This window comes from Rhinopithecus roxellana, chromosome 5, assembly GCF_007565055.1.
Source record: "Rhinopithecus roxellana isolate Shanxi Qingling chromosome 5, ASM756505v1, whole genome shotgun sequence".
NCBI lineage: Eukaryota > Metazoa > Chordata > Mammalia > Primates > Cercopithecidae > Rhinopithecus > Rhinopithecus roxellana.
The window spans coordinates 134,115,328-134,259,506 of record NC_044553.1 but is presented as its reverse complement, the minus strand read 5'-3'; the positions used below and the strand labels follow the sequence as shown (position 1 = coordinate 134,259,506).

Here is a 144,179-nt window from a genome sequence, read left to right as displayed (position 1 = left end):
TTGGCCCTGGAGGTCAGAGAGGCAGGCCAGAGAAGAGATCTGAGGTGAGGTGCAGTGGGACCTGGAGGAGGTCTTTGATGGGCAGTTCCTCCTCCCCCATCCTGGGGGGCCATACCCTGAGAAGGGCATTCTGACCTGGGGGTGACCAGGCTCTTTCCTCTGCAACTCTTGCCACTCTGTTGGGATTTCTGCAGCCCTGAATGTCCTCTACAAGCTTGGCCTTGATCTTTCCCTTACCCTAACTCTGGTTCTGATTTGTAGGGTCTTCTAGAGTGGAGACTAAATCTTATAGTACTTCTAGGTCTCTTTGGGGCCTTTTACAGTGCCGGGCATGCTGAAATCAGCTGCCCAACCCCTATGGAGCAACAGGGAGGATTCTCTTGGGCTGGTCAAGTCAGGGGAGAGGGTGGTTGCTGTGATTGTATTTTGGGAAGGGAGGGGGGGACAATTGATGAAAACTCTAACATTTCTGGGGCTTGAAAACATGACAAAATGTCTTCTGAGTGATTTTTCAGTTGGAAACATCTTCCTCCCCAGTTGACAATTACCAGGATGCCAGGGAATGAGGCATATGTCAGGCCATTCCCAGGCTGGAAGCTTAAGCTACTGTTCATTCATGCAACAAATTTGTATCTAGCACCTACCGTATGCACTTCCAGGGACAGGGAGATAGAGTGAACAGAACAGACAAAGATGCCTGTTCTTATGAGGATTATATTCTACTGGAGGAGTCAACTAATAAATAAAAAGGAAAATAATCAGTAACAATAGGTGTTATACAAAAGTTTTTAATAGAATGAGGTGACAGTGAGGTCAGGGAATCTGAAGGAAAAAAAGTGGGCCTTAGGAAAGTCAAGAGAATAACATTCCAGATAAAGGAATGGGCTAGTGCAAAGGCCCTGGGGTGGGAAGATGCTTGGCATGTTGGAGAAACAGATGTCAAGCAACAATGTCTTGTATTTCTTGATTGCTTATGATGTGCCAGGCAATGTCCTAAGCCCTTGCCATCTCATTTAATCTTCCTAACAACCCTACAGAGTAGGGGCTTTATCATCACCATTTCATAGATGGCAAGAATGAGACAGAGAAAGGTTGTCTGAAGTCACACAACTGATAAATGGCAGAGCTGAGATTCAGAGGCTATGCTCTTGACCACCATGTAGGGCAGCCCAAGGTGAGAGCAGCCCTGCAGAAATAGATTTGGGATTCTTCAGTACAGATGGTATTGGAAGTGCCAGGACTGGACCAGGAGAGGTTCAGGTTGATGTACAGAGAGAGGAGGGAGAAGAGAGAGCTGCAGTCTGAACCCTGGGCACCCCAGCATTCAGACATGGAGCAGAGCCTGCAAAGGAGCAGCCAAGGAGAGGGAGGGAAACCACAGCGGGGGTTGTCATGGAAACCAAGGTGAAGGCCATTTCGGGAAGAAGGGGAGGTCAGTGGTCACCTGTGTCAAATGCTACAGAGAATTAGCTGGGTGTGGCGACATGTGCCTATGGTCACAGCTATCTGGGAGGCTGAGGAGGGAAGATCACTTGGGCCCAGGAGTTCAAGGCTGCAGTGAGCCAAGATTGCACCCCTGCACTGCAGCCTGCATGACAGAACGAGACCCTGTCTCAGACAACAACAGCAACAAATGCTGCAGAGAGGCAAGATAAGGTGGAAACAGAGAAGCGACCATTGGACTTGGCATCAAGGGGATCACTAGTGACCTAGAGGAGAGCAGCTTCAATGGAATGGTGGGGTCAGAAACGCCACTGGAATGGGCTGACAGAAGAATGTGAGAAAAGCACGTGGAGACAGCAATTGCAGCTGGCTCTGAGGTGGAGTGAAAGGAACACTACTGGACCAGGAGTCCAGAGACTCCCCATGCACTAGCTCTGCGGTCTGAGTCTCAGCTTCCTCATCTGTACAATGGGGCTGATGGTCACACCTACTTCACAGGACTACAAGGAGGAAACAAGTCAAAGAGGAAAATGTTTTGATAACCACAAATCTCTGCAAAGACACAAGATATTTTAGGGCTCTCGAATGACTTCCTTTACATAGGAGTCACGATTCGCTCCCCTCCCTCTTCTCTGCTTTAACCATCTGTCTCTCCAATCTGAAATCTGTTCCATCTGATCCCTAGCTGACCAGAGCTTTCCCTCTCCCTCTGTCCTGCCGCAGCCTCCTCCTCCCAACCCTGGCTTGGCTCTGGGGGGCTCAGTGGAATATGCAAATGTCTCCCCAACCAGCTGGTGTCTGCCTCCCAGAAACACATGTTCCTAAGCCTCTCTGACTCACCAGGGAGGGGGGACCAGAGCCTCTGCCCATGCCACAGCCCAGAGAGGACATATTACCGAGCAAGGAACAACACAGCAAGCAGATGGGGAAGGACTGCTAGGCGCCAGGGAGGAGGGCAGGAGAGGAGCAGGTGAGCGGGTGTGGGGCAGGGGGGATGTGCATGAGGGTCTGGAGCGTCAGGCAGTGCCTGCACGCTACAGGGCACACTGTCCACCAGGATGCGTTCATCTCTATCGGTCCATCTTTGGGGCTTCTTGGTACAATTTTGAGACCCTTGCCTCCAAAATCTATTAGATTTACAAAATTAGCCTTGCCTACATCAAAAATATTTCTATTATAAAATACTTAAGACCTATAAAAAGGTTTCTAGAATAATATGAAGGACTCACACATTCACCCTCCAGAATACATTCTTTCCCCAAATTCAGGTGAAGGACATTGTGTGTCCCTCTCCAGGTCAGTCCCCTTGCCTCCACCTGGGGAAAGCACTACCCCGAATTCACAAATTCAGTGTTCATCATCCCTATATAGTTCTTTTTTTAATTTTTTTATTTTTTATTTATTTATTTATTTATTTATTTATTTATTTATTTGAGACATAGTCTCGCTCTTTCACCCAGGCTGGAGTGCAGTGACGTGATCTCAGCTTGCTGCAATCTCCGCCTTCTGGGTTCAAGTGATTCTCCTGCCTCAGCCTTCTGAATAGCTGGGATTACACGTGCCCGCTATCACAGCTGGCTAATTTTTTAATTTTAGTAGAGATGGGGTTTCACCATGTTGACCAGGTTGGTCTCGAACTCCTAACCTCAAGTGATCTGCTGGCCTTAGCCTCTCAAAGTGCTGGGATTACAGGTGTGAGCCACCAGTGCCTGGCCCATTCCTGTATATTTCTTTAGACTTTTACCATATAGGAATGTATCCTAAACAACACATGGAATTGTCTGGCTTGTTTCGTGGTTTATCTTCTTTTGCAACTTGCTTTCTTAGCTCCCTGTTGTATTTACAGGATTCAAGTGCGTTGACAGTTCACTCATTTTCACTGCCATCTTGCTCTTACTTTTCATAGCACCTCTTTCCCCAGACAGAGAGCACTTAGCCTGTGGCCTTGACCTTTTAATCCCCTTGACCCTCAGCCCAGACACAGATTCCAGGGGAAATTTGGAACAAAATCTCAGGTTAAGACTCAGCCTTATAAAATTTTTTTTTGGCCGCTGATGGTCCCATGAAGGCCCTTGGGCCCTTGGGATCTCTGTGCAGGGAGGTCCAGTAGAAACCTCTGCTTCTACTCAGTAGGCCTGAAATAATAAGCTGGCTAGAATAGGACTTTTAATAATAGTCATCATCCTCACCATCGTCATCATGATCGTCGTCACTCATAGAGCACATGCTGTGCGCCAGGTGCCTCTCCAAGCACTTTACGTGCATTGACCCATTTCATGCTCACACAATCCCATGGGGTAGAGGCTATTATTTTAGTCATTTTCCAAGTGAGAAAACTGAGGCACAGAATGTTGAAGTGACTCACCCAAGTCAGCAGTTACCCAGAGCCAGGACTTGAACCTGCTTTCACCAAAACAGTGTGACCCCAGGGCACACCCCCAAGTTTCACCACGTCCTGCTCCAATCACCCAGGTAGTGGTCACCTCTGGACCCTGGTATGGGTGCCTCCTGCAGGCTGTGGGCTTCCAAGCCTGAGGACATGGGTGGCTTGGTGCCACAGGAGCCCCATAAGAGCCTCAGAAACAGACAACAACAGAGCAAAGATGTAGAGGTACAAAGTCTTTCATCCCAGCCCCAGGGTAGGCTGCTGTGAGCTCGGCTTCCAGAGAGCAGTGCAGGACAGGGAGGAGGCTGGGGGGGGGGATGGGGATCTGAGGGTAACCCAGGAATGGAGCTGTTTAGATGCAATGGGTCTAATTGCTTTTTGGGGGAAATAGATGGATAGAATGGGAGGGAATTGAAATTTTCAGACTGGATGGTGCCTGAAATCTCTTCCATCTCTCAAGTTATGTGACCCTAAAGCAGAGGTTGGTAAATGCTTTCTATGAAAGCCCAGAAAAGGCATTATTTAGGTATTGAGGATTCTGCAGTCTCTGTCATGACTGCTCAGCTCTGCCGTTGTGGCACGAAAGCCCGTGGACCAAAGGTAAACCAATGGGTGAGGCTGTGTGCCAATAAAGCTCTACTATGAAATGTGAATGTCATGTAATTTCACTTGTCATGAAATATTATTTTTTTATTTTTTTCCCCAGTCATTGAAAAATGTGAGCCTTTGTCAGCTCACAGGCCACATGAAGATGGGCAGTGGGCCAGATTTGGCCCATGGGCTGTAGTTTGCCAGCCCCTGTTCTAGAAGGAAAGGCTTGGATGGAGAGTCTAGAAGCCCTGGGTTACAGCTCTGCCATTTTTAAGCTGTGCTTTTAACCTCTCTAAACCCCATTTTCTCTCTGTACAGTGGAGATACCACCATTTACTTCCCCTTCCTCCCACACTAGCATGGAGGAACTAAAATGAAAAGATTTGAGAGCATATCCATCAGCTCTTGGCAGCAGAGGCAGTTCTCCTGAATGTTAGCAGCTCGTGATTTCCCTGCCCACTGCCCGCCCCCGTACCCATCCCCCGTCACCCACAAAGCCCTTGCAAACTGAAAAGTCCAGGACTCTGTTTATCCCCTTTCCATCCTTTGCTGCTGTGCTTCTCCTCTGTCCCCAGCCCGGGGGTACCTCTGCTCCCCAGAGTCTGCTCCTCTGATGGTCTAAGCCATCCACCTACAAGAGCCCAGGAGCAGCGTTCTCCACCAGCCACCTGGAACCTTGTGACCATAGGCCTTGCCCTGAAAGGGGTGTGTGCCCTGTGCCAAGGCCTTAGGTAGGGAGGAAGTCACACCGTGCACACCAGACATCCAGACTTTGAAAAGCTCTTCATTCATGCCCCCTTTCTATAGTTCTTTGTTCAGCAATATTCCTGACTAGATGGTTCCCAGATTCCAGGTCCCTGGTTGCCAGGATTCTGGCTTCTGCAAGGATTGAGAGCCCCCTTGTGTCACCAAGGCAGGACACTTTTTCTCATCAATGGTGAAAGGGGAAGAGGCTTAAGAATGGAAGGAAGAGATGGAAGTTGGGCATCACAGGGCTGTGAGCACCCCATGACCAGGGCCTGGTGGTGGGCAGCCCTGGGCCTTGGAGAAAGAGCCACGGGTAAAGACCAGCATGCGAGTTCCCTTCCCCGGGTCATTCAGGCTCTGGCCCCACCAGGAGGGGAAGCAGCTAGAGTCCCTCTCTTTGGTGCATTTCAAGCACACATTATGTATGTCCATACAAGAGAGGGAAGGGCTTGCAGGGCAAGAGGCATCCCAGGCCAGTGTCTCCCTGCCTCTCATTCTCTGTACTAGTTTGCTAGGGCTGCCCTAACAAAGCACCACAGATGGGTCCCTTAACAACAGATACGTATTTTCTCACAGCTCTGAAGGCTAGAGGGTCCAAGATCAAGGTGTTGACAGGGCTGGTTTTTCCTGAGACCTCTCTTGGCTTGCAGACAGCCGCCTTCTCACCGTGTCCTCACACGGTCTTTCCTCTGTGTACACGCGGCCCTCGTGTCTCTTTGGGTATGTGAATTTCCTCTTCTTATAAGGACATCAGTCAGATTGGATGAGGGCCCATCTCCATGACCTCATTTTAACTTAATTACTTCTTTAAAGGGCCTGTCTCCAAATATAGTCACATTCTGGGGTACTGGGGGTTAGAGCATCAACAATGTGAATTACGGGGGAGGGGGCGCAATTCAGTCTGTAACACCATCTCTCCACCTCCAAGACAGCCCCCCACCCTGTGATGATGTGTCGGGGGAGCCCTTGAGATCTCAGTTCCGTGGGGTCTTGCAGACAGAAAGGGGCAGCATCCTAAGGGAAGGGGGGGAATGTTTTCGGTGGTTGAGAGAGTGCGGCTCTAGGTGCGCTTAGTGCAGGGGGTCGGCGGGAGAGTGGGGGTGTGTCTGTGTAAAAGTGGCACACTCCTTAAGGACCCAAGCATGACTATCAGTGATTCTGGGGAATAGTAGGCTGCAGGGCTCCCATGGAGCGCCTATGAAAGCACACACGCCCACAGCCTGGAAGCTGCAGCTACACCCTGCGGAGCAGCCCCCCTCCACCCTAGCTCTGGGGCCGGCATTACTGAGTAGTGGCAGTGCTCCAAGCTCTTGATCCAGAGAGTCTCTCTGTAGCATGTCTGAAATCACGGCATCCATCTCCTGGGCTCCTGTCCGCCTCACGCCACAGTCACCCTCAGCTCCCAGTGGGGTATGTGCATGGAGACAAGTAGCAGGTGTGCAGAGTACAGGGGGTGAGGGCACCCAACACGAAGGTTTCTCACATCACCTTCATCTCAGCTAGCAACTTGGCCCACCCCAGCCCACAACCCCTCTCCTGCCCGTGCCACGTGGAGATAACTTTCTCCAACTTGTGTGCGTCCTCCCTCTACCCGCCCCTGCCCGCCCCTCACATGTTCCTTCTTCCCTCCTCAGCAGACCCAGGGAGGGTGCGGGCAGGCTGGGAGCTGGCTCACATGCCACCTCTCCCTTTGTGCTTACCTCCTGGTATGATTACTAAACGCAAATTACAAAAGACGTGACCCAACCGATCTTTATTTCTTCTTTCAACAAGTGTTGCCTGCGGGGCCCTGATTCCAAATTCCGTTTCAATTATCCTGGCCATTTTAGACACAAAGCGCCTGGTGTTTGTAGTTACCAGCGAGAAAGAAGGTAGAGAGAGGAAGTCCAGCAGCCCCAGCTCAGGCTGTTTTCCTCTCCAGTCTGAACTTTTATTGGCAGCGATTAAAGACACCCAAAGCAAAAGATGAGAAGCTTGAACATGCCCATTACCATGTTACCAGATGCCCGTGGGGACCAGGTTACAGACTCGCAAGCCCTGGGCTCTCCATCCCACAAAACACAAATCCCCAGGACTCCCCTAGTGCCAGAATGAGACAAGCCCCCTGCCCTGCTCCTTCTCCAAGTTGGGGCACCCTGGCTGTTCCCAGAGAGGCAAAAAAAGCAAGAGCATGGATTTCCTCACTTCTGATCAGTTGTTCTGGGGAGAAGGAGCCGCAAGTGTCTTCCCCTTGTCCACGGGCTGTGGGGACAAAGGCAGGAGGAGCTTCATGAAGTAGAGAAGGAAATCAACACCATGCCCATCTGGAGCATGGAGCTGACATCTTGCTTCCCATTGTGCCCAGCCTGGTGCCAGCCACACAGGGTATGGGATGCAAAGCCCAAATTTGAGAGTCCGGGAGGTCCGCCGTAGACTCAGCCTGCCACTTAGTAGTCAGGTGACCTTGGCAAGTTATGTGACCTTGTTAAGCCTTCCTCAGGGTTGTCATCTGTGAAACAGGAGTAGTCACAGTGCCTACACCTCACAGGCTGCTGTAGGATTACATCACATGTGCTGCGGAGCCTCAGCACAGTGCCTGGCACATGGTGGTGTGCAGGAAATGTTAGCTGCTGGAGTTATGGCCCGATCAATGAAGATGGCCCACCTGCTCCAGCCAAAGCCACAGGTGCCCCTCGCCTCCCACCCAGCCCCCTCACTCCCTCCTGGATACCAGGACCTTGGGAGAGGCCTTGGGGGCTGGCCAAATGCTAGGTCTAAGGCCCACTGCTGGCCCCCTCACCCCCATGGAGGGGCTGCTGAGCACAGCCCCTGGCCACGCCAGGCCAACGGGAGGGGCAATTTACAGCCGCGCTTAGCAAGGGCCGGGCGAGCCATTTGTCACGCCGAGCTCGGGCACCTTGTTCTACCTGTGTTGAGTGTGTTTTATTGGTGTTGAGCAGAGTGAGGCCGGAGCGGAGTCGGGGATAGGAAACCCACTCAAGTGAAAAATGAGGAAAGCCAAATGGGATAGAGAAGAGTAAAAGGGGGAGAGACAGCAGGGAAGGAGGTGAAGAGGGCGGATTGTAAAACACAAGACAAATGTGTGCAGCAGCCCTGGGGTTACCGGAGAGAGGGGCTGACAGCTGCTGCACCTCCCGGGCTTTGTTGCTGCACCCTGCTGAGGGCTCCTGGAGGCAGTGTGTGGCTGCCATGGCAGGTAGGTAGGAAAGCATCCAGGAAGCCATGGCGCTGTGGGCCCCAGGCTGGGGTAGCCCCCGTTCCTCCAGGCAGTGGGGTCAAAAGAAAAAGCATTTTAAAAGAAAAGCAAAGCCATGACTGGGCCTTCTGCTCACCTCATCTTGCCCCCTTTATCTTTCTCTCCCCGGCTTACTCCGGAACAAGGAGACCATAGCGGATCTGCTGAGGATTTCACACACTTCCCTTATCGTCCCTCAGCACAGAAGTTTCAGGTCTAAACTCAGAAGACGAGACTGTAGTGAGGCAGATATAGAGATCTCCCTATTAGAAACAAGAAAAGAAAGAGAGAAAGGGGAGAAGCCAAGGAAGAGAGAGAGGGAGAGAGAAAGGGGAGGAGAGAGGCAGATAGAGAGATAGACACTCGGCTTTGTGCTGGGAACAAGCCACTAAAGGTGCATTTTTAATTAAATTTATACAAAATGTGTCAGTTTTATCTCTAGGTTTCAAACCTGACTCTTTTCTATCAAAGAGAGGTATTGATCTCCATTGCCCCGGAGCTACCTGACTGAATTAAACAGAATAAATAGGAGGAGGAAGCCTAAAAGGGCTCAGAAACAACTGCAGAGAGGCAAAATCTAATGGCTGTGCAGTCATTTGCTGCAATTAAAAAACAAAACCATTTAGATGGCCTGTTAACACCTTGGAGTCAGAAAACTCTCGCTTCAAAAAAAAAAAAAAAAAAAGAGGCTCCAAACAGCTCCCAGGCAAAACATTTTAATTGCTATAAATCCTTCCATCTTTGGCTGGCACTTGGGTTTCTCCACATTTTCCTGCAGCACCCAGGTGCACAGGCACACAGCTCCCATCCCATGGCGCCCCCATCTGGGTCAGCCTGGAGCTCTCTGGTCCTTTGTACTGACCTCCGGGCCCAGACAGCGTTTCCCAGCTCCAGATACATGCTTGGGCTTAATGCGTTGGCTTTCTCACTCACTAGGCAAGTTACTGTGCTTCTCTCTGCCTCAGTTTCCTCATCTGCACAAGGGAGAAAATAATACACACTTCACAGGGCTTTTGCAAGGATGAAGTGCTCTATTAAAGGGCTTTGTGCAGTGTCTGGAACAGAGTAAATGCGCAGTAAATGGCAGTTTAAAGAAATAAACTTGCATTCACAGAGTCTGATTCTGTTCTCCCGAAGGTGGTTGACTTTGTGTGAGTGATGACCATGGTACCCGTCCCTGGATCGTGCCAGCAGCTCCTCTGAGGATTTTACCCAGTATGTTTTCCTATTTGCAGCACTTCCACTATAAGACTCTGAGTGATGACTCTTGAGCCCCATGACTTTCCGTTTTGTCTCTTATGACATCAGAAATGGACATGCCAATCACACAAGAGGCGGCAGAGTGAAACCGGGCAGTGTCTCACGCCTGTAATCTCAGCACTTTGGGAGGCCAAGGTGGGCGGATCACAAGGTCAGAAGTTCAAGATCAGCTTGGTCAACATGGTGAAACCCCATCTCTACTAAAAATACAAAAAATTAGCCAGGCGTGGTGGTGCACATCTGTAATCCCAGCTACTCAAGAGGCTGAGGCAGGAAAATCGCTTGAACCTGGGAGGCAGAGGTTGCAGTGAGCTGAGATCACACCATTGTACTGCAGCCTGGGTGACAGAGGCAAGATTTTGTCTCAAAAAAAAAAAAAAAAAAAGAGAGAGAGAGAGAGATGGCAGAGTGATGGACAGGCTGCCAAGGTGGTGGTCTGTTCTGTGGCTCTCTTGCTGTTGCCTGAATCTCAGCCAGGACAGGACAGCCTGTACTTAGAAGGGCCCTGTGCTTGGTTTCATGCTCTGTTGCCTATGACTTCAAATTCTTAATCACTTTTGAACAAGGGGCCCTGCATTTTCATTTTTCACTGGGTCGGGCAGATTATGTAGCTTGTGCCAGCCTCAGTGTATCCCTGCATCACGCCCTTGGATTCCCTTGGTACTTATCTCTGTCAAGCACCACTATATTTCCAGCTGCTTGAAACCATGGAGGCATCTTTACTTTCTCTCTTTCACTGCCTCTAGCATCACTAAGACCAGGTTGTCTCTCAAAACCATATGTTGAATCCCTCCCTTCCCTTTCTAGTCCTGAGCAGCCCTGGCTCAGTCCCTGAAGACTGCAATCAGCTTCCTCTGCTGAGGTGTCTTCTTTAATCCAATCAGAACAAGACCCCCTTTGGCCTGGCCAGTGTCCGTCACTAGGCCAAGGTCGGCCCACGAACGCAGAGACAATGTGGTCCTTGCACCAACAGTGGCAGCACCAGCTGGGTGTTTATTAGGAATGTAGATTCATGGCCGCTCCCCAGATGAACCTGCTGAATTAGAAGCACTGAGGGTGAGGCCCAGTCATCTGGGCTTTAGTAGGCCCTCCTGGTGATTCTAGAACTTACTGAGATTTGAGAAGCATTGCTTTTCAATGGGTACTGGTTATCAGCCACCCCTGGCTCCCCAGGCCTCTGGACCCAATGTGGCTGCTCCGGGGACTCCTGCCCACTCCCTCGTGCCCCTCCTGCGGGGTGGCCATCACTCCTCTGCCTATCAGGAGAGCTGATCAGTCCCATCTCCACATGGGCCGTAGTGGACTTACCAGCACTGCTTAATTAAATGGGGAAAAGATCAGGTCAGTGCCAGATAAGCAGGCAGGATTAAAACAGACAAAAAGAATGGACAAGGAGGAGCTGTCAGCACCCTGGCCTGTCTGCAGTGATTATTAATCATGATAAACAGGAGAATGGGAATAATAAAGGAATAATGAGTTGGTTCTGAAAGTGACAGGAGATGAAATCTGATAAAGAGCTGAGCCCTGGGTGCCTGCTGCCCTGGGGCACAGCGGGGAACCGTGTGGGAGAGGCTCTGGCCAGCAGAGGAAAGGGTCCTCTTCTTTCAGAGAGGCCGAAGTCCCAGGAGGCCTATGTGACCAGGGCCTCAATGAACCTACATTCACTCTCTCTTCTCCAGAAGACCAGGGGCCTCTCGGTCCCAACAGGTGCATGAAAGTCACCTGTGGGCCTGTGTTCAAAATGCAGATTCCCAGGCCCCACCCCAGAGATTCTGATTCCCTAGGTCTAGGGTGGAAGACAGGCATCTGCATTTTGTAAGCTCCCTCTAGGCGATCTGGTGCAGGTGGTCTGTAAACTGCTTTGAGAACCACTGATCTTATTCCAGGAAGGGTATTCCACCTGCAGCACAGGCGTATTTCATGTCCAGATCATTCAGAAAGTACATGTGGCAGCAGCTGCCAAAGGACAGGTGGGGAGGGGTGAACATGTGCCTCCTACGTGAGCTCTACAAAGGAGGGCAAAAGTGCCATCTGCATACAGGGAGGAGGCGTGCACCAGAATTGGCCTCGCTTGTGAAGCCCTGGTCACCTGGCATTGGCGCTGACAGACATTACCATTACCATCTCCTTTGACCAGTGGTCACAAACTCAAAATGTAGACAGAAACCATGGGAAGAAGACAGGCAGGGAATGGGGTAGCTGGAGAGACAGCCTAAGCCCTGTCCCAGGGTCTCCAGTCAGTGCCATGAGGGAAAGTAGGTTTGGCATTGCCAGATCTTTCTTTTCTTTTCTTTTTTTTTTTTTTTTGAGACAGAGTCTCGCTTTGTGTCGCCCGAGCTGGAGTGCAGTGGCCGGATCTCAGCTCACTGCAAGCTCCGCCTCCCGAGTTTACGTCATTCTCCTGCCTCAGCCTCCCGAGTAGCTGGGACTACAGGCGCCCGCCACCTCGCCTGGCTAGTTTTTTGTATTTTTTAGTAGAAACGGGGTTTCACCATGTTAGCCAGGATGGTCTCGATCTCCTGACCTCGTGATCCGCCCATCTCGGCCTTCCAAAGTGCTGGGATTACAGGCTTGAGCGACCGCGCCCGGCCGGCATTGCCAGATCTTTCAAACTAGCAGAGGTCTTCTTGTTTTTACTGTGAGCCAACAGTCCGCAACCTCTCTGCCTTAGACAAAGTTTCTCGAATGGGGCAGGGCTTTGGGAAGGCGCTTATTTAAAATGCAGATTTTTATAAATCTGCATTTAAAAATCTCAGGTTTTTCCTGCCCTCAGACTCTAACCCAGTAGGTCAGGGGGCCCAGGAACCTGTATGTTTAATAAGCCCTGCAGGTGCTTCGGATGCAGGTGGACCAGGGCCAGGTGACTACCTCTGAGAAACCCTTCCTGGCACGTGTTGCCATTCTGCCTTTAGATTCAAGGAAAACCACTTAGTGACCCACTTAAACATGGTCAGAAGGAAAATCTGATGTCCTTGGTGCAAGGTGAGACTCCCTGGGTTCAGTGCTCCCATTATGCCAAGTCAATGGGCAGAGCTTCCAAGGGGCAGAGTCACCTGGTATTGACCATGGACTTGTGTTCCTTACTGAGGGAGACCCCAGAGGAGGGACAGAACTTTGCTGTACCCCAAGTCAGGAAGAGGATCCAGCAGATCACCAACAGAAACACAGAACAGGATGGACACTACTCACTCATCTGGTGCTTCTTGAGGATGGAATAAGAAAGGCCTGGGCGTAAGCCTCAGTTTCTCTTCTCTCTGAAATGGGCATGATTGCAGTACCCACCTCACAACTGAGAAGACTGAGTGGGATAATGTACAGAAAGCATTTTGCATATTGTCTGACAACCGGTAAGAGCTTCAGAAATGTTAGTTATTATCATTATTGGAAGTTAGTAACATGAACGAAGACACGGCTAACAAGGGCACTTCAGGGATTTTACTCTTGGTCTTAACCACGTACAAAGCCCCCTAGGTAAATAATGAGCTTTAATGCATATTGAGAAGTGCTCTGTGGCCAGGCACCGTGTTAGGTGAGAGGAGAGAGGCCCCGACAGAACGAGGAGAGAGGCCCCGACAGAACGAGGAGAGAGGCCCCGACAGAACGAGAAGAGAGGACCTGACAGAACGAGGAGAGAGTCACCAACAGAACGAGGACAGAGGCCCCGACAGGACAAGGAGTCACCAATAGAACGAGGAGAGAGGACCTGACAGAACGAGGACAGATGACCCGACAGAATGAGGAGAGAGGCCCCGACAGAACGAGGACAGAGTCACCGACAGAACAAGGAGAGAGGCCCCGACAGAACGAGGAGAGAGTCACTGACAGAACAAGGAGAGAGGCCCCGACAGAACGAGGAGAGAGGCCCCGACAGAACGAGGAGAGAGGCCCCGACAGAACGAGGAGAGAGTCACCGACAGAACGAGGAGAGAGGCCCCGACAGAACGAGGAGAGAGGCCCCGACAGAACGAGGAGAGAGTCACCGACAGAACGAGGAGAGAGGCCCCGACAGAACGAGGAGAGAGGCCCCGACAGAACGAGGAGAGAGGCCCCGACAGAACGAGGAGAGAGTCACCGACAGAACGAGGAGAGAGGCCCCGACAGAACGAGGAGAGAGGCCCCGACAGAACGAGGAGAGAGGCCCCGACAGAACGAGGAGAGAGTCACCGACAGAACGAGGAGAGAGGCCCCGACAGAACGAGGAGAGAGGCCCCGACAGAACGAGGACAGAGTCACCGACAGAACGAGGAGAGAGTCACCGACAGAACGAGGAGAGAGGCCCCAACAGAACGAGGACAGAGTCACCGACAGAACGAGGAGAGAGTCACCGACAGAACGAGGAGAGAGGCCCCGACAGAACGAGGAGAGAGTCACCGACAGAACGAGGAGAGAGTCACTGACAGAACAAGGAGAGAGGCCCCGACAGAACGAGGAGAGAGGCCCCGACAGAACGAGGAGAGAGTCACTGACAGAACAAGGAGAGAGGCCCCGACAGAACGAGGACAGAGTCACCGACAGAACAAGGAGAGAGTCACCGACAACAAGGAGAGAGGCCCCGACAGAACGAGGAGAGAGGCCCCAACAGAACGAGGACAGAGTCACCGACAGAACGAGGAGAGAGTCACCGACAGAACGAGGAGAGAGGCCCCGACAGAACGAGGAGAGAGTCACCGACAGAACGAGGAGAGAGGCCCCGACAGAACGAGGACAGAGTCACCGACAGAACAAGGAGAGAGTCACCGACAACAAGGAGAGAGGCCCCGACAGAACGAGGAGAGAGTCACTGACAGAACAAGGAGAGAGGCCCCGACAGAACGAGGAGAGAGTCACCGACAGAACAAGGAGAGAGGCCCCGACAGAACGAGGAGAGAGGCCCCGACAGAACGAGGAGAGAGTCACTGACAGAACAAGGAGAGAGGCCCCGACAGAACGAGGAGAGAGGCCCCGACAGAACATGGAGAGAGGCACCAACGGGAAAGTTCTGCAAGGTGTGCTGGCAAGAGGAAAAAGCAAGTTACAGGCCACACGTGCAGAGTAGCCCCAATTACATAAAGAAAGCCAAGCTCTGGGCCTCTATTTGACCACCTATGTGTACATCAGTGCCCTGAATTATCTGAAAGGCACACTCTGCTCACCTCTGGGAAGGGCTGTGGAATGGGTGGGGGCAGAGCAGAGTGAAAAGGGATTTTTAAGACATTTAAATATCTAGCTGTAAATTCAGTGAATATGCATTAGTCATTTAAATAAAGATGATATTTAAAAAATAGGATTGTGTGACCTTTTAAAGAGGTATATTTTTTTTAAAAAATGATCTGGCATCAAAAGTTCTTATATCCTCCAGGTCAAAAATACGATTGCAATGCAAAAGATGGCACATCCTGTTCTCTCAGGGCGATGCACTTTTTAAACAGCCTTGGGTCCTCAAGGTTCCCGGTGTCATCCCTAATCTGGGCTCAACAAACCTGCACTTCCACAAGAATGTCAAAAACAGCTCCCAAATGCCTGTGTTTTACTTCAAATTGGACCATCTGCTCTCTCCAATAGTCAAATCTGCTAGATTTTCCTTTCCAAATGTAATCACGGAAAACAAAACTGAAGATGAAATTGAAAGGCTAGCTCTGACCCTGCACAGCACCCTGGCCTGGGGTCTTGGCTGAGGGGCACTCCTTGAGGGGGCATCGGAGGCTCCTCTGCCTCCTGACCTAGCTCTCATGGGGTTGGGGGATGCTGCAAAATGCCAGAGACGGTGGGGGACAAACAGGAGCTCCCCAACTCACCCACCTGAGATGGCGAGGGCTAAAAATCTTTTTAGTCTGGTTCACTGGGGGTATAAATCACATGCAATAAAAATCATCCTGGCCGGGCGTGGTGGCTCACACCTGTAATCCCAGCACTTTGGGAGGCCGAGGCAGGCAGATCACGAGGTCAGGATATCGAGACTATCCTGGCTAACACTGGTGAAACCCCGTCTCTACTAAAAATAAAAAAAAATAAAAAATTAGCTGGGCGTGGTGGCAGGCGCCTGTGGTCCCAGCTACTCCGGAGGCTAAGGCAGGAGAATGGCGTGAACCTGAGAGGCGGAGCTTGCAGTGAGCCGAGATTGCGCCACCGCACTCCAGCCTGGGTGACAGAGCAAGACTCCGTCTCAAAAAAAAAAAAAAAAAATCCTTTTTTGGCTGTGTGCAAAAAAGTAATCCAGCACTCTGGGAGGCCGAGGTGGGCGGGGCGGATCACTTAATGCCAGGAGTTGAAGACCAGCCTGGCCAACATGGCAAAACCCCATCTCTACTAAAAATACAAAAATTAGCTGGACGTGGTTCACACACAAGTGTCATCCCAGCTACTTGGGAGGCTGAGGCAGGAGGAACTCAGAAGCTGGAGGCTGCAGTGAACCAAGAACCCAGAAGCTGGAGGTTGCAGTGAGCCAAGATCGTGCCATTGCACTTCAGCCTGGGTAACGGAGCAAAACTCTATCTCAACAACAACAACAAAATCATCTTTTTTTAAAGCGTAACGTTTAACGAGTTTTTCAAATACCACAAACGGACATATGACTGCCACCACAATCAAGATATGGAACATTTCCGCCCCCCAGTCCCCACCCCCAGCAACTTTCTCTCCAGTTCCTTTGAAGTCAATCCTTGCCCTGCTGCACTTCCCCAGGTTGGTTAATTTCTGTTCCCTAAAGAGCTAAATATTTTTTTCCCTCTTTGCTTAGTTCTCCTACTAAATGCCTTCTCCCCCATCTACATAGCCTCAATCTCCACCCAGAGAGGCACCTTCCTATTCAACCTGTGTTCTACTGCCTTTGTCCTTAAAACTGCAAGACCAAGTTGGAGGGCCTTGCGCCTTAGGGATGGTGGGGAGCTGTGCTTCCTCTCCTCTCAGAACAAGCCCGCCCCTTCACAAAACCCACAGTAGCCTCTGCTCTGCCATCAGAGCATACCCCACCCCGTTCTGCCATATCAGAGAGGTGGCTTTGCTTCCCGGCACCTGCCCCGGCGAGGTCTGGGGTGCAACTGCTTCTACCTCTCTTCTCCGACATCCAGAGGTGACCCCCAGATCCTGAGAGGCAACAGGTGTCACTCTAGAGGGCAGAAACCTCTTGTCTCCTGGCAGGCCTGGTATGTCACGATATCCCTTGTTCTCTGCCCGTAAAGCCACCAACAGAGGCTATCCGTGCCCTACTTTGGCAAGAAGACACCAAGTTGGCTTCTGCTCCTGCTGAGAGGAGACCAAACTCTTGCTGAGTGCCCCCTGAGGGGCTTCCAGCTCCTCCTTTTTAGGCCTTCTCAGGTGGATTGGATTCCACGTTGGCGCTTACCTGAATGAGAGAGGGATCTGCTACCGGCCCCCCACCAGGGATCCCTGACCTGAATCTCACCCACACACTAGGGTTCATGAGCCATCTGGCTTTGGAGGCGAGCCCGCTCCCTATCCCTGTAACAGGCTGTGTCTTCTCAGCCCTGGCCAGGAGTTGTTGCCCCCTGAGCCTAGCTGCGCCATCAGCAGCTCTCCATTTGGCTCATCTGGGAAGCAGACACCAACGTGGAGTTGGAAGTGCAGGAGATTTACTGAGGGTAATTTCTGGGAAAGATCAAGGGGGAGGGGAAGGAGGAGGAGCACGAAAAGCCTTCTGGTGGTGATGAGGGTCTGAGGCCTGAGAAAGGGGAGAGGGCAGGAAGGAGGACTGGAGGGCAAGTGTCTCAGACAGCAGCACAGCTCGGAGAAAGTTCCGGCCTCCCAGTGGGGAGTGTGGTGCAAAGATTACAGCAGAAAGTCCTGTGCTGGCCAGAAACGGTGAGCCCTTGTACCACCGCCATGTTTAGTCACAGGCTGGGAAGCACACGGTCTCAGCCTGGACATGGAGCAGCCTGTGTAGAGATGCTGCTGGCTGCTGGGTGGCCCCCGAGGCCTTTTTATAATGCCTACACCTGCAGAGGCCAGAGAAGGAAGAAGGCAAACCTCCCATCTTTCCCTGTGACTGCTGAGCATGGGACACTTGGCAAAGGGTCCTGTTTCTGGTCCTGCAAATAGCCTAGGACTCTGCTTCGACTCTTGTTAGATGTGTGCCAGACACAGAGTTAGGCTGATCAGAGGAGGAGAACCCGTGGTAGGGAAACTGGGCCTTCTCCACAGCTTGCATGATGTGAGGTTAGATGGCAGGCAAGGGCCCTGGTTACTGACAAAGGATGCTGGCTTTTGTTAGTAACCACGATCCAGGCTCAGGAACATGACCTTGGTTGGATAAGTGTCACTGGGGGACAGAATCCTCACTGGCAAAATGAGAAAGCTGGGCAGGGGTCTTAAAGTGAATGCCTGCAGTGACCAGGCAGGAATGTGTCTGCGGAAGTGTGTGGGGTTCTCAACTGCTACTCATTAAAGGCTGTTGCTTCTCAGTTCCAGTCCATAGCTGCTGTAAGAACGGCAGCTCCACAGTGACCAGATTCTCCCATTTTCTTGCTCTTTTTTCATTTTTTTCTTTTTCTTTTCTTTTTTTTCTTTTTTCTTTTTTTGAGATGGAGTTTCACTCTGTCGCCTAGGCTGGAGTGCAGTGGCGCAATCTTAGCTCACCTGCAACCTCCATCACCTGGGTTCAAACAATTCTTCTGCCTCAGACTCCCGAGTAGCTGGAACTACAGGCGCATGCCACCATGCCTGGCTAATTTTTTGTGTTTTAGTAGAAATGGGGTTTCACCATGTTAGCCAGGATGGTCTCGATCTCCTGACCTCGTGATCTGCCCACCTCAGCCTCCCAAAGTGCCGGGATTACAGGCATGAGCCACCATGGCTGACTGATCCTCCCATTTTCTAAAAGAAGCTGGAAGCTGCAATTAATTTTCTGGATAGAAATAAGCAGCCGAACTTTGGGAGCAAGCGGTTATTTCCCAAGGGAAGCTGGAAGTCTAAACCTTTCAGTTTTAAATGTTGATAATTAACAAAACAATTAAAAACAGTGCATAAGCCAAACCCAACATATCCTGTGAGTCAACATCAGCCTATGGCCTCTAGTTTGTGACCTTGGGTTAGATGTCCACTTGGGTCCGTCAGGGCCTAATGCCCTGTGGTTTATGGTCAGGCACAAGTGACCACTGCCTGCCCATTCAGTGCGATCAGAACTCATCTTCATTGAGTGCTCACTTTGTGCCAGATGCTTAACGAGCATCAGCTCAGCAAGTATCAGCTCATTTAATCATCACAAGAGTCCTGTGATTCAGGAATGATTTTCAGCGTCACTCCACAGATGAGAAAACTGAGGCTCAAGGAGTTATGAGAACATACCCCAGGTCATACAGCTGCGATGTGGAGGAGCAGAGATGTGAACCTGGCACCATCCCCGTTCTCAGCCACCACGCCTGCCTGCCTTGCTTCCTCTAGGTTGACCATCAACTCACAAGGGACACTTCAGCCCCACGCAGCCCACATACCCTCCAGGGAAATTCTGGGACTGGCACTTAAGAGGAAGTCCCCAAATTCTTGTTCATTCTCCATTCAGGGCTGTGGCTGTCTCGCCCCTCCTGTGCTGTCCCTTGGGAACACATCTCCAGTCTGCTGGCAGGACGTGTGGCTGCTGGTTGGAATCTACCACCGCTAAAGGGCTGGAAGAGATAGCATTCTGCAGGATTCTTTCTGGTCTTCTCCCAGCCCCTCCTCAGCCAGGTGTTTTCTTGCGGGGAGCACGGGAAGGGGATGCTCTCCCTCCTCGCCGAGGCAGCGCTGGTGGCTACAGCTGCAGCAGCTGTTCCTGGGTGGGCTGGCCAGCCAGCGTTCGGTGGGAGCCAAGAGCCCCTGCAGCCCGGGAATTCTGGGCTAATGCTCAGTCCTGGCATGGTCCCCTCTCTCACTGACCCCTCCATTCCAGGTCACCACGACAGATGCTGGAAACATATGCCGTGAATTAATTCACTCCGGCACAGCCACAAAGGAACGGCTTCTTCCTCGTTCTGCTCTCACCACCCTTGCTTTCCGATGTCTGCCTCGCCAAAAGAAAAAAATCAAAGTTTCCCCCTTCCCTTGCTTCTAACACCCTCTCCACTGGGCCTTCTCTTCATTATCTTGAGCCTGCTGCCAAAGGCATTTGGCTCCTAGAGACTCCTCACCCCCACATCCCAAGTAGGATCAAAGGGCCAAGAAGGAGCCCAGATGTCCCCCTTTCCAGCTTTTTGTCTCCGGATAGAGTATGTCCCTGTTCCTGGAACTGATGCGTGCTCATTTCCTTTTCTTAAAGAAAGGTTGTCTCTCTGTCAGGGGCCAGAATCTCCCCACCCTTCTAGTCTTTCCTTATATTTAACTCAAATCACTCCTGCTGCGATGAATTTCCTAGATAGAAACAAGCAGCTGAACTTTGTGAGCACGCAGGTTTGTTATTTCTCATCTTCATTCTTTCCTCTAAGGAGGGGTTGGCAACATTTTTCTGCAAAGCGGCAGATAGCTAATATTTTAGGCTTTGCAGGCCGGATGATCTCTGTCACGACTAAGTTCTGCCCCTTGTAGCATAAAGGCAGCCATAGGCAAGTGAGCTTTTGTAAACAAATGAGCACGTAAACATGCATGGCTGTGTTCCAGTAAAACTTTACAAGAACAAGTGGCCTTTGCTCTAAGCAAATCAGCCCCACCTCTGTTATTTCTTGGTGGGCGAAGTATTCCTCTCTCTCTCCTCCCATCTGTATTTTGCAGATCATATGGGCTCCTTCACTCACACACTATTTCTTTGCTAGCTTGTGAGTTTCTCGAGGTCAGGAGTGTGCTTTATTTGACTTTGAACTCCTGGAATAGGCATGCAGTTGGAGAGAAATGCAGTCAACACCCAGTCTTAGACTGGAAGAGCTTACAGGCTAGTGGGGAATAGAGACAGATGAGGCCTATGTTCTCAAAGCAGAGATAAACTCAACGATAGGAAGAAGGCAGGGAGGGAGGAATCAGGAGAATGTGCCTCCCACAAACTCAACAGCAACCTTTGAAAAAATTAAGGACAGGAAACAAGAAAAAAGTACTTACTTAACCCTGATATCCTAAAGAACTGAGGCCCTGAAAAACAGTTTGGCAGTTTCTTAAAAGTTAAATGTAAACATACCATATGACCCAGCAATTTAATTCCTAGGAATCCACCGAGGCGGAATGAAAACATCTCTGCAGCCGGGCGCCGTGCTCACGCCTGTAATCCCAGCACTTTGTGGGGTCGAGGCAGGCGGATCACTTGAGCTCAGGAGTTCGAGACCAGCCTGGCTAATATGGTGAAATCCTGTCTCTACTAAAAATACAAAAATTAGCTGGGCATGGTGGCACACGCCTGTAATTCCAGCTACTCGGGACTGTCCAGAATCAGCAAACTAGTGGGGCCACAGAGCAGTTGCCCAGGGCTGGGAATGACAGCAGGAATTAACTGTAAATGGACACGAGGGAATTCTGTAGGATGAGGAAAATGTTCTAGAATAGGATTATGGTGATGGCTGCAGAAACCCATACATTTCCTAAAAATCACTAAATTGTACACCTTCAATTGTATACTTTTAATTTTGTGGCACACAAATTTTATCTAAATAAAGCTGTTACAAATAACAAAACAAAACAAAACCTGGTGCCAAGCCATCTTTCCATCCATGGCTGAGAAGTGATTCATGAGGGGAGATGAAGGTGATACCCCCTAGCAAACTGCAGACACTGTTGCCATAAACTGTCACTTTTCCTATGTTAAGTTTTCGATCTTATCCAGTTCTCAAATCCAATGACAGCAGCTGGCTTTTACTGGGCGCCACAATCCCAACAAGACAATACTAATATCATCCCATTTTCCAGATTAGAAAACAGGATCAGAGCAAGCCTGTAATCCCAGCACTTTGGAAGGCCGAGACGGGCGGATCACGAGGTCAGGAGATCGAGACCATCCTGGCGTACACGGTGAAACCTCGTCTCTACTAAAAAAATACAAAAAACTAGCCGGGCATGGTGGCGAGCACCTGTAGTCCCAGTTACTCGGGAGGCTGAGGCAGGAGAATGGCGTAAACCCGGGAGGTGGAGCTTGCAGTGAGCTGAGATCCGGCCACTGCACTCCAGCCTGGGCGACAGAGCGAGACTCCATCTTAAAAAAAAAAAGAAAAGAAAACACAGGATCAGAAAGGGAAAGTAGCTTGCTCCAGGGCCCACAGCTACATGGCAGAGCTGGGACTGGGGCCCCATTCTGCCTGATTCTAGAACCTGTGCTCTTTGCCACTGTTACTTACTCCTATTCCCTCTACCTACCCTTTTCCCCATTGACTCTTTGACCTCAAGGAGAAAAGCATGGTGCTGCTTGGTCAAGCAAGGCAGAGTCTACGCTTCCATATCTCTCTGCAGTAAACAGCACCTTGCATGCAGGTCTCCGGCAGCAATGAGCCCAGAAGCATCCTCACCTACTAAGCAGGAAGACCTTCATTTGTGCAAGTAACACATTTTGATCAAGCAACACTGAACAGGCGGTGGCATCAGTTTCCAATGGGAGCATGTCGTTATAAAAGCCCGTCTGGAGTGTCCTGGGGTTTAGCAAAGATGAGTCACTAGTCAAGGATAGAGATGACCTAAGCTTCAGTTGCTGGCCTGGATGAATTTCTGGCTTGAGCTCTTCACTGGGAGCTGGGTTTCCAGGGAGCACTCTGTGCAGGGGCCTTATAGTGCCTCTCTGATTGTCTGGTGCAGTGGGCACACCCTCCTTCCTGGCAGGGAGCTGGCAGCAGACTCCTAACCTCTGGTCTCTGACAGACAGAGCTCATTACTCTCCTCTCCTGCAATGCAGCATCAATAGTTCCGCCTTTTCCAGGCCAAGGCATGAAGAGGCCATGCAGTAGTTTCAGGAAAGTTTTCCATAGTCTGCCTGTCAAGCCCAAGGAAGCCTGAGAATGCTGTCATCACAGGAGGGAGGGGACCCCAGACACCCAGAGGCCTTTTCTGTGACAAGCCGGGCCTTGGGCAGAGTAAGCCAGAGAATCATCTCTTTCCTTGTTACTCCCACCCCAGGCACCTTGACTTCCAGCCACTCCTCCAACAGGTCAGGCACATGCCTTCCTCCTGGTTTTTGCAAATACTGTTCCTGCTACTGAGAGCGCTGTTCCCTGGGCACCAGTCTCACTCCTTCCTTCACCTTGTCAGGTGTGTGCCCAAATGCTCCCTTCTCAGGGAGGCCTCCCCTGATTGCCCTACTAAAAAATCACAACCCACCTCCCCAGCACTCCCTTCCCTGTGCCGGCTTCATTTTTCTCTATAGTATCTCTTACCACCTGAGACACTATCTATTTTACTTTATTTATCCATCTCCCCTTCCAGAATGCAAGCTCTATAAGGGAAGGGAGTTTTACCTATCTAGTTCTGTATCTGGAGTGCCTAGACCAGAGCTTGGCCTGAAGGAAATGGCAATCAATTATTTCACAAAGTAATGAACTTCCCCATCACAGCCCAGCCTATGAACGGCATCTCTGCAGTGACCATCCAATGCCAAAGACACCAGGGGAGATTTTGTCAGAGACCAGCTGGGCTACCCAAGCCTGCTCAGAGGTGACTTGAGCTAGTCTAGGAGAAACTGGTAAGGAACTGGTTAACAAGCCATGTATGGCAGAGAAATGGCAGCACTTCTTCACTTCATGCTCCCCCATGCCTGCACAAAACCATATTGCTGCTACCTATGGATGCTTGCTGATTCTCATTGCTCTCTTGGGCCACCTTCCTGAAACGCTCTCTGAAGTCAAGTATATGACACCGCTAGATGTAACCTAAGGCAGGTATTTTCCATGTCAGATGAGAACTGGGGGGGTTGTAGATTCTGGAACATCCCATTTCTCTGGCACCCTGAAGACATGATATGCAAATGCTAGGTAAAGGAAAACGCCCAGACAGGACGTGGCCAGGGCACAGGACAAGTGAAAGGAGACTTAGTCACATGTGGCCTGGACCTGATTTGTCTGAGCTCAATTTGCTCAACACAGAGCTGCTCCTACCCAGGTCCCACCGCCCTGGGGCCAGGACTCTTGAGCTCACCCATGCTGCCGGGCTTCACAAGAGGGGACTGACAGAAGCCCAATGCTCTGTGGTCACTCCACAGACAAGAGTGGGGGCTGGGGAGGGGGGTGGCAGTGGACTTCTTTCTCCCGATGAACTTGTAATTCTGTCTGCTATAAACTGGATTACTTTCCCAAGCTGAAGGCAGCAAGGGTAACAGAAACACAGGTGTTAAGGCGCTGTGGCATCAGAACTTGGAATTCCAGCTCTCCCACTCAGCTGGATAATCTTGGGTGATCTCTTAACCTCTCTGAGCCTCAGTTTCCTCATCTGTAAAATGGGATAAACACAGCCTCTGCTTCACTGGGAGGCTGTGAGGATGAAACCTGATCACTCCTATGTGCTGAGCCCAGCACCTGGCATGCAGTGAGAGCTCCATGTTAGATCTCGTTGCTGCTGTTGTTGTAAAATAAAGGGAGAAAGGAAGTCAGCCCCTAGCCACTTGCTCAGGTTGGCTGGAGACCTCCAAGGTTATCAGAGTCCTGAGGCAGTTGGATTTCCAGTAATTAAGGGCGTAGAAATACAGCCTTTCTCCTTTGGGTTTCAGAATGATGTAGACTCAAGCAAAACTAGCCTGGATAGAAACTTTTCAGTGGCCATGGGAATTATTCCAAAGAGGGGCTGCCTGGGCTAAAAGTGTGACTCTGGAAAAGGAGGAAATGGAACCCTAAAGCCACTAAATCCCCGAGTTTATAATTAACAGACAAGCATTCACTCTGCCTGTTCTGGAGCCATGTGGCTCGCCGGGGAAGGGCACCGTAGTCACACAAAAATAACCCCCCAGTGGGTTTTTGATGTGTTGAGCCTCTTTGTTTTTCTGAATTTTAATGAAGAGCTTTCCAGGCAGGATAAGAGATGCACTCAGCGCTCCCTATGGCTGGGGAGTGGGCCTTAGTTAGCTGCTGCCAGCCTAACCCAAAGCGGCATCCAAGAGAAGCGGGCAGTGAAGGGGCTCTGTCCTCAGATAAAGTCTCAGGGAGGAAAAGAGAAAAACAAAAACAAAAGACATCTCTGTTTAGGAGAAGGGTGGGACTCTGCTCCTGATCTCAGCACATCTTGGAACCAGGCGGTTATAATACTCGCAGCAGTGGAGATGGCTGCCACGTATCTGAAACGATAAGGAGAAGGGAGGCCCAGGCTCCGTAAGAGAGGGCTTCCATGGAATTCTCAGGGCTGCTGGTTGGCCCCTTCCCATAAGAATCAGAAATGAGGCTCTGGGAACCTGCAGAAGCTTTTGGAGCTCAAGGCATGGGTTGCAGGAAGAGGGGAGAAAGGAGAATGTTTCACAACAGCCACCAAACCCTGATGCAAGTGAAGAACCGGTCTCCTTATCCGTCCCGCTGCCTCCTCCTGCTGCTGCAGCAGCTGCCTGGAAGCCTATGATGCAGGTGGCAATGCTGCATCACTAAGGTCACAAACAAAGGGCCCAGAGCACCCATGGGAAGGGAGGCCCCGCCCCAGAACCCCAGCGGGCAACTGTTTGCAACCTTCCGAGAAGTGAGCAACTTTCAGCAGAAGTACCCACTCCCTCTCCTGAATCAAACTCTTCCACGTGCTCCGCAACAAGGCCCCGAGTTTCGAGTTCCTATCAGCTGGTTTAAAAGTTCTCCTTCACTTGTGATACATTTTTCCAAGAAGGGACTGGAAAGAAATGGAGGAGATGGCACAGAATAAAGCAATTTATTGCAATTGAATTATCCAATGTGGTTGACTGAATATAAATATTTTTATTACAAAATATTCCAGGTAAAAATTTAGAGCTGCTTGCAAGCTTCTTTAGCTTTCAGCTCACTGCATTTCTTCATGTCTAGAGCATGGGTGACAGGCTCAGGTGTGCCTGGCCTGCCCCGTAGCATCCTCCTTCTCCGTCTGCAGTGGGTCCCACTCAGTGAGGACCTCTGAGGACACCTCAGTGAACAGATGGTCCCAGTCCCAGCCGACGTCATCCTGCCAAGAAGGGTTTCGCTGGGTAAGACAAAGAAAGGCCTTTTCCCTCAACTTTAGCTGACTCCTCCCTCCCATCCAGGCCTCAGGGAGGCACAGGCCAGCCCGGGAGTCGGCTGGTTATGGGAATGCCAGAGCTGAGAGACCGGGGAACTGCTGCTACCACTGTACCTCCCGGACTTCGTGCTCTGGCGCCAGCACTTTGGTGAGGAGTTTCAGGTCGATCTCCCCATCCTGTGAATGCAAACAAAAAAGGTCAGGCTGAGTACCTTGAGGGCTTTCAGTCAATTCTTTCTCACAAATTCAGGATCAGTTTTTGTGTATCAGAACTTCCCAAACTGAGACCTGCAGGAACGCCTTCACAAGAGAGTAAAATCATGAATAAACCACATGCCCACTGAGAAATGAGGGAAGGCTATGCTTCCTACATGCTGGGCATGATTTGGGGCAAAGGACCATACCAGGAGGGCAGAGCGTGACAGCAGCATGTCCACAGGGACAGAGGGAAGTGGGGTGCCATCAGGTGCCAAGTGGGCAGCCAGGTGGGAGCCTGGCACTGAGAAACACTGGAATATGTTGGGTCCAGGGTTGCTGTGAGATGAACGAGGATAAAACCTGCAGCAGAGGTATGGGTACCAGGCAGCCAGCCTCAGGGACTGGTGGAGGTGCTGTACAGCTTGGGAGGAACTGAGAAATCTCTACGGATTGGAGCCCGTTGCTTGGGGCCTGCCTCTCTATGCAGAAGTTGTTCTACTCACCAACGTCTGAATGGCTGAGTACTTCATGAGGTCATTGTCCAGGTCACGGTAGGTCATCACCCGCTTTATCTGGATGCTGAAGGAAAGACAGAGCGAGAGGAGGGAACCCCAGGCAGGACCCATTCCAGGAGTGCTGCTGGGCCACCAGTCCCCAGAGCCTTGTACACAGCTGGGGATGACCAGAATGGGAATAAAATGTCTTAACAAAATGGGAACCCTGGATGGAGTCCAACACCAGAAAGATCCAGATTGACATTGGGGGCATCAAAGGTCCACTGCAGATGATATCTGGAGTGTATTAATTACGTGTTCTTTGCTTCCCCAATCATATCCGATTTAACCTACCTGGGAGGGGCTGCCACCTGCAAAACAAAGTCTTCTTCCTGTACTTCCTCCAGATCCGGAATGATAGGAGTATCTGCAAGGAGAGGCAGAAGCAACACTGTCTGCAGAACTCACAGGGATTGTGCCTGCTTCTCTTACTCATTCCCCTTCAACACACCAGCCATGGGGCTGTGGGCTGGGGCAGGAAGGACACTCAGATACAAACTTGGGGTAGGATCAAAGGTGGTGTTTCAGTGATGTCTGAATCCCAGGCCTCACTCCAGAACCTGCTGAGGTAGAACCTCCTGCGTAAGGCTCAAGCATCCGGATTTTTTTTCCCCAGGCGTTCCTTGGTGATTCTGATGCATGTGACAGGTTAGGAGGCACTGTAGTGGATCTCCAAGGAGAAATGTAAAGAAATAAATGTAACAAAGGGCTTATTAGAGGAGAGGAAAGAAGAGGAACTGACAAGTGAGCCTGGCATGGTCAGGGACAGAGGAACTGAGAATGTGCAGTGTCACAAAGCGGATGTCGCAGTGAGTGCCACTCCTCATGACCCAGATCTCTATGTGCATTAGCCCCGGAGTGCAACCATCAGGGCCCTCAGCCTGCATCTCAAGGGCGTCTTCTACCTAATGACATAGGCTGACTCCCTGGGATCCAGGTCTCCATTCACCAGAGCTAATGTAATCAGTGATGTTGATTCTACGATCATGCTTTTCTTGCTCTCTCAAGATTTTCCATCTCTGAACTCTCCAGACAATGTAAGAGGAGACATGAGGCCATTTCTTTCACTAGTCCAACAAAATCATGCAAATAGAGAAACTGGGAAACCAGTCCATCCCTTAATTGTGGCAACTTGCTTAAGTGACCAAAAATTGTCCATGTTCTCTTAGGTCAACTTAACACCCTAAAGAAACATTTCCTTTTCCAAGTGAGTATCACTGACTGGTTAAGAGATTTTGTTTTAAACAGTCAGGGGTGGGGGAGAAGAGAGAGATGGTGCAAGAAAAAAGGCCTGGTGGGGTGAGACAGTCCTGGAATTCCCAAAGCAACTATAAACACGGAAAGAAGGAAAAATCCCAAAGAGAGACTGGTGAAGACATCTTTCATTTCTGCTTTCATGGATTGAATTCAATCTTAGTTTTACAAGAGGTGCAAAATCGTTTCAAGTGCAGCTGAGAAGACCTTTTTGCCACTTTCAGGCAATTCATGATTTAGACTTTTCGATCACTCTAGTCAAGCAATGCCAGAGGATGGAAATGTCAGTTCCAAGCCTGGTGTCTTTATTATGACTTCCGACTGTGGAGGCACAGATGTTGTACCTGGAAAAAGAGAGCATACAAGGGAGAGACAGAGACAGAGAAAATTCAACAGAAAGAGACAGGCAGAGAAAACAAGGGATAAAAAGAGTGAAAAGGGATAAAAATAAAAAGAAATTGGTGATAGGGAAAATAAAGAAGAGATACATTCACCACCCCCCAAATAATGAACCACATTCAGCAAGTCTTATATCTAGAAAGAAGCTGTTCAGAGCTTAGATTATATCTCTCTATTCTGCTAGAGAATTGGAGATGGAATGCTCTAAGATTCTGTTTCTTATGCTAATAGAAATTTAGCTTTCTTTTTCCCTCCCGTTCTGTGTGATTAATACAGTCCATTGTGCAGGCTGCTGAGAATGCCGTGCCCCAGGCTGGTAAGACTGCACAGGCCCTGTGGAGGGATAGGGAGGAAGCTGGCTGTGCCATGCACCATCGGCAGTGTGACAGTTTTGGAGTGCGCCTGGCTCTCCTCGGGTGCAGAGTCCAGCCTGAGATGAATATTCAGAAGTTGGTAAGAAAATGCCCCGTGCTGAGTTTAGGGCTCAGGACAGGGTCTTCCCAAACTCCTCTTTCCCTCCACAACTTTAGCATTTGGGTCCTGTCAACTCTGCCCAGCGTCTTGGGGCTCTGAGGAATTGCACTTCTGCCCGATGTCCACTCTCACTCCCCACAGGCGTCCCTCTTCGTCCCCAACCCCCTCCTCCAAATGTGCACAAAGTGTGTGGGGCTGGCCCATCTGTGACAGATCAGAGGTCAGCTCAGGCCTTGGCAAAGGGGCCGCTCAGAGCGGCACTGGTGGGGCTGGCCACACAGTGGGATTTCTCTCTAATTGGAAGCCTGGTGCCCAGCAGAACCCGGTGAACCGCCTGAGTGGGACAGAGCCAGCGATGACAGCCAGGCCAAGGCAAGCTGGAACATTCTTGTGCAGTGACAGCTTGAGCCATCGCAGCAGAGGCAGGCCATCCAACTCCGGCCCCCAGCAGAACAGGTGTCTGCAGAGCAGGTTTTGGGCAAACTTCAAAGAACTTCAGAATTTTACAGTTTCTGATTTACAATCACAGGCAAGTGCTCATGAGCGCATAATATGTTCTGGGGAATTTTTTTTCTCTTTACTTCCTTCCCTCCTCCCCGCTCCCTACTCTCACATATACCACGAACGAACACAGAAGAAAAGAAAACAGCCTTAAGAAACCAGCTTCTTCACAACATTACCTCTGAGCAGTGATCTGGCCTGCCTCCAGTAAGAGACAGTGACCACTTGCAAAGGCGGACTGGGGATGCAGCCTGATTCAGGTCGTAAAGTCTGACATGCAAAACGCACGATTTTAACAGAGACAATATGAGGAAGACAGGACTCAGTTCTGGTACTGTTGAAAAGCAACTACCATTTAAAAAAATCCAAAAATTATGTTTACTTTATTTTCCTTTTCTTCAATTTTGCTAATACCGAGAAGAACATGAACAGCTGCAATGAGGTCAGGGGTGTGCTATGTAGAACTCCTGCTCCATGGTTAAGAGGCAGGCTCTGGAGGAAGGAGGGTCAGCTCCAAACCCTGGTTCCACCACCTACTAGTTGTGTGACTTTTTCTCTCTAGCCCTCAATTTCTTCATCAATAAAATGAAGATCAGACTCACGCCCACCCAGTCAGTTGCTGTAAGTATTAAATGCAATGATCTTTATACAATACTAGCACTGTGATCAGTATACAATAGTCAATAACTATTCTTATGGACTTAACCGATATTATAATATTACATATGTAGAGAAACTATATGGCTCCACCTTCATTTTCCCCTGCCAGTGATGGCCATTTTTCAGAAGAGAACACTGAGGCTAAGCAAGATTAAGCAGCTTGCATGGGGTGAAACTATGAGTAATGGACTTCAATATGGCTGTGATGCCTGAGCCCTGCCACGCCCCACACAGGCTTTCTTCTCAAAAGTGAAATGCCTTCAAAGACCCCTCCTCCTATAGTGAAGGGGTGAGACAGCTGCCCATGTTCAAGACAGCTTTCACTTAATGTCCTGTAAACTTAATGTTCTCTCTTCTGGGGTCTTTCTCTTGATTCCAATAACTAGAGATACGCTAAGTCCTCTCCCTTACCATACACCCCGACTCGCTACTTCCCTACAAGGCTAAATGGGGCAGAATTAAAAAAAGGCACCACACCAGAGTCCCAGAGACTCCATCTCCACCAACCCTATCTTATTAAACTAGCCCCAAGGAGGAGGAGGCGGCCAGGCACCTTGACCAGCCCGAGGAGGGGAAGGTGAGGCTAGAGGGCTGTGACACCCCCAGTGCCATGGGAGCCAGTATCCCCAGCTTCCCTGGCAGGCAGTGCCACCCTCACACGGCTGCGCTGCTCCCTGCCCCAGCTCTGACGCTTAAACGCAAGACTCCTTCCTTGCCTTGTGCTCCACTCCCTACCTCGACATTGGCTATCTCACAGCTGTTCAACCTGCTTCTCTGCCCCACGTGGGGCCTGGTCAGCCACGCTGTGAGGAAACTCCATTTGTCTGCTTGTTCATTCATTCACTCATTCAAGGATACTGATGGAACACCCACTATGTGAAAGGTGCCATGCCAGTAACAACAGCAAATAAAAGAGACATGGTCCCTGTCTTCATGGGGCACCAGTCTGGTTGCAGCTAGTAAACACAAAGAAAGGCACTGCTTACAAATTAAAATACAGACAAAGAAGGAAACCAACTGGATTTCATGACAGAAAGCAACAGGGAAACCTAATTATTTTTCTAAAACAAAAGTAACATTATAGGTAGTAATCAATTCAAATGTGATAGAAAGGTTTAAAATGAAAAATGTCCCTTCTGCGAGACCCAGTCATCTCCCTAGAAGTAATCACTGTTAACAATTTTTTCACATTTATTTATTGAAAAGAATTCACGAATAACACAGCACGTATGTCCTTTTACAAATGCTCACAAATGGGATCACACTACACAGACACTGCTCTGCACCTTGCTTGTATTTTTCCTTATCAATAGATAGAAGTCTTTTACTTATTTTAAATGACCTTCTAATATTCTATTGAACGTTGCTCCACAATGCATTTAATCCAGTCCAGAGAGGATTTAATTTGTGGGTATGGGATTAGGGTTAGTAGGGTTAGGGTTGAGGAGTTAAAGAAGCAAGGTATTTCTGCATTGAGGACAGGGCAGCTGAAACTGAAGAAGCAGGATTCGGCTAGGCGGGGAACATGTGCAAAGGTGCTTGGCAGTGAGAAGTAACTGGCAACACTGGAGAAACGGAAGGCGGGACGTTGTGGTTGGGCTACGCCAGACCCCTTCCAAGGCATGATGGAGGAAAACCCAGAGGGACTAAGCAGGATAGAAAATGCATGTTCCTTCCTTAGTGGATCACTTCTGAATCTAACAAGCAGAAATAAGAGCTTCCTACTTTATCCTTCCATAATACTTTATTCGTGGCCACGGGGTAGCTCTCATTACCTTGCAGGAGGTAGAATCCATGAAATTTGCCCCAAGTCTGCCCCCTGGATGATGAACTAGCTGAAAGCAAAGCCACAACCCGGCATCTGTGCATTCCAAGGATTGGAAGAATCAGGAACAACTGAATAGAACTGCATTCAACAGATGCTCCTCAGGTCAGGAACTGACACACACGGAAGAGCCATGTCAACCTTCTCTACTTCTCTACATTGTTCCAATTAGAGTTGCTACTGAGTCCTAAAGCTGCCTGAGTAGGATTCATCTCACAAGAACAAAGAGTAATCCTTGGCTACTTCCTGGATTTGATAACATCATAGCAAAGGCTTTGGCTTCCTTCAGAGCTGCAAGGCTCCCTGGGAAAGGCTTGTGCATATCTAAGAAATAATGGATGCGTGGAGACAAAGTTTCAGAGGAAGAGTCATTCAAACTTGGTCCAATATGGTCCATTTGGCGTCCATCCTGAGGCTGGGTCACACTGCTCTTCACCAATCTCCACATTCTGGAAGCACCCAACAGAGGCTTATGAATGCACAGCAACAGCAGTACAAATCTATTTGAAAAAGAGAGATCGCCAAATGGGAAACCCATTTTGATACTAGAACACTAGTCTGCCGACACCCAACACATCTACCCAATAAATCATTCAGCAGATGATACCACAGAAATAAATGGGTGCTGCCTAAATAAATAGAAACTTATGGAACACCAATAGATCAATTACAACTGATTTCAAAGATGTGAGCTGTTGGATGTGAGGGCAATTGCCATTTGCCCTGAAATACATTCATCATGGACAATATCATCACATGTGCACACTAAAATGCTAATTACCTAGCAGAGTCCCAGAAGGATCCTTTTCAGTTCCCATGGCCTGACAGTCAAAAGCCTACCTGCCTCTTCCAATGAAGCCAGCCCCAAATCTCTGTGATGCGTTTTGTGATAGCATGCACAAGACGTTCAGATCCAGCTGTTGTTTGCCTGTTTGGGTACTGCTAGAACAGAAAGTGACTTCTTAGATTGGACTCAGCTTGCAATGAGTATACCCCAAGCACTACCCAGCTCTTCACCTGGAGTATAAATCTAACTCCAGCAGGAAGGAGAGAACAAAGGAGACACCCCAATCTGGCCCCTGGGTCCCACCCAGGCAGAGATGTTTCAGGCAGGGAGCTTCTTCTCTCAGTAACCCTTTAGGGTCTACTCTTTGCTACTTTTCTTGCTTGGGGATTTCTGAGTAGGATTCCCTGGTTGTGTTCAGAAGGGCTTCTATAGAACTACAGAGTCTCTTCTGTACTCCAGCACTTTCTCACCTTGACATCTGAGCAAACGATACAAATGGTTGGCTCAGCTTTCCAGCTTCCTTAGGGTGCTTAATGATGACACCACCCCGCCCACTTCATTTACTCAATGAGCTTCCAAAGGCAAATGCTCTGTTTGGATACACGCAATTTCTTCCCAAACTTCTTTCCCACTCAGTGCCCTGGCCACTGCAGAGCACTCACAGGCTGTTCAGGGCTCACATCCACCATACCCAGCCAAGTTCAACAACCAATCCACATGAAAGCGATCTGGACATGCTGCTTAAGGACACCCCAATAAGAGCAGTCCAGACAAACCCCTGATTCTATGCCCAAAGTCAACAGACACTCAGAACTCTCAAGTGGAAGAAAACAATGCCCATGTTTTTAGGAGATGACAACTTAAAACCAGAGATCATTATAATTTTTCTCTGCAGCTGCAAAACTTTGTTTTACTGAATGCTGTTACCTTCTGCATCACGTATGGGGAATTTTAAACAGGCAAATGGAAGAAGGTCTGATTGAAGATGAAGTTAAGTGAAAGAAATTGGTCTCATTTAGCACATGACAGGATTCATCTGTGTTCCCAAGTCCACTGAGGTGGCATCATGGGCGTTTCATATTCATGAGCTGCTGCGACACTATGTCCCCTCATTTACAAAGAGCCGTGTTCAGCAAATTCTGTCCCTGTGGACACTCCGTGCATTTCATGGTCTTGTCAGAGAGACATCAAACGCTCCAGTAACCAAATACCAGAAAATGGCTTTAATTAGTGGATCTCAATCGTATAAATAATTTTTTTTCTAAGTGAAAAAATTGAGAATTTTTTAAAAGGGAAAAGAAAAGGGAAAGCAGGAGGCAACAGGCTTCAAACACCCAAAGGAACAAGGGAAAGAGGCAGTCTCAGAGGAGCTCCTGCGCAGTCCCCTGCACTTCTCGAATCAGGGGACAAGGGGCACAAACAGGTCTCAGGTCTCTGGCAGGTCTGCTTTATGAAGACGTGTCCCTTGTGATTTCACCTGATTAGAGCTGGGTCCAGGGCTGTGCTCGTTACTGGCAGGTAGGAGAGAAAGAGCCTGAAAACTGCGACAGTGGCTGCGGAGCCATGCTGCAAAAGCTGTGGAACAGGACTGACCGCACGCAGCATGCGCTGGTCCTGCAGACACAGCGGGGCGTATAGTCAGGAGCCATGCACGAGCAGGTCCCTGAGGAGGCGTGCAATGGGGAGGCAGGGAGAGGAGGCCTTGTTCTGCAGTGCCAGTTTGGGGTGCCCATACGTTGAAATGCCTCCGTGCTCCTCCAAACTGAATCTCTCCTGATACTGCCGGGAAAAAAGGATCACAGACCTTAAGAGGAGGAAGATCAAAATAGATGATTGCTCCTCATAGCCCCTCAAGCCGTGACGGCTCTCTTGGCTGACAATGGGGTGGGGAGGGAGGTTTGGACTGAGTTTGGTTTCTGAGGTCAGCCAGGCCTCAGCACAGTTGGGATCTGGCTGTATCTTCAGCAGAGAAGGGGGTTTGTAAGCATGTCGACTTGGCTGGACCTCATGTTGCCCACAGAGGGATGTTAGCATTTTTCTGAAGGAGCCACGAGTGTCACCTCCCAGACAACAATGTTCCTATCATCCCACCCAGGTCCATTGAAGGTTATACAAGAATCAGTTTTGGCAATGCAAGGTGGCAGCAGCCAGGATTCAGCCTTGCAGGCCTGAGAGTCAGGCAGGGCCCTAAGGGGACTCTCTACAGGGAAGAGCCCAGCAGTCTCAAATGACCCCATTCTGAAGAGGACCCTGGGGCCATCTGCCCGGGTGACCTTTAGGGAGTATTGCCCCGCTGGTTACTGTCAATTGAAGGAAACGAAGAACCGAGTCCTGCAGTAGATCTCTCAGAGCCTCGTGCAGGCCCCAGCTTTCATCTGTGGAGATGTGTTAAGGACAAGGAGGGGTAAAGGACTTTAAACGTGATGAAGAAATAAAGTGGCTAGAAGGAATGGAAGCCGAGGAACTCTCCACTCTCTTCAATAAGGCCCAAGATGAGTGATCTGGTATTAATGTGACAGAGAGTACCTTCTCAGAGCCGCCAGTGGAAGAACATTAGAAACCAGGCATATCTGATTCTATTTCATCCTCTTCATGTTACACTGAGAAAAACAAGACAAACTACACTGCTTTTATTCTAAATCCTTAGGTTTTATATTTTTCCTTATAGATATTTATTAAAAAAATGCTCCTTTGATCGGTGCCACTCGTGACACCCCCACATACAGAACGCTTCTGAGCGGCTCCCTCCGCGCAAGGCCACTGCTGGTGACAGCCAGCTGGTTTTGATCACAGCCACTCGGAATCGAATTTTCATAAGACAGTTGAGGAGTCTTACTGCTGCTCACTCTCTTATCAGATGAGAAACAGAGGGGGAGGGGGAGGATGGGTCCTGAGGGAGCAGCTCAACAATCAAGGGCAGCGGGGCTCTTTCTCTGTCCCTCCGCTGCTGCAATTTTCAAAGGAGTTCGCCTCGGGCACTTTTAAATGATGGTGTCTCAATTCTGTAATCATCTTTCAAGAGCTTTCTCTTAAAGGGTCTTTTAGGTAAACCTAGTCCGTCAACCACACTTGTGGACTCAGGAATCACATTGGTGTCCTCCTGCGTGTGTGTATAGACAAGTACACACACAGAGATATGTGTGCACATGTGCACACACACACTGGACATCTCTGAATGTTCAGAAAACTGACAGAACCTAAAGCACAAAAGGAAGATGCGTCACTTGGCCATGAAGTTTGCCTCTTGCAAGGGTCAGAGGATTCCCTATTACCTCTTCCCCAGATTTCTGCCCTATGTAGGTTTTGCTGCCTCAAGTCCTCCTTTAGAAACTTATCTCATGTGTGATGTGTCAGAAGGAAAAGACTTCTCCAACTGAGGGCCAAGTGACATCCTAAGTCCAACCTCAGATGCACAAACATGCTTGTCCCTTCCCATCTCACCTAGGCAACAGCTAGCTGCCAGTCTTCAAACAGAGAAATGAACCACAGCCTTCTATTCAGGAGAGCACAGACAGTCACCAGTCATCCCAGGCCACAACCTGCTGTGTTCTGGGTTACAAAGACTACTGGGAGCAATTCTACAACTACACCTATCTTTTTCCATTGCAGAGAATATGGTGCCTTTTCTTTATATAGTCCCTGTCACTGGAAACAGACACCCTAGAATACTGAGCCTCTCTTTCTTTCGGGTCAGATAAAAATCAAAGCAGTCTAAGATCTCCCTGGGCAGTGGTCCTCATCAATCTAAGGCCGCTCTCCTGCTTGCATCCTCATTCACCCGCTCCTGTCACAACTGTGTGGAGGTGGAGAAGTGCTCGTGCCTCTTCCTGAAAGCTGAAACGCCACGTACAGTCACCTCTGGGACAATCACACAAAACTAAATGGGATCGGCTTTGTCCTATCCTGATCCTGTCTTCTGTATTAAACGGGGACAGAATCCAAGGAGGTACAGCATACAAATCCTGATCTTGATAATGATTTCGGGGAGATTTAACTCTCTTTTACTTTTGTCAGTGCTCAATGCTGGATGATTTGCTATTAATCACAATCCCCCCTAACAGACTATAGCATGACAGAATGCTGACAGAGCTTTCTCTCTGTGTTCCTGGAGGAAGGTTAATACAACCTGCTTCGTTTAAAACATGCACGCGTGCGTATCACAAGACTTCCGTTTTCATTCTTCGCATTCTACCTCTTCAGATGCATGCAAGCAAGCTGCTCACAGAACAAGGAAAATGGAATCCCAGAGATATTACTACTGTCAACCGTGTTTTGAGTAGGGATGTTTATGATGGTATGTTCGGGAAGTCTTGTGTGACCAAGACATTTCAGGGCACAATTAGGGACTCTGGCCTAGCCCTGCCAATGCCACAGGAGGTCTGATCAAGACTTATGCCCCAGTGGTGCTCTGTGGAATTTCAGTTCTCACCAAACCTCTCAAACTCTCCAATACTCACACTGCAATCTGTACAAGCCCAGTGAAACTCCTTCAGTCCTAAAATAGGTTCTCCCCTCTGAAGGATTTAGCACAGGCACTCTTGAACTCATCATGTAAAAGTAATCTCCATGGATTTGACGGAAAAAAGACAGGAATGGTCAAACCTGAAGATTCTGCTTCATGTCACGAGAGCTTTAAAGACCTGGTCTCTTGTGCTTGTCTCTATCCAGCCCAGGCCCTGCTGTAGACAAGACTTGACAATGATAGGAGCAACAGAACTGAAGACATGGCCAAGAAGTAAAGCTGAGGATCAGGATGGGGGAGCCAATGTGCAACAGGCGGCTAGAAAATGGGTGGAGACAGGCTTCCTGCATAAGTAGGGCTGTGAGCAGGGGGGTTAGGAGACACAAAGACCACGTCCGAGTCCCAGTACCACCACTTCCCAGCTGTGGTATGCTGGAGCAGCTCGCCCCGGCCCCAAAGAGCCACTTGCTAAATTCTTAGGAATTTTGCCTGCAGGTTGTCAAACAGAAACATCATTAAAGATGAAATTATACATTCGTATAACTAAGTAGATTATATTAAAAAGAAAGGTAATAAATATTCGAAACTCACCACTTCTTGAATTTTACTACATGTTCCTATTATCTGTGCTCTTGAGGCTATGTGTGCCTATTGTGTACCTGTACAGAGGAAGTAAAGACCGTGTGATGGTGCTGCTGCCCATCTCTTCCCACCTCTGGAATCAGTGATGTCATGCTGGGAGCTGGAAATCAATCATGGCGGGAGTATTTACACCATAGACTTGGCACACACTACCAATCAGGACCTCTCCCTGCACCTGGAGAGCACATCACTGCTTATTAGCCACGTGACCTCGATGAGTTTTTTAACTTCACAAAGTTTTGGTTTCCTCCTCTGTAAGACGGCGATAACCACTGTGTCTCCTTAGAACTATGAGGATTAACTGAAGTACGGCAGGCAGAGCAGTCGGCATAGTGCCTGGCTCACGGTAAACACAAACAGTAATTACCAATATTATTTCCTCAAAGAATGACTTTTCAAATTTCTTACTCAATATCTTGTAAACAGACCAACATCTAACAAAGTACTGAGACAAAAGAGAGGGCAGCTTAGTCCTTCGACCAGTAAGCACCAATCCACCTCACCCGGTCCCCGTTCCCCGTCCCCCGTTCCCCCTATGGATGTGGAGTTCCTACATGCGCATGTGTTAGGAAAGGTTAGGAAGACCGAGAAAGCCCTTAATGTCTAGTCCTAGTAACTCTGAACTTAGGAAAACAAATTGAGTTTAAGGAGTGTTATTTGATAAAACATCAGAAGTAGTGTGTTAGGTAATTTTTGCATTGCTATAAAAAAATACTTGAAACTGGGTAATTTGTAAAGAAAAGAGGTTTAATTGGCTCATGGTTCTACAGGCTGTGTAGGAAACAGCGGCCTATGCTTCTGGGGAGGCCTCAGGAAGCTTCCAATCATGGCAGAAAGTGAAGGGGGAGCAGACACGTCACATGGAGAAAGCAAGAGCAAGAGGGAGGGGTGGGGAGGCACCATACACTTAAACAACCAGAACTCACTCACTAGCATGAGGACAGTGCCAAGGGGATGGTGCCAAACCATTCATGGGAAAGCCAGCCCCATAATCCAGTCACCTCCCACTAGGCCCCACCTCCAATACTGGGGATTACAATTCAACTTGAGATTTGGGCAGGGACACATATCCAAATGATATCAAGTAGTTACAATCATTTTTTAAAAATTAGGGAGGCCAAGGAACCAGGTTTAGGAACCACCTAGGAAGTCTCATATGCTATATGAAGCCTAAGGAAGCAATGCCAACATAATGAAATGTTCTTACTAAGTGAGAGTGGAGTTGAAGCATCAGGGTTTCCACTGATCAGTTCTTAAGGAGTTCTTTCTACTTTCTCTCTGTGACAAAGCTGTTTAGGCTCAGAGTGACTCTGCTGTTTGAAGAAGAAGGGATGAAGGATATGGTGAAAAAATTAAGCAGAAAATGAGAGAGAGTCCAAAAGAGAGTTAGAAAGCCCAGAGACAGATGAACGGGAAGAGGCAGAGAGAGTGGGACAACAGTCCTCTACAGATAGCATTTTTCTAATTCCATTGACAGTCTAGCATCTCACATCTCTTCCAGCCTTATTGCCTGGCTGTGTTCAGCCACTTTTACCTGTTTTCCCTGTTGACATGGATGGAAAATTGAACAATTACCCTTAAACTCAGCACTTTCAGATCATCCAGATCGCTACACTTGCAGAATTAAGTCTTCAATCACCCCTGGCTAGAAGTGGCTCAACCCAGCTTGTCCTTTAGGAATTAAACACTTTTTGGTTAGCCAGGAGGATTTATTATTCCTAAGGTTTTGAGGTATTCAATTCTGCCAAAACTGGACCTCAGGATGCAAAGGAGCATGGCCCTCTCCAGTGGGGGCGAGGCATGCCCAGGTTCCCGAGAGGGAGCTACAACTCCACTCAGTCTTGGGCTCTGCTAAAGGGCAATGGTTAAACACAAGACTGAGTCCCTTTCTTAGGCTCCTGTTTTCAGAGACTTTCTACTGTTTAAGGACATATTTTGGAGCTCACAAAGTCTTTTGTAACTTGAATTTAGCTCTGAGATTAACTTTTGAAAGTTGAGTCCATATCTAATTGCATATTCAGAGGTTATTCCACCTGAACGTTCTTCATCTTTTTTAAACGATGCTCCTGTCAGTGTGCCTCTTAATGCCCATGTTCAGTCTCACTTTCTGTCCAGAGTTGACTTCCTGAGAACTGGGTTGTAGAGCTGGAAGAGACTACGAAGGCCTGGAAGAGGTTAGAGAGGGGACATCACTTTGCACTTGCTGTCTCCTCCCCTCTCCTCTCTAGGAGTCTCCTCCCTGGCCCCTGACTTCACACCCTCCTTTTCTGACAACTCTACTCTGCCCTCAAGTTGAAGTTTAAAGGTCATTTCTCCAGAGTGGCTTTCCCTCATCCCCCAGTCCAAATCAAGTCTCCACTCCCTTGGTGCTGTCCTTGAGACAGTGAACAAGTTATGGTTGTTTAAAAGTGTGTGGCGCCTCCCCTCCCTCTCTCTCTTGCTCCTGCTTTCGCCACGTGACGTGCCTGCTCCCCCTTTGCCTTCTGCCATGAGTGGAAGCTTCCTGAGGGCTCCCCAGAAGCAGATGGTGCTGTGTTTCCTGTACAGCCTGCAGAACCATGAGCCAGTTGAGCATCTTTTTCTTTATAAATTGCCCAGTCTCAGGTATTTCTCTCATAGCACCCAGTGCACTCATTCTTCAGGGGACTCAGTTACAGTTTGTCCTTTCTTATTTTGCTGTGTGACTATTTGTTTAAGCCCTGTTTTCCTGAATAGATTGTAAACTGGATGAGGGCAAGGACAATGAATGTTCGGATCATCATCGCATCCCCATGCTTAGCCCCATGCATCACAATCACACTCAGAAATATTCAACAAGGGGTTGTAAATGAACGAACAAATAAATGAACTCATGACTTGCCCAAAGTCACTTGTAGAGACTGAGTTCAAGCCTACTCCAGGTCTGATGTTCTTTCTCTAACACCATACAACTTTCCATGACAGAAGAAGTCTAAAGGCCTTAGGGCAAGCTGGTAAACTTGATTCCAAGAGCAAGAATGGATGATTATGCCACTGAAGGATGGTCATCTCAGTAAGACAGAGCAGTTTTGCCATCCTACAATTTGGGGACCGTGAGATCATTTGGGACTCTGGCTGTCCATCATTCTCTAGCTATTTTCCAGAATCATGAATCCCCCCTTCCCTGAAGCATTGTGTCAGCTATAGTTGTGGGTAATTCCACCTAGAATCAGCAAATCAGGTGAGTGGCAATCTTCATAACTTAATCAAAGGCAATCTATGTGGGAAGGACGAGTATCTATAGTTGGGAAAGGACCAGAATCAAGACCTATCTCTGCAGAATCAGCTTCTCTTCTGGGTACTAAGAATTCCTTATTCATTCTCCATGTGGAGTCTCTTATGCCAGACATCTTTCCTTGGAAGGCCTTTTGCATTCTTCTCTAGCTGGTCAACTCTTTCTTTTCTTTTCTTTTTTTTTTTTTTTTTTGAGACGAGTCTCACTCTGTTGCCCAGGCTGGAATGCAGTGGCACAATCTCGGCTCACTGCAAGCTCCACCCCCCGGGTTCACACCATTCCCCTCCCTCAGCCTCTCGAGTAGCTGGGACTACAGGCACCCGCCATGCCAGGCTAATTTTTTTGTATTTTTAGTAGAGATGGGGTTTCACCATGTTAGCCAGGATGGTCTCGATCTCCTGACCTCGTGATCTGCCTGTCTTGGCCTCCTAAAGTGCTGGGATTACAGGCATGAGCCACCGTACTGGCCTAGCTAGTCAACTCTTATCCATCCTTCAGGACCCACCACACACTCTTCCTTTCTCCTGAAGTGCTCTCAGCCCTCAGGGACCAGTTCCTCTTCTGAACTCACGGCCATTAGTAATGTAAACCACAAACACAGGAATGACCATTTGCTGCCTTTCCTATCCACTCACCTGTTGTCTCAGCTATGGAACTTTTCGCAGTGCCTTTTACCTTTTATGCCTTGTCCCCCCAACAAAGTTTTGTGCTCCTTCAGAGCAGTGACCTCACAAGGTCTGGTGAAGGATTTGCAAATCAGCTCCTAAAAGTCTAATCCAACTTGCAGATACATTTTGTTCTGTTTACAAAGTGTTTTTAAAAATTATTTCTGTCATTTTTAAAAACATGAAATCAAAAGCTTTTAAGCTATGCCAGCCATCTCCTCTCTGGGTTCACCACAGGCCCCACCATCCTTTATTTTACACTTTTCTGTTTCACGGGTTTACATTATTTGCCTGGCTTCTAGCGGAGTCTGAGCTGGTAGCCTGGTCATGGTTTGCAAATAGTCCCCAGGTAGTACTTTCTTGTTAAGCAATAGATCCCAAAGCCACCTCTAATGTCACTCACTCTCCATTTCTCATTCCGAAAACACATCTAATCTTCAAAGCTCCTTTTCTCTTCTTTTTTTTTGAGACGGAGTCTCACTCTGTCTCCCAGGCTGGAGTGCAGTGGTGAGTGCAGTAGTGTAACCTCGGCTCACTGCAACCTCCACCTCCCAGGTTCAAGTGATTTTCCTGCCTCAGCCTCCCGAGTAGCTTGGATTACAGGTGTGCACCACCACACAAGACTAATTGTTTTAATTTTTAGTAGAGACAAGATTTCACCATGTTGGCCAGGTTGGTCTCAAACTCCTGACCTTACATGATCCACCCACCTCAGCCTCCCAAAGTGCTGAGATTACAAGCATGAGCCACTGTACCCGGCCTCTCTTCTATTTTTCTCTTCTCTTTTCTAGAAAGGCTAAAGCATGAATGGATGGAGAAAATGCTTGTCTTCTATCCCTAGGCATCAGAGGTCTGGAGGAGAGCATGCATCTTCCCAAGGAAAGAATAAGCAACACATACCATGGATGAAGCAAGGGAGGCTGAATGCTGAGAAATATACATAGAGAGAGACACGTCTCCTGAATGCTGAGAAATATACATAGAGAGAGACACGTCTCCTGAAAGTTGTCTATAAAAGACTGAAAGGAAGAGAAGGAAGGGCATTTCCTTACTGGATCAGAAGCTCCTGAAGGGCAAGGACTGTCTCATTCATCATTAACTCTTGCATCTAGAGCAATACAGGCCACAGGAGGCATTGGATGAAAAGCTGCTGGCTTTCCTCAATAAAATCTAATCTCCAAGGCTGGTGATGAAAGGAGACTGTCTACTGGGAAGGGGCCCTGACCTTGGATCCTCATGTCTATTCTCTAATATTCACGAACCTCATCCTTTGGAATTGGTCACCAATCACGTGTCCCTACAAGTGTAAGAAAGTGATCAGCCCCTTCCTAAGTGACAGCGTTCCTTGCACAGACCACCTCAAAGAGCCTGGATGTGATTTTATTAGGAACCACTAGGTTTCCTTACAGGTGCCCAAAGATCTGCTTAATGTCATTGCTGAATGGACGTCCATGGATGATTCAGGGAAATCATTCTGGAGTTTTCCCACCCACTGGATATTGTAAGTTCAAAGGAGCAGCCTTCACTAGCCAACCAAGTAATTCTCTGAGCAAAGATAATTCTAGAAACTAGTTATATGTAACATACGATTCCTACTGCATAATGGATTCTAAACATTCACATACGGTGAAATGGACTAAGTCGAGTGTGAAGTGTAACATATGAACTGATTTTCCATTAAAGAACTCAAGCATAACTGCATGGAAAACAGATTTATGTTGGAGAAGAGGCATCCCTCCTGGAGGGTAAAAGCAGGAGTGCTCTCTGACAAGAAAGGGTTTCATGCTTCAAACCTCCAGGGCCAAAATAAAGGCCAAATTGCAAATTTCACATATCAAGTTTATGAAGGAGGAAAACACACTAGAGGTATTCTTCAAAATAGGTATCTTTCTTCTTTCCTTCCTTAATGAAATTGTATTAAGCAGCCCATCAATCATTCTAGGTGCTTTATATTACAAATCTGGAAGCTGACATTAAAATACCTACCTGTGGAAGGAGACGCCAGTGTATCTGAGAGTTGTACCATTTGTTAGAGTCTGGAGGTTAAGAACAAGAGCTCTGAGGTCAAGATCCATATTCAAACCCTGGTGCTGCCATTTATTAGTTGTGTGACCTTAGGTAAGGTTTCCTTTCTTTCCCTTAGTCTGCTTTAAAATGGGGTTAATGAGCTGGGCACAGTGGCATATGCCTGTAGTCCAGCACTGTGGGAAACTGAGGTGGGAGGGCTGCTTGAGCCCAGGAGTTTGAGGCCAGCCTGGGCAACATAGATCCCATCTCTTAAAATGTTTTAAAATAAATAACAGATATTTCGGGGGTGGAGCAAGATGGCCGAATAGGAACAGCTTCAGTCTCCAACTCCCAGTGCGAGCAACACAGAACACCGGTGATTTCTGCATTTTCAACTGAGGTACTGGGGTCATCTCACTAGGGAGTGCCGGACAATCGGTGCTGGTCAGCTGCTGCAGCCCGACCAGCGAGAGCTGAAGCAGGGCGAGGCATCGCCTCACCTGGGAAGCACAAGGGGGAAGGGAGTCCCTTTTCCTAGCCAGGGGAACTGAGACACACAACACCCGGAAAATCGGGTGACTTCCACCCCAATACTGCGCTTTGAGCAAACGGGCACACTAGGAGATTGTATCCCACACCTGGCCAGGAGGGTCCCACGGCCACGGAGCCTTCCTCATTGCTAGCACAGCAGTCTGCGATCTAACCGCAAGGCAGCAGCGAGGCTGGGGGAGGGGCGCCCGCCATTGCTGAGGCTTAAGTAGGTAAACAAAGCCTCTGGGAAGCTCGAACTGGGGGGAGCTCACAGCAGCTCAAGGAAACCTGCCTGTCTCTGTAGACTCCACCTCTGGGGACAGGGCACAGCTAAACAACAACAACAAAAAAAGCAGCAGGAACCTTTGCAGATGCAAACGACTCTGTCTGATAGCTTTGAAGAGAGCAGTGGATCTCCCCACACGGAGGTTGAGATCTGAGAAGGGACAGACTGCCTGCTCAAGTGGGTCCCTGACCCCTGAGTAGCCTAACTGGGAGACATCCCCCACTAGGGGCAGTCTGATACCCCACACCTCACAGTGTGGAATACACCCCTGAGAGGAAGCTTCCAAAGTAAGAATCAGACAGGTACACTCGCTGTTCAGCAATATTCTATCTTCTGCAACCTCTGCTGCTGATACCCAGGCAAACAGGGTATGGAGTGGACCTCAAGCAATCTCCAACAGACCTGCAGCTGAGGGTCCTGACTGTTAGAAGGAAAACTATCAAACAGGAAGGACACCTATACCAAAACCCCATCAGTACGTCACCATCATCAAAGACCAGAGGCAGATAAAACCACAAAGATGGGGAAAAAGCAGAGCAGAAAAGCTGGAAATTCAAAAAATAAGAGCGCATCTCCCCCTGCAAAGGAGCGCAGCTCATTGCCAGCAACGGATCGAAGCTGGTCAGAGAATGACTTTGACGAGATGAGAGAAGAAGGCTTCAGTCCATCAAACTTCTCAGAGCTAAAGGAGGAATTACGTACCCAGTGCAAAGAAACTAAAAATCTTGAAAAAAAAGTGGAAGAATTGACAGCTAGAATAATTGATGCAGAGAAGGTCATAAACGAAATGACAGAGATAAAAGCCATGACACGAGATATACGTGACAAATGCACAAGCTTCAGTAACCAACTCGATCAACTGGAAGAAAGAGTATCAGCGATTGAGGATCAAATGAATGAAACGAAGCGAGAAGAGAAACCAAAAGAAAAAAGAAGAAAAAGAAATGAACAAAACCTGCAAGAAGTATGGGATTATGTAAAAAGACCAAATCTACGTCTGACTGGGGTGCCTGAAAGTGAGGGGGAAAATGGAACCAAGTTGGAAAACACTCTTCAGGATATCATACAGGAGAACTTCCCCAACCTAGTAGGGCAGGCCAACATTCAAATTCAGGAAATACAGACAACACCACAAAGATACTCCTCGAGAAGAGCAACTCCAAGACACATAATTGCCAGATTCACCAAAGTTGAAATGAAGGAAAAAATCTTAAGGGCAGCCAGAGAGAAAGGTCGGGTTACCCACAAAGGGAAGCCCATCAGACTAACAGCAGACCTCTCGGCAGAAACTCTACAAGCCAGAAGAGAGTGGGGGCCAATATTCAACGTTCTTAAAGAAAAGAATTTTAAACCCAGAATTTCATATCCAGCCAAACTAAGTTTCATAAGTGAAGGAGAAATAAAATCCTTTACTGATAAGCAAATGCTTAGAGATTTTGTCACCACCAGGCCTGCCTTACAAGAGACCCTGAAGGAAGCCCTAAACATGGAAAGGAACAACCGGTACCAGCCATTGCAAAAACATGCCAAAATGTAAAGACCATCGAGGCTAGGAAGAAACTGCATCAACTAACGAGCAAAATAACCAGTTAATATCATAATGGCAGGATCAAGTTCACACATAACAATATTAACCTTAAATGTAAATGGACTAAATGCTCCAATTAAAAGACACAGACTGGCAAACTGGATAAAGAGTCAAGACCCATCAGTCTGCTGTATTCAGGAGACCCATCTCACATGCAGAGACATACATAGGCTCAAAATAAAGGGAAGGAGGAAGATCTACCAAACAAATGGAGAACAAAAAAAAGCAGAGGTTGCAATCCTAGTCTCTGATAAAATAGACTTTAAACCATCAAAGATCAAAAGAGACAAAGAAGGCCATTACATAATGGTAAAGGGATCAATTCAACAGGAAGAGCTAACTATCCTAAATATATATGCACCCAATACAGGAGCACCCAAATTCATAAAGCAAGTCTTTAGAGACTTACAAAGAGACTTAGACTCCCATACAATAATAATGGGAGACTTCAACACTCCACTGTCAACATTAGACAGATCAACGAGACAGAAAGTTAACAAGGATATCCAGGAATTGAACTCATCTCTGCACCAAGTGGATCTAATAGACATCTATAGAACTCTCCACCCCAAATCAACAGAATATATATTCTTCTCAGCACCACATCGCACTTATTCCAAAATTGACCACATAATTGGAAGTAAAGCACTCCTTAGCAAATGTAAAAGAACAGAAATTATAACAAACTGTCTCTCAGACCACAGTGCAATGAAACTAGAACTCAGGACTAAGAAACTCAATCAAAACCACTCAACTACATGGAAACTGAACAACCTGCTCCTGAATGACTATTGGGTACATAACAAAATGAAGGCAGAAATAAAGATGTTCTTTGAAACCAATGAGAACAAAGATACAACATACCAGAATCTCTGGAACACATTTAAAGCAGTGTGTAGAGGGAAATTTATAGCACTAAATGCCCACAAAAGAAAGCTGGAAAGATCTAAAATGGACATTCTAACATCACAATTAAAAGAACTGGAGAAGCAAGAGCAAACACATTCAAAAGCTAGCAGAAGGCAAGAAATAACTAAGATCAGAGCAGAACTGAAGGAGATAGAGACACAAAAAACCCTCCAAAAAATCAATGAATCCAGGAGTTGGTTTTTTGAAAAAATCAACAAAATTGACAGACCGCTAGCAAGACTAATAAAGAAGAAAAGAGAGAAGAATCAAATAGACGCAATAAAAAATGATAAAGGGGATCTCACCATGGACCCCACAGAAATACAAACTACCATCAGAGAATACTATAAACACCTCTACGCAAATCAACTAGAAAATCTAGAAGAAATGGATAATTTCCTGGACACTTACACTCTTCCAAGACTAAACCAGGAAGAAGTTGAATCCCTGAATAGACCAATAGCAGGCTCTGAAATTGAGGCAATAATTAATAGCCTACCAACCAAAAAAAGTCCAGGACCAGATGGATTCACAGCTGAATTCTAACAGAGGTACAAGGAGGAGCTGGTACCATTCCTTCTGAAACTATTCCAATCAATTGAAAAAGAGGGAATCCTCCTAACTCATTTTATGAGGCCAACATCATCCTGATACCAAAGCCTGGCAGAGACACAACAAAAAAAGAGAATTTTAGACCAATATCCCTGATGAACATCGATGCAAAAATCCTCAATAAAATACTGGCAAAACGGATTCAGCAGCACATCAAAAAGCTTATCCACCATGATCAAGTGGGCTTCATCCCTGGGATGCAAGGCTGTTGTTCAACATTCGCAAATCAATAAACGTAATCCAGCATATAAACAGAACCAAAGACAAGAACCACATGATTATCTCAATAGATGCAGAAAAGGCTTTTGACAAGATTCCACAGCCCTTCATGCTAAAAACGCTCAATAAATTCGGTATTGATGGAACGTACCTCAAAATAATAAGACCTATTTATGACAAACCCACAGCCAATATCATACTGAATGGGCAAAAACTGGAAAAATTCCCTTTGAAAACTGGCACAAGACAGGGATGCCCTCTCTCACCACTCCTATTCAACATAGTGTTGGAAGTTCTGGCTAGGGCAATCAGGCAAGAGAAAGAAATAAAGGGTATTCAGTTAGGAAAAGAAGAAGTCAAATTGTCCCTGTTTGCAGATGACATGATTGTATATTTAGAAAACCCCATTGTCTCAGCCCAAAATCTCCTTAAGCTGACAAGCAACTTCAGCAAAGTCTCAGGACACAAAATTAATGTGCAAAAATCACAAGCATTCTTATACACCAGTAACAGACAGAGAGCCAAATCATGAATGAACTTCCATTCACAATTGCTTCAAAGAGAATAAAATACCTAGGAATCCAACTTACAAGGGATGTAAAGGACCTCTTCAAGGAGAACTACAAACCACTGCTCAGTGAAATAAAAGAAGACACAAACAAATGGAAGAACATACCATGCTCATGGATAGGAAGAATCAATATCGTGAAAATGGCCATACTGCCCAAGGTTATTTATAGATTCAATGCCATCCCCATCAAGCTACCAATGAGTTTCTTCACAGAATTGGAAACAACTGCTTTAAAGTTCATATGGAACCAAAAAAGAGCCCGCATTGCCAAGACAACCCTAAGTCAAAAGAACAAAGCTGGAGGCATCACGCTACCTGACTTCAAACTATACTACAAGGCTACAGTAACCAAAACAGCATGGTACTGGTACCAAAACAGAGATATAGACCAATGGAACAGAACAGAGTCCTCAGAAATAATACCACACATCTACAGCCATCTGATCTTTGACAAACCTGAGAGAAACAAGAAATGGGGAAAGGATTCCCTATTTAATAAATGGTGCTGGGAAAATTGGCTAGCCATAAGTAGAAAGCTGAAACTGGATCCTTTCCTTACTCCTTATACGAAAATTAATTCAAGATGGATTAGAGACTTAAATGTTAGACCTAATACCATAAAAACCCTAGAAGAAAACCTAGGTAGTACCATTCAGGACATAGGCATGGGCAAGGACTTCATGTCTAAAACACCAAAAGCAACGGCAAAAAAAGCCAAAATTGACAAATGGGATCTCATTAAACTAAAGAGCTTCTGCACAGCAAAAGAAACTACCATCAGAGTGAACAGGCAACCTACAGAATGGGAGAAAATTTTTGCAATCTACTCATCTGACAAAGGGCTGATATCCAGAACCTACAAAGAACTCAAACAAATTTACAAGAAAAAAGCAAACAACCCCATCAAAAAATGGGCCAAGGATATGAACAGACATTTCTCAAAAGAAGACATTCATACAGCCAACAGACACATGAAAAAATGCTCATCATCACTCGCCATCAGAGAAATGCAAATCAAAACCACAATGAGATACCATCTTACACCAGTTAGAATGGCAATCATTAAAAAGTCAGGAAACAACAGGTGCTGGAGAGGATGTGGAGAAATAGGAACACTTTTACACTGTTGGTGGGATTGTAAACTAGTTCAACCATTATGGAAAAGAGTATGGCAATTCCTCAAGGATCTAGAACTAGATGTACCATATGACTCAGCCATCCCACTACTGGGTATATACCCAAAGGATTATAAATCATGCTGCTATAAAGACACATGCACACGTATGTTTATTGTGGCACTATTCACAATAGCAAAGAGTTGGAATCAACCCAAATGTCCATCAGTGACAGACTGGATTAAGAAAATGTGGCACATATACACCATGGAATACTATGCAGCCATAAAAAAGGATGAGTTTGCATCCTTTGTAGGGACATGGATGCAGCTGGAAACCATCATTCTTAGCAAACTATCACAAGAACAGAAAACCAAACACCGCATGTTCTCACTCATAGGTGGGAACTGAACAATGAGATCACTTGGACTCGGGAAGGGGAACATCACAAACCGGGGCCTATCATGGGGAGGGGGTAGGGGGGAGGGATTGCATTGGGAGTTATACCTGATATAAATGACGAATTGATGGGTGCTGACGAGTTGATGGGTGCAGCACACCAACATGGCACAAGTATACATATGTAACAAACCTGCACGTTATGCACATGTACCCTAGAACTTAAAGTATAATAATAAAAAAAAAAAATAATAAATAAATAAATAACAAATAAAATGGGGATAGTAAATAATCTAAATGTCTATCAACAACTGAACATACTGTGGTATGTCCATACAATGGAATACTATTCAGCAATGAAAATACATAGGCTAATGATGTATGCAACAGCTTAGATGAATCTCAAAATCATTACACTGAGTGAAAAAAAAAAAGCCAGGTGCAAAAGAGTAAATATTTATGCTTCCATTTATATAAAATTCTAGAAACTGCAAGCTACTCTATAGCATGAACAACACATCAGTAGTTGTCTGAGGCCAAGGGAGAGAGAGGAAGGATGGGCTGGAAGGGGCATGGAGGAACTTCTGGGGAATGGGAATGTTCTGTCTTGTGGCAGGGGTTTCACAGGTATATACATCCGTGAAAACCTAAATGGTACACTTTAACAAAGATATCATTTATTGTATATAAATCAGGCCTTAGTAAAGTTGATTTTTTAAAACTTTCCTACTGATTTGTTTTAAGAAGTAAATGAGAGAAAATGTAGCCGGCATATGGTAAGTGCTTGGTAGTAAATGATGATGACGGTGATGTTGGTGGACACTGGGGCATGACAGCAGAGTGTCCTGGAAGTCAGAGGATATATATATATATATCCTCTGATATATGATAATCTCTAAACTTCATTTTCTTAACACAACAAAGAACAGGTCTGGACAAGATGTCCTAAAGTTCCTTAAAGGTGCAACAACTTGATCCTAAAGTGATGATGCCCCAATGGTGGCCAGTACAACTTTCTAATTCCATGTATTTATAACAGATGTAAACTTTAGTGCTCAGAGGATTCTGCTATAACATTTAGCAGTTACTCCTTGAAATTTAGTACTTCCATGACGAAAAAAGTAGAGAAAGTGGAATTTCAGAAGTCCTTTCAAGGGAGTTGGGAACAGGTTCAAGGTAGGGTGGAGAAAAGCCTGCAGAAGAGTACAAGTCCAGATAATTCTATAGATTATCAATTTGTTTTCTTGTGTTTCCATTTAGAAGTTTCTGCCAAAGAACTCTAAAATCCTTTTTCCTGAGTTTAATGCTTTCTTACTTAAAACACAAGTCTCTTGGTGCTTTGAACAAATACAAAACATGAGCAACTGGGGACTGAAGCTGTCCAAAGAAGACGTCCTGCAGGAAATAATTTGCCCTATACTCACTTCTACACACCTTCAAGACGGGCCAGATCCCCACACTACAAATAACCAGCCTTCATTACCACTCTCCCTCATGCCGGTTCAAACCAAGCCTTCATTACCACTCTCCCTCATGCTGGTTCAAACCAAGCCTTCATTACCACTCTCCCTCATGCCAGTTCAAACCAGAGACTCTAGAATCGTTGCTCTAGCATTACAATTTCCATGCACACTGCTCCTTCACCACCTACCCGCTTTGCTCATGTCTGGCAGACACTCTGCCTCCTTCCGTCCTTGGGTACATCCTCTTGGATGGTCACCTTACTGTCCTATGCAACCAATGGCTGAAGAAGCAGTCTGCAAGGACAGGCAGATCACAAGTGTGGCCAGCAGCCACCAATCTCTGAGCTGACAATTTAGCACTGGCAAAAGACATCTTAGGTACATATCTGGGAAAACAGACTCTGAGAACAGAAATGCAAGATCTCATATTTAATATAGTCATTGAGAATTATTAGTGGGTGGAGAAGTCTAAAAGGAAGTTAGTAGGTAGTGCTAAGGAGGAAGATCTGTCATGAAGAGATACTGGAAAGCAAAGAAAAAGGCTGGAGAATAATGAGAGTATGGTCTTACTAAATCTTAAGAGTGTGGAGTGTTCTGACCTCTAATAACAACTCTTCCACCTTCATCAACCCCCAATCCCTGCTCGGAATGAGATGAGGCAGAAGTACTTTTTCACAGGACTCCTGCCCTCGCTGGTCCTCAGTCCCTACAGAGTTGTCAAATACTCATCTGGGGAGCTTACTTAAATTCATGCAGATTCCCCAGCTCTAGCTTCTGATTAGTGCATGGCCTAGGATTATACATTTTAGCCACCATCCCAGAATATTTCATAGATGTTATTTTTGATCCTTTCCCTAGTCTTGTGATTATCAGACAATTACCTAAGTTTTACAGACTGAATTCTCTTTGTATGCAGTCACATACAAAGGTGTTCCCAAAAAAAGGCTTTAAGACTCCATTTCCAACCATGAGAGAATATGTGGTACTAGACTTGCCCTTTTGCCACAAACAACTCGAAAATTGGAGGAAAATACATGGTACTACTGTTTCCAGACACTGGATAATAAGCAGCCTAAGACTCTGATTCCTGAGAGCAGGAAAACAGATGAAGTAAGCCCTAGGTCACTAGAGGTCATTCCTGGACTTTGGCACAGTGTGGGGGAACCCCACACGTGGCATGAAGTTCTCATGGAGTTGAAAGGAGACTAAAGTTTAGTGGGGCTTAAGTGGCTGGAATTTTAGAAGCAAAGTCTGAAAGACTGGGGAGCTATGGAGAGGAAAAGCTCCAGAAGTCCAGACTGACTGGATACTAAGCTGTGCCTCTGTAGGGTGAAACTCCACAAGCCTGAGCAGACTGGAGCACAACCTCCTTGACTTAGAGGGGGTTATGCATTATGATATTTCAGACGAGATCTGGTGCATTCAGGCTGGTATGGCTGCAGGTTGCATTATGATACTTCAATTACTACTGAAAAGGTTGAGCTGAACAATCTCCAGCACTTATACAGAACTGGAGGAGGCTCAGCTCCACTCATCTAGAGTACAGACATCTTATTGAACAACCAGGCATCAGTGTTTAGGGCTAACTCTAGACCTGCCCTAATGAAGCTTTGAAACAATTTTCAAAATGCTCAAATTGATTTAAGAAAATACATTAACTGCTTACCAAAACAAATATAGATGTTCCACAATTTACAATGGTTTGACTTAACGCATTTTCTTTCTTTTTTATTTTTTTATTTTTTGAGATGGGGTCTCACTCTGTTGCCCAGGCTGGAGTATAACCTCCGCCTCACTGCAACCTCCATCTCCCAGGTTCAAGTGATTTTCCTGCCTCAGCCTCCTGAGTAGCTGGGATTACAGGTGCCCGCCACCACCCCTGGCTAATTTTTTGTATTTTTAGTAGTGATGGGGTTTCACCACGTTGAGCAGGCTGGCCTCGAACTCCTGACCCCAGGTGATCCACCTGCCTCGGCCTCCCAAAGTGCTGGGATTACAGGCATGAGCCACCGCACCTGACTGACTTAACACATTTTCAACTTTATGATGGTGCAAAAGCAACACATGTTCAGTGCAGTCCCTGACTTAAGAGGGGGTTATGGATTATGATATTTTGATTTATGTTACAATATTTTCAACTCACAATGGTTTTATCCAGACTGTAAGTTGAAGAGTGTCTGTATGTCAGTCTTGAAAGGAAGATTGAAACTTAACATAATGATATTCACAATGTCCAGCATCCAATCAAAACCTATGAATCATGTAAAGAAGCAGAAAAATATGACTTGTAACCAGAAGAAAAATCAGTTATAGAAACAGACTCAGAAAAGACAGAAATATGGAATTAGCAGCAAAAGAACATGAAAAGAGCTAGTACAGGCTGAGTATCCCTAATCTGAGAATCTAAAATGCTCTAAAATCCAAAACTTTTTGAGCACTGACATGATGCCCAAAGGAAATGTACACTGGAGCATTTCAGATTTTGGATTTTGGAATTTGGGATGCTCAACTAGATAAGCATAATGCAAATATGCCATAATCTGAAAAAAAATCTGAAATCTGAAACACTTCTGGTCCTAAGCATTTTGGATAAGGGATACTCAGTCTATATAAAGGATGAAAGAAAATGTACACAGAATGAGAAGATTAATGGAAGATACATAAAAGGGGACCAAATGGAGCTTCTAGAACTGAAAACAATATGTGAAATAACAATTCACTAGATGGGCTTAACAGCAGACCAGACATTGTAGAAGACAAGACCAGTTACATAGCAACAGAAACGATCCAAGTTGAAGCACTGAGAAAAAAAGTAGACTGAAAACAAAAAACACCAAGCCTCAGTGACAATTGTGTGGACATGCAAACTTGTAATTAAAAGAAGTGGGAGGGAAGAAAAATGCATTTAAAGAAATATTAGCTAACATTTTCTGAATCTGACGAAAACCATAAATCCACAGACTCAAGAAGTTCAAGTAGGATAAACACAAAGAAAACCACACTAAGGCACATCATGACCAAATTGCTGAAAATAACTGATAATGGAGAAGAAATCTTAAAAGCAGATGGGGGAAAGATATATTACATACAGGGGAACAAAGATAAGAATAACGACTGTCTTCTCATCAGAAACAATGTAGGCCAGGCAAGGTGGCTCACGCCTATTACAGGCGGGTGGATCACTTGAGGTCAGGAGTTTGAGACCAGACTGGCCAACATGGTGAAACTCTGTCTCTACTAAAAACACAAAAATTAGCCGGGTGTGGTGGCATGCAACTGTAGTCCCAGCTACTCAGGAGGCTGAGGCAGGAGAATTACTTAAACACGGGAGGTGGAGGTTACAGTGGGCCAAAATCGTGGCACTGCACTCCAGCCTGGATGATGGAGTGAGATCCTGTCTCAAAAAAAAAAAAAAGAAAGAAAAGAAAACAGAGGGGAGCAGAGGGGAGAGGAGGAAAAGGAAAGAAAAGAAGGAAGGAAGGAAGGGAGGGAGGGAGGAAGGAAAGGAGGGAACAAAGAAAGCCAAAGACAATAAAATAACTATTTAAAAAACTAAAAGAAAAAAATTGTCAGCCTAGAATTCCATGTCTGGTAAAAAGTTGAGGATGACATTTTCAGACAAATAACGCAGACAGAATTTCTTGCCAGATGACCTGTTCTACAAAATAATGATAAAGTTTTTCAGGCTGAAGGAAACTGATACCAGATAGAAACTAGGATCTACACAAACAAACAAGGAGTGTGAAAATTATAAATAAGTGTATCTGAAAAAAAAAAAAGGCTTTGACAATTTGGGGCCGGGTGCTGTGGCTCATGGCTGTAATCCCAGCACTTTGGGAGGCCGAGGTGGGAGGATCACTTGAGGTCAGGTGTTAGAGACCAGCCTGGCCAACATGGTGAAACCCCATCTCTACTAAAAATACAAAAAATTAGCTGGGGGTGGTGGCATGCATCCGCAACCCCAGTTACTCGGGAGGCTGAGGCAGAAGAATCGCTTGAACCTGGGAGGCGGAGGTTGCAGTGAACCGAGATTGTACCACTGCACTCCAGCCTGGCAACAGAGTGAGACTCTGTCTCAAAAAATAATAATAATAATAACAACAATAATAATAATAATTTGGATCCCCTGCATAATCTCCTCCCTAGAAGGCTTCTTTTTAGAGACACACACAAACCTCATCTTTTCTCCTGATATTTGAACACAGGATTCCACTGTGCCACAGCTACTTGCCTTTTTAGTACTTTTCCCCCTGCATTTATATAGCTAGCCATTAACTAACTACTATGCGTCACACACTGGAGATGCAAAGATAAAGAACATGTGTTATCTGCCGTCAAGAAGCTTAGAGGTCTGGTGGGAAAACAATCAAGGCAACAAAGAGTTAAAGCACAATACCTCCTAACTGTACTCAAATCCTGGCTCTACTCACTTAGCAACTCTGTGATCTTGGGCAACTTACTTAACCTCTCCATGCCTTGGTTTCCATAATTGTAAAATGGGGATAATAATAGTACTACGGGGTTGTGGTGAGAGAAAATGCTTTAACATGTGTAAACTAGAAGGACAGTGCTTGGGATACAGTCAACACCTAGTAAGTATTAGCCATGTTATTACAATGTTGGTTTGCCAAGGAGGTTAGAGTATGGAGAAAGAACATCCGGTCAGAGAGGGAGTGGGATGGGAAGGGAAGACATTTCAGGGGAAGTGATGCTTTGGCTGACCTTTTGAAGGATAAGCAGGGTTAGCAGATAAAGAAGGGAGAGATACTCCGGGTAGAGGTGGCAGCATTCAACAAGGCATGGAGATGTGTGTCAGCGTGCGTCAGGAGACCACCGCAAATGTCTTCAGTACTGCTGCAGTCAACAGTGCCTCAGCTGTAGCCCAGGAAATGTTCTGGGGCCTCTCTAGAAGACCTTTTGACTTCCTTCAGGGGCCTCTTACCTCTTCCATAATCTGATCCATTTTGCCTCTGTGGTCTGAGGCGAAAACTGTCCCCCAAAAAAGAAGAAAAAGAGAGCAGAAAATGAGTTTCAAACACAGAAAGGAACACCCCAAACGTTGATTGTATCCATTCTTTCTCCCAGATGAAAATGTCCCTGGACCTGCTTTTCTCTGTCAACTTGGTCAAACCTAATTAGGCCACTGGGTGTGCCGTGTGTGGCTGCACAGGCTGTGCAATGCACTATTCCAGAGGACAGCATCACAAAGGCTATGACATGAATGCTCCTTCCACCCCCGGGAGTGGGAAACTGGGGGCCCTACCTTCACAGCCACCTTTATCTAGGAAACTTCTTTCTTTTCTGATATAAGTCTTATGAGAAGGCAAAGCTTAGAAGCTGGTATTGCTTCTGCCCATCTATGTCAATAATGCAGAAGGCATGGGCCAGTACCCTGATACCTGGACACATAATTCTAAAAACCACACCGTGGGAGATAGGACATGGGCATCAATGAAAGGGTCCAGACCTTCAGTTGAGGAAGCAGGATTAACCAAACCTTGGATTCAGCAGGCAAAAATAATTCTAGCCCCAGACTTCTAACACCGTGTTCAACATAGGTGGAACAGGTCATGACCACCAAGACCGCACTGTTGACCAAGATCAACACAGGATACCATAAGAATAAGAATACTGGAAACCTACTCTTCTATTTCTTCAGAAGCCTTCCTCTTAAACCTGAAAAAAAAAAAAAAAAAAAAAGACAAGGTTTTTAAGAGCCCACTAGTCTGATGCACCAGGGTAGTATCTTGAGGAAGGTTTCAAAAGTGGAGGAAAATTAGTATATCTCAAGTGCTTTATCTGTCTGCAGTTCTCTTTAGAGACAAGCCCCACAACCAGCATGAGAGAACTAAAGACGCTGTAGTGCCTTCTTACAGCTTTATATCAGCCTCACTCCAAATTGAATTGTTGAGAGTTTAAGTGCAGGTTGAGCGAGTGGCTTAAAATTCAAATAGATACAGATGATTCAGTGCCCTCTTTTCTTTCAGCAATAAACTGACTGGTTTATAGAGTGCTTTCTTAGGGCTGAGACCCTGGGTCTTATTTGGTGCTATTAGCTGTCAGCACTTGCAGCTTCCAATGAGCAAAAAGGGATGCCCTCGCCTCACAGTTCAGGCTTCAGGCTTCAGAACTGCTTTTCTGTGCCCTTCACACGAAGGACGAGAGGACCTTCTGAGTGATGGTGGGTGAGTAGTGCCAGGGCCTGGCTGACACACGCGTACCTACGGCAGTGGTTCTCACATGTCAGTGTGCATAAGAACCATCCACTGAGCCTGTTAGATATGCAGATTGGTGGGCCTGGCAGGGAGAGTTCTGAATCAGCTGGTCTGGGTGGGTGGGGGGTGCCCAGGAATATGCATTTTAAAATTCTAATCTAAGTGTGTCACTACTCACACTCTGAGAAACACTGATCTGAAGTTTTCTAATAAGACTGGCGAACTGTTGATGATTATTAAAGTTGAACATTGGGTACATGTCGATTACATTTTTGTATGTCTGAAAACTTCCACAATTCTGTTATTGTGGGTTTTTTGTTTGTTTGTTTTAAATGAGTTATTTTAAGTCAGAAATCTAGCACCATGATGAGCAACAGCAAAGGATGGCAAATGGCCTGGAGGCAGGATGTAGACCTTGACAGGCTGGGCCACCAGCCTTGCCAGCAAGAACTGGTTTCTTGGAGCCAACCAGCAATTCCTGCAAAACGCAAATAACTCCCCCTGCCAAAAGCAAAATTCTACATTCTTTTTTTTTTTTTTTTTTTTTGTCAGTTAAAAAATAAAAAGTTCAGCCAGGCACAATGGCTCATGCCTGTAATCCTAATACTTTGGGAGGCCAAAGCAGGTAGATCATTTGAGGTCAGGAGTTCGAGACCAGCCTGGTCAACATGGTGAAACCCCATCTCTACTAAAGACACAAAAATTAGCTGGGTATGGTGGTGGGCGCCTGTAATCCCAGCTACTCAGAGGCTGAGACAGGAGAAACACTTGAACACAGAAGGTGGAGATTGTGGTGAGCCAAGATCGCACCATTTCACCACAGCCTGGTGACAGAGTGAGACTCCGTCTCAAAAAAAAAATTAATAATATAAACTTAAAAAATTAAAAATGATTTTAAAAAGTCAGTCAAAGTTTAAATAGACTGCTTTCCATGGAATTTACTCTATCAACTGTACTATTTTTAAAAAGAAAGAATGATGGCTGAAGTGAGGTGGGAGAATGGGTAGGTCAAGCTGGAAGAACAGGGTATAACAACTCTAAGGGAATCTCCCAGGCTGCAGTTTCTGACCCTTAAAGAGAGATAAAGGAGACTCAGCAATGAGGGTTAGGAGGGCATAGGGGAACAGAATGGGTAGTGGGAGGCACCATGGGGAAACCACTGCAGGGTGCCCAGGGCATCCCCAGCCTGGTGTTGCTGGAGGCTATAGACTTCCAACGCCTGTTCTAAGTCAACGGAATCCTAAAGGAAGAGCACCCAGTAGCCACCAAAGCCACCTTCTGTCTGTGTGGGAGGATAGAAGCTGACTTCCTAGTTCACGCCGTTCCCGAGGACCAATGCCTCTAATTGTCCTCATGAAGTTAAACTCTATACCCCCACTGTCCGAATGGCACAACTAATGTCACCAAGGGTAGAAGTGCTTGGATGAAAACAGGGATAAGAGAAGAATCCTGGAATTAAACAGGCTACGAAGAAAGGCTGACGCCTTTGTTGTGTACATAAGAGACATATTCGTCTCCAATTACCCTCAGGAGTTATGACCGAATTGTTCCTTCCCTACACAATGTGCGGTGGCAAAACCAGCCGCGATTATGTCTGAAGGAAACAATAATGATAATGCTAATCTTTGGGGGGAAGCTGAATAATTGCCATTTATCCACTCAACATTCAAAAGGGGGATGAGTTTAATATTCAGCTTAATTGCTGCTGAGCCCACATCCTGCTCTCTCTCGCTCTAGGGGGAGCCCAAGGACTCTCCCGACAGCGGAAGAAGAAAAATCAAATGGAGTCCTCAAGGAAGGGCAGCAGGGATGCCCTCAGGTGGCGTTTTCTCTCTCATTCTCTCTCTCTCTCTCTCTCACTCTCTGCCAGAAACAACAGGTTCTGGGAGCGCACTGAGTGGGATGGTGCACCCTGCCTCTGATCTGGGTCACAGACGGAACACTGGCCACTTCCCAGCCTTACCTAGCCTGCAGATGAGTTTGGTCTAAACCATACTGCTGTCTGTTTATTTTGTGTTTTGTTCTGTTGTAATGTAAATTCATTGCCAAAATGGGGAGATTTTGTATACAAATCCAAATTTCTGAACTCTAACTTTTTAGTTTAACTTTTCAGCCTGGCAATACTGGACGTGCAGTGGATGAACCTGAGCTCCCCCGACCCCGCATTGCTCCCAAACACTGGGGGTCCAGAACTAGTCCTCAATTACGTCATCTGCGCTGCTGGTTTTCCAATAGGAGTGAGGAGGCTGGCAAAGTGCGTCCTGTAGCTATGCAGCTATCAAATGTGAGGAGGCAAAAAGACAAAGTGGGGAGCGTGTTTTAGGAAAACTGGCAGAGTATATTTCTTTATAGAAATGCGAATATGCAAATAATTTCTGTATGTATCTCAGGAATATGACTAAAGGTGCCATTCTGAAATAAAACCCCACTTCACAGATTATCTGCCTGGTCCTCAAAGGTACCTCAGGGTAGTGCAGCAACAAGGAGCCCAGCAAAAGACACAGAATCTAGCACCATGTTTTTTAAGCTTCAGGTCATGACCCACTACTGAGCCATGAGACCAGTTTCGTGGCTCACCACCAGCATTCCTTTCCTTTAAAAATTTTTCTTTCATCTTTCTTTTTTATTTTTCTTTTTATTTTTTATTTTTATTTTTTTAGTTTCCACAATTTGGCTTTATTTTGCAGTACAGAAATCATTTGGAGCCATTTTGAGACAGAAGTAGAGGCTCTGTCAAGTCAATACTGCATTGCAGCTTGGTCCACGGAAGAAGCCACGCCTGAGATGGAAAAGATGCTTCTACGCTTCACCCGCTTTATGTTTGCTTCCTCTCCCCTTTCCCTCATCAACTTTATTAGGTTAAAACACCACATTCAGGCTTTCTCCAAATGACTCCCTATGTCTGGAGTTTGGTTAGAATTTTATGCCCACATAAACCAAACTTGTGGCTATGCTATTTGGGCCCTGCCATAACATTTGACATAATACAAAATATAAAGTCATAGGGAAAACTTCTGGATGCCGTCCCAAACAGTGGATTATTCCATTTAGAATCTCCTGAACCTCAAGAGGACAGATGGCGCACAACCTGTATGGATCCAGCTCTTGAGAAGCAGAAGCACACAGCTACACTGATTAAAACATACAAATACTGTCTCAAGTTTTCTGTATTGGTATCCCAATGTTTGTTTAAAACTGATCCTTCACTAGGAAAAAAAAAAAAAAAAAAAGCCAGTTTGGTTAAATTGAACAGAATGTAACTGCCAATTCTGAATAGCCACTCCATGAAAACAAGTTAATACATAATATTAGAAAGATGAAGGGGAGTATTTACTGGCACACAGCTCTCTTCACTCTCTCCATTTTGATTACAAAAGCAGGCCTTACAATATTGATTTCATAGAAGACTAACAACAGTACATGTTATTAATTAGGACACATTTAAAATGTGGCAAATAATGCATATGATATGAAATCATCTTTCTTTTTTAATAGCACAGAAAACGCAGTGTGCTGAAAATAGTAAGGATAGGTATTATATAAACATTTTGTTTCCTGTTTTATGTGTACCCATACCCAATCATGAAGTATATTCTGAATTAATTTACTTTTTTTTTTTTTTTTTAAGAGACAGGGTCTCATTCTGTGGCCCAGAGTGAAGTGCAGTGTTGGGATCATGCTCACTGCAGCCTCAAACTCCTGGGCTCATGTTATCTTCCCACCTCTACAAGTGCGTGCCACTGTGCCTGGCTAATTTTTTTTTTCTATTTTTTTGTAGAAACAGGGTCTCACTATGTTGTCCAGGTTGTTCTTAAACTCCTGACCTCAAGCAATTCTCCTGCTTTTGCCTCCCAAAGCACTGGGATTCAGGCATGGGCCACTGTGCTCAGCCTGAGTGTATTTTTAAACTACTGGTGACAGGTTAAAAACAAACAAGCAAGCAAACAAACAAGAACCTAAAACACAGTAGTCTACCACAGTCCACAGGGTAGGTAATCAGAGAAGAATCTGATATGGAAGTTCTGCCTCCCAGACTGTGTGGGGACAGAGGCTAAGGTAAAGAATTATGGGTTCTGGAGCACCTCTTCACAGACACTTCATCCCCAACTTCTGAGGAAACTGAGGCTGTCGATGAGGCTTGTGTGGCCTGGTCCCAGCCCCCTGGCAGGTTGTCTGCAGAGCTGAGATCAGCATAGCCTCGGGCTGCCGGTTTATTTCTGCACTCAGGGCCCCCGTGCCTTTTCCCCCAAAAGAGGCTATTAGAAGTTTGGGGAACCTGGCAAATCATAATAATTCCAGCAAGATCACCTCACATAGAGCACTTTTCAATACTCTTCAAAGACATTCACATCTACAAACACTACCTTGGCTGAGTTCTGGAGAAGAGGAAAAGCAGGTTTCAGCAGAACAATTTTAAACACAGAGAGGGACGCTGGGCACTGCGGCTGTGGTCTTCACCCAAATCACAGAGCTAGTTAGTGATGAGGCTGAAACTAGAATCCATGTCTCCCGACTTTCACCCTAGATTCCAAACACTTTGCCTCAAGCCTTTTCAAAGGAAGATACCAGTTGATTATCTAATATCCCTAAGGCACCCAGACATCTCCTTGGATTTACTGTGTAGACGGTCCCTTCTTGATTTTCTCTCCTAATGGAAGGCACGATATGGTATAGACAGCGAACTGGAAGCTGGAGAAAATCTTTTAAATTAGTCGTTCTTCAACAGTGGTGCACAAGACTCACCCCCGGAAGCTTTTTCAGTGTACATGGGCTGGGCTTACTCCTCATCCCTCTGAGGTAGTAACTTCTAGAAATGGGACCTAGTCATGTAGATGAGACTCCTTGCCCTAAGCTTTGAGACATTCAGCTGAATACTCCAGTTGCTAAGCAGCAAAACTGAAACTTCTTTGCCTTCTCCTCCTGAGTTGCCTACTTTCTTCTAACAGAAGTGTTAATGAACATGGACTTGACCTAAAGGATGTGAGGAGGAAGAAATAGCAAGGGGCCTGAATGGTCCACTAGGTGAAGTCTCTGTTCCTGAGTGATCCTGAAATTCACGCCCGAGTCCATGGTGTTCATGAAAACTAAGCAGGTGTTCTCCACCACACCAGGCCCAAAGCAATCTAGATTCGATTAGAGATGCTTGTTCAATATTCAAAATGTAATACATAGAGGTTGCTGAACCAGCACTTTGGAAAGTTAATTAAATGCCAGCTTTCTTTTTAAGAGCTACTCCATCATCACTGATTGCTTTGGCCATTTTGCAGAATGAAGTTTTAACTCGGGACAGTGACAGTAAACGTTCTCTGTCACCTCCGCCTTGTGGAGCAGGGTGAGGGAGGAAAGACACACCAGCTCCCCCTCCCCACATCACAGTGGGCTGATGGCCCTTTCCAAATTGCCTACAACGCTCAGCCACGAAGCTGCCAAGGACTCAGAAGCTTGGCTTCTCAGGTAGAGGATGTGAAGGTGAAGGGGGTTGTCTTGCTGTTGTGACCTGCATTTAAAGCCCAGTACCTCAGCTCCACACTCACCCAGTCCCCTCCTGGTCTTCATCCCAGCTTCTCTCTGACCCACACTGAGCCTCTCCTGCCTGGCTCAGCACACCCACTGTCAACTCTCAGGGGAAAGAAAGCCCAGTTCCAGGCCCCGGCCCACCCTTCCTTTATGCTGCCCCTTCCCCCACAAACCTGCCCTAAGAAGGATGATGACTGACGACAACAGTCAACATTTACCGAGCTTGTTAGGCACCAGTCACCATCATTATAGTATTTATAATACTATTATACAATTATATAATCACATACATCCTATACAGTATACATTATCTTATTTCAGTATCATAGTACCTTCTTTTATTCTCTCTGTTTTACAGGTGAGCTCAGAGAGGTAAGTAACTTGCCTAAGGTCACCTACCTAGAAAGTAGTAGGGCCAGAATGCAAGCAGAGTGTCTGACTCCAAAGCTCAGTTTCCAGCCCTTACACCATGGAGACATGCAGGCATTTCTACAGCATGGGAAATGCTCCTCTGCTTCAAATCCAACTAATATTTTCAGGACAGGGACATTCTTTCAACTTATAGTAGGGCTGTAGCTTTGTCAGTCCTGATGATCTGGTAGTTAATTTTGGCTTCATTGTTCTGTGATTTGTCATATTTACAATGCAACAGTGTGCATCATGGCAAAAAGAAATCCTGTCTAGTTAAGTCACCTTTCTTTCCATATTCCTTCCTTTTTGAATTTCTTTTGCTTAAATGTAATCCCTTTCTTTGGCATTTGGAGCCCACGCTGACATTCAATGGTGTGATTTGGGCAGCTAAGCACAAGGTGGATTCCAGTGGCACATCTGTGACTTCAGCCACGTGGGACCACGGCGGAATCTTGGATCCTCATAGTTTTATTCCTGCCTGCGGGGTCTGTCTCTCCCTGCTGCATCAGGGGGCCTGATCTGGCCATCATGATCAAGTGGAACTAGCAGGTAGTTATGACCCCCAACTGCAGGGACCCCATGAACTTCTGAGGAAGAGACCATGAAACAACCTGGATTCCCTTCACCAGAGAGAAGAGGCCTTAACTGCTGCTACATGGGTTATGCGCTGAAGGGTAAAAGGCAGCCCTAATGTAGACATCATCTCAGTTAAAATGTTTCTCTCGAGTTTAATGGAATACTGCAGAGATCTAAATGGAGATAAAGTACCACGGCTCAGAGAACAGCCAGGATGCTATCTTTATGCAGCATGACAATGTTCAGTGGTTAATTAGACACCGTTAACCTATTTTAGCAGGGGACATAACCAGGATAAATGGGGGGAAGTGTCCTTGAAGTCTCTTAATATCCACAGCACATACTAGACCCTAGACCCACCTCCCTGCTGCAAGGCAGAACAGGCTTAAAATAGACCGAAGTGCCAAGCACCTGGAGCCTCGCCTGTGCCCGGGGAAGGCCCTATGCGAGTCCATCCCTCACGGATCACTCTGACCTGGGGAGGAATGTGAAGGGTTTAGATGAAGGGTTCTGACTATAACTTGTTGCAGATGAGAGAAACGCCAAAGCCATAGGAAGGCACCTGCATGGTTCCATTTCAAAAGATAAGAAACTTCAGCCAGGGGTCAAATGCATGAAGAAAAACTGGCCAGGGAAAGAGCAGGAAAGAGATACCAACTACATTGATGCCAAAGCTACTTCATGTTTTTAAAATGTCAAGTTAAAATTTCCTCCTCTGGAAAGAAAAAATCAAAATGCCATTTTCTTGCAAGGTTTTCTACCCTCATTATTTTTAAATGTCCAAGAAAAATCTCACAGTTGCCTCCAAATCTCATTGAGGTAAATTTTACCAAGGCATGAGAGAGAGAAGGCAATATTCCCAGATCATCTAATGTCACCAGCAAATCCAGAACCAAGGCTCTACTTTATAAATGTGTGAACTGCCAAATAAGCCTTTGCAGTGAAAACCCAAATGTGAGGAAAGGAGAAATCTGCCATTGTCATCTTGGCTACACTGCTCATTCAATCCCAGGCGGTACACTGGATAATTGGGGTCCCTCTGCTCTAAGCTGCCCCCACACCTGCAATACTCATTAAAAGCTAGATATTTCTCACGAACTGAAGTTTTCCTTGTCCAATAGATTTCTCCTCATTTAAATCTCCCCTGAAAGCTGAAGTCACCCCCTCCTTCCCCTCAGTTTCCAGTTCTTGCCACTCATGTGTTTAGAATCCACTATATGCCAGTAGGTACCATATTTTCTTCCTTCTTTTGAAAACAGGCAGGTGTTCCCTAACACCCAAATTTTGGCACTCTAAGGTTTTAGGTCACGCTAGATTATATTTAGTTCCTGCCAGCACAGTTCATCACTAAGATGTCTGGTAGAGAGAGAAAAACTCATGCCCACGTCCTGTCTATAGACTGCCAAGGCCTAGTGAATCACAATGCGATTCCTGGGAGAAGGTTGCCCCCTGCTGGTTACGTTAAATATGACAGCTTTGTTTTGCTTCAAACTAAACGTATGAAAAAAGGTTGAAATACACAGAAACGCTTTGATTAGCTACAGTTATGGGAACATATAAAATGTAATATGCCTGCTATCAAGAAAAGGCAGCAGAGTTTAGAACTCTAGAGGTTTTAGGCATCTCAAATGAGCACTTTTTTATTCAGGAAACCGTCACTGGATCACTAATCATCTACTAGGAACAAGAGAGAGGTGTTTGGAATTGGGGATCGTTTGCTCAAGATTTTACAATCCAGTGGGAGAGAAGAACATTACAGAAATAACACTAATGCCTCCATAAACTTACATACTGTAAGGCCAAAAAGATTCTCACCACCAGATGGGTACAGTGGCGTGCACCTGTAATCCCAGCTACTCAAGAGGCTAAGGTGGGAGAATCACTTCAGCCCAGGAGTTCAAAACCAGCCTAAGCAACACAGCGAGACCTCATCTCTTTGAACAAACAACAAACAAAAAACAAAACAAAAAGAAACACAAAGAAAACAAACAGAAGATTCCCACCACATCCAAACTGTCAGCTACTAGATGAAGAAGTGGAGACCAGGAGTCCTCAAAGAGATCTAATGAAGGCTCCAAAGCCAGTGGATGCAGTGCCGGACCTGGAAACTGAGGTTCACAATCCCTCATTCTACTGAGCCCCAGATTTGATAGGACAAGTAAGGAAGGTATAAGCAAACTGTCACAGGAGCACTAAAGAGGGAACCAGCCATTCTAGCTGGGGATCTGGGGAGGCTTCCTGGAAGCCTTGCCAGGGGAGAGATGAGGAGGCTTGCAATGGGCAGAAAAGCTGCAGGAGGGAAACCACTTGAACAGAGGTTAGAGGCATGCAGGGGCCGAGGTGTTCGGAAAACAGCAGGGGACATGGCGCGGCTGAAAAACAGATAAGATGGTGGCTGGAGATGAGAATGGCATCAGGGCTGAGTGGGTAAGCATTAAGACCAAATAAGATGGTATTACTGGTGTCAACTCTATAAATATATACACTGACATTGATCAGGGATCAGGAGGGATTCTGGGGCTGGAAATTAATTTTCCCTGGGTTCTCTGCTTTCCCCCTTCAAGTTACTTATGCCCACATATAGAGACCTCAATGACCTAATATTATGCAACTTACCCTGTATCCTGCAGTACAAAAGCAGCACAGAGCAGTTAAGTGGAAGAAGTTGTTACTCTTCCCGCTGGGAGAAAGAAGGGCGTTGGGGGTAGGGAGAAGCAGCCAAGAAGAACTGCTGTATGAGTGTTCCCCAAATGCCTGCCATTTCCAAGTACCACCTTCACCAATTTTGTTATAGCTATGTACTTTCTGCAACTACTTAGTATTTTCTTTAAATTGATTCCTTGGTTTTAATAATTTTTTTTTTTTAAAAAGAAAACTCTCCATCCTCAATGGAAAGCTATCATCACCAGCCATAGGGAAATAATTGTAAAAACAACACAGCTTTTTAAAAAACTACAAACTTGATTAGCTAGACATTGCTGTTTGTTAAAAATCCAAGAGCCCACGGCCTATTTTGTATTAAAAGGGGAGATTAGCAGGGTTAGAGAAGTGTTAAAGAAAGACTGGCTGTAAATGGAGACTTTTCCATTGGCATGATCAGAGGAACTGAAAGCTAGTGGAAAAGAGTAACTTTGGAACTAGACACCAATCTTGGGAAAACAGAACTACTAGGATGGAGGATGGAGATAAACGAGATGGGATGTGGTGACTGAGACAAGTAGAAACTGTGTGCCACAAGTCAAGGGACAAACTTCTCAGTGCTTCTGGAAACCTTTATTTCAATTCATGTTTAATTGTTGGAGTGGGTCTTTTACTTTTCCTGTACAGAAGTTTCTGCTCTATAATAGGGAAACCTGTAAAGATTTCCTTCTGGTAACTAACCCACCATCTTCTCTGCTTCTGTTCTTCTTTTACATCCTGCGCTCCCCCCGAAATCCCATAAATACACTGAGACTCACCCAAGCGATGAGGTACATGAAGAGAAGGTGCCTCAGCTCTGGTTGCTGGCATGCGAGCCACTGGGGGAGCACAGGACCATGTGTGGCAGCCTCCTGGGAGGCTCAGGGCCCACCCCGGTGAATCCCTGGTAAATAGGAACCAAGGGCACCCTGCCACTTCAACACGTGGGCTCTTTTACAATGGGTGCTGTTAAACCTGGAGAAACTAGTGTAGCCATCAGTATTCAGCTCTGGTGGGGACAGCATGGGTCAAAAAGTAAAATCTCTGACCGACCCACTAGAGCAGAACAAACTCAGATGATGTGAGGGGCCTCCATTTCCTATGCATATTTATACCTATGTGTGCCCAGCCCGTTTCATCTATATTTAAATTGCTTTCGGGTACTTCTCCATACAGGACTCAAAAGAAAAGGAAAGAAGTAGGTGTGATGTTCACAGATGCATTTTATTTTTGAGAGACCAAATCCATCAAAGGGAGAACAAGGAGATCATTTATGTTCGGAGAATTTTAACCAATGGTTGGCATCTCTAATCATTCCCTCCTGGCTTTCAGCTGCTCACTCTGCAAAGCAGCAGGTCCCCCTTAGCAGAGACTGGCTGGCTCGGGGGACACAACTTTTTTCCTTGGAAGTTTTTTTGTTCTATAAGATTGCTTCATACGATCAACATCTCAATTCTGTGAGGGTCCCAGAGGATAGCAGTAAAGAGAATTTTATTCTAACAGACTCACTCTTGCACAAATAGTATAGTGCATGGCCTTTTCGTGAACTTGAGATAAATGCATGCAGCGCTCAAGGTTTGAGAATGGGCATGGCTGCAGAATGAGAGGCATATTCTATTATACTAATTAGCTGTATGACCTTGGGCAGTGGGGCAAGGTGACATTTAAGGGCCTTTCTAACTCTGAGATTCTATAACTCAGCGTCACTTAACCTCCCTAGTTCTCATTTTCTCCATCTCCAAATGGAAGGGGCCAGACTCCATAGCTTCTCAGGTCTCTCTCCCCAGCTCTGTGAATGATCACCAACCCTGCCTCCCCTTGATCCTGGCCCCCACCCACATCTGTTCCCCATTAATACCGCTCTCCATTCTGACAACCCCCACGCAGCCCCTTCCTTGCAACTGGTTTATCCAGCCCTAAAAATCTCAATCAAGACAGTGTAGTGTGCAGGTTTGGAAACTGCAATGACAAAAAAAAAAAAAAAAAAAAAAAAAAAAAAAGGTGGAGGGGAGGGAAGGAACAGAGGGAGGAAGGCAGGCGGGTGAGCAGGCCTGCCTCTTCCCTTTTTCAATTACTTTTAGGCAAAACAAAGTTGACCCAAACTCTCTTCCTACTTAAGAATTTAAGGCATTTTCCTCCTTGGTCTGTCTCTCTTTTTCTTAGCTGTTGTCGGACCTGCTACAACTTTCCGGATTGCACACAGAAATATGACTTCCCCTTTATACTCCTCTCCTAAACAGTTAACCTGCTCTTCACATTTCCATTTGTTTTCTTCCTGCTTAATATGACTTCTTTATTTCCTTTCTCTCCAAGCAGTTGGAAAGAGGATAGCTACCTAGACCTGCTAAACCCTCCAAACAGAGGGAACTCAGAAACCAACCTTCCTATTCCTCAAGTCAGAGAGGACTCCAAGAACCACAGGCTCAATTACTCAGAATCAGGCCAGCCAAGGTGTACGTGCTGAGCTCTAATCTCGGGCCCCAATTTAAACAACTAGCTTGAAGCCAGTGGTTCTGAACATGGGCTCCAGGGTCAGAGGGTGCTATGGTTTGAATATTTGTGGCCCCTCCAAAATTGAGGTTGAAACTTAATCCCCAATGCAACAGTATTCAGGAGGTGACAAGGCCATGAGGACTCCACCCTCAGGGATGGGATTAGTCCCTTATGGAAGGGCTAGTGGGTAGCTATCCCTGTTGCCCTTCTGCCTTCTGCCAGGTGAGTCCATAGCAACAAGGCATCTTGGAAGTATACAGTAGCCCTCACCAGACACTGAATCTGCTAGTGCCTTCATCTCAGACTTCCCAGACTCCAGAATGGTGAGACATACATTTCCATTATTTATAGACTACCCAGACTATGGTACTTTGTTATAGAAGCAGAAATTGGCTATAGGTGCAGAACAAAGTTTCACAGGTTCTGGCTTTAGAACAAAGTTTCATCATTCATTACCTGCATGCTCTTGGGCAAGTCACTTTAAACTCTGCCAAGCTGGTGATAATATCAAATTCTACTTCACAATGTTGTTCTAAAAATCAAGTAAGTTAATTCAGGCAAAGCATTTTGCATAGAACTTGGCACACAGGAAGTGATCGATGAACTGTAGCTGTTGCTAACACCATCATTATTGTGGTGGTGGTGGTGGTGGTTCTCATCCAGTCTCTTCCCTGTGCTACCTGTCCTTGCTTGAGACGTCTTTCTCCTCCTTGATCCTGTAACTGATCCCCACCCCTGAGATGGGTGCTGGCTGGGTGTGCCCAGGGGAGTGGCTTCATGCTTTTTGCTTCTGGGGACCCACCACTTCCCCTGCTTGTACATATTTCTGCCTCCCTTGCTGAACTTGTCCAGGCCACCCTCAATGGCAAGTCCAGCAGCCTGCCCTCACCACTTGACCTGTTGACCCCATGTACAGACCCCCAGCCCCATATGAGAAACATTTTGTCCCGCTCACGAAGCCTCCCCACCAGCTGGCCACTGCTTACCACAACACAATTAATTTACCTCTCAGTTTCTCAGCAGGTAGCCCTCTCATTTTTTTCCATCTCCTACTTTACTTGTTCTGCCTCTTGGTTCCCTTTTAGTCACTTCTGTTTATTCCTGTCTAAAAAGCAACTTTTTCTGGCTTTCATATCTTTCTGAAGGATTCTCCACCTCTGGGAAGCTTTTCGAATGAGGTGAAATGGTTTCTGCGCTACCTACACACCTAACCCTCCTCATCACACGACAGTCTTTATAGTAGGGCAGCCTCATCCAGTGACTTCTGAAACTCAGCTCGATGGGGTCAGACCGCGGAAAATAGCCTGGCACCCACCCAAAGTCATCTCTCCCATCTTGATTCAAATACCAGTATTGTTTGGGGTGACAATGACCCAACTAAAAATCTGTTTCCTTGCTTCTCTGGGCCTGAGGGGTAGTCCCGGGAGAAAGATGCAGCACACTCTTCTCCCTCACCTCCAAAAAACAAATTCTTGCTAAGAAAGAGCCCTTCACCATCACTTTCACGTCACTCTTTTTTCTGCCTGGAAAACAGAGGTGAGGCTTGGCGGTATAGCAGCCATCCCACAACCAGGAGGCATGAGCATGGTGACAAAGGCCCGCATGCTAAGGATGGGGGGCAGGAAGGGAAAGCGCTCCATCCCTCCTGGCTCTGGGGGTGCCTATAGCCCTGGGCTGCTAAGCCCTGGACCTCTGCTTTTGTGAGACAAACTCCTTTCTGTTTAAGCTTCTGTTAATGGGATTTTCTGTTAACCGCAGATTTTTAACTCCAATTACTACAGCACATCTCAAATGAGAACTCATTCTAGTCAGGAAGGAATACAAATCCTATGGAAAAAGCAACCTCACATAATTATAATTAGTTAAACTTCATATATGGTTTCAGAAGAGAAAGCAATGATTTGAAATGGATGCAGGAGGAGCAGAATTCTAAGGATGTGAGAGACATCGTCAATATCTGCTAGAGAAAAAGGTGGCAAACCCAGGGGAAAAAGATGAGCACACCCTCTCCACAACTTTGTCTAGCCTGAAAAGAGAACTCTTGCTATAAAGAATGAGGATGAGTGAGCCCTTAAGAAGAGTGTGTTACTGTGATTTATAATAAGAAATATATATTTGGTCTTCATCCAAATACAGATGACCCTTGAACAAGGTGGGTGTTAGGGCACTGACCCCCCATACAGTTGAAGTTTCACTTAACCACATACAGCCCACCGTTGACTGGAAATCTCACTAGTAACATAGTCAATTAATACATATTTTGTACATTATATGTTCTGTATACTGTATTACAATAAAGTAAGCTAGAGGAAAATCAGAAGGAAGAAAAATATATTTACTACTCATTAACTGGAAGTGGATCAGGAGGAGGAGGAGGAGGAGGAGGAGGAGGGGTTGGGCTTGCTGTCTCAGGGGTGGTGGAGGCAGAAGAAAATCCTCCCACAAGTGGACTTTCTCAGTTCTAAAGGCCAACTGTAAATATTTGGTTTCCTGGCACACAGCTCCTAAAACCCTTGGAATCTCCAAAGTGATATGTCTTTTTGTATGCTAATGAATGACTGATGGGAGATAGATGGATGGGGGGACTCCTGGATGGTCTCAGGAGGGAGGCTGGTTGCCAGGGGAACCCAATCCCTGACCTCAGGAGAGGAGATGGGCTGAAGGTTGATTTGATCACCAATGACCAATGATTTAATCAATTGTGCATACATAATGATGCTTCCATAAACACCCAAAATGACTAGGTTCTGAGAGCTTCTGGGCTGGAGAGCAAGAATGTATTCACCTGATGGGAGGGTGGCACACTTCAGCTCCATGGGAACAGAAGCTCCTACAACTGGGTCCCTTCCAAACCTTGCCCTATATAGCTCTTCATCTGGATCCTTTAAAATATGCTTTGTGGTCTGGCATGGTGGCTCACGCCTGTAATTCCAGCACTTTGGGAGGCCGAGGCAGGATCACTTGAGGCCAGGAGTTCGAGACCAGCCTGGTCAACATGGTGAAACTGGGTCTCTATTAAAAATACAAAAATTAGCTGGGCGTGATGGTACATGCCTGTAATCCCAGCTACTCAGGAGGCTGAGGCACATAGGGCAGAAGGTGGAGGTTACAGTGAGCCGAGAGAGCGCCACTGCATTCAAGCCTGGGTGACTGAGTAAGACTCTATCTCAAAAACAAAACAAAACAAAACAAAACAAAAAAGAGAAATAAAATATGTTTTGTAATAAATTTGTGATAGTAAGTAAAGTGTTTGTTTCCCTGAGCTGTGAGCTACTCTAGCAAATTAATCAAGCCTGAGAGGGGGGTCATAGGAATGCTCGATTTACAGCCAGTGGTTCAGAAGCACAGGTAAAACCACCCAGGGCTTGCAACTGGCACTGGAAATGTGGGACAGTCTTGTGGGACTCAGCTCTGAACCTGTGAGATCTGATGTTAACTCCAGGCAGATAGCATCAGAATTGAGTAAAACTGCAGAACAGCCAGTTAGTATCCACTGCAGAACTGGCTAGTGTACGGAGAAAAACTTCTATACATCTGGTGTCAGAAGTGGAGCACTGAGGGTATAGTAGGAGAAAACAGTTTCCACATTGTGCCAAGAGGACTCTACATTGGGAGAAACAGATTTCTTTTTACATCTGCAAGTACCCCAAGGTTGTCCCATGTCAAAAAGGCATTCAGAAGTGTGGGAGGCAGTGGCTGCAATGAGCCAAGATCGCACCACTGCACTCCAGCCTGGGCGACAGAGCGAGGAGGCTCCATCTCAAAAAAAAAAAAAAAAAAGGGTGATACTTTGCACCACCAGTCGTGCACTGTCAACACCGCAGTGGCTCCTATTTCCTAAAAAAGGAGGGCCTGCCTGGAGTTCCAGGCCCTGCACAGGAGCTCTTCTCTACCCTGCCCACCTACCCTTCTACTCCCCTCTGCAAAGCCTGGTGTGCTCATCCTAAACACACTGCGGTGGTTCATTCATGTCCCTACTCACCTGGCCCCTGGCCTCGCCTCAATGCTTGTCAATTGTTTTGTTTCAAGGTAATATAATAACTCAGAAACTAAAAGGACTTGTTTCAAGCAAGCCATCTAGAAAGTATGTTCATATCCTTTTGGAGTTGGAGAGGGCCTTTGAGATCTCTTGTGTGTAAGGCTGAAGAGACAGAGGCCAAGGGCACTGAGCTGGTTGCATGGGGCTGCTACACTACACCTCTCTTCCTCCCACCCCAGCCCAGGGCTCTGCTCTGTGCCCACTGCACAGGCAGATGTCCTGACTCCTAATGACACCTGGAGAAAAGGTGACCCAATAAGAGAAGGTGGCTCAGAAACGAACTTAGGAAATGGCCTCAAAGGCAGAAACGTAACCCGATTTAACATGTACTTGGAGTGCCTCACTCTGTGCTACTCTGCCCTAGTCTGCCATGGCATCACAGGCCCCGAAACCAGAAGCAGTTTTACAGGTGCACCCGTAACTAGAACCTGGCTCCTGAGTGGGCTGCCTGGGAATGGATCCAGTTCTTAGAGGGCACTGCAGGGTTAGAAGGGACAATCATTTCCAATGCTTAATTGAACTTAATGACTAGCCTAATTAAGCCTTTTAATGGCAGGGCTGGCAGGGCCTTGGCCAGTACCCCTAAGCACAGGCTGCATCCTCTGCACTCACCTTCTTCTGGTGGGTCAGGCAGCTGGCTGGAGCACAGCTCTGCAGAGAGTGAGGCCAAAGGAAGCTGGGAAGGGCTTAGGTCATGCATGCATTCCTTGCTATTATTCTCACAAGCTGAACATGTTGGTTTCTTGTCAAAATAGCCCTCAAAGAGTATCTCCTGAGGCTCTACCATGGGCAAAGATGCTGTATCAGGCGTCAAGGGGCATAAAAACAGAAGGCAGCAAAGCACTGAGAATAAGACCAAGATCTCTACAATCAGACTTACCTGGGTCCAAATTCTGGCTGGCTACTCACTAGCTGTGTGACTCTGAGCAAGTTACTTAACTTTTTGAATGTCAGTTTCCTTATCTGCAAGCAGGGATAATAACAGCACCTATTTCATGGAGTTGTTTTGAGGAAAAAGATAACTGTTTTTAGCACAGAAGCCAGCAAAAGAAGTCACAATAAATAATGTGTGTTCGTGTGTATATGTGTGTGTGTGTGTCCTCGTCCATATAATACAAGGACCGGACAAGACGTGGGCTATCCACAAACGGGTTCTGCAGCACGTTCCTGGAAGCCAGAATCTGTTTCTGAGGATGAAGCTGTAAATTTCCTAAAGTCTAGAGCTGTCTAAAAAAAACTCAGGGGATAGATAATGGCAAAAATAAAAAGAAAGAACCTAAATGTCCACCAACAGGGGAATAATGCATCCATACCACGGGATTATCACGGAGCAGTAAGAAAACTGCAGTAAATCTACATATATTAAAACATCTCTAGGATGTACTTACTGCAAAGATAAAAAAGAATGTAAGGTACAGAATGCACTTAATGTGATCTGTTTACTTAAAAAAAAAAATAGACTTTTGTACATACATGTATTGAAGCGTGTAAAAGATACCAACAAACTATTCCAGTAATTACTTCTAGAGAGATGCCTAGGATCAGAGTAAATAGTTTTAGGCACATTTAGCTTTATCTGTCTTGTTTGAATTTTTACATCATTAAAGAGCTATCAGTTTGCTTGTACAACTAAAAAGGACTTTATTAAAAACAGAATCAGTGGGACTGTTTCTACCAAGTTCCCCAGCTGGAGGGGTCCAAGTAGACCTCGGCAAGCACTTAATAGAAACACTAGAATTTGACAGGACATTGGATGAGACTGGCTCTAACTTTCTACTCTTGCAAGCCCTGCACTTTGTGCCAGTCCAGAAAATCAAAGGAATATTCCACAGGTGACTGTGCTTTTGGCTGTTACCATTTAAGGGACACTTCCGTGGACCACTCATTTCTTTCCTGACCCTCTAAGACCCTCCAACTTTACAATACTACTCTTGGCTCCAATAACTGACCTGCTCTAGTCGCAAGAGCATTTTCATTTCTACAAAACTAGAAACTGTAAAGGGCCAAAAGTCAAAGCCTTCACAGGACATCCTGAGAACCCATTCTAGAACCACTCTTCGTTTTAATTACAACAAAGGTCAAAGGTAGCTTCACTTAAGAAAAGCTGAAGGCCAGAGAGGAAGCTGGGAGCAGACTCTCAGGGAGGTAAGCCTTGTGCCTGCACCTGGCCATCTTTTGGCAAACTTCCCTGCAAGGCCAGCCCACAGGCAGTTGGGAAACAGTTCTGCTGACTCGGGCCCTTAGAGGTACAGCCTTTGTACAATGTGTGGCCTCAGGGTCTCAGCTGTCCTTTCCCTGGCACACATGCACAGGCAGCAAGTTCATCTCGAGTCCCCGCCTGTTCTCCAGCCACCTCCCTAGGGCATCGGGTGCTCCCCTCTGCTCCAGGGAGAGAACTGACTGGGGTCACTTGTCAGGAAGATTGCTCCGCTTTTCAGAGTGGGAAGCGAAGTATCCAAATGCTGCTGCAGCAGGGCTTGTGGGGACACACTACTGTCCCCTTTGAATGGGAAGCACTCGACAGAAGTGCAAGAGTCCAGTGATTTCATGCTTAGTCATCTGCCTAAGTAAATGCGCTTTGTGACACTAGTCACTAGCCATCCGAGGCCTTAAACTGCAATGAACATAACCTAGAACATCTCTGCTTGCTCTGTGCCAAATGTCACTATATCAACGCAAGTAGAAGTGCATGAAAGTGCTCACCCAAATCCTCAATGAGTAAAAGGCTGATGCACCTTCATACCTCTTCCCTAGCCTATGGGATCTATGTGTACCATATCTAAAGCCTTCACAATACTTTCCAAGGGTGATATTATGCCTATCACATGAATAAACAACAAAAGTCTGGTTCTTCAGTCTGGGAAGATATCACATGTATTACCTGCCTATCATTACTTTCATTGAAACAGGAAATTCTGGAGTACTCTGTAGCCCTTAAAAATAAGGCTGTTAGGCCAGGTGCGGTGGCTCACGCTTGTAATCCCAGCACTTTGGGAGGCCAAGGTGGGCGGATCACGAGGTCAGGAGATAGAGACCATCCTGGCTAACATGGTGAAACCCCATCTCTACTAAAAATACAAAAAATTAGCCGGGCATGGTGGCAGGCACCTATAGTCCCAGCTACTTGGGAGGCTGAGGCAGAAGAATGGTGTGAACCCGGGAGGCGGAGCTTGCAGTGAGAGGAAATCGCGCCACTGCACTCCAGCCTGGGTGACAGAGCGAGACTCCGTCTCAGAAAAAAAAAAAAAAAAAAAAAATAAGGCTGTTCAGCCAGGTATAGGTACAGTGACTCACACTATAATCCCAGCACTTTGGGAGGCCAAGGTGAGAGGATGGCTTGAGCCCAGGAGTTCAAAAACAGCCTGGGCAACATAGTGAGACCCTGTCTCCACAAAAAAATAAAAAATTAGCTGGGTGTGGTAGTACACATCTGCAGTCTCAGCTACTCAAGAGCTGAAATGGGAGGATTTCTTGAGGTTGGGAGGTCAAGGCTGCAGTGAGCCATGATCACGCCACTTCATTCCAGCCTGGGTGACAGAGTGAGACCCTGTTTCTAAAAAAGAAAAGAAGCTCTTCTACTCTGTACTGAGATTCAGAAAGATCAGCAATAAATATTGTTAGAGACTTTTTTTAAAAGTGCAGAATGTATATGTTCCCATTTGTGTCTGTAGGTGGGTGAGGAGAATATATTAACCTGCACAGAGTACCTTTGGAGAGAAACACGAAAAAAAACTGGTTAAAAGTGGTTGCCTCCAGGAGAGGAAACTGGGTGCCTAAGAAAGTCAGGAAGGGAGAGAAAGACTCAGGTTTCATATCCCACTCTTTCATATCTTTTGAATTCTATACTATGTTTCTTTTTATTTTAAAAATAAATAAATAAAATTCACCAGGACTTCTAATGTCTCAAAAGAAGACATGATGTTATACAAAGGCTAAAATCTAAAAATATGTACTGTCTCCACATCCCACTCCCTTTCTCTCTCTTCCAGCCCTCTTGAAATGATCCACCTTTCTCAACTTAGTTACATTTGAGCTTTAAGGTCAAAGACACTTCACTCCACAAAAAGGCAGGCCAGGCACAATGACTCACCCCTGTAATCCTGGCACTTTGGGAGGCCAAGGCAAGAGGATTGCATGAGATCAGGGGTTCAAAACCAGCCTCAGTGACATAGCAAGACTTTATCTCTACAAAAAATGTAAAAATATGGTGAGTGTGGTGGCGCATGCCTGTAGTCCCAACTACTCAGGAGTACCTGTAGTCCCAGCTACTGAGGAGGCTGAGGCAGGAGGACAGCTTGAGCCCAGGAGTTTGAGGTTACAATGAACTATGATTGCATCCCCACCCTCCAACCTGGGCAACAGAGTGAGACTCTGTCTCAAAAAAAAAAAAAGCAATATACCATTACAAAAAGGGGTTGTGTCTAACATCAGACCTGGGTGCCTGTGTTGGACAAGGGTCCACAGAACGAACAAATGCTTACCTTTACATCTGTGCCCACGAATAGTGACTTTCAGGAAGTACCCACCTCACTGTACACACTTCAGGGGCTGAGTAGGAAAGGACACCGGGCCCGAATGGAACTACCAGTTAGAGCGAGGTCTAACTATCAGTTTAACAGGGAACATGCTCCACAGATGAGCTGTTCCACCATGACCCATCCATTATGCTCATTCCTCTCCACCCGCCAGCTACCAGAACAAAGGAAACCTACCAAAATAACACAAATGTGTGAAGACAGGAAAGGCCTAAGGATAGAATGAGTGTGACACATCTCACACTTTTTCCCTACTTCAACGAGGATACTTATTTTTCACTAGTTATTTCGATGTACACAGTCTGGGGGTTGTTCATCTCATCATATCTTGCTGAACATCTAAGATTTCCTGTAATAATGCAACTTAATCCCAATTTTTCAAAATAACTGTGGATTATCTAAGCTCATGAAAATAAAAACTTACCTAGCTCCTCCTCTATCATCTTTCCGTCCAGGCTCTGAGAGCAAAGCAAAAAATTACACTTTGGGGAGCCTACCTAGAATAAACAAATCTAAGATGTACATTAAAAAGATGTGATGTTGCATGGTCCTAAAGCCATCCTTTCTAAACTGACCATATCTCGAAAGGCACGTGAAAGAAAAGCATCTATGCAGAGCAAAATGCATGACGGTGAAATTGAGACAGAGATCCAAGCAGAGAGTTCACACAAGCATCTCCCAAAACCACAGAAATAGGGACATAGCCCCTAAACTCTAGGCACAGCCACTGGAAATGGGAGCACAATTAGCTCCCTAAGACCTTCCCTTCTCAACCATCTCACATGCAACAGCCCCATCTGATTTTACCCATTGTTGAACACTCGTTTCTGGTACCTGACTTAGTTAAGAACCCAACAACTGTTCACCCACGTCGCCCAGGACTCTGGTCATGCCATACTGATTCTGGGTTCTTTGTGGCTGAGGGTAGCAAGGGAAAAATCAATTCCCAATACTTCCAATTTTGTTTTGTGTTTCTTGAAAACCAAATGAGCAAAACTGTTTACCGATGAAAATCTGAAGGTCAAGGATTAAGTCCTTTTACTTTACTGGAAATCAGAGCTTCCTGGTCATAACAGGGACACCCTTTTCAATTATCAGAGCTCTGTAAGAAATGCCCCAAATTTACTCATTGATCAAATATGTACAGAGCACCTATGTGTACCAAGCCCTATAGACCCAGATGCAAACAAAATAGACAAACATCTCTTGCATAGTAACTACTTGCTTGTTACTATTAATAGTAATGCAAATGCAAAGGGAGCTGCAGCTCTTAGTTCAATAAAAAAAGACTTTTAAAAAACAGAGAATGAGGGAAAAGTCACATTTAGGCAAATATTAACAACTGGTTGTTCAAGGTAAAAGTGTGCATGGGGGTTTGCTATACTACTACTGCAACTTTTCTATAGGTTTGAAATTTTTTAAAATAAAAATACTAAGACAAAAAGGTAGGGTTATAAGTATAAAATGTATTCCAAGCAGCCAAGTAGCTGGTGAGACTTCATTACAGAAGAATTTCTGTTAATAAATGGAAATTAGACAGTCATCACTTGACAACCTTTAATGAAATTATGACTCTAGCAACTATCATCAATGGATGCTACAATCTTGAGAGGGGAGTCTGATGAGGGCTCTAAAATGGAGACTCACACAGCCCTTCCCCCACTGGTCAATCACAGGCTGAAAGTGGAATGACCAGACACCTGTGCCTTCTCATACCTGTGCCTTCAAGGCAATACAGTGGGATGTACATGGCATCACCTACAAAGTATTCCTGCCAAAACTGGGCCTAAATGGAACTCCCAGTTAGAGCTACACCCAAATATCAGTTTAACAGGGAACATGAGAGACAAAGAGACAAGTTAAACACTGTGACTAGGAAGCAACAGACCAAATCCAGAATGTGGGAAAGTCTACAGGACAAGCTTCTTTAAAAAAGGAAATCATCATGGCCACCTGGGCAACACAGCAAGACCTTGTCTCTACAAAAAATTTTTAAAAATTTAGCCAGGCATGGTGGCATGCACCTGTCCCAGCTAATCCCAGCTAATGCTGAGGCAGGAGGATCACTCGAGCCTAGGAGTTCAAGGTTGCAGTGAGCTATGATCATGCCACTGCACTCTCTAGCCTGAGCAACAGAGCAAGACCCTGTTTCCAAAAAAGAAGGAGGGAGGGAAGGAAGGAGGGAAGGAAGGAAGGGAGGGAGGGAGGGAGGAAGAGAGGATCAATGGCGTTGGGAAAAAAATTGGGGGGGGGTGGTGATTGTTGCAGAATAAAAGAGAGACTATAGCAATATAACAATTAGGCCAGGCACGGTGGCTCACGCCTGTAATCCCAGCACTTTGGGAGGCCAAGATAGGAGGATCACCTGAGGTCAGGAGTTCAAGATCAGCTTGGCCAACATGGCAAAACCCTGTCTCTACTAAAAATACAAAAATTAGCCAGGTGTGGTGGCACGTACCTGTAGTCTCAGCTACTTGGGAGGCTGAGGTGGGAGAACTGCTTGAACCTGGGAGGCGGAGACTGCAGTGAGCCGAGGTTGCACCACTGCATTCCAGGCTGGCAACAGAGTGAGACTCCATCAAAAAAAAAAAAAAGAAAGAAAGAACGAACGAACGAAAGAACAGAAGAACCAAGGAATGAACAAACAAATGAAAAAAAAAGGAAGGAAGGAAGGAAGGAAGGAAGGAAGGAAGGAAGGAAGGAAGGAAGGAAGGAAGGAAGGGAGACTAAATACAATATATGGACCTTGATTTGTCCTTTTTACAATCCACCTATAAAACACATTTTTGAGACAATGGAAGTAACTCAACATGATGTGGATATCAGATGACATTAAGGAATTATTAATTTTGATATGTATGCTAATGTCATGATGGTTAATAAACCAAAACAGTCCTTTAATAAAAATGATCTCCAGCAGCAGCAGGAAAGGTATGAGGGAGGGAATCAATTGCATTATTTACATATTGTTAAGCTTTTCTACTCATCCTTGGCCTCGTACAGGATAAAGCATGTTCACATCCATAGGTATATCTTCTTGAGACTAAATAACTGTGTGCCCTTATATACGTCTGACATAGTACTTCCCTGGCTTTTTCAAGACATGAAACAGTTAAAAATAACACGTCAATGGCTAACTGGGGTGGATGGATGGAGACTTCTCGTGGCCACAGGTGACCAGCCTAAGGGCCTTGGCTAGGTCTACACCACAGGCAGGGAGTGCCCACATCATGGCACACCAGCACCCATAGTGCAGCATATGGCACACCAGCTGGGCAGCTCCAGCTAACCTTCTCTCTGTGACACCTTTCTGGGAAATTGACTTCTATGGGGATGGACAGCCTATAACAGAGCTGGTTTAAGAGGATAGAACATATGTTTGTAACTGTGCTTACAGATCTAGGAGCCCTCTGGCTCCATGAGTTTTTGCTTTTCACACTTTTTAGCCTAATAGGAGTTAACTATTTGCTGCTAAAGGGAGGCAAAAAGATTCTGGTATGGCAATGACATAGAGGGAGAGGACAGAAGCCCTTTAGTATTCTTGGAACATCTATGCCATTAAAAAAAGAGAGAGAGAGAGAAAGAGAGAAGGAGGAGGGAAGGGGGATAACCTCGGGACCAGCACACAGCAGTTCTACCGCCATCTTGATGTCCTTGATGCGTGCAGATGGTGTGGAAGTGGCTGGCACCAGAACAGCCCATGAGAAGGAATGAGCGGCCAATGGAGATTTATGTGAGGAGAGTGAGATGGACAAGGTAAAATTGTCAGGAGGAGTTGTTAGAAAGTAAAATATATTGTGACAATTCCACTCCTGCCGTTCATCAATAAACTGACAGATCATTTAGTGTCAATTAGGAGTGATAGATGGACAAGTCCCCATGATCCTGGGCCAAAATTAATGGCTGGGAGGGAGAGGGTTATTGAAAATGACGGCTGACATTGAGAGCAAAGTCCTGAAAGTCCCTGAGGGGCCATTACTTGCCTCATTCCCTTGCAGATCAATGCAGGGACAAACCCAAAAACAGACACTTTGAGACAAAACTTAATCAAACTACCTTTCCTTCTCTTTACCAAGCTGGCTTTCTCTCTTCAGCTCCATTCCCCATGGCCAAGTCAGTGACCCACCGTAAGTGTCCCACCTCGGGCAACTTCAGAGCCAAGGACAGCTCCAAGACGGAGTCTCTGGTGTAGCTACGACTCTGATGACAAGGGGAAGGGACTGGTAGTGATCCCAGGCCCCACGCCATTCCTGAACTTAGCCCTCTCTGTGGCTCAGGGACGAGCAATTGAGCCCTGGCACCCAACATCTCTAACCAGTGAGGTGGCTGATACATGTTCTGCTCTCTATCCTGGGCAGTGTTATGCAAATAAAGCCAAGGTATCCCAGAAACTCGTATTCCTTAGCTATGAGCTCCTCAATCAGATTCACAAACGGCCCTTTTACTTCTCACTGGTGACACTTTCCTCCTACCTTCTTTGCACAGGGATACCTACCTTATTGAACAGAATCTACCCAACAGAGTTGGTGTAATGCACATATAAGGTGCTGCCATTGACTGAATATTTGTGTCTCCCCAAAATTCTTATGTTGAAATCCTAATCCCCAATGTGATGGTGTTTGGAGGTGGGACTTTCAGAGCTGATTAGGTTTAGATGAGATTATGAGGTTGAAGCCCTCATGATGGGGACGAGAAAGAAACATAAAATCTCACTCTTTATGTGCACATACCAAGGAAAGACACTTAAGGACATAACTAGGAAAACGACTCTCACCAAGAACCCAACCATGATGGCACCCTGATCTCAGATTTCCAGCCTCCAGAATCATGAGAAATAAATGTTTGTTGTTTAAACCTCCCCGTATATGGTAACTTGTTATAGCAGCCAAATTAAGACAAGTAACTAGCACAGTGCCATTGTTATTATCATCCAAAAAGAATTTCAGGTGAATATGCTATTTTCCGGGATCAATCCTCTGCTGTAACTAGACTGACAATAAAGTTACTATCACTCCCACAATACCAAATCTTAAGCCAAAATGCCTTCTTCATGATCCTGTTCTGACCATCAAAATTCATCCAGCTTGACTCCTATCTCCTCTGTAAGACACTCCCTGACCATAATGATTACTCTCTCTTCTGATGTCACATCACCAGTGTTACTCATTCATTTGTTCCTCACTTACAATGTGCACCTTCTGCCAATATGCTCCTTTTGCCATTCCTGATTTTTGTGGGTGAAAATGTCTCCTAAATTAGAATTCGAGCTCTTGCAGGACAGGAAGTATATCTTCCACTCTGGTACTCACTACAGTATCCCCAGCAAATAGTAGGAGCTCATGTTTCCAACCTTAATGAGGTAGGTCCTCAAAGCAGCTCAAAAGATGCCTCTCTTACCTCTTGTCAGCCTCTTTTTCTGTTTTAAAACTGTTCTACTTCAAGATGCCACTCTCCTTTGCCTCAACAAGCTCAACAGTCAGTCTGTCTTCCCACTTTGAAAAACGGGAAAAAAAGAGAAGCCAAACCAAAAGGAAATTCTCTAAATTCCCCATTCCCCTCAACCATCCTCAATAACTTACCCATCCTTTCCAAGCTCCGTCTGTTTTGGAGAAAAACTATCCACCTTCCCTCCTCCTGTCCAAGGTCAATCAATCTCTTCTGGAAGGTCTTATCCTATCCCTCCAAGATCCTGCCACATCAATTAACCCCTTACTTAATTTCTAATTACTCTTTCCTCAAATATTACAGACATGATTCTTAATCTAGACTCTTCTTCCAAATACTGTTCCATCCTTTTCCTTTTTTCATAGTATCCTATGTTACTGGCCAGTTCCTCATGTCCCATTTCCTCTTCAATCTACTGCAATCTGGCTCGGGCTCCAAAGCAAATCACTGTAACCACTTTCTCAAAGGCCCCTTGTAACCTCCAAACAGCCAAATCCAAGGATCTGTCCTTGTCTTCTCCTGTTTTTGTAGATGACTCAAAGCGCATCTGTTTTTTGACCTCCCTTGTGGACGCCTGAGCTGCGGAAATTACCCACATGTCCCACCATCAGCTCCTAAATCAGGTCTCTCCTGCCTTCCCTCGCTTACAGCACCATTACCCAACCAGACACCTAAGTGGGGCTCCTTGCAGTGACCTTCACCTCCTCCCTCTGCCCCACATCCAACCACTGGCATTTCTATTAACTCTACCTCCAAAATGTCTCCACATCGTCTTTCCTTTCCATCCTCACACCACAGCCCTAGTTTAGGCTCTTATCTTTCATGCAGATTCATACTTCCCAACAGGTCTTCCAGCCTTTCAGCTCTCCACCTTCCACACTGAAAGCAAAGTGACCATTTAAAAATACTGATCTGCTAATGCTATCCCTCCCCTCCTCCCCCTACCCCACAACAGGCCCCGGTGTGTGATGTTCCCCTTCCTGTGTCGCAGTGTTCTCACTGTTCAATTCCCACCTATGAGTGAGAACATGCAGCGTTTGGTTTTCTGTTCTTGCAATAGTTTACTAAGAATGATGGTTTCCAGCTGCATCCATGTACCTACAAAGGACATGAACTCATCCCTTTTTATGACTACATAGTATTCTATGGTGTATACGTGTACCCTAGAACTTAAAGTATAATAAAAAATAATTAATTAAAAAAATACTGATCTGATCATTCATATGTTGAATAAATAGTCACCAAATGCTTATTATGGACTAGGCACTGTGCAAAAGACTGGGGGCATGTAAATAAGAGAGTGTGTCTCCTCTCGTGGAGCTCACATTGCAGCAGATAGAAAAAGAGATTATGTATGCATGCATGTGGATATGTCAGGTAGCAGTAAATAAAGCAGGCTATGGGGACCACAGAGCGATGAGGGGTGCTACTTTATGTAAAGTGAGGTCAGGTAGGACCTTGTAAGCCATGGTAAGGACTTTGGGTAAGGACTTTGACTGGGTGGCATGCTACTGCAGGGTTCTGAGTATGCAAGTAAAAGGTTTGCACCTATGTTTTGAAAGAGTCACTCTGGTTATGCAGAGATAACACAAAGGGAGCCTCGTCAGGAAGTTCTCACTTGAGCCAGTGCAAGAAATGATGGCTGCAGTCAGGGGCTGGCAGTTCAGATAACAGATGTATTCCAACAGTAGACTTAACAGGGTTTGCTGGCAGACTGAATAGGGTGATATAAAGAGAGGAGGCCAGGATAATTCCAAAGTTTACAATCTGAGCAATTAGGAAGATAGAGTCAGCACTTACCGAGATCTAGGGAAGACTTTGGAGGCACAATTAGGGGAGGGGGTAGAAGGGGTTGAAATTAAGAAGACTAATTTGGATGTGTCAGGTTTGTGTTGCATATTCCCGTTGAAAACATCAAGCAGGCAAATGGCTGTCCAGAAGGAGAACTGGGCTGGAAATATAAATTCTGGAGTCATCACTGCATAGACGAGAGTCAAACCTGAGACCGGGTTGAGATCATGCAGAAAGTGAGTGTTGACAGAGAAGAGAGGAGGTTAGAGAAGAGCCCGGGGCACTCCAACATTTCGAGGGGTCAGAACCAGGCCACAGACTGAAAAGTCAAGCAAGTGAATACCTTGGAAAGTAATACGTGACAAGGAAAAGCTTCTCTCTCCAAGAGGAAATGGATTTGATCTGGAAAAATCTTTAATATTTTCACTGAGGAATGAATACTTGTGATAATCTTTTGTTCTCTAAGAAGCAGACAGGATTTGTCTTATTTTCTTATTTCAAAATAAATTCCAGATATGACAAGTACTAAAATCCCCTAATAATTTAGGAAAACAAAGCTCCTCCCATTCACATTAATAGATGAGACCAGCATTTCTGTATCACCTTCTTGTTTTTCTTAACACTAAAAATGACTGTTATGGTCTATGGAAAACAGTTTGGTACATAATAGCATAGGAATAGAGAGACCACTAGCACAGAATAACGCATCCAAAAACAGACCATAATTTATATATGTATATTATTAAATTATATAATGTTTATATATGTATATATAATTATATATATGTATGTTTACTTTTCCAAAAAGAAGTATAGGAAAGATAAACCAGAAACTAATAAAGAAACTACCTATAAGGGATGGACGGGAATGAGGTGGAGGGGATGATAAGGATGGGAGTGAGACATCACTGAGTATATCTTTCTGTACAATTTTAACTTTTCATTGGTGTAAATGTTCTACATATTCAAGAGTAAATTAAATAAAAAGGATTTTCAAAAACCTTAAAATTGAACACAGAAACAAGTGAATGTAATTGTGTATTAAATTGATACCTTAACCTATATGAGAAATAATTCAAATAACTTCTGAAAACAGTATCCTGAACCTTAGTGTGATATATTCTTTTTTTTTTTTTTTGAGATGGAGTCTCGCTCTGTTGCCCAGGCTGGAGTGCAGTGGCGCAATCTCGGCTCACTGCAAGCTCCGCCTCCCGGGTTCATGCCGTTCTCTTGCCTCAGCCTCCTGAGTAGCTGGGACTACAGGCGCCCACCACCGGGCTATTGTATTTTTAGTAAAGACGGGGTTTCACCTTATTAGCCAGGATGGTCTCGATCTCCTGACCTCGTGATCTTCCCGCCTCGGCCTCCCAAAGTGCTGGGATTACAGGCGTGAGCCACCGCACCCGGCCTAGTGTGCTATATTCTAAGGACAAAAAGAACCACAAGAAATCTTGAGCTTTACTTAGGAGTTTGTTTTTGATAATGACATTAGTATAGTAACTGTAAAACTATTTTATGTGTGTTACAGGATAGAGCGTATTTTTAAAAATGTGTTTACTAGTTCTAGCTACTAAAAGAGCCTAGAAGCAAAGATATCCAATAGCAATGCAGTGTGCCCATAGATCTTGAATTCTATAACTATTCTCCACCAAAAGGACCCAGGCCTCCTTGGAGAAGCAGCTGACTCCTGGACTGAATCTGGAAAATACAAAATTATTCTGGAATATCTTGCTGCATTGAAAAGCAAGCACTTACTCAAATACTAATACAGCACAAAGGCATAAGAGCCATCCTGAAGTTCTCCCTGGCCAAACATGGGACAATCTGAGCACTAATAAACATAAGTATTATAGAAAAAAAAAAAAAAGTGATGATGGAAATGAGTTATAACACAATGAACAATACAAATCCATGAGTCCAGTTGGGTGCAGTAGTTCATGGCTATAATCTCAGCACTTTGGGAGGCCAAAGTAGGAGGACTGCCAGGAGTTTGAGACCAGCCTTGGCAACACAGTGAGACCACAGTTCTACAAAAATAAGAATTTAAAAAAATTAGCCAGGCATTGTGGTACATGCCTGCACTCCTAGCTACTGGGGAGGCTGAAGCAGGAGAATCACTTGAGCCCAGGAGGCTGAGGTTACAGTGAACTATGATTGCACCATTGCACTCCAGCCTGGGCAACAGAGAAAGAGAAAGATCCTGTCTCAAAAATAAATAAATAAATAATTTAAAAAGTACAAAAATAGACACATAGGCCAATGGAACAGAGCAGAAAACCTAGAACTAGAACAGCATACCTTCAACCAACCAATCTGTGGCACAGTTGACAAAAATAAGCAACAGGGAAAGGACATCCTATTAAATAAATGGCGCTGGGAAAACTAGCTAACCATATGTAAAAGAATGAAACTGGACCCTTTCTTATCACTATATAAGAAAAATTAGCTCAAGATGGATCCAAGACTTAAGTGTAAGACTTCAAAACTATAAAAATCCTAGAAGAAAGCTTAGGAAATATCCTTCTGGATGTCAGCTTTGACAAAGAATTTATGACCAAGTCCTCAAAAGCAACTGTGACAAAAGGAAAAACGGGCAAGTGGGATCTAATTAAATTAACGAGTTTCTGCACAGCAAGAGAAACTATCAACAGGGTAAACAAACAACCTACAGAATGGGAGAACATCTTTGCCAACTATGCATCTGACAAAGGATTAATATCCAGAATAGGAACTTAAACAAATCAACAAGGAAAAAACAAATAACCCCATTAAAAAGTGGGCAAAGGCCATGAACAGATACTTCTCAGAAGAAGACATACACGCAGCCAACAAACATATGAATAAATGCTTAACATCACTATCAGAGAAATGCAAATTGAAGCCACAATGAGATACCATCTCAAACCTGTCAGAATGGCTATTGTTAAAAAAGTCAAAAAATAACAGATGTTGGTGAGGCTTCTGAGAAAAAGGAATGCTTACACACTGTTGGTGGGAATGTAAATTAGTTTAGCCACTGTAGAAAGCAGTCTGGAGATTTCTCAAAGAACTAACAATAGAACTACCATTTGACCCAGCAATCCCATTACTGGGTGGTATATACATACCCAAAGGAAAATAAATCATTCTATCAAAAAGACACATGCAAACATATATTCATCGCAGCACAGTTCACAACAGGAAAGACATGGAATCAACCTAGGTGTCCATCACTGGTGGACTGGATAAAGAAAATGTGATATATATATATATATCACATAGAATACTATGTAACCATTTAAAAGAATGAAATTACATCCTTTGCAGCACTATGGATACAGCTGGAGGCCATTATCCTAAACAGACAAATGCAGAAACAGAAAACCAAATATTGGAGGTCTCACTTATAAGTAGGAGCTAAATCCTGGGCACATACAAACATAGAGCTGGGAACAACAGACACTGGGGACTCCAAAAGGGGCTGTGGGCGAGGACTGAAAAGCTTCCTATTGGGTACTGTGTTCACTATCTGAGTGATAGGATCAATAGAGGCTCAAACCTCAGCATCATACAATACACCCTTGTAACAAACCTGCACATGTATCTCCTGAATCTAAAATAAAACAGTTTTTTTTTTAAATCCATGAGTCCATGATTTTAAAGAGAGAAAGCAATAGAAAAAGAAAAAAGGAGAAAAGGAAATTCTTCTTTATAAAAAAACTCCAAGCAATTAATATAGAATGGTAGAATTAGAAAGTTAACATTTTGCAATCCCCGATATAATAACTGATTCTGGCAAGGATCATTAATGGATGCTAAAACTGGGTGAAAGGGTGTGGGTGAACAGGATTCAAAGTGGTACCCCAAACAATTACTAATTATTGATAAAGGAAAAAAAGAATCTTTGCAATGGAGAGATCTAGAGATCACCACCTAGACCAAGTGATAAAACTTAGTAACACCAACCAAGGGATCAGCTGATGTCACATGCCTCCTAATTTGATAAGCTAAGAAGGACATGTGATCACCTGTTCTGGTCAACAATCTTTAACTTGAATCTTATCATGAAGAATCAATTAGAGAAACCCAGAATGTGAGACATTCTACAACACAACCGGCCTGGGTTCCTCAAAAAAGTCAATGTCTTGGTGGGGAATGGGGAAGGGTGAGGACTAGTTTAGATAAAGAGAGACTAAAAAGACAACTATGAAACGCAGTATTTGAGCTCTGATTGGATCCTGGAGTTATAAGAGACATCTGGAGGAACAAAGGGGGGTATTGAAATATAAACTATATATTAAATATTATTAAACCGCTATGAAATGTCTTAGGTATGAGTGATACTGTGAAACTGTAGAGAATGTCATTAATCTTGAGAGATGCATGCTAAAGTATTTAGGGGTGAAATGTCATGACATCTACAACTTACTTTCAGGTTCAGGAAAAAGAGTGTACAGGGGGATGTTGGGGAATGGGGAGGGAGAAAAAAGTGGGAGGAGAGGGTGGAAAAAAAGGAAGTAAATATTTTTAATAGTGATATTTTATTTTTTTAATTTAACTTTTAAGTTCAGGGGTACATATGCAGGTTTGTTATATAGGTAAACTTGTGTCACAGGGGTTTGTTGTACAAATTATTTCATCACCATGGCATTAAGCGTAGTACCCAGTAGTTATTTTTCCTGATCCTTTCCAATTTCCCACCCTCCACCTTTCAATAGGCCCCAGTGTGTGTTGTTCTCCTCTATGTGTCCATGTGTTCTCATCATTTAGCTTCCACTTACAAGTGAGAACATACAGTGTCTGATTTTCTGTTCCTACGTTAGTTTGCTAAGGATAGTAGCCTGCAGCTCTATCCATGTTCCTGCAAAGGACATGATCTTGTTCTTTTTTATGGCTACATACTATTCCATGATGTATATGTACAACATTTTCTTTATTCAGTCTACCATTGATGGGCATTAAGGTTGATTCCATGTCTTTGCTATTGCAAATAGTGCTGCAATGAACATACACATGCATGTGTCTTTATAATAAAATGATATATTATTTTGGGTATATACCCAGTAATGGGATTGCTGGGTCAAATGGTATTTCTGTCTCTAGGTCTTTGAAGAATCACCACACTGTCTTCCACAATGACTGAACTAATTTACACTCATGCCAACACTGTGCAATCGTTCCTTTTTCTCCGCAACCTCACCAGCATCTGTTATTATTATTATTATTATTTTTATTTTTATTTTTATTATTTGAGTTTCACTCTGGTTGCCCAGGCTGGAGTGCAATGGCACAATACGGGCTCACTGCAACCTCTGCCTCCCAGGTTCAAGCAATTCTCCTGCCTCAGCCTCCTGAGTAGCTGGGATTACAGGCATGCATCACCACGCCCAGCTAATTTTGTATTTTTAGTAGAGATGGGGGATTCTCCCTGTTGGTCAGGCTGGTCTCAAACTCCCGACCTCAGGTGATTTGCCCACCTTGGCCTCCCAAAGTGCTGGGATTACAGGCGTGAGCCACCATGCCTGGCCATATTTTTTTGACTTTTTAATAACTGCCATTCTGACTGGTGTGAGATGGTATCTCATTGTGGTTTTGATTTGCATTTCTCTAATGATCAGTGATGTTGAGCTTGTTGGCTGCATGTATGTCTTTCTTTTAGAAAGTGTTTATTCATCCTTTAATGGGGTTGGTTTTTTTCTTGTGAATTTAAGTTCCTTATAGATGCTAGATACTACACTTTTGTCAGATGCATAGTTTGCAAAAGTTTCTCCCATTCTCTAGGTTGTCTGCTCACTCTGTTGACAGTTTCCTTTGCTGTGCAGAAGCGCTTTACTTTAATCAGATATCATTTGTCAATTTTTGATTTTGTTGTGATTGCTTTTGGTGTCTTCATCATGAAATCTTTGCCTGATCCTATGTCCGGAATGGTATTGCCTAGGTTGTCTTTCAGAGTTTTTGTATTTTTGGGTTTTACATTTAGTCTTTTATGCATATTGAGTTAATTTTTGTACATGGTGTAAAGAAAGGGTCCAGTTTCAATCTTCTGCATATGACTAGCCAGTTATCTCAACACCATTTATTGAATAAGGAATCCTTCCCCCATTGCTTTTTTTGTCAGGTTTGTTGAAGATAGTTGCAGGTATGCAGTCTTATTTCTGAGTTCTCTATTCTGTTCTATTGGTCTATGTGTCTCTTTTTGTACAGTACCATGCTGTTTTGGTTACTGTAGCCCTGTAGTATAGTTTGAAGTTGCATAGTGTGATGCCTCCAGGTGTTTGTGCTTTTGTTTGCTTAGGATTGCCTTGGCTATTTGGGCCCTTTTTTGTTCCATATAAATTTTAAAATAGTTTTTTCTAGAAAAGTTCTGTGAAGAATGTCAATGGTAGTTTAATAGAAATAGCACTGAATCTATAAATTGCTTTTGCCAGTATGGTCATTTTAACAATATTGAGTCTTCCTATCCATAAGCATGGACTGTTTCTCCATTTGTTTGCATCATCTCTGACTTCTTTGAACAGTGGTTTGTAGTTCTCATAGAGATCTTTCAAGATAGTGCCATTTTGAAGGCAACAACTGCTCAAGTAAATTCTAAACTAGAATAATGACTATTCTTTGAGAAACTATTCCCGTGTATATCTTAAGTAGTTAAATTCGATAACTGGCCATCCCACTGGCACATTTTTTTTTTTTATCTTTCATCTAAGACTTAGTGCAAGAGATTAAGTAATGAAATGATTTGTAATCCAGTCTTTAGAACTGGACTCTGAACTAAACTAAAAGACATTAAGCACTTGCTCCTTCTGACTTACAGGCATCTATGACTCCACTTACTTCGTCCATAAAATGGGACCAAAGGTAAAGGCTAGCAAAATGTCTCAGTCTTACTACCATATTTTCTGTCAGGCTGGCCTAGATTAACTATATTTAAGCAATGAATCAAACTTCAAGAATCACAAAGACTAACTGTAATCAAAGCCTGTTTAAAGCATCTGGAAGGTGCTGATAGCTACAGAGGCTAACAAATGTGGCTGAAGGTGGCAGCCAGCACCATCCTACTATAGATGCCACTTACAGAGCACATGTTACCTAACACTTTTATGTTTTAGAACCATAAAACGTAGAGAGACCTGCCTTATTACTTTACTCCTTATGCACTGTTGTTATTCATAACTTAATTGCAGCACAAGCTAGGTACTAGCTTTATGCTGAGTACTCTTCCTGTGTGTTCAAGCCTCAGAACAATTCTTTGCAATAGGTGTTATTATTGCTACTTTACAGGGTTAAGTAACTTCCCCAAGTTTACACAGCCAGTTAAATGCTGAAACCTAAATTCAAACCCTGGTATGTCTGAATCAGATACCCATGGTTTTAACCTTACTGTGATGTTGCTACCTACGAGTAAAACAAGAGATGACATAATTACCACACCTTAGCATGAAAACTCTGCCAGTTTGAGCACGGAAGAAATGCGAGAGAGTATGTGGTAGGAAGAAGTTTGAGGAACACTTTCTCCTTATTTGAAACAAGGTAATTCTGAAACCATCCCTGAGATGTGGATGCTTATCCTGGATGGATGAAGATCTTGCAGAGATTTCTACTCTAGGTCATGTGCATTCCCAGATGCTGGCAGAAATCCAAGGGAATATCATTCATTGATTATATCTAACTCAAATTTGTCCAACCTGCTTTATTTTGTTGTTGTTCTGTTTTGTTTTATTTTAGGCTTTTAGCAGCCTGAATCCATGGTTTTTAGTTTCTGTCTCTAGTGATAAGTGGAAAAGAGGAATGAAGAAGGGGTTTTACTGGCCCAACCAGAAACAGAAACTAAGAATCTGTGACTGTATTCTCTCTCTTGAACACCCCTGGCTAATTCTTACCAACATAAGGTTTAGAAAATACTTCTGATACTACAGTTTGGAAAGCTGACATTCCTATGCTTAAGGCTTTAATGTAGTTCACAATTAAAGAAGATTCCTGATACTCAAAATAACCATTGCTTTTCTTGATCTGTAATTACTTCTCCCAAACAGACCCTTCATATGAAGCATTTATGGCACCATTAAGATCCCAAAGCTCCTGCAGCTCATAAACATCACCACCTGCCAGAATGCCTGTGAGAAGAATATGGTCGAAGCCTATCTATGAGGACAGAATGGGGATAAGAAACAGTCATCATCATCATCATAATAGCCAACATCTACAAGTGCTTCCTAAATGCTTCTCTCTCTTCTAAATATTTTACACATATGAATTCATTTAATCCTCACAATGATCCTTTCAAGTAAGAACTATTTTTAACCCCATTGTAGAGATGCAGAAATGGAGACCAGAGATGTTAAATTAATTGCTTGGGATCTCTTAGATAATAAATGAGATAGTTAGGATTCAAAGCTAGGCAGCTGGCTCCAGTACCTGCGGCTCTCACCACACTCTGCCGCCTCTCAATGTGGAACCACAGGGATCAGCTTCTGGTCTAAGCTGTGGAAAGGCTGGGAGGGCTAAACACAACAGCAACATTCCTGTTACATATATAATTTCCTTTAATCTTTGAATCACCCTGTAGGGAACATCAGTGTGTCCATCCAGGGGCTCAGCCATGGTTAACACCTTGCTCAACATCATCCAGCTCAGAGAGAATGGCATCTGCATGCATCTACAGTCCCACACTGTGAGCCCTATGCAGTTTATAAAGTGCTGCCACATACACTGTGACATCAGGTTTCCCAGCCTTTCCAGGAGCTATGGAGAGGCTGATGAGATAATGTTAGTTATGGTTATGGTATCAATATTCATGCCAGCTTACAGTAAACACAAGATACCAACTAGGCAGGGTGATGGGACATCTGTATTGTTTCCCTTTATGAATGATGACAGATATATGTCAGGGGAGGACATACCGCAGAGTTCATCAGGAGTTACAACAGGCAATTCCATTATGTTTAGAAAATTAAGAACACAAAATGTTACAACACGAGTAAACTTTGAAAACATTATGACAAGTGAGAGAAGCCAGCCATAAAGGACCACATAATATAGATTCTACTTACATGAAATGTCCAGAATACGCAAATCAGAGAGAGAGAAAGTTGACTGGTAACCACCTAGATCTAGGGAGGTTGGGGGGACATGGGAAGTGCTGCTAATAGATACAGGGTTTCTTTTGGTGGGGAGGTGATAAAAATGTTGTAAAATTGATTGTGGTAATGGTTGCACAACTCTGTGAATATATTAAGAACGATTAAATTGTACATTTTAAGTGGGTGAATTGTATGGTATGTAAATTTTTTCTCAATAAAGTTATTGTAAAAAATAAAACAACACAGGAGCAAAGTCCCCCCAGCCATGTCCACCCCCACCCCTACTCTTATGAGCTGCTGGTACTCACTTCGAAGCCTTCACGGAATCACCTGCCCAGCCTCCCTCTCGGCAGCGAGGTAATTTAGGAGAGGAAGTCTACAAGGAAAGAGAAGTCAAAAGAACACATTCACTCAACATTTGCATTTATTTTATTTTATTTTTTATTTTCTATTTTTTGAGATGAAATCTCGCTCTGTCACCCAGGCTGCAGTGCAGTGGCGCGACCTCAGCTCACTGGAACCTCTGCATCCTGGGTTCAAGCAACTCTCCTGTCTCAGCCTCCCGAGTAGTTGGGATTATAGCCGTGCACCACTACACAGAGCTAATTTTTGTATTTTTAGTAGACACAGGGTTTCACCCTGTTGGCCAGGCTGGTCTCAAACTCCTGACCTCAAGTGATCCACCCGCCTGGGCCTCCCAAAGTGCTGGTATTACAGGCGTGACCCACTGTGCCCGACCAACATTTGTGTTTAAGCACCACAATGGCTGAGGGTAATCTCACCTACACCAACCAATATTCAGCCTACCTTCTGAATAAAAATACAGTGACCTTTCTAACTTACTATGAAAATCTGGGTTCCTTCATACCCTTCTGGTGAGTTATAAATTGGCACGTTTCTGGAGGGCTATTTGGTGATGTTTATTGAAAACCTTAAAAATGCTCATACTTTTTTTTTAATCATGGAAATATTTATTTATTTATTTTATTATACTTTAAGTTCTATACTTTATTATACTTTAAGTGTCCAAGTGATCTCATTGTTCAATTCCCACCTATAAGTGAGAACGTGCAGTATTTGGTTTTCTGTTCTTGCGATAGTTTGCTGAGAATGGTGGTTTCCAGCTGCATCCATGTCCCTACAAAGGACACGAACTCATCCTTTTTTTATGGTTGCATATTATTTTATAGTGCATATGTGCCACATTTTCTTAATCCAATCTGTCACTGATGGAAAAATGCTCACACTTTTTAATCTAGCAATTCTAATCCCAGAAATTGATCCCAAGAAAAAAATCAGAGAGGAATATAATGTTATTTCTGAGTAGTGAATAGCTAGAAACAACCAAAATTGCTAGCAATAAGGAATTAAGTAAATGGTAAAATATACATGAAAATACTATGCAAATAACAAAAAGTCATGTTATAAAAAAAAAAAACCCAATGATATAGGAAAGTTCGATACATTTTAATTTTCAAAAACATGTTACCAAACAGTAAGTATATGCTTTTGATGCATTTTTTAAAATGATTACCAACATATACTATCTAGTGTTAATGAGTTATATGTACATGACTGACAGGGGACTCCATTATAGGCAATTTTAATTTTCCTTTTTTCTTCTGCTTTTATAAACCAAAAAGTAATAAAATAAAGATATAAGAGTAAGACTTGCTTAGAAGACATAAACTAAATTGGTGGGTGGATTAAAAATCTACTCAAGAGGCCGACCCCAACCCCTGCCACTGCTGCCAGTGACCGAGTACAGTGTCTAAGAGACTTGGGGATTGACTTGCCCCCACCAACCCCCCACAACTAGCACCTATGTATGCCATCTAAAGGCCTGAGGATAGGCTGACCCCACTCACTGCCACCACTGCCAGCACACACATGACCCAGGGGCCTAGGATGGATCCATCCTGCCCACCACCACTGGTGCACATTTCCTGGGGTCCAAAGGACTGTTCTGCCCTATCTGCCACCCACACATGGTCTGGGGGCCTGGGAATAGGCCTACCCTGCCTGCCACCAGTGTCCATGTATGTCTCCCAAAAGCCTGATGACCAGTCTACCCAGCTTGCAGACACCACCCACCCACATGCACTACCTGGGGACCTGGGGACTGGCTCACCTGGCCCACCACCGCCACCCCTGGCACCTGAGCAAGGCACTGGAGGCCTAAGGACTGACCTGCCCAGATCCACCATCACCAGAGCCCATGCACACCACCTGGGGGCCCCAGGGACTAGCATACTTGGCTTGCCACCACCACCACCAGTGCCTAAGTACAAGCCCACTTGGTATCCCCATTTGCAGTAAAGCCTTGTCACAGCCTCTAATAACAGCTATAGCGTAAGCCACTAAAGAACCCATTGATACCCACTGATGCTGTTTACAGCTGAAGATATATAAAAACTACATGACCGCACCCACCCAGAATCAAAGCCAAAGCACCCCACCTAACTAACACTATAGATACATCTATAGGAAAAAGTATTTTCCTATGGAAGTCAATCCATAAGACTGGAAGATGCAACTATTACACCAGATACACAGATAGCAACGTAAGAACACAAGAAACATGAAAAAGTAAGGAAACATGACACCTTTAAAGGAACACAATAATTCTCCAGTACCAGATTCCAATGAAAAGAAAATACATGAAATGGATGAAAAAGAATTCAAAACAATGATATTAAAGAAACTTAGTGAGATATGAGAGAACACAGATAAAAGAGTACAAAGAAGGCCAGTTGCAGTGGCTCACGCCTATAATCTCAGCACTTTGGGAGGCTGAGACAGGTGGATCACGAGGTCAGGAGATAGAGACCATCCGGGCCAACATGGTGAAACCCCGTCTCTACTAAAAATACAAAAATTAGCTGGGTGTGGTAGCACATGCCTGTAATCCTAGCTACTCGGGAGGCTGAGGCAGGAGAATTGCTTGAACCGGGAAGTCGAACCGGGAAGTCGGAGGTTGCAGTGAGCAGAGATCACACCACTGCACTCCAGCCTGGCAACAGGGCGAGACTCCATCTCAAAAAAAAAAAAAGAGTACAAAGAAATCAGAAAAATGATTCATGATCTGAATGGGAAAGTCAATAAAGAGATAGCCATCATAAAAAAGAACCAAACAGAAATCCTGGAACTGAAGTCAATGAAAGAAAGAAAAAATACAATCAAGAGCTTCAACAATAAACTAGACCAAGCAAGAGAAAAAGAATTTCAGAACTTGAGGACAGGTCTTTTGAAATAACTCAGTTAGACAAAAAAGAAAAAAGAATAAAGAAAGCCTACTTGACATATGCAACACCATAAAGAAAACAAGTATTAAAATTTTTGAAGTCTCAGGAGAAGAGATGGGCAAAGGTATTGAAAACCTATTCATGCAATAATAGCTGAAAACTTCCCAAGTCTTGAAAGGGATATAGATATTCAGATACAGGAAGCTCAAAGGTCTTAAAATACATTCACCTCAAAAAGATCTTCTCCAAGGCACATTATAATCAAAATGTCAAGTCAAAGACAAAGATAAAATTCAAACAAAAGCAGGAGGAAAGTGTCAAGTTGCACATAAAGGAATTCCCAGCAGAAACCTTATGGGACAGGAGAGATTGTGATGATATATTCAAAGTGCTGAAAAGAAAAAAAATGTCAGCTATGATTATTATGCCCAGCAACGCTATTATTCAAAAATGAAGGAGAAATAAAGTCCTTCCCAGATAAGCAAAAACGAGGGAATTCATCACCACTGACCAGGCCTTCAATAAATTATTAAGGGAGTCCTACATATCTAGAAGTGAAAGAATACTATATACCATCATGAAAACACAAGAGAGTATAAAACTCACTAGTAGAACAGTTACACAAATGGGAAAGAGAAAGAATTCAAACATTACCACTTCAGAAAACCATCAAACTGCAATGATAAAAATTAAGAGAGGAAGTAAGGAACAAAGGATATAAATAACAACCAGAAAACAATTAATAAAATGGCAGAAATAAAATGGATTAAACTCCTCACTAAACTGGCTGAATGAATTAAAAAGCATCAATGTTTGCTGCCTATAAGAAACTTACTTCACTTATAAAGACACACATAGACTAGAAGTGAAGGGATGGAAAAAAATTCCTGCAAATAAAAACCAAAAGCAAGCAGGAGAAGCTACACTTACATGAGTTACATGAGATAACACAGATTTTAAGTCAAAAACTGTAAAGAAGGTCATTCTATAATGATAAGGGGATCAACATAATAATTCTAAATATATATACACCCAACACTGGAGCCTCCAGATAATGAAAAGCAAATATTATTAGATGGCCGGGCGCGGTGGCTCAAGCCTGTAATCCCAGCACTTTGGGAGGCCGAGACGGGTGGATCACGAGGTCAGGAGATCGAGACCATCCTGGCTAACACAGTGAAACCCCGTCTCTACTAAAAAATACAAAAAACTAGCCGGGCGTGGCAGCGGGCGCCTGTAGTCCCAGCTACTTGGGAAGCTGAGGCAGGAGAATGGCGTAAACCCGGGAGGCAGAGCTTGCAGTGAGCTGAGATCCGGCCACTGCACTCCAGCCTGGGTGACACAGCGAGACTCCGTCTCAAAAAAAAAAAAAAAAAAAATATTATCAGATCTAAATAGACTCCAATACAGTAATAGTTAGTGACTTCAACATCTAACTCTCCCAGCACTGGACAGATCATTTAGACAGAAAACCAATAAAGAAAACTGGGAATTTAAACTGCACTTTAAACCAAAGGAAACTAACGGACATTTATTAAACATTTTATCCAATAGCCGCAAAACACACATTCCTCTCATCAGCACATGGAACATTCTCCAGGACAGACCATATGTTAGGCCACAAAACAAATGTCAAGAAATTTTTAAAAACCAAAATCATATCAAGTATCTTTCAGATGACAATAGAATAAAACTAGAAATCAATAATAAGAGGAATCATGGAAACTGTACAAATACACAGAAATTAAACATCATGCTCCTGGACAACCATTGGATCAATGAAGAAATTAAGAAGAAAATTTAAAAATTTCTTGAAACAAATGAAAACAGAAACACAACATACCAAAACCTATGGGATACAGCAAAAGCAGAGCCAACAGGGAAGTATAGCAACGAAAACCTACATCAAAAAAAAAAAAGGAAAGATTCTGAATGAACAAGCTAACAACACACCTCAGGAAACTAGAAATGCAGGAACCAGCCAAACCCCAAATCACTAGAAGGAAAGAAATAATAAAGATCAGAATGGAACTAAACAAACTAGAGACTTAAAAAAATACAAAGGATCAATGAAACAAAAGATGGCTTTTTGAAAAGATAAACAAAATTAGTAAACTGCGAGCTAGACCAACTAAGAAAAAAGAGAGAAGGCCCAAATAAATAAAATCAGAAATGAGAAAAGAGACATTACAACAGATACCACAGAAATACAAAGGATTATAAGAGACTACTATGAACAAGTACATAATAATAAATTGGAAAACCTACGGGAAATGGATAAATTCCTGGACACATACAACCTACCAAAATTGAACCAGGAAGAAATAGAAAACCTGAACAGACTACTAACAAGCAATGAGATTGAATCAGTAATAAAAAGCTTCCCAACAAAGAAAAGCCTAAGACTAGATAGCTTTACTCCTGAATTCTACCGAACTTACAAAGAAATAATACCAATTTTTCTCAATCTATTCCCAAAAATTGAATGGGAGGAAATTCTTCCTAACTCTTATACAAAGCCACTATTACTCTGACACCAAAACCAGATAAGGACACAACCACCGCAACAGCAACAACTATAGGCCAACATCCCTGATGAACATAGGATGCAAAAATCCCCAACAAAATACGAGCAAACTGAATCCAACAACACATCAAAAAGATAATACACCATGATCAAGTGGGATTTATCCCAGGGACGCAAGCATGGCTCAACATAAGCAAATCAATAAATCTGATATATCATACCAACAGAATGAGGGATAAAAATCATATTATCATCTCAATAGATGCAGAAAAAGCATTTGATATGATTGAACATCCCTTCATAATAAAAATTCTCAGCAAATCAGGCATAGAAGGAACAAATCAGGCCTCAACTTAAGGCCACATATGACAAACCCACAGCTAACATAATACTTAATGGAGAAAAGCTGAACATTTTTCCTCTAAGAACTGGAACAAGACAAGGATATCCACTTTCACCACTTTTATTTAACATAGCCCTGGAAGTTCTAGCCAGAGTATTCAGGCAAGAGAAACAAATAAAAGTCATCCAAATTGGAAGACAGGAAATGAAACTGTCCCTCTTTGCAGATGATGTGATCTTATATATACAAAAACCTAAAGATTCCATCAAAAAATTCTTAGAATAATTAAGTGAATTCAGCAAAGTTGCAGGATATGAAATCAACATACAAAAATCAGTAGTGTTTCTATACACCAAAAACAAAGTAGTTGAAAAATAAATCAGGAAAGCAATCCCATTTATAATAGCTACAAACAAATACTTAGGATTACATTTATCCAAGAAGGTGAAAGACTTCTACAGTGAAAATTACAAAACACTAATGAAAGAAATTGAAGAGGACATAAACAAATAGACATCCCATGCTCATGGATCAGAAGAATTAATATTGTTAGAATGACTGTACTACCCAAAGGAATCTATAGGTTCAATACAATTGTCAAAATACCCATGACATTCTTCACAGAAACAGAAAAAATAACCCTAAAATTTGTATGAGACCACAAAAGGGACTGAATAGCCAATGCAACATTGGGCAAAAAAGAACAAAGATGGAGGCATCACACTATTTGACTTCAAAATATATAATACTACAAAGCTATAATAACCAAAACATCATAATATTGGTATAAAAACAAATAGATCAGTGGAAGAGAATAGAGAACCAAGGAATAAATCCATGTACTTCTAGCCAAATGATTTCTAAAAAAGACACGAAGAACATATTAGGGAAAGAACAGTCTCCTCAATAAGTGGTGCAGGGAAAACCAGATTTCCATATGCAGAAGAATGAAACTAGACCTTCCCCATCTCTCACCATATACAAAAATCAAATAAAAATGGATTAAAGACTTAAATGTAAGACCTGACACTACAAAATCTACTAAAACTTTCTGCACAGGAAAGGAAACAATCAACACAGTGAAAAGATAAACTATAGGAGAAGATATCTGCAAACTATCCAACAAGAAACTAATATCCAGAATATGCAAGAAACACAAATAAGTCAATAGCAAAAAAACCAAAAAAGCCCCATTAAAAAGCAGGCAAAGGATCTGAAAAGAATCTCAAAAGACGACACACAAATGGCCAAGTATATGAAAAAATGTTCTACATCACTGATCGTCAGAGAGATGCAAATCCAAAACCACACTGAGATATCATCTTACCCCAGTTAAAATGGCTCCTTTGAGCCTGGCCTGAGTTGTCACTTTACCGATGGATATCAACTGGTTAATAGTGTTCCCTAAGAGTCTAAAAGCAAAAATGATCAGCTTTTTCTTGTTTAACCACAAACCCAAGGAAACCATGGCTATTGGGTGAAAATCCCTTCTGCCTAGAGGTAACACAAAGCCACATTTCCTCTCACTTTCTTCCCATTATAAAATGGTACCAGCAGCTTCAAAACAAAGAGATCACCAGCTAAAAGTCACTCCTCCAAAGCCAATACAGTTTAACACCCACTTCTAAAATCAAAGGATTTTTTTCACTAATAACTGAAGCCATTAGGAGTTGATATAATATTATAAAAACTGTATAAGCTACTTTTCATTTCCTCCACCCAAACATTGAGATTACTCAGAAAAATAAAAATTGCAAAGAAATCCTCTGAGCAAAATGAGTCAGGACTATGGTAGTTAGCTTGCTTCCCACTGGTGAACCTCAGGAGAGAGCACTGAAGCAGAGGGGAGAGGAGGAGGGACAGGTAGGCTTAGCTCTCTGCAAAGTAGGCTTGGGCATTTAGAGGGAGATGCCTGTCTCCTGATGGGAAGTCCTTACATACATGATTTCGTTCTCTGAGTCCAAGGATTAGAAATGTTTTTGTAAACACCCCCTAGTATGAATCTTGTTATGGGCACACACAAATACCATGTCTGGATGAGACGGACTTAATTAACAACTATTACCAAGTTATACGCTCTTCCCCAGAAATCAACCTCGTTACCTATGTGGGGAACTTGGCACTGGTCCCATGTGCACTGGGTACAATAGAAAAAGTAGAAGATATCATCCCTGTCCCAAATGTTCCATGAGACCAAGAAGATGCAGAGTTCAGTGTATCAGGCCTGTATGAAATCCACATAATTGGATGTCAGGCTTAATCTGAAACCCAAGAGGCCACAATGGAAGTGAGAATTAGGCGTCCGTGATGGAGACACAGAATTGTTCCAGGAAGAGGCTGCATCCAGGATCCAAAGATGAAGCTGAGGAGGAATCCCTCAGCCATGGGGCAGTCACACCAAAATTTGCAGTTTTCTTGCCATCTTGGTGGTTTTTATTGGGGCATTATTAAGGCTGCTCTGATAAGCATGCATAAAGCTTACAATACACATCTAAAAGCTAAACAGAATTGTACAGACTCAGGAAGTGCTGAGGAGAAGGAGAGGTCAAGGAAGCTTTATGGGCAAAGTGGGGCTTGTCTTGGATTGGAAATGTAAAGAAAAAAGCATTCCAGAAGCAACCAGATCCAAGGGTGTAGTGATACTGGGGATGGTACATAACTCTCCTGTAGCAAAATGTTGTTACTTGCCCATCATATTGTACGCGCCCCCAGGAAATGTTTTTGGGAGTTTGAGCCCCTCAGCATTCACTACTCTACAATGAATGTAGAGTGGAAGCTGATGCAACTTGATCATAATGTGGCAGTTTGAATTAAGTACAAACAATCTGAAATGTAAGCAGACAACTGGCTTGTAGCAATATGATTTTTTTTGAACATCTTACATTTTTAATCCTTTCTTTATAAGTTTCCTAGACTACTTTGGATTAAGAAAACTATGGAAAACTAGTAAGTGCCACAAGCGAATGCCAGGCGGTAGGTAGCACGTGTCAATTTTCCAGAGTCCTGAATGCACTGCTTGGGGTCTCTGCTCATACTTGCTGGAATCAACTGCAGCAGATTTTAGTCCATGGGTCGCTTTTCCTCATATTTCTTTGTAAACTCTTCAGCATTCTTAAAGAATTTTTTACAGTCCTTAGAGTACCCTTCAGCTAGGTCAACCCGAAATGGGTGCTCGGGCTGGGGGCTGTTCACGAGTGCTATGACAGCCTGGATTACTTGGTCAGTTTTGGTTGCTGGCTTCCAGTTGCTAGCACTAATTACTGGCAAAAAGACTTGCTCCTTTTTGTCATTGTTTGGGTGACAGATCTTTGTTTTAACTGTGGTCTTCAGTGGTTTAAATAGGTACTCTGCTGGAAATCTGAGTTCCATTCTGACGGCCACTTTATCATATGGAGGGTTGTCACGAAAAATTAGCCCTTGCCAAATCAAGAAATTAGCTTCCTCAAACCTGGATGTTAGGAAGTTTCTCATTCCACATTTGTGGATTTCTTCAAGCTCCTTCATTAGCCTTCTGCTGGTTGTAGTCTTGGATTTGGTGCTGCTCCTTTCCCCAGCAATGTGATTTTAAAGGTCTAGTTGGTTTCTTTTGCATAGACAGTCCAGTCCCTGAACACTTGGTTGCTCTCCCTAAGAGGTATCATGACACCTAGACACCTAGTTATCCTCATTTCAAAAAAAGCCCACGGCTGTCTCCCCAGGGCAATCTGAAACACAGGATACACACCTAGGCCAGCCACTGCTGTTGCTCCTTTTATGACCAGCTGCCAGGACTGCTGGCCTTCCCTTCCCGGAGGTGACAGATCAGATGCTGGGGAACCTACAGGGGTGTGAATGTCCTTGCCAGCTCAACTGTCAGAGCTCCAGTGCCTGCCTGGACTGATGAGAAGTTAAAGCACTTTATTCACAGATATTTCCATTTGGACCATGGGTCCTTCCTGCAGAGCAGAGGAAGACACAAATGCATGATTTATTTTGTTCTTCAAATGTTGTGAGTCTGAGTTCTCTACCTAACGGTCTACTCATTTACAGGAAAAAGAATTTACTCCTGCTCCATCATTGAAGCTAAAAACTTAATCTTCAGGCAGGCTAAGACGGTCGTGGCATTTTTTTCCTAGAGTCCATCAACTCAAGAGTGTTCCTTGACTAAGCACTTGGGAAGACATCTGTTGGCATTTTGGAAGAATCTATTTTCTATCCCTGTGTTAAGGAGGAGAGAACGAAACTACATGGAAGAGAGGGATTAAAGCTAAACAAATTTAAAAGCCAGAAAGTAGAGAAGGCCTGATCCTAGAATTCAAAAGTCCTGGTTTATTCTTTAAATTACTCTCCTGAAATTCAGAGGCACAGCCCCAAGACAACAGCTGGAAAAATGATTTCCAATTTTGGCTGACTTACTGCCAGGTAACATTCCCTAAACTTGTTTTAAAAAAAGAAAGAGTCTTAAAATATGTAACACCAAGAGGGACAGAAATAGGATCGAGTGACGGTAGTCCTTAGGCAGTGTATCTCTCGTGTTCTCTCTTAAAAGCTGGAGTCACGTCTCCGAGTGTGGGAAATGAGCACAGCCTGCTGGGGCTGCCGCCTGATGGACGGAGGGGGCAGGACCCTGCATAGCTCCTGAAAAGCAGCAAAAATGTGTTCTCTCCAAAAATAAACAGGGGGCAGGAATGACTGCGAGTAAAGAGTTGGAAGCACGTGACTGGCAGTTGCAGTCCTGAAATACCAGCTTTCTACAAAAAGGAGCCTGTGAGAGGCAGAGAGCGGGAATTTCAGGAAATGGCCTCTTTATATGGTCTCATCCGAATGGGCTAGGATTCAATAACTGGAATTACCATGTCAGAGGGAGTCTTTAGGACCAGACTTGTTTCTGATCTTTATATGGTTCCCCCAGATTCTTAAGATGCCAAAACAGAAAAGATGCTGCAGTGCCAAAAAAGGAGCCTTCTGAGTTTAGAAACTTCTCACACACTCTCAGAAGTCCTGGAGAAACTCCACCCTAACCCCAAAATATGAATCAGGCCAAGAGTTCTAAGTCCAAACTGCAACCTGTTTCAAAAAGCCAGTCTAAATACACGCATACATTCCAACAGAAAGATATTTAGTTAGGCAAGATCAATCGCAAACTTCGCACATATCCATCTTCCAGCTTCTAGAAGCAATGCAGCTCCCACATTCAATCTTAGATTACTGACTAAAAGCAAACTTCCCTTTCTTTCTCCAGCAATCTTAGAGAAGATCCAAGAAAGTTGTTCTTTATATGCTTGGTGAGTGAAAAGACTGACAGTAATATGGTATGTGCATACGCTGAAGGGCTGGCATCTACTCCTGCAATCTGTCCTCCATGCACAGTTCCAACTCTGCCAGTTTTTTCCTCCTGCCTCAACCCTGGGTCTGACAACTAATCCCTCAGAGAAATGAGTTTCTCCATAGTAGATTTAAGGTCATGGAAGGTAATGGATCACCCAAGCTTAGAACTGAACTCCTGTGAATAAACGTAGTTCTCTCAGGCTGAAATGGACATATAAAAATGCAAAGTCTATTTTATGTATAAGAAAGAAAGCTGATAATCAATGAATGCTAAAGCCGTTAGGTATAAGACTGACTGGTGGGCAACTGGGCATTCTCACAGTGCCAAAGAATCAACCCGTATATTACATGCTACTTGCAGGGGAGAAAAACGTTCCTTAACAATGGAGATATCTATCATTATCCTAACTCAGTGATCAAACTTAGCAGCATTAACAGTGGGATGTAATGTGCTGCCATGTGAAACACATGACACCACCCAGGAAAACTTCCTGCCTAAACCATTCAACTGGAATCTAATCAAGCCTTCCAGTCTGATTTCCAGCCTAACGGAAATCAGGTGAGAAGGTAATAAGCAAAATGACACTTGGAAGAAAGAATCAAACAAACCCAGAATGTGGGAAACTCTGGTAGAAGAACTGGCCTTAATCTCTTCAAAAGTGTCAATGCCATTAAAAAGATAGGAGTGGGCCAGGTGCAGTGGCTCATGCCTGTAATCCCAACACTTTGGGAGGCTGAGGCAGAAGGATCACTTGAGGCCAGAAGTTCAAGACCAGCCTGGGCAACAAAGTGAGACCCCATCTCTACTACTGCTGCTGCTACTGCTACTACTGCTACTACTACTACTACTACTACCACCACTACTACTACTAATAATAATTAGCTGGGTGTGATGGTGTGCAGCTGTAATACTAGCTACTCAGGAGGCTAAGGTGAGAAGATCACTTGAGCCCAAGAGGTTGAGGCTACACTGAGCTATGATCACACCACTGCACTCCAGCCTGGGCAACATTTAAAAAAAAAAAAAAGTAGAAGTGAGGGAGTTAGGGGACTATTCTAAATTAAAAGAGACTTAAATAAACTAATTGTGTGATTCTTGATTGGATTCTGGTGTGAACAAAAGAGCTATAAAAATACTTTGAAGACAACAGTGAGAAATAAATTTGGAGTGAGTAATAGATGGTGTTAGGAAATTATTCATACTGTTAGGTGTAGACTTGTGGCTTTCTAGGAAAATATCTTTCTTTTTAGATACATGCTGAAGTGTCTAAGTAACATGCTATGATGCCTATAATTTGCTTTGAAATAATTCAGCAAAAAATTATGTATAAAACATACATTATATTTTTAAATATTTTATAAATTATAATTTAAGTAAATACGGCAAAATGGTAGTAACAGTTGAATCTAGTTGATGGATATATGTTGTTCATTATACTAATCTTTTCTACTTTTCTGGGTGTTTCTAATTTTAATGAAAAGTTAAAACAATAAAGAAACTAGATGCATAAAGTTGAGGTTTAACAAAAGAGAAAAAAGGCAGGGTTGGTATGGAGGAGGGTACCAGCACGGAGGTTGTTCCTCAATGCATGTGCTCAGTGAAAAACAATGGGACATTCTCCACGTAATGGTTGGTAATTCCTAACATGCTGGGGACCAGAAAACTACTCTACACCCAAAGCACAGGGTCTCAAGATCCCTGCCACGACTACACGTGATGGAGGAAGGTGCTTTTAGATAAAAGTGCCTCCCTGCCCACCCCAGCCTCCTGTGGGATATATTTTAATTGTGTATACCTGAAATCAGAGAAGAAAACAATGTGGTAGAAGAACACTAGAGGCCGGGCAGGGTGGCTCATGCCTGCAATCCCAGCATTTTGGGAGGCTGAGGTCAGGAGTTCAAGACCCGCCTGGCCAACATGGTAAAACCCTGTCTCTACTAAAAATACAAAAATTGGCCAGGCATGGTGGCGTGCACCTGTAGTCCCAGCTACCCTGGAGGCGGAGGCATGAGAATCACTGGAACCCGGGAGGTGGAGGTTGCAGTGAGCTAAGACTGCACCACTGTACTCTAGCCTGGGTGACACAGCAAGACTCTGTCTCAAAAAAATAAAAACAAAAACAAAAAAACAATAGATGAGACATCAAGTAATCTGACTTCCGGCTTCTAGTCCTTGCTCTCCCACAGACTAGGTCCACAATCCTGGGTTTTTCTTCATGGTAGAATGATTCCTCCCACTTCCAAAATTCTGTAATTCTATGGATGTATGAATTGTGGCAAACTGAATTCAGGTACCTAGGAAGAAGGTACCTAGGAGGAAGGTGCCTAAGCAAAACAGATGTAAATGGCAACACCAAACACTTATCCATTTAAGCTGATATGAAGGGGACACAGACAAAAACAGAGAGAACACAGGCTACAGAGAGAAATGAGAATGTGTCAGCATAAGGTCTTGACTGATGGTGAATAAGCCAAGCTAGGCAATTAGAAATAATATATTAACGAATTCAAAGCTAATGATAAAATAATAATATCCAATGTCTATTGAGGGTTTACCATACATGAAAGCTTTAGGAGGATTATTTGCTGAATCTTATGATATGATGAAGTAGGTACTACTACATACTAAGTGTACTGATGAGGAAACTGAGGCTTAGAGATTAACTCAGCTAAAAATCACACTATTTGTAAATAACAGGGCGAGGATTCAAACGCAGGTGTGTCTGATACCTGAGCTTTGCAATGAAGCAGATGATACATGATTGCCTAGTGGCTACTTGCATGCCACCTAGAACGGGCTTGAAAGGACAGAACCGCCACAGAAAACAACCAATCTGGGCTGAAACAAAGTACCCAACAACAAGAGAGACTAGATCCATGCCATCCAGACTGATAATACAAATATAAGACCTGGCAAGACCAAACTGAAAGGACCACATTTCTTTCATTTATTTCCCGGGCTCAAGGTAAGATGTACCTGTCAATGATACAAATATGTTCAATAAGATAGGAGGTCCAGAAAATAGCATGGTCTAATCCTTACCCCTTTAATGAGGCAAGTCGAGGATTAGATTGAGGGAAGTGTTAAAGGCAAAGTCAGAATTAAAAAGTGATGCCAAAATCATATTAATAACAGCTTTAACAGTGGGCCAAGCTGTGTTAGGCTGCATTCAGTATAAATCTTCGCACTTGGAAGACAGCTGTGTCTTTACTGCATGCTACAAGATATTTTCCTCATACCAACAGTGGAGTAGCTTTGAAGAAGGAGGGCCTGAATCAAGGACATGTGATTTTGCCACAAGGAAGCAAAGGGGAAAAGCTATTTAAAGGTGGGGAGAGGGAGGCAGGGGAGGAAAGAAAGAGGGAGCAGGAAGGAGGGACAGTCCTAGGTTCAAATTCTAGAAATGTCTCTTTCTGGCTGGGCAGCCTTGGGCCCATCCTATCTCCACTGAGCCTCCTTTTCCTCATGTGTAAAATGAGAATGATCATGAGTCCCTTGCAGGTCTACTGTAGACACTGGAGAAAATCCCTGGCATAGAGTAGACTCCTAATAAATAGCGATAATAGAGGCTGTTATATTATTTTCAGAAATAATAATAATAGTAATAAAACGCAGACTTCAGAAGAGAAATCCTTAATGCTTAGGGTTGAGACAACGGGAGTTTTTGGTGGCCAGATGTTATAGAGCTTTTTACTTGGGGGAGGCCTTGCACATATTTCATTCTAGGGATCCAATTATCTATTCGAGCTTCCCTGAAGAGAGAGATATCCTTTAAAGCTGCTCGAATCAAGAAGAGGAAACCACAGTTCTGTAGCTCACTGAGACGTAAATGTGATGCTCAGGACAGCCACAGTGTTGGCAAATGCTCTACTGGTGTCGCACTTCCCAAATATTCACACATAACCTATAAGAAAAAGAGCCATATCCTACAGCTCAATACAGAGTCATCAAACTGCCCAATTTAAGTGACTCATGGGATAGGGCTGCCAGTAGTTTGTTGAAGAGGCTGATCCAAAGAGAACAGATTTCAGCCCTGAAAGTCATTCTTCAAATTCACCCTGGACTTTCCCACCCTGGATGGCATCTTCTTAATCTCAATTACATCCTTTTGGGTCATCCTAAATCAGCTCTCCCTCCTTCCTCTTCTTGGGTCTATATACCTTTCAGACACTTATAAAGACATGCCCCATTTCCCCATACTTTTTGCCATTCAGCCAACATAAACATTCTTTTCAACATTCATCAGAAATCAAAACCTATACATTTCTGTCATTCTCTTAACTCCTTTCCATTTATTAAAATCAACCCAGCATGTGTGTAGCCAGAAATGTGCACAATATTGAAGGTGTAAATTGCCAACACTCTAAGAAGCAACCCCTCCTGGCACATGACTTAGTGACTTTGTATAAGCACAGTCTGACTTGCTACCTCAACCAAATCCAGGATGGAATGACTTGGAGCAAGTTGAGAGCAGTAGAAGCATGCTGTAACCTTGATGCTTTAGGAAACCTGATCTCTCACAAGGCTCCTCATGGGTGATGATGGAAAAGAAGTGAGGGCAGCTTGAGAGAAGCATTAACCCATGGGCTGGCGGCCCACATCATGTGAGACCTAAAGAGAAATGCCCGGCTTCATTCCCCGCTCTATGTCACACAGTGGTGAGACCAGGGACACTGCAGGTTTCACACTGCAGTTTTTAATTTTGCTTTAGTTGTAGGAGCCCAAGGAGAAGACACTATAAACAGAGAGCAAGGTCATGGCTAGCAAATTAGTATACATTTCACTATACCTACTATATACCATCTGAAAAGTAATCCCAGGACAGGTGCAATGGCTCACACCTGTAATCCCAAAATTTTGGAAGGTCAAAGCAGGAGAAATGCTTGAGCTCAGGAGTTCAAGACCAGCCTGGGCAACAAAGTGAGACCTGATCTCTACAAAAAATAGAAAAATTAGCCTGGCATGCTAGCGCATGTCTTTAGCCCCAGCTACTCAGGACACTGATCTAGGAGGATTGCTTGAGCCTAGGAGACAGAGGCTGCAGTGAGCCGTGATCCCACCACTGCACTCCAGCCTAGGCAACAGAGCGAGACTCTGTCTCAAAAAAAAAAAAAGTGTCCCCAGTAATCCTTAAAAATATTTTTTAAATTTCTAGAACTGTTTCCCAAACTTCTGGATTTCATAAACTGTCAATATTTCAAAAAGCAAATTTCTGTTTGTGTGGATTGGCAGTACAGCTTAACAGCTTTTAATTTTGTTAAGAATTTTTTTTAACCATTTCTTCTCTCCATCATTTCATTACAGAATGGACCTTTCTAATCTCCCCAAATTAGAAAGGACACAAACCAGGATAAGAAATGGTCCTTTAGATGGAACAAATTTAGTTTATGAAAAACTTACTACATTGTTCTTGGATTTCTCCTATCAGTAAAAACTTCCTTATGCATACACCAGTGTTAAAACATGCTACAGTCTCTTTTTCAGCTTATCAGTCCAAGCCCCAGGTTAATTTCTCAGGTTCTTTTCCCACCCTTTCCCAAATGAGCAAGGCTGAAGGCCAGCTTCTCTACCACCCCAGCTGAAAATGGCCTAACAGGAAAGGCCGGACCTAGGAACAGTCACTTAACCCATAAATTTTGCTACTCAGCTTCAGGCTGCACAGAAAGACCCTCCCCACTCCCACCCTTGAAATAGCACGCTGCCAACCTCTCTAACTCTAGAGGCCTTTTTAGATTAACCTTTCTTAGTGCTCAGCACAGCATCTGCATGGACGAACACTTGTATTCTGGTGACTTATCTCTGGTCTCTGGGCCTCCCTCATACCCATGTTTCTGGTCATTACTTCCAAGTCGCACCTCTAATGCCAGAACAGTTTCTGTCTCGCTAGCTAATATATCAGAATGGCCTTGTCATTAGTACCAAGGGAAAATGGACAATCTGTCTCTGCAACAACCCCTCTCATTCTTTTCTCACTAATAATATCATCTGAAAAAAAGAAAGAAACAGTGTATGCTGAAACAGTCCAAAAGCAATTAGCACATAATGGGAAAGTAGTATGTATTCAACTAATCTTCACACAGATAATAATTGTAACTTTGGACAAAACGTATAAAACCACTATTAGAAGATACTGGAGAGGAAACAAAAGCAGGCAGACACTGGAGATTTTGTCCTTGAAAGAAAAGAACTGGACTGGTAAAAATCCATGCTCAAATAGATTCTCTGAGTGTGAGTGCACTCAGTCTGTACAACAACTGGGTAGCTGGAACTCCAGCAGAAAGCTGCAATTTTATTGGCTTTAAGAACAAAACGTGGGGCTGCTAGAATGGCTAGAAATAGGGGAAAATCCTGAGAAGGAGGGAGCCCCCAAATATGTACACAAATTTCTCTAAAATTCTTAGTCAATACCTGAAGTGTACATGCATGAAGGAGACTCCAAGAAACCCAGTGAAAAGCAACTGCTGAAAGGATAATAAAAAGCTGAGTAGAGATGAAATTTCATTGCAAGGGAGGCAGTGTTTGGAGTTTGAGTTCCACAAAGTTAGACGTGCTTGGTACAAACATTGAGTCTTTCACTGAAATCCCAGAAGGGCCATCTTAGGAGTAAAGACCATGCCCCAGGACTATGGGATTTGCTCAAGGACAAAGGGCGAAACCAAAATAGACCCAACCTAACACAATCCAAAACCAAGTCCCCACAAGTTTAAGGTGATCCACAAATAGTTTAACTGCCTACTAAAACAAAAATAAACATTTTTTGGAGGAAGGTAATTCCAGAGTTACTGTAATTTTTCATCTACAATGTCTTATGTACAAACAAAAATTACTAGACATATGAAGAAGCAGGAAAATGTGACCCATACTCAGAAGAAAAAGTAGACAATAAAAACTGACCCCAGATATTAGAATTAACAGACAAGAACTTTAAAGCAGCTATATAAGGAGCTTAAAAGCAGATATATGTTCAAGGACTTATGGGAAAAGATGGCCATAATGAACGAACAGATGGGAAATCTAGGAGAGAAACAGAAGCTATATAGGAAAAAAACAGACGAGGAAAAATAAATGGAAATTTCTAATTTAAAAGTAAAATATCTAAAATGAAAAAAATCAGTTGGGCTTAACAGCCGTTTGAATAAAACAGTAAAAATCATCAGTGAACTTAAAGACAGACCAATAGAAAATACCCAGTCTGAAGAACAAAGGACAAAAGATGGGAAAAAAATTAATAAGGCTTTAGGAACAAAAAACATAGAACAAACTTATGGAACAATATCAAACAGTCTAACATTTATGCAACTAGAGTCCCAGGCACAAAGGAAGAGAAAAAAGGGCAGAACAGATATTTGAAGAAGTAATCGCCTAAGACTTTCCAAATTTGGAGTGACAAATATCAACTGTGAGATCTGCAAACCTTAGCAAATCCTAAACAGAAAAAAAATCAAAGAAAATGACACACAGTCACATCATAGTCAAAGTGCTAAAAAGCAAAGATAAAGACAAAATCTTTAAAGCAGGCGGAGGGAGGAGAAAAGACTTACATACGGAACACTCGGGGGGAAAAATGGCCAGAGGACAAAGTTATGGCAATTTTTAAAGTGCTGAAAGAAAAAAAAAAAAACAATCTGGAATTCTATATCAATATAAAATATCCTTCAAAATGAGGATGAAATGAAAACATTTTCAGATTTCAGATAAACTAGATAGAAAAGTTGTTCTTGGTGAATCTGTACTACCAGAAATGCTAAAGGAAGTTCTTCAGGCTAAAGAGAAATGACACCCCCAGATGGAAACTTGGATCTATTGGAAGAAATGAAGAACAACAAAAAAGGCAGAATTTCTCTCAGACAACTGTTTAAAGTAAAATGACAAGCTGGGCTGGGGGTGGTGGCTCACACCTGTAATCCCAGCATTTTGGGAGGCTGAGGCAGGTGGATCACTTGAGGTCAGGAGTTTGAGACCAGCCTGGTCAACATGGTGAAACCCTGTCTCTACTAAAAATGCAAAAATTAGCCAGGTGTGGTGGCGGGAACCTCTAATTCCTGCTACTTGGGAGGCTGAGGCAGGAGAATCGCTTGAACTGGGAGGCAGAGGTTGCAGTGAGCCAAGATCACACCACGGCACTCCAGCCTGGGCAACAGAGTGAGACTCTGTCTCAAAAACAAAACAAAATAAAACAAAAACCTGACAAACTGTATTGCAGAGTTCTTAATATAAATAGTTTAAAAATATATAGTATTAATACCACAAAGCACTGGGGGGACAAGTGGACTTACATGGCTGCAAGGGTCTCACATTTTATATGAAGTGGTAAAATTTTTTTTTTTTTTTTTTGAAACAGAGTCTCACTCTATAGCCCAGGCTGGAGTGCAGTGGCACGATCTTGGCTCACTGCAACTTCTGCCTCCTGGGTCCCAGTTCAAGCAATTCTCCTGCCTCAGCCTCCCGTGTAGCTGGAATTACAGGCGCGTCTCACCATGTCCAGCTAATTTTTGTATTTTTAGTAGAGACAGAGTTTCACTATGTTGGCCAGGCTGGTCCTGAACTCCTGACCTCATGATCCTCCTGCCTCGGCCTCCCAAAGTGCTGGGATTACAGGAGTGAGCCACCACACCCCACCGTGGTATAATATTAACTATGTAACCAGTGATAAGGATGCATATTTTAAATCCTAGAGCAACCACTTAAAAAAAAAAAGTTTAAAAAACTATACCTAAAAGCCAATGGAGGAATTAAAATGGAACATAAAAGCAATGGGCTAAACACAGTGACATAACTCTCCATTATACTGGGTAAAGGCATGTGACCAGAAATGTTTCAGCCTATCACTAATGACATTTAACATTAGTCAGTACCCTTTTCCTGTAAAGTATCATTATTTAAAGAATATTTTACTATCATTCTGCTCCTTCTTAGTAATTATTGATGTGTCACATAAGAAGAATAAATCTAGCCTAGCTAATGATTTCAGTGAAGCTTTCTGATAACAACCTTACGGTTTCTAAGCAGATTACATATTCTATATTCACAGCACACTCTCTCTATCTCCTTGCCTCTCCTAAATCCTAGCTTCCCCCATGGACTTCATTGCTCTTGCGGCTCTTTCAAGTAGAGTCTGCTCATTCTTTAAAACCCCACAAACCCAAGTCCCAAGACAATACTCTTGTTTCACTCCCCAAAGTTCCTCTAGACCATTACTCTTCCAAATTATTATGAAACACTTCTTTCAAAACTCGTACCATTCAGCTATACCACCTCTCTCTTCTTCATTCCTGTCACTAACAATGCCCTGAGCACACACTGACCAAAAATTTTGGCATTTGGCTCCCTCTCCACAACTATTCTCATTATTCTAAGCAAAGTCAGTGTTCACATGAACAGTTCTAGTGTTTAGCCTTGTGGTTCCCAGACCCTTTAAATGCCAATGGCCTTGCTACTTCTTGAAACTCGTCATAACTGGAACTGCTCCATCTCTGAAATATCCAGTCCCCTCCTTCCCTCCTTATCTAAAAACTTCCTTCTTGGTGTCATTTCTTTCCCTATCAACCGAGTTCATTCCCAAGGTCTATGACATCATGCCACCCCCCTTATCTTTTTACCGCACTTCCCCTTGCTATGGCTGGAATGTCCCCTCCAAAACTTGGGTTGAAATTTAATTGCCATTGTAACAGTATTAAGATGTGGGATTTTTTTTTTTTTTTTTTTTTTTTTTTTTTTTTTTTTTTTGAGATAGAGTTTCGCCCTTGTTGCCAAAGTGTGTGATCTCGGCTCACTGCAACCTCCACCTCCCGGGTTCAAGTGATTATCCTGTCTCAGCCTCCTGAGTAACTGGGATTACAGGCCTGCACCACCACGCCCGGCTAATTTTGTATTTTTAGTAGAGATGGGGTTTCACCATGTTGGTCAGGCTGGTCTCGAACTCCTGACCTCAGGTGATCCACCTGCCTCAGCCTCCCAAAGTGCTGGGATAAAAGGCGTGAGCCACCATGTCCAGCCAAGATGTGGGATTTTTAAGAGGCAGTTAAGCCATGAGAGCTTCCGCCCTCATGAATGGATTAATGCCATTATCACTAGAGTGGGTCCCTTATAGAAGGACAAGTTCAGTCCCCTTTTGCCTTACCCTCTCATATGCCCTCTTGCCATTCCACCTTCTGCCATGGGATTACTCAGCAAAAAGGCCCTCACCAGATGCCAGCACATTGATCTGGGACTTCCTGGCTTTCAGAAGTGTGGGAAAATAAATGTCTGTTGTTCATAAATTACCCACTCGGTGGCATTCTGTTAGAGCAACATAAAACAGAATATGACATCCTCTAAAGCCTGCATCAAGCCAACTACCTGCTTCCACTGTGTCAAGATCCAGCCTGCTCAGGGGTGTTGGAGAAACTTGCACAACCATGCGAATTAAGGCTAAACAAATTCATGCTCTGCCTTCCCTCAGCAGGGTTCTACCTGGTCTCCCTGCTTCCAGTCTCACCTACCTCAAATCTGTATTGCATGGCCGCAGGGGCCCCTGGGAGTTACAAAGAGTTCTAGATAGTGAGGGGAAGCTAGGTTCCAATCAGGAGGCATTTCTATGTAAGTATTTCTGGTAAATTGCCTAACAAGGTCTCTGAAGAAAGGCCATCTGAATATTGAAGACTCAAGTAACTCAGCTCTGATTTCTGTTCCAGTTATAAGTATTTGCTTTTATACCTGATTTTGAATCTATCATTTTGAAATTGTTTGTCTTAAGGAAGGCCTCCAAATTGCATAAGCTTCAGGACTCACAAAACCTGGATCCATTCCCGTCCAATTGTTGCCAAAGTGTTCTTTCTAAAATGCAAATCCAACCATACTGCTTCTCCACTGAAAATGTGTTTGTACTTGGAGATCATGAAGGGTCTGTGTGTCAAAAAAGAATCAGGAGTTCATGCTATAGGTTCTTCATAGAGACCCCAAAATATATGCTGATGGCCCCCACATCTGTTATCATTAGTTTCCAACTTTCTCTCTTAAGCTCTATACCAAATTTTCAACTTGGCAGACCTCTTTGAAAATCCTGAAGGCAACTCAAATTCAGCATGTCCCAAATTGAAGTAATTATCCTTTCTTGTTCACCAACTGCTAACACTCTTAAATTCTCAGTCTCAAAAATGTCATTATCCATTCAGTCTTTTCAGCTACATGTGGGCTCAACTCCAGACTCTCCTTCTCTCCCACTTCCAACAGCCAATCTGTTCCCACGTCCTATCTGCCCACCCTCAGACAGGCCTCTTGTCACTGGCCTCTCCTCTTCAGACCTCTCCACCAGGGTTTTGTTCTTGTTTCCCAAAGTGAGGCACATATGCCACTGGTGAGACAGCTGGAAAAGGTAAACAGATGAACCTTTTTAAAAATAGCCAGTTATGTACATTATGTACACTAAGAAAAAATATAAATACCACAAATGATCATTTCACTGAAAACTTTTTAAAAAATAAATGCATTTAAGTATAAAAGGAAAGTTGATTTAAAGAGAAAAGTTAATGATGTGAGTGGTATGTATTGTAACTGTAAAAATGTAAAACGGTTGAAATGATGGGGAAATGCCAGAGGTTTGGGAATGCTGCCTTGGTTGATGCCTTCATCATCTCTCAGAAGGACTGCTCCAACCGCCTCCCAGCGATCTCCCTGCCAACAAGCTCTCCCACTCTATCCTCCAGTGTAGCTGCCAGATTCATCTTCCTAGAAAACAAAGTCGGTCACGTCATTCTTTGCTTTAAAATCTTTGTGGGCTCCCTACAACATAGAAAACGAACTTTTATTTCTCCACTTGGAATGCCAGGCCTATGTTCCCAATACATTAAATGGCTTTACCGTGCCCTAAAAGCCCCCGGCCCCTGTGCAATGGCACGCCTTAGAACAGGCTTTGCAGGCCGCTAGAAATGGCTTTTTGCCCTCCTTGCTCATTAGCAAATTCCTACTCGTTCATGTCAACCCACTTCAAGAGCTGCCTCTTTTAGAAAGCCTTCCCTAACTTCCAGGCAGGGTGAGGTGCTCCTTCTGGGTTCCTGATCTCAGATACTACCTCAGAACTATAATTTTTGGTCAGGTATGTGGTTCCCCAACTAGAATACGAAGTTTTCTTGTTAAAATATTTTTGTATTGGAAAGTGTATATTAAATGTAGGATAAATAAGTGAATGAATAAAATTCTACTTATAAATATGTAAATTAAAAAATATATAAATGTGCCAGGTGCGATGGCTCATGCCTGTAATCGCAACACTTTGGGAGCCCGAGGTAGGAGAATCACTTAAGGCCAGGAGTTTGAGACCAGCCTGGGCAACACAGTGAGATCGTGTCTCTACAAAAAATTTAATATATATACACATATATATAAATGAATGGGCAAAGGAAAATGGAGTGTGGGGGTCGGAGTTCTTCGTTACCACTGGTTAAGAGGACAAACAACAAGAGATGCAGGAAAAAGAGAAACAGTGGAGAAAAAACAGAGGAAGCTCAATAAAAGAGAGGAAAAAAATAAAGAGAAAGAGATGTCAGAACCAGGCATGGTGGCTCACACCTATAATCCCAGAGCTTTGGGAGGCCAAGGTGGAAGGACTGCTTGAAGCCAGGAGTTCAAGGTCATCCTGAGCAACACAGCATGACCTTGTCTCTACAAAAAATAAAAATAAATTAGCTTGGTGTGGTGGTGCATGCCTATAGTTCCAGCTATTCGGCAGGCTGAAGGGGAGGATTGCTTGAGCCCCAGAGTATATGTCATAGCCTATTCACTGAATTCTTCCAACAAGGATTTACTGAGACGCCACTCAGTGTGCATTGTGCCAGGCACATCTGGCCCTCTCTCTGCTCCCTGAAATTGCAGGGACCCCTATTGCTAAACCCAATAGAACCTGCTCAGGCCTTCCCTTCCTGGACTCTCTCAGCAGCATCAAACACTGCTGACCCCTCAGTCCTTCATGACACTCTCACTTACCTTGGCTTCTGGACACTACAGGTGCTTGGTTTCTCCTCTCCTCTCTGGTCACCACTCCTCGATTTTTTTTTTTTTTTTTTTTTTTTTGAGATGGAGTTTCGCTCTTTGCCCAGGGTGGAGTACAGTGGCGCAATCTCAGCTCACTGCAAGCTCTGCCTCCTGGGTTCATTCCATTCTCCTGCCTTAGCCTCCCGAGTAGCTGGGACTACAGGCGCCCGCCACCACGCCCAGCTAATTTTTTGTATTTTTAGTAGAGATGGGGTTTCACCGTGTTAACCAGGATGGTCTCGATCTCCTGACCTCGTGATCCACCCCTCTTGGCCTCCCAAAGTGCTGGGATTACAGGCATGAGCCACCACGCCCGGCCCCTCAATTTCTTTTGGTAAGCTATTTTTTGGCTATGTGTTTCCTAAACATGAGTGGTTGTCAGCTTCTGTCTGTTCCTCCACTTCCATCAGAAGCCCTCTCCTCTTACTCTAAAACCCTTTCTTAGAGTATTGGGCTTCCATTTACCACCTCAATGCTAAGGACTTCCAAATCTCCAACTCCAGCCCACAGCCTAGTATACACAAGTCCCACACATTAAAGCCTCTTGGGCATTTCCTGCAGGTTGAGTACATCATCTCCCACTCCTCACACCTGAGGATTCATTTAACCAGCACTTATAAGGACCTACACAATGTCAGTCTCCAGGGAGGAGAACAGCCACTTCTGCAGCTTGCAATTAGTTAGGGAGATGAAACTAAATAAGGACACAAACATATGATTACAAACTGTGATTGAAGTGATAAGTAAAATGTGAAAAAAGAAACAAGAGCATATAATAAAGGCACTTCACTTAAAGAGTAATATTTTTTGAAGGAGTGATACTCAAGTCAAAGGATAAGGAGAGCAGTCAGCCCAACAAACACTAGTGGTAGATATTCTAGGGAATGATTCTTTCCATTCTAGTCTATGAAACTCTACTATTTCAGGGAAGTATTCTAGGGAACTAGACATCATAAGAAGTAAGGAACTAAAGAGGCATGGTAAGGAGCTCAGCACGACTACAACAGCTGACAGGTGTGAAATGAGGCTGGCCACGCAGAGAAGACCCATATCACACAGGGCTAAGTTAAGAATTTGGGTTTGTTTGTTTTTTATCTTAAGTGCAATGAGTATCCATTAAAGGGTTTGACTGTGAAATGACTGATACACATTTTTACAAGACCACTCTAGCTAAATTGCAGGACAGTGGGAATATAAGAGGAGGCACTAGTCATGAGGCAACTATTGAATCCCAGGTGGGATGACAGTGGCTCAAATCATTTATCTAATTCCCCCTAACCCCCGCCCCCAAACAAACACTTTTATTTTCTAACAGAATTCTGTTCACAGCCATAGATCCTGACAAGTCTCTGCTCTGGGCACTTTGCCTAAATAGAAGTCAGTTCTCATTACAACAAAGGTATCATTCCCATGAAAAGTTTCACATACCAAAAAAAGATTTCTGAACACAGCCAGTGGTCTATTTACTCCAAAAAGGAGTCAAACCAAATTCCAACGTTACAATAGAATCTGAAATCCTTGAGCATACCTCAGAGATTTTTCTTGACCAGCAAACACAAAAACATAGAGAAAGGTATAGTGGCTGCACTGAAGATGCAGCAATAAAAGACAAGGCTAAAAATACTGAAAGCTCACTGTTTAGCTCTCATAACATTACCAATTATTTCAGTGTCATACTAGAAATGTTGACCTCATATGGGTCATTTGTGAAAAGGCAAAGGGGCTGGTTTTCAAACACTTGGTCCATTTATCAAGGAAGGCAAAAGGGGCTGGTTTCAAATACAAAGTCACTTATGACCACCCCTCTATCACCTGTATGGTCAACTGCTCCACCAACAAATCCACCACACCATGCTCTCTCTCTTGTCTCCAGAACTCGGCTCATGCTCTTCCCTCTACCTGGAATATTCTTCTCCCTCTTCTCTTGGCTAATTTCTACTCATCCTTCAAGTCTCAGCTCAAACATGATTTCTTCCTGGATCACCTTTTTGGATATCCCTGAGAATAAAATGGGCTCAACGTGTGTACTCTCATATCTTCTGTAATCATCTCCACCTGACACTTCTCTGCAAGCCCCTAGGTCAAAGTTCTAGAAGACAGGGAGCATGTCTGGCTAGTCATTGTATTCCAAGTTCAAAGCACAATACCTGGCACACAGAAAGCTCCCAATCAAGTTACATAAATGAATGAATACTTCCTTTTTTCCAAGGTAACTGAGGTCACCAAGGTCACTCCTGCCCTCTTCATTTTCTACTCATCTGCCCCCAGAACAACAAAATGATACAAGTCGGCAATTAAGGATCATTCTTTGAAAAGACTGTCAACTTCCAGACAGAGAGTTGCATTTTGTTGATGGAAAGGTGTTAGCAAACAACTGGCCAACAGCACAAGCAGAAATGCTACTACGAGGGACAAATAAAATGGGTCTCAAGTGGCACAAAGAATTCTTACCAAAAGGATTCCTCACCCAAATGTTTCTTTGCCATAAGGGCCAGCTGTTAGTCTATGAAATATGAATATCTCTGTATCTTGGACAGAACTGATATTTAGGATAAATTGATAATACATTCTAATTCTCGTGTGATATAGATAAGGACAATAAAAGTTAGCAGGTGTTGGGCACTGCTCTAAGAGCTTTATATATTTTATTTAACCCTCCAGCAACCCAATGAGATAGATAATACTATCATCTCCATTCAACAGATGAGGAAATTGGCTTAGAGTGGTTAAGTAACACACCTGGGATATACACCTAGTAACTGGCAGAGCTGGGATTAAAGACAAAACGATCATCTTTTCTACTTCTCAGATTACATAGAAAATGACAACAAGAGAAGACTTACGGTGCACTGGGCTAAGCTCTTGACACATATTTCTCACCTAACCCTCCCCATAGGTGAGGAGGAAAATCTTAAAGTGCTCTTTGACCACCAACTTGCACTCTGGGTCTCACAGAAGCCAGCAAGAAGGCATGTTTTCGTGGGGCACTTGAAGAGCCTTTGACAAAGCCAGAGCCAGTGCTGGCGGAGAACCTCAAGACGCTGATTTCCAATTGCAGGCTCTACCCTGAGATGACATTCCCTCCCACACAGCGGCCGGCCCCAGGGATGGGCCAGCGATGCACATCTGCACACCCCAAGGGAGAGTTCAAAACCAAAGCACGCCAAGCATGACATAAATATGAAGTGTGGAAAACACATTCCTTATGAACAACTCCATATCAAATTCCCTGCATCCCTCTTCGGCAACGTTATCAGAAGCATCATTCAGTCCAGCCGATTGGAGAGCGGCTACGAAAAATGCTGGAAAATGTGACCAATCAGGAGAGTTATTTTTGTGAGAAAGAAGAAAAATGTCACCAAAAAGGGTCAGCAGATAACCCTATTGGGCTGAAAATAACTGCCTGGCTAGCAGACCAGTAAGGGGACAGGCGGAGGGCGAGAGACGTAATGCAAAGTGCCAAGGGAGCTCCAGCCGAGTGAGGCTGCTGGGGGATGAGGAAATTGGCCTAATTTGGGAACATGAGCCCAGCAGCATTTCTCAGATTCCTAAGAGGGAATCTGGCTAACTTTCAGTTCTGCGTCCTCGGAGGAACACCAAGGGGATGGGGGGAGAGAAAGGGAACAGCTGTGATTCCAACACTTCTCTAGACCACTGAACGAATAAGGGTGATCAAGTGAGAACTTACTCCCATTCCAAAAGAGACCCCAAGGGAATGACCCTGAGTCTCTCCGCCCTCTCCAAAACCCTCTTCTGTACTTGGAGGTCCTTCTTCTTCCCATCTAGCCGGTAGGAGAGGTGAGGCACTTGAGTCAGAAAGACTCAACTAGAGTCACAGATCAGCTGAATGCTTCTGACAAGTTACCCAGACTCTCAAAGTCTCCCTGTCCTCACATGTACAATATGATGATAAGAGTACCTACTTCAAGAGCTACCATAAGGCGCAACTAGGTCACTGCATGTAATGAACAGATAGCTAACAACTGTTCCAGTGTAAGCTATGACGATGATTATTAAAAGGACAATCTGCAAAATAAAAGCTAAGCCAAAAAGAGATCTAGATCCCAGCAAGAAATGCTCATCCAAAAGATGAGCTAGCCCTGGAGAGGTTTTGCCAAAGATTACTTTTGCCCAAACTCGGTAGAATGTAACTTTTAGGCAGAAAGCATCTGGGTCTGTCCTTGAAAGAGTTCTGTGAGGGCACAATCATTTGAATCAATAGAAGGTCAAGGCTCAGGCAGAGAAATCTGGTTTAACTCTCAGACCTGTCCTCCCCAGAGAAAGTTATACATCACAGACATGTAGACACTCAGCATAGAACTATCTTCCAGCAAAATCCTCAATACCTACAATTCCAACCGGAACTGCTAGCTGAACCATGCTTCTAGTGATCCAAGCCTGATTTGCAACAGGTGCACCCCACCTCCGCCCAAAAAATGTACAGTCATAAGCTTTCTTAGTACTTACCATTTCTTCTTGGGTTTCTGTGTGCCAGATACCGTGCTAAGTACTTTACATGTATTACCTAATTTGATCTTCACAACAACCCTAAAAAAGTAGACACAACTCCAATCTACTCCAAACTAGTAAAATTACACAAAGAGTTCATCTTTCTGGTAAATTTTAAAATTAGACAGTTAAGTGATTTGAAATGTATCAAATGACTAAGCAAATAAAAAGACTTTTCCTCTTCTCTCAGAGCAGGAAGAAGAGTTGAATTACCTGGACCGAACCACAGGCATCCTACTGGCACCGAGTCCTAAGTGGTTATGGAGACAAACAGAAGGAAAAGATCAAGAAGAGAGTTCACACAGGCCACTCAGTCAGATATCCTGGAACTTAGGGCATACAATTTTTTTCACTCAACTCCAAATTAAAAACTGGAGAAGAATGTAGATTTTTTTAAGCTAAAATAATTCTTTCTTTTCATACCCAGGGCTACAAAAAAAGAGACCTTTCTATAATTTCTATTTGTTTTAAATTGACATGTCATTTCTGAACTGCCTACTCAAGAGCCATTCTCCTCACCCTCACCAAGAAACCCCGATGCTATGTATGGTAATGTGCCCATGAAAAACTCCTCTGAAACTGAGAGTGTGGCTGTAAGATCCAGTTCTGACCAATGAAATGCAACTAGAGGTCTCCTTAGTGAGGTTTCTGGCTACTGTTTTCCTGATAAGAAGGGGTACACCCTTCTTACTGGCATGCACCTTGAACTCTTCAATGATTCCCTCTCTTCCCACCTAGAATGCATATCTGATTCCAGGAGAATGACCAGCCATCTTGCAACCATGAGAACAAAAGTCACAAGCTCCAGATAGCACAGCAGGAAGCTGGAAGGAGCTAGAGTAATGCAGGACATGCTCCAGTGACTGCACCCACTCTGCTCTGCCCTCCACTGGACTCTCTGCTACGGGAAAGAAAAATTGCTCCTGTTTGATTCAAGTACTGGAGTTGTTTCTGTTGTAGGCAGCCAAATTCAATACTGGTTGATAGAGGAAGCCACTTGAAAAATCAATCCATCCTAAAAGACAGGAGTTTTAACTTCAAATGGAAATGGGAGCCAGGTAGATCTAATGTGAGTAAATCTGACTAGATGTATCAACGTACTAAGCAGTGAACTGGAGAGGGATGGATGCATGTTAGCTATCAGCAGCTGCAGCTCCAGCCAATTGCCACCATGTGGGAATGTCAACCCGGCATTCTCACTGTGCCAAGGCTTTTGATTTTAAAGAGAAGCCCCAAATCTGAATTTCCATATTACGTTTCCTAATTGATAAATGTGAACCAAATTTTAAAATTCTTAACCCTGTATGGATCAAATAAAACATGACTACAGACCAAATTCAGCCTGAAGGCCACCAGCTTTCAACCTCAGTAGAGAAGGTTAAGGTGGAATAAAAAGAATGCCCAAGTTCTAGAGAAATAATAAAGGCTGGCAACATACTAAGCATTTGTGTGTCAGACTGAGTTAAGGGTTTTATCACTTTTTCTTTCCAGCCATCCTATGAAGTATGGAATATTATTATCCCTGTTTCACCAACAGGAAAATGAGGCTTACCAAGATTAACTCAGTATAATAGAAGCTAATGTATAACAGGGCCAGGATTTTGGCCCAGGCTGGTATGACTCCTAGGCCTGTGCTTTTACGTAAGAAATGCCTTCTGCAACTAGAAAGCAAAAAAACTTTTCTCCAGGCTCGGTGAAATCCCTGGATTTCACCTGTATTTTACATGTATTACCTAATTTGATCTTCACAACAACCCTAAAAAAGTAGACACAACTCCAATCTACTCCAAACTAGTAAAATTACACAAAGAGTTCATCTTTCTGGTAAATTTTAAAATTAGACAGTTAAGTGATTTGAAATGTATCAAATGACCAAGCAAATAAAAAGACTGTAATCTTTTTTTACAGGCTCACACCTGTAATCCCAGCACGTTGGGAGGCCAAGGTGGGAGGATCGATTGAGGCCAGGAGTTTGAGACCAGCCTGGGCAACATAACAAGACTTTGTCTCTACAAAAAAAGTCAGCCAGGCATGGTGGTGCATGCCTGTGGTCCCAGCTACTTAGGAGACTGTGACTGGAGGATCGCTTGAGCCCGGGAGTTCCAGGGTGCAGTGAGCCATGATCATGCCACTGCATTCCAGCCTGGGAGACAGAGCAAGACCCTGCCTCAAAAAAAAAAAAAAAAGAAAGAAAAAAGAAAAAAAACCCTCTGCTCTGGATAACTACTAGCCAAACTATGGATAATTGAGTAGTAGCCTGTGAACAGACTTCCAATCAGTTCTAAGAGACTCTGGCTGACATGCTCTTTCTTTGCTACCCTTTAATAAAAGCAGCAAAGTGCTGTCCCAATATACTTTTATTCACTAATTTATTGAATGAATGCTTGCACAGTGCTTTTCAGTTTATTAAAAAGCTTCTCAATGCGTATCTCACTTGCCCCCATATCAACCTGGTGGTATTACTATCACTATCTGACAGATAATGAAATGGAGAATTAGAGAGATTAGAGGACTTACTCACAAACCAGTCAATTAGCACCCAGTCCTCTGGTGCGAAGCCCTGTGTTCTTTCTGCTTCCTTCACCAGAGCTCCCAACTCCACTACCTCACTTTAAAATAACCATGTGTTTGAACTAATTTCCACTTAAGTCTAAAATAACTCCAGCATGTCTGACAGCTCCCAGGTACCATATTTACGTTTGCATGGATATCTTCATCCTAGAATATAGTCAGCAAGAGGACAAAAATAAATATATCAAGTAATAGAATTGGAATGTAAATGGGCATACACACAAGTCTTGGGATCTAACTTTAGAAAGAAACAGCCAAGAAGTCCCACACAGCACAGTGAGCATCTGGCTCTGTGGGAGGCTGCCCACACTGTTTAAACCTCAATTAGCCCAAGGAGAAAGAGATCCTGGAATCCTAACTGGCATCTTGCTTTCAGAGGCAACAGTTGGGTGAAGAGCAGAATGACTTTTCATCATGTTCTCCCAGAAAAATGCTAATGCACAGAGTTTAAAAAAAAGGTAAACCTCAAAATAAGTAGGTATTACTGAACGGCTGAAACCCTGAAAGGGTTCATCACACTCTGTGACTACAGAGTTATATTCTCACACCAGTGATTCTCACCTGGGAGCCAAGGGGAAGTGGATGGTAAGCAAGCAGGGTCCACTGACCCCAGTCCAGAAGCTGATTTGGTATGGGGGTCATATAAGGCTTCAAGGCCTAATCAGGTCATCACAGGTTCATTCACCTAACTACCATAGGTGGCTATAACCTCCTTCACAATTAAGTAGACTTTAAAATATATGTGTGTACATATATACACATACACATACACACATACTCTTAATATTTATATATAATATATACTCTTGTTGTCAATTGTATATTCATATATATATATATAATATATACTCTTGTTGTCAATTGTATATTTATATATATATATATATAATATATACTCTTGTTGTCAATTGTATATTTATATATACAACACTATTGTTGCCCAGGCTGGAGTGCAATGGCAAGATCTCAACTCACTGCAACCTCCGCCTCCCAGGTTCAAGCAATTTTCCTGCCTCAGCACCCCATGTACCTGGGGCTACAGGCACATGCCACCCATACCCAGCTAATTTTTAAATTTTTTGCAAAGACAAGGTCTCACTATGTTGCCCAGGCTGGTCTTAAACTCCTAGGTTCAAACAATCCTCCTGCCTTGGCTTCCTAAAGTGCTGGGGTTACAAGCATCAGCCACTGTGCCTGGCCTTAAGTAGACTTTTAATTAGTCTTCCTGGTTGCCAGTGATCATGGGAATGTAAATTCCATTATGGCAAGAGATCCTGTCTCTTTTGTTCACTGAAATATGCCATCCCTGCAAAATGGTGCCTGGCACTTACTGTGTGCTTCAATAAATAGTTGTTGAGTAAATGAATGAATGATCTGGTGTTGGAATGAATCCTTCTGGACCCATGTGGAACAGTGTAAAATGCCAGAGGCCAAGAACTGGCTTCCATCAGCTCAGTCATTTGCTTCCTCATTTTCTCTTTAAAGGCACAGACCACTGCAGTTCAAGCTCCCTGAGATCCAGGGTTGGGTCTGGTATATCTTCTTTCACCAAATTCCTACTTTATATCACCTCTCCTAACTGTGCCTCCAATGCTCCACTATCCGCACCTCCCAAGCCCCCCGCCCTAGGCCCCATAACACTTCTACTCAGTTTCTAATGTGTAAGTACATCACACACTATGTACTTGACTCCACCTCATCCTGTGCAATAACAATTGCATGCCTGTTCTGCCAGGCACTGTGACAGATAATAGGGTATGAGGATAAGACACAACCTCTGCCTTCCAGATGCTCATATCTTATGAGAGAACCAGACATGTAAACAATTAGAATACAATGTAATAAGTATCATAACGGAGGTGCCATGCCCACAGTTACACACTGACAATCCTTGTACCAAATCCAGCCCATGTGGTGATTTAATATCCAGTCCCTATGGTGATTAGGTTTTCTTAATCAGTTGCTAACCTCTAAAAATTTGTTGCTGTCACATAAAATTTTAGACTGCCAGCATCTCTTGAAGAATCACATCTGGCACTATTGGGCCTATATTCTCTACAGCATCAACCAGCTTTGTCTAAGTAGGGGCTGTCCCTTTAGAGGGAGCTTGTGGCCTCCAGTTCCCAGTCCCACTGCCCTAACCTGCTCTCCTAGTGTCTTCCAGGCAATGAGGCCAAGGGGTGAGCTGCTAGTTTTTCTAGGCCAGCACAGATGTTATCTTAAAGTAATGATTCTCCATACCCACCCTTCTAAAGAGAGAAAATGAAAGATAAATGGACAAGGCCACACAGAGAGCTTAAGAAAGTGGTGGAGAATGCATTTCCTATGAAAATGAAGAATATTTCTACCTATGTGATATGTAAGTGAAGTGTGTCCATGTCAGGTACCTGGCTCATTTGCTCACGCACCTGCCTGACCCATTAGGCTTCTTAGCATGGGTTCCTTCATCTGTTGCAAACCTACTACGGGCCAGCAAGCTAGAAGCTAGGTTTCCTGCTGTCTGGGAACTCACTGTCCAGTGACGGAGACAGACATGTAAAAAGACAATTCACATATAATGGGGTATGTTCTACAATAGGTACTATGGCAAGTGAGAGGAAGGACTGCTAAGTCAGCCTGGAGAGGTTAGAGAAGAGCTAACTTCTGGCAGAGGATGACCCTGAGGCTGACTTTTGCAAAGTTTTTTCAAATGGACAGGGGAAGGTAAAAAGGGGCTCTGAGTACGCTGCCAAAAGTAGTGCCCTGGCAGTATAAAGTATTGCTCATCAGAATTACCCACCCTCCACAAAGAAACTGGATCATTTCCCATAATTCCAGGCTACTCAGAAAAGTTTCCAGGAAAGTAAGGCCAGTAAATGATCTGCTTCCTGTCGGAAGACTGTAGAAAGCTCAGGTCACCACCGAGAGCAAATGTCTAATTGTGTAATCCAACCTTACGTCACCAGTCTGCCTCACTGGCATTTACTCAGCAGAAATGAAAATCTGGAATCCTACTGGATTTTGAAACTTCCCCGTCCCTTGCTTCAGCTAACATAAAAAGTTCTACATTAAGAATATAAGGAAATGCACAGAAACTAGTCTGGCATCAAGGAAAAAAGTTCTTCTTTCATTTCTTGCTACAAGACAAATGCCAAGGAAGGGAATTCCCAAATCAAGACAGGAGAAAGGGTTGGCATTCAAGAGAAGAAATATGGAATACCAAATCTTTGGTCATTAAGGAATCACTAACTCTTAAACAGCTTTTCTTCAGATTTTTTTTTTTTAGCACCCACCTCTCCAGTCAGAGTCAAAGAGGAATTCTTGCCATTGAGGTGATTCTCGGCCTGCGCTGACTCCCGTTGAGCTCGGCGACCCACCTTGGCCTTCTGTAAGGAGAGACAGAAGGCACTGTTGACCCAAATGTCATTCGGCCACTACAGAGATGACAATCCAGCCGGGCGCGGTGGCTCACGCCTGTAATCCCAGCACTTTGGGAGGCCGAAGCGGGTGGATCACAAGGTCAGGAGATCGAGACCAGCCTGGTTAACACGGTGAAACCCCATCTCTACTAAAAACACAAAAGATTAGCCTGACATTGTGGCAGGCGCCTGTAGTCCCAGCTACTCGGGAAGCTGAGGCAGGAGAATTGCTTGAACCTGGGAGGCGGAAGTTGCAGTGAGTCAAAATTGTGCCACTGAACTCCAGCCTGGGTGACAGAGCAAGACTCGATCTCAAAAAAACAAATAAACAAACAAAAAAAAGACAATCCTGGGAAGGTAAGCAAGGACTGGATTTATGATGATGTGGTGGAGAATGGGATTTGAGTTACCTGGGCATGTTTCTAGAAAACCCTCTAAACCCCTTAAAACAAGCACCTTAGGTCAGTTCTATTTGATAGGAAAATAGGAAACTAAGGGTTAATTTCTCACTCTGTTGCCCAGGCTGGAGTGCTCACTGCAGCCTCTACCTCCCAGGCTCAAGTGATCCTCCTACCTTGCCCTCCTGAGTAGCTGGGACCACAGGTATACACCACCACATCTGGATACTTTATTTTACTTTTGTTTTTGTAGAGATGGGGTCTCCCTGTGTTGCCCAGGCTGGATAAGGTTTTCTTTAACAGCTATAGAGATGGCAAAAGAAAATTCTATTTTCTACCCAAAGAAATGCAGTTACAAATTCCTCTAGGATGGGCAGAGACCTTATGCCACAGGTCAGATAAGAAGATGGTAAAGGCTCCCATGTTCCTACGCAGGACTTCAGAAAGGCTTAATTTCAAATCTGCAGCTTGGCATGAAAATCATTATCAAACAGGCTTTTGGAAAGAATTCCTAAATTCCATGGCAACTGGAAAACAGTTAGCATTTGCTCTGATATATACAGTAACTGGGTTTGCCTTTACAGACATTAAAGGAAATCTAGTACAAGAATTTTGAGACATTATCTTTGGAAACCAGAGCACTTCAATATTCCTGGCCATCAGATGAACCATTTGCAGGTGTTTCCCAAGGCCCCCAGTGGAGACTCTGTGCCTCCAAGGCTTCCCAGCACATAAACAAAACTATTTAGTCAGATACTTGGGTACTGAAATATTTATACTTTTGCTTTACTTTGTTTAAAAAACACAGCATTAATATAAGCATTTTTAGATCTCATTTAGTGTGGCTTCGATGCTCACAATAATGGACAGGAACTGAGACCGATGTCATTTTACAAAGGAGGAAACTGAGGCCTAGGGAGGTGATAAAGTGACTGACATAAACCTAGGAGCAAAGCCTTCTGATTTCAGATCCTGGGTTTCCTGGGTGCTTTCCACTATATCCTGCTGAAACTTGTTTTAAGATGTTCTAAGGACTGCACCACTAAATTGACAGGGGTTACAGGAGAGCTCGTAAAAACTCTTGGGCAGTGTTGACACTTCAAATTGTAGTGTCATTTAGGTTTCAAGGATGATGGAAACAATCGTTCTGAAAATAAGCAGCTTATTTTCTTCTCAAGGCAGACAATTCCATCCCTTCACCATGGTTGCCCTTTTCCATTTTTCATAGCATTGAGTATCTGAATACAGCATCCTGCATATAGTGGTTGTGCTAAAACAAAAATTCAATGATCTTGTCTCTAAATGCTGATCACACGTGGTTTCTCTAATAATTTTTAAGTATTTCAAGGTTTCAAACTTTTTGAAGACCCTGTATAGATGCACAGGGTAGAAAAACTTCTTTACTGCCTGATTTTTGTGTATGTTAAATGTAGTCTATTTATTGGCCATTTTCTCCCACGGCAACATAATCATATGAGGGCAGGAACTTTCCTTATTCATTGCTGTATCTCCAACACCTAGGACACTGCCTGATACACAGTAGGGGCTCAATAAATATTTGTTGAATGAATGAATAACTACATTCACATCCCCAGGTACTAAAAAACATTCACGTATCAGCAAGGCCTGGTGACCTTCAAAACACTTAGAGATTTCACAGCAGAAACTAAAGACTTGCCCTGGGGCCCAATCTTTTAGTAAGAGCGATCCTAATCAATTTTAAAGATAAAAAGGCCTGATGGGGGTTACAAAGAAGGAAGATAAACACTGAACTTGGGTCTTGAATCAAGCTGCATTATTTACTGACTATAACGCTGGGCAAACCACAGCCTCAGAGGCAGCAGTAGCTAACCTCTTCTGACCTCTTCTGTGATAACATATGCCAAGCACTGAGTTACACGCTTCCCATGTATTGTTCCATTTCCTTTTCACTGTAACACCTCCATTCTATGCATAAGAAAACTAAGGCTCGGAAAGGTTAAATCGTTTTTTAGGTGTTTTTTGAACCCAGGCAACAGCTCTATACTCCATGTGGCCTCAGTGCCTGAGCACCTAATCACTCCCTCACGTTACAAATCGGTTAAAAATCTTGGTTTCCTTAACTACTGAGGTAACTGAGGTAACTCCCACATCCCCGCGCGGATTACGGGGAAGAAAGGCCGTCCCTGCCTGCCTCCCTTCCATGCATAAAACAGTGCGGCTTTTGCAGGAACTTCTGGGATGAGGTGTCCCAAAGGAAAAACTCGAGGATGGGAGACAGTGCGACCCCGGCCGGGGCCCCCCATCACCCTGTGATCGATCTGTTCTGGGGAAGTTCGCACTCGGGGCTCTAAAAAACGGAGAAAGGCTCGGAAATTTCCCACGGCCCTAGAGGCCGGCGGGGACAGGGTGTTTTCTACTTTTTGAGGATTTTAAAGAAAGCAAACCCCAGGCCAGCAGCGGCGGAGCCCACAGTGACCCGGGGGCGGGGAGGTGAGGCTGCCTCCTCCTGGGCCTCACCAGGCGCGGCTCGAGGCCTGCCGCCCTGAGTCGCCACAGAGCAGTTGGGGCCGGCGGGGACGCTCCTCCCCACCCGCCAAATCCTGGCCCACAAGGCCCCCGCATTGGTCCTCACGGAGGTAGCCAAGCTGTAGCGCAGCTCCTCGTCCAAGTCCAGCAAATCCTCCATCTCCGCGGCCGCCTGACGTCACTTCCTGGAAACCGACTGGTCCAGCCGCGTCCCTGCTAACAGCCCCGCCCCTCCATCCCAATTTTTAAAGGGTCCGCAGCATCGTCGTTCCTGGATTCTGTATGCCATCCTCCAAACTACCGAATCTTTCTTAAACCTGCCTTGCTTCACATCCGGAAGCAACCTCCGGTTATTAAAACTCACCAAGGCTGCTCCTGCGAGACGGTAAAATAATTTGGTCGTTAGGAACTGTCTGCATTTGTAGCTCTGTTTAGATACATCAATATATTAAGTGCAAAGCACTACTACTGCTAATAATAATTATACTGATGCCTCCCACTTGTATAGCTCTTTGCAATGTACAGAAGGCCGTCACAGTTATTGGCTTAACGTGAGGGGCATAACAACCTTGTGTGGGAAGCAAGGTAAGTGGTATTGTTTCCATTTGACAGATGAGAAAACAGGCTCACAGGGAGTCAGGTGTAATCAATGGTTTACCATGAATTAAGGAAAGTGCAATATACATAATCTCTGCCTTCAAGAGGTTTACACAGAGGCCGAATCAACACATCAAATAGCTGAGTAGTAATAACTTTCCAAAGTACAAACATTCAATATCTCATTAAATCCCAACAATCCCACAAAGTGAGTAGCAGTAGTATCTCTAACACAACAATAAAGGACACTGAGGTACAAAGAAGGGGCTTGAGGAAAATCACCTAAGTGCCAAGCAGCAGAGCCAGATGCCCTCCTGACACCAGACATTACAGGAGTATTTATCTCCAGCACATACTACTGGGTGCCAGCCATTCTCCTAGACTGGCAGAGGGAGAGGTGCCACAAATTCCCAGCCTAATGGGGCAGTTAAGTTGCATCTTCACTGACTCTTCACATGAGATCTCCAAGTCAATATCACTGGCCAGGTCCCTGGCACTGGTTGGCTGAGATCCACAGGAGATGGGCTGATGGCCCTGAAAGCAAACAACATTCCCAGTATTATGTTGAGGGGAATGTCTGGATGGCTACAGTTTAAAAGTAAGAATTTGGAAGTGGGAGTAGCACCCCTAAAACCAGATTGCAAGTATTTCTTAAATACCCAGTACATTACTCAGTTCAATCACATGTTACTGGATAGGACTGCACGTTAGCATGCCTGTGACAGCAGGAGCGCTGGCCTGGATGTCAGAAGAGCTGTGTTCTCATCTTAGCTCTGCTGATAACTACCTGTGTAGCCAGAGCAGAGCCCTTTTCGGATATCAGTTTCCTGCCTTGAAATTACTTTAGAGATTATCTCTAAGATCCTTTGTTAACCTGCTTCTCAGTGAGAATACTTTGTTAGATTTTAATCTGAAGAAACATTCATTGCCAAAAATCCAAGACAGATGAAATATAGGCTCCAATGAATCCCTTGTTCCCTTCTTCTTTGGCACCAGATGAGGAAGAAGGGATTAATCTTTGGATTTTTCTATTTCTTGTAAGCTCACAGCATACCACCATCACCTTATAGTCAGTTTCCAGACCTTCACTCCCACTTCTTCCCCAACTTGCTGAAAACAGAAGGCAAATGGTCCTCACTCTGGGCAGAGAGGTACCCTGCAGTAGTGGCTTCCAGACCTTGCTGAGCACCTGAATCACGTGTGAGATTTGTCAAGAAACAGAGATGCCAGGGCCCCATCTCTGGAGACTCTGATTTGGTAGAGGGGGGAGTCCAAAAAAGTAAAACTGTAATAATTTTCCTTTCTATCTTGCAACTGTCTGCTCAAAGGCCTTTCCTTATCACCCTATTTTAAACTGCAACATCCCCCAACCTAGGCACTCCCCATCCTCCTTCTCTGCTTGATTTTCTGCCATACCACGTTTGTTTGTTTGTTTGTTTGTTTGTTTGTTTGTGACACGGTCTTGCTCTGTCGCCCAGGCTGGAGTGCAGTGGTGCAATCTTGGCCCCCTGCAAACTCTGCCTCCCTGGCTCAAGTGATTCTTCTGCCTCAGCCTCCCAAGTAGATGCCTGCGCCAACATGCGGGGCTAATTTTTCTATTTTTTGTAGAGACTGGGTTTTGCAGTGTTGCTGGGGCTAGTCTCGAATTCCTGAGCTCAAGCAATCCTCCCGCATGGGCCTCCCCAAATGCTGGGATTATAGGCGTGAGCCACTGCACCTGGCCCAGCACTTTTTACCGTACTACATCATTTACATATTTATTTAGTTTATTGCCTCCTCCACTGCCCCACCCCTGCCTCTAAAATAAAATTTCCATGAGGGCAAGAGTTTTGTTTTGTTCACTGATATTATTCACAGAGACTAGAACAGTGCCTAGTGTACAGTAAACATTAAACTTTTTGTCAAATTTCAGAGGCAGTATAGCATAGTAATTAAGTCCACAGACTCTGGCAATGTCCTGGGTCCAAATCTCAACAGCTGACACCTAGTAACTATGTGACCTTGGGCAAGTTACTTTTGAAGTTTCTACCCCTAGGTTTCTTCATTGGTTATGCAAATGAAAATAATGCCTACCCAAACTAGACAGCCTGTGTAAAACATCGCCTCCAGCGCTCACAAGCAGTGTGAGCTTAAAAAGAACAAAAAATCTCTATGGCTCAGTATCCTCATCCGTAAAGTGACCCACCGCTGTGCTGGGATACAGTGAACAGACCCTTCAGTTGGTGGCCTGGAAGTCAGACCTCTCAGAAAGGGTCCAGTAAGGCTGGAGTGAGATGGGGTGGGAGCGGCACTCACTCTCAGGAAAGTTCAGTTCAGATGCAAGCCCTGTGTTGCGGGGTACGGGGAGCCACGTGCCCTACCCTCTCGGCTGCTCGTGGGAAAAGGCCTAGAGGTTCGGGCCGAGAAAAGGAGCGAAAGCAGAGAGCCGACTTCCCCTCACCCATCTGGGAAATGGGCTCGGGCCAACTGCTGACTTCGCGCTCGCTGGCGCAGCTCCCTGCGGAGCCCTCCGCGGGGAGGGAGGCTGAACATCTGGATGACATTTCTGCGAGAGCGGCTCCAGAGCAGCGGCTGGGGAGGGAGAGGTGCGCACGAGCGCACGTGGGACCGAGAGGGAGGCGATTCGTCGGGGACCGGGTCTTGTTTTTCTCGCTCTCTACCGCAGCCCCTTCTCCCGCCCCCGAACCCCCCAACCCCCCCAGCCCCAGGCCCCGAGCCTCCCCGGCTCCCGACGAGCCGAGCTCCTTCACTGGCGGCCTCGCCTCGCCAGAGGGCACCCTCGATCTTCCGGAAAACGCCACCATTTTTCACTGCCCCTGGAGCATCTCCAGGCTTCTGCCCGCCTCCCGACTCCGATCTTGTCAATGAAGAATCCGGCCAGGATCGCCGCGGAGCGGACGCTGACCCTCCGACCCGGCTCGCAGGCCGGGAGTCCCCTCCACGAGGCTGGCACGGCCGCCCCTACCGGGTCCCGCGCCCTCTGCGGACCCTGCCCCGGGTCGGGCCTGGCCCGGGGGCGACCCCGGGACCGGGGGACCAGGAGGGAGAGTAGACGCGGGCCGCGGACGGCGCGGACTAACAGCTGGCGAGAGGGCGCCGGGGCTGGGGGAAATGGAGGGAGGGGGCTCATCGGAGTAACTTTCCAGAAAAACAGCCAACGTGTAGCAGGAGTGATTCCAAGAGGGGGAAAAAAGTTCAGCTACCACGTCGAACGAGAGGACTCGCAACGTATTTTTCAAATGGGCTCGGCTTTTCCTGTGCCTGTTTAAAACATTAACATCGTGCAGCAAAAGAGGCTGCGTGCGCTGGTCCCTCCCTCCCCCACCCCAGGCCAGAGACGTCATGGGAGGGAGGTATAAAATTTCAGCAGAGAGAAATAGAGAAAGCAGTGTGTGTGCATGTGTGTGTGTGAGAGAGGGAGAGGAGCGAGAGGGAGAGGGAGAGAGAGAAAGGGAGGGAAGCAGAGAGTCAAGTCCAAGGGAATGAGCGAGAGAGGCAGAGACAGGGGAAGAGGCGTGCGAGAGAAGGAATAACAGCTTTCCGGAGCAGGCGTGCCGTGAACTGGCTTCTATTTTATTTTATTTTTCTCCTTTTTATTTTTTAAAGAGAAGCAGGGGACAGAAGCAATGGCCGAGGCAGAAGACAAGCCGAGGTGCTGGTGACCCTGGGCGTCTGAGTGGATGATTGAGGCTGCTGCGCTCAGAGGCCTGCCTCCCTGCCTTCCAATGCACATAACCCCACACCCCAGCCAATGAAGACGAGAGGCAGCGTGAACAAAGTCATTTAGAAAGCCCCCGAGGAAGTGTAAACAAAAGAGAAAGCATGAATGGAGTGCCTGAGAGACAAGTGTGTCCTGTACTGCCCCCACCTTTAGCTGGGCCAGCAACTGCCCGGCCCTGCCTCTCCCCACCTACTCACTGGTGATCTGACTTTTTTTTTTTTTTTTTAACCTTTTTTCCCCCCTTTTCTTTTCCATTCTCTTTTCTTATTTTCCTTCAAGGCAAGGCAAGGATTTTGATTTTGGGACCCAGCCATGGTCCTTCTGCTCCTTCTTTAAAATACCCACTTTCTCCCCATCGCCAAGCAGCGTTTGGCAATATCAGATATCCGCTCTATTTATTTTTACCTAAGGAAAAACTCCAGCTCCCTTCCCACTCCCAGCTGCCTTGCCACCCCTCCCAGCCCTCTGCTTGCCCTCCACCTGGCCTGCTGGGAGTCAGAGCCCAGCAAAACCTGTTTAGACACATGGACAAGAATCCCAGCGCTACAAGGCACACAGTCCGCTTCTTCGTCCTCAGGGTTGCCAGCGCTTCCTGGAAGTCCTGAAGCTCTCGCAGTGCAGTGAGTTCATGCACCTTCTTGCCAAGCCTCAGTCTTTGGGATCTGGGGAGGCCGCCTGGTTTTCCTCCCTCCTTCTGCACGTCTGCTGGGGTCTCTTCCTCTCCAGGCCTCGCCATCCCCCTGGCCTCTCTTCCCAGCTCACACATGAAGATGCACTTGCAAAGGGCTCTGGTGGTCCTGGCACTGCTGAACTTTGCCTCGGTCAGCCTCTCTCTGTCCACTTGCACCACCTTGGACTTCGGCCACATCAAGAAGAAGAGGGTGGAAGCCATTAGGGGACAGATCTTGAGCAAGCTCAGGCTCACCAGCCCCCCTGAGCCAACGGTGATGACCCACGTCCCCTATCAGGTCCTGGCCCTTTACAACAGCACCCGGGAGCTGCTGGAGGAGATGCATGGGGAGAGGGAGGAAGGCTGCACCCAGGAAAACACCGAGTCGGAATACTATGCCAAAGAAATCCATAAATTCGACATGATCCAGGGGCTGGCGGAGCACAGTAAGTCCAAATTCTCGCTGGGGTGTCTGCTCTGGAGGGTCTGAACTGGAGCTGGGAGCTCTGCAGAGGGGGGCCTAGTGCTGGCCACACAGCAGGGTACCCCAGGATTCACCAGCACCAAGGCTCAGGAGGTGTGATGCTCCTCCGTTGGGGCTGGGGAGGTGGGTGGGGAAGGACATAGAGCCATTCTGTTAAGAGCCGGTGCTTCTGGGAGGCCAGGAGCTCTGGAGCTGAGCGGCTTGCTGAACTCACATCACATCCTTGACTGATTTTAATTTGGAATTACATTGTGCTGTCCAGGGAAACATATGTATTCTTGCACATGCGATCATATCAGTAACTGTAAGCATCTGGGTGCCATAAAGGGGAAGGCCGGCTCTGTCAGGAGCCCTCACAGTTCTCAGTGTGGAGACCTCGGTCTTCTCCCTGCTTTTCACAACTCATTGTGACACGTCTCCGTTTCAGTTTTTCCAGTTGTTGGGAAGAAGAGTACCTGCCCCAAATTAATGTCTGTCAAGCTTTTTGAAGCCCAGGCAAGAGACAGCTTCTTGCTGCCTGGGCCCTTTGGTCTACCCCACCCACGTGACCCACAAGACCCACGTGAGCTGTGTGTGTGTGGAGGGGAGAGGGTATGCACGAATGCTCCCAGGGCCGTGTACTTTAGGGTGACATGCAGTCTTGTGCATAGACAGACCTCATGTGCTCAAAATGGGCGCCCTCCAGGCCAGTGGGCACGGGGAGAGCGGGTTTTGGCTCTGGATGCGTAGGGAGGCTGGCGCCCTTTGTGTCTGCGTGTCACGGGAGAGCGGGTGGAGGGGTGGCAGTGGGTGCACGGTGTGGGGGGGATATGTCTGGGAGCCTGCTGTCCCAGGAGGCTCCGTCTGCACAGAGGAGCCGGGCAGCTTCTGGGTGAGATGTCTGTGTGTGTTTGTACACGTGTGGAAGTCATCTGTGTTTACTGAAGGGGATTTTAAAAACCTCAATACAAGAGAGAGAAATTTGGCAGATGTTGAGAAACTGACAGCCCAGGAAAGAGGAATGTGAGCCACTCGTGGGCCATAGACTCCGGGAGCAGCTCTGTTTGCTTTTCCTACCAGCAGGTGTCCTCGCCGCCCTGACTACCTCAGCCCAGGCCCACCTGGGAGAGGGGTGGAGGGTGTGGGTTGGAACTGGCAGACAGGGGAGGGTGGTCAGCAGAGCACACAGCAAGGGGTGAAAGGAACCTGGCTGGAGAGAAGTAACAGGAGTGGGTACCAATGGGTGGACCAGCTCTGGCTGGAGATGCAAAGGCCCTGTTCACGGCTCCACGCCAGGCAGAGGAGCCTGTGGTTACTGGCGAGGGGTTCCCGCTCCGGCTTCCTGTGGCTGCCTGGAGTGCCTTTCTTTAGGATGTGGCTGCCGTGTGGGGGCGGTGGCTGGAGGCCGAGGCAGAGCTAGTGCTCCTTGCCCAGGGTCTCTGGGTGGGGCTGACTCAGAGGCACACAGTTCCCAGAGGCACCTGGCAGCTGGATAGCCAAGGCTCCAACTCCCTGGGAACCCACCAACACAGGAGATGGTGACCACAAGCATCAGAGGAAGGTCGAAATCTGAGGCCAACAGGAGAGGCATGAGGAGAGTCCAGGGCAAGAGGGCAGGACTCAGACCTTCATGGACTGGGTCAGCAGGAGGAGTCCAAGGGAGGAGGGATCCTGAGTCACGAGGACCACCCCCCCAGCCCGGAATCCTGAGCTAAGAATGAATGAGCCACGTGGAGGCAAGGCCACGCGGGTGCAAGTGGACATTGATTTTGTGCAGACTCAAGGCACAAATAGCAGATGGCCTTGGGAAAATCCCAGGCAGGGCCCCACAGATGCTGGGCAGCTTCCAGGCTGCAGTACCAAGACCTGCAGCAGATGGGAGTGGCTGTGGGGCTATGGAGCAATAGTCTGGCCTGGGGCAACCCAGCACAGCGAGCAGGATGCTGTTCAGGATGCTGGGGAGGAGCCAACACGCAATGCTATGAGGCTCACAGGTGCAAACCGGAAGCAGGCAGACTCTGCAGCTGTTGGAGGTGACTTGGAGGCTGAGCAGACAGACCTGGGCCCGCCCTGCAGCTGGTCAGGTGCTGAGCCCACCCCAGAGAGGCAGACACACAAGGCACACTAATTATAAAGAAGGCAGTGGGCAGGTGCTAAGCAGGAGCAGAGAGCCATCATCAGGGGCTTGCGAGGCGGCGGGGCGGGGGGTGGGGGAAAGGAAGCCTGTCCTTAACTCATGAGGGCAGACAGAGGTGACACCTGGTCTGTGGTGGGGCACAGCAGGGTCTCGATGCCAGATCCTCTGCAGGGAGGTCATGAGATCACGTTATCTTCCATATTTCCTCACTTCTGGCCACCTCCCTGACCCAGTGAACATGGATTCGAAGGAAAGTGACAGTAGGAGCCAGGGCAAGGAGACGGAGGTTCCTGGAGAGGAAAATGAAAGAGGAAATACTTTTTAGTGGTGCAGGAGAAAGGGCACCAAGGTGAGAGCAGAGAGGAAGGCCTTTTCCTAAATAAATTTATCTCCCTGTTTTATGGATAAAGAAACTGAGACCTGGATCGCTTAAGTAATTTGTCCAAAAAGAGCGGGCACCCTAACCTAGACATTCTGTCTGTATGACACATATAGTTAAGCACTCATGGATACGTAAAATACACATTGTAAGTGCTACCTTTAACCTTTAGGGTTCAGTAGAACTTTGATTTGTAACATAAATGAATCACATGTTGGACCAAGCAGGAGAGGTCAGGAGTTACTATCTTAGTAACCCAGGTGGCAGATTGCATAAAGATAACCAGATTTGTTCTTTCTTAGCTCTGCAATTTTTTTTTTTTTTTTGCCCGAGAGATTCATACTGCCACAAATGTTCTCCCTAATTTAATGAAAGAGTTTTCTTTATTTAATGAAGAGTCTCAAGCAGGTTAAGCAACTGCAGCTACATAAAAGTGACCTCTCTGAGCCTCAGTTTCCCCAGCTGTAAAGTCAGAGATGATTTCCAAACTCCTTTTCAGCTGAAAGAATTTTATAATTCCATCTGGGATGAATCAGCAGAGCCTCTACTGGGGACTATGGGCAAGACTCTGTAATCCCTTCTCTAATTCTCCAGGATTTTACTGTGGGGAGGGAGTAGAGAGTTTCTCCGACCCCAAGTGATGGCAAAGGGCACAGCTTTTTTACTTCTGTTGCCATCCCTCTTACAAAGATATCACCAATGTAGGTGTCGTTTTATCTTCTGGCTTGTAATTATCTGCGTCTGTTCAGAGACTTGTTGTTTTCAGCCAAGGGCAGCGCTAAGACAACCAGCAAATCCGGAGTTTCTCAGCAAAGAGAAAACTCGATATTTTAGTCTTTCTTCTCTGGCTGCTAAGTGTAGATTTTGTTTATTCTGAGAATTATTCTGAAAATAATTTGCTCCAAGGACCAACGCCCTCTGCACAGTAGGGGTCAGCACTTCTCCAAGTGTGGTCCAGAGGAAGCTGGAGGTAAATGTAGATTCCCTGGTCCTACCCACCCTTACAGAATCAGAATCTTGAGGGGTGGAGTCTTGGGGAATCTGTATTTTCGACAAGCTCCTTATGGATTCTTAAGCACACTGAAGCTTAAGACTCAGGGAACTAGGGCAAAACTTTTTCTTAGAGGGATGGCAAACACAAGTGTCTACAGAAACCCGGCAGGAAACGCAAATGATCTGGAAGAAAAGCCACGACGTAGTGATCAGCTGCACCAGGACACTTGGTCTTGGGGTCAGGAAGAAAGTAAGGTGTGTGAGACAGGGAGAGGGAGAGGACCTGGAGCCCACGTGCCCAGCCAAAGCAGCAGCCAGCCTCAGCTCTTGCTGGGTCTTGCATTGAGGACTGTGGGTCCAGCTTGATTAGTTCTTCCCATGTCCCAGAAGAGAAGAAAATCTGGATCTTTCTGTGAAGTATTCCAATTTTTAACGTGGGCTTAAAATGTTTATGGGCTTCTAACTAAAAATTTTTAAAGGTGTTCCATCAGCAAAGCAACACGTCTAATTTATTTAAAGGTTAATCAATAGAAAGCTCACACACACCATTAAAGCAGTGGTTTCTCAAACTTCCAGAACATCTGGAAGCTATGGTGCCCTTTGCAGCACATTATAATCTGTGGTTCTCAACCCTGGCTGCACATTGGAATCATCTGGAGATCTTAAAAAAATATGTCGTGGACCCCACTCACTCCAGTGTAGTCAGAACTGCCGGGGAATGGGTCCAGGCATCGTTTGTTTTTAAAGCTTTCCAGGTGATTCTAACGTGCAGCCAGGGTAGAGAAGTACAGCCACACTGATAAATACAGTCCCTTCACTGGAACCAGCAAAAAATGATATATACAAGCAAAGGCACACCTAGCAGCCCCAGGTGTCTGAACACATTTTAAAAGGCAGTTAACTAAACATGGTCAGCTATTTCCTGGTTTTTCCATGCATACTCTACATGAATATTCTTTGCTTATGTTTTGCCCGGTAAAACAAGATAGAGAAAATGGCATTCACCAATATACATTTTCCTGTGCAATGGAAAAAGTTGCTCAAGATTTAATTTGTAATAGTGGGACCCCCTAGTCCAGTTCTCAATAATGCTAGTGTTCTGCAGAGGCATGGCTTAAAAACCACAAACTGGTTTGCAGTGGGTCATTGTCTGAGGCATAGGTTGACATTCTAGGCCCATTTAGTGGAATCTTGCCATATTTTGTTGATGAAACCATCTTCACTAGATGATCGCCCAGATCCCTCCTAGCTTCCAGAGTCTCTGCTTCAATAAATGAGGTGTGTTCAGAAGACCTGGGTTCAAACCCCACCTCCGCCACCTTCTAGTTATATGACCTTGGGAAAGCCATTTAACTTTTTGAGGTTCATTTTTCTCATTTGTCAAGTGATAAATTTTACATGTTTTCCTTCTCAAGGGTTGTTAGAAGGTCACATGAAGTAATAAAAACTCGAGAAAACATAAGATGGTGCTATTACATTTTGCTTATTTATTTACACTATGATTCATTCCACAGATTACTTAAAGCATCATTATTCAGTGAATTTGATTGTCAAGAAGATTGTATTTACATTTTCTTTGATCTCCCAGGCAATTCTTTTTTAAAATTAATTTTAATTTTAATTTTTTTGACAAAGTCTCACTCTTGTCACCCAGACTGGAGTGCACTGGTGCAATCTCGGCTCACTGTAGCTTCTGCCTTCTGGGTTCAAGCAATTCTCGTGCCTCAGCCTCCCGAGTAGCTGGGGTTACAGGTGCCCACCACCATGCCCCGCTAATTTTTGTATTTGGAGTAGAGTCAGAGTTTCGCCATGTTGACCAGGTTGCTCTCGAACTCCTGACCTCCAGTGATCCACCTGCCTCGGCCTCCCAAAGTGCTGGGATTACAGGCATGAGCCACTGTTCCCAGCCTTTAAAATTTTTAATTTTAAATAATAGGGATAGGTCCTCCCTATGTTGTCTAAGCTGATCTTGAACTCCTGGACTCAAGTGATCCTCCCACCTCAGCCTCCCGAGTAGCTGAAATAACGGACGTGTGCCAACACGCCCAGCTAATTTTTGTATTTTTTATAAAGATGGGGTTTCACCATGTTGGCCAGGCTGGTCTCGAACACCTGAGCCCAAGCAATCCGCCCACCTCAGCCTCCCAAGGTGCTGGCTGGGACTACAGGCATGAGCCACTGTGCCTGGCTGCCAATTCTTTTTTTTTGAGACGGAGTCTCACTCTGTCGCCCAGGCTGGAGTGCAGTGATGCAATCTCAGCTCACTGCAACCTCGACCTCCCAGGTTCAAGCGATTCTCCTGCCTCAGCCTCCTGAGTAGCTAGGATTACAAGCATGTACCATCATGCCTGGCTAATTTTTATATTTTTAGTAGAGACAGGGTTTCACCATGTTGCCCCGGTGCCAATTCTTTTTTAATCACTAGCAATTATGTCCAGGCTTTGCTTGCTAGCATCAAATTGCTTGTGTCAGCTAACTTCTGAGTGACTGTGGCCAAGACCCTCTGGACAGCCATTTCTCCCTCTGAAGAGGGTTGCACTACATGACTCCTAATGCACCTTCTAACTCATTGGAAAGCTATACATCCCAGTAATAGAAAATGACCTTTCCCACCTCTTTTTTGAAACCTTAAAATTCTCCTCAGGAGGCGTTCATCTTGGGGAGCAGATTCTGTTTGATAGGCTGGAAGAAACCAAAGAGGACAGCCACTAGGGTGTCCTGAGAACTCTCCTAGCTCATAACTTTCTCCATCTCCTGGCTTCCCACTGCCTTGACCCACTGTGACCGTCCTCACCAGCAAGTGCCATTTTCCATCTCCCTTCTTTTTCTTTTGAGACGGAGTCTCCCTCTGTCACCCAGGTTGGAGTGCAGTGGCGCAATCTCAGCTCATTGCAACCTCCGCCTCCTGGGTTCAAGCGATTCTCCTGCCTCAGCCTCCTGAGTAGCTGGGATTACAGGTGCACACCACCACACCTGGCTAATTTTCATATTTTTAGTAGCGACAGGGTTTCACCATGTTGGTCAGGCTGGTCTCGAACTCCTGACGTTGTGATCCACCCACCTCGGCCTCCCAGAGTGCTGGGACTACAGGTGTGAGCCACTGTGCCCTGCCCCGTCTCCCTTCCTTTTACAGCAAGGTTCATGTTGCACTGACTTTATTCCTCTTGTAGTCACTGGTGGTGTGTTATTTATTTACTTTATTATCATTATTTTTTTGAAACATAATCTCCTTCTGTTGCCCAGGCTGGAGTGCAGTAGCACAGTCACGGCTCACTGCAGCCTGGACCTCCCGAGCTCAAGCGATCCTGCCAGGAGGTACTATTGTAACTGAAGCCGTATCGATAACAGCTCCTTCAAGACCCAGCTCTGTTGTCCTTGATAGGGTTGCCAATGCAAGTAGCTTATCCACATTCAGAGTATTACAAACTTGTAAACTTACACATTACTTAGCTATCACTGACTTCTCTCCTTGGTTCTATCTGAAATGGTTTAGGGAATCATTGGTAGTATCTGTTCTTTCAAAGCCAATTAATCAGGGCTTCATTAGATAGCATTCACACATTTGTTTTCCTAACATCTGTTCCATTA

General features: G+C 44.9%; 2 protein-coding genes and 1 pseudogene across 7 annotated transcripts in view; 1 reads left to right on the top strand and 2 right to left on the bottom strand.

Moving 5' to 3' along the window:
- Window positions 1-25,012: 25,012 nt before the first annotated feature.
- IFT43 (intraflagellar transport 43) lies at window positions 25,013-131,825 on the bottom strand. Of its 3 annotated transcripts, XR_750072.2 has the most exons (10): window positions 131,738-131,825; window positions 128,600-128,692; window positions 94,125-94,192; window positions 56,703-56,735; window positions 56,002-56,048; window positions 26,732-26,804; window positions 26,387-26,462; window positions 25,800-25,862; window positions 25,453-25,631; window positions 25,013-25,325 (listed from the first exon to the last, which is right to left on the bottom strand). XR_750072.2 is itself a non-coding variant. In XM_010382688.1 (9 exons), the coding sequence occupies exons 1-9, from the start codon at window positions 131,789-131,791 to the stop codon at window positions 25,512-25,514; spliced, it is 627 nt and encodes a 208-aa protein (XP_010380990.1). In that variant the 5' UTR covers window positions 131,792-131,825; the 3' UTR covers window positions 25,339-25,511. The 3 variants fall into 3 exon arrangements, 2 of the variants coding, with proteins under 2 accessions (XP_010380990.1, XP_030785689.1); XM_010382688.1 differs by lacking the exon at window positions 25,013-25,325 and having other exon boundaries at window positions 25,339-25,631; XM_030929829.1 differs by lacking the exon at window positions 25,013-25,325 and having other exon boundaries at window positions 25,339-25,631; window positions 131,623-131,789.
- Window positions 102,992-120,733, bottom strand: LOC104677600 (annotated as a pseudogene).
- A 3,291-nt stretch (window positions 131,826-135,116) lies between the features above and the next one.
- TGFB3 (transforming growth factor beta 3) overlaps window positions 135,117-144,179 on the top strand; it is a 24,484-nt gene continuing 15,421 nt past the window's right edge. Inside the window, exons 1-2 of one of the 4 annotated variants that reach the window (XM_010382685.2) lie at window positions 135,117-135,581; window positions 135,835-137,065. In XM_010382685.2, coding sequence (XP_010380987.1) covers window positions 136,714-137,065 — 352 coding nt within the window. In that variant the 5' untranslated portion in view covers window positions 135,117-135,581; window positions 135,835-136,713. The other 3 variants (XM_010382687.2, XM_010382686.2, XM_010382684.2) reach the window with 3 other exon arrangements.

What these genes read in the sequence shown, in the direction of transcription:
- IFT43 (XM_030929829.1), bottom strand. Translation starts at nt 131,727, where the DNA reads ATGCGGGGGCCTTGTGGGCCAGGATTTGGCGGGTGGGGAGGAGCGTCC. An exon ending in GATTCCGTGAAGGCTTCGAA is followed by an intron (nt 56,736 to 94,124) that starts GTGAGTACCAGC and finishes TTTTTTTTTCAG; the next exon opens with GTTTAAGAGGAAGGCTTCTG. An exon ending in CAGAGCACGAAGTCCGGGAG is followed by an intron (nt 25,632 to 25,799) that starts GTACAGTGGTAG and finishes CCTTCTTGGCAG; the next exon opens with GATGACGTCGGCTGGGACTG.